The following is a 144,179-nucleotide window of genomic DNA, read 5'->3' as shown; positions in this document are numbered from 1 at the left end:
CTAAGATCTTGTTTATGTTTGTATTTTTGATCACTGATTAATTTTAAGTCTGCAGAAGAATGGCTGATATAGAATAACTGCTCAAGTGGATTAAATCTCCAAAATCAACTTGATGTACCATGGATTTGTGGAATACCTGAAGAGACAACGAATCATTCCAAATTGAGGAGGTGGACTTTGGGAGCAATGATATATATATATTTCCCCCCCCTTTTTCTCTTTTTGTGAGTGTGTATGTGTATACTTCTGTGTGTGATTTTGTCTGTAGTCTGTATAACTTTGCTTTTACCAATTGTTCTAGGGTTCTGTCTGTCCTTTTTTCTTTTTTTTTTTTTTTTGCCTTAAAAACTTTTTTTCTTAATAATTATTTCTTTTAATTTAATTTTATTTTTTTCTTTCTTTCTTTCTTTCTTTCTTTCTTTCTTTCTTTCTTTCTTTCTTTCTTTCTTTCTTTCTTTCTTTCTTTCTTTTTCTTCTCCCTTTCACTCTGAGCTGCATGGATGACAGGCTCTTGGCACTCCAGCCAGGATTCAGGGCTATGCTGCTGAAGTGGGAGAGCCAAGTTCAGGATACTGGTCCACAAGAGACCTCCCTATTCCACGTAATATCAAATGGTGAAAATCTCGAGAGATCTCCATCTCAATGCCAAGATCCAGCTCCACTCAATGACCAGTGGATACACTGCTGGACACCCTATGCCAAACAAGTTGCAAGACAGGAACACAACCCCATCCATTAACACAGTGCTGCCTAAAATCATAAGAAGGCCACAGACACCCCAACACATACCACCAGACATGGACCTGCCCACCAGAAAGACAAGATCCAGCCTCATGCACCAGAATACAGGTACTCCACCAGGAAGCCTACACAACCCACTGAACCAATGTTAGCCACTTGGGACAGACACCAAAAACAATGGGAACTATGAACCTGCAGCTTGTGATAAAGAGACCCCAAACACAGTAAGTTAAACAAAATGAGAAGACAGAGAAACACACAGCAGTTGAAGGAGCAAGGCAAAAACCCCACACACATAACAAATGAAGAGGAAATACACAGTCTACCTGAAAAAGAATTCAGAATAGTGATAGTAAAGATGACCTAAAATCTTGGAACTAGAATGGAGAAAATACAAGACCTAAAAGAACTAAAGCGCAAACAAACAGTGATGAAAAACACAATAAATTATATTAAAAATTCTCTAGAAGGGATCAATGGAAGAATAACTGAGGCAGAAGAAAGGATAAGTGACCTGGAATATAGAATAGTGGAAATAACTACTGCAGAGCAGAATAAAGAAAAAAGAATGAAAAGGATTGAGGATAGTCTCAGAGACTTCTGGGACAACATTAAACACACCAACATTCGAATTATACAGATCCCAGAAGAAGAAGAGAAAAAGATATGGACTGAGAAAATATTTGAAGAGATTATAGATGAAAAATTCCACAATATGGGAAAGGAAATAGTTAATCAAGTCCAGGAAGCAGAGAGAGTCCATGCAAGATAAATCCAAGAAGAAACATGCCAAGAAAGAGATTAATCAAACTATCAAAAATTAAAAACAAAGAAAAAATATTAAAAGCAGCAAGGGAAAAATAACACACAAGGGAATCCCTATAAGGTTAAGAGCTGATCTATCAGCAGGAACTCTGCAAGCGAGAAGGGAGTGGCAGGACATATTTAAAGTGGTGAAGGAGAAAAACCTACAGCCAAGATTACTCTACCCAGCTAGGGTCTCATTCAGGTTTGATGGAGAAATTAAAACCTTTAGAGACAAGCAAAACCTAAGAGAATTCAGCACCACCAAACCAGCTTTACAACAACTGCTAAAGGAACTTCTCTAGTCAGGAAACACAAGAGAAAGAAAAGGCCTACATAACAAGCCCCAAACAATTGAGAAAATGGTAATAGGAACATACATATCGATAATTACCTTAAACATAAATGGATTAAATGCTCCAACTAAAAGACATAGATTGGCTGAATGGATACAAAAACAAGACCCATATATTTGCTGTCTACAATAGACTCACTTCAGACCTAGGGACACATACAGACTGAAAGTGAAGGGATGGAAAAAGATACTCCATGCAAATGGAAATCAGAAGTAAACTAGAGTAGCAATTCTAATATTAGACAAAATAGACTTTAAAATAAAGACTATTACAAGAGACAAAGAAAGACATTACATAAAGATCAAGGGATCAAAGCAAGAAGATATAACAATTGTAAATATTTATGCACCCAGCATAGGAGCACCTCAATACATAAGGCAAATAATAACAGCCATAAAAGGGGAAATCGACAATAACACAATCATAGTAAGGGACTGTAACAAACCACTTTCACTAATAGACAGATCATCCAATATGAAAATAAATAAGGAAACACAAGCTTTAAATGATGCATTAAAAAAGATGGACTTAACTGATATTTATAGGACACTCCATCCAAAAGCAACAGAATAGACATTCTTCTCTAGTGCTCATGGAGCGTTCTCCAGGATAGATTATATCTTGGGTCACAAATCAAGCCTTGGTAAATTTAAGAAAATTGAAATCATATCAAGTATCTTTTCTGATCAAAATGCTATGAGACTAGATATCAATTACAGGAAAAAAATCTGTAAAAAATACAAACACATGGAGGCTAAACAACACACTGCTTAATAACCAAGAGATCACGGAAGAAATAAAATATACCTAGAAACAATTGACAATGAAAACACGATGACACAAAACCAATGCAGAAGCAGTTCTAAGATGGAAGTTTATAACAATACAGTCCTAATTAAGAAACAGGAAACATCTCAAATAAAAAACCTGACCTTACACCTAAAGCAAATAGAGAAGGAAAAACAAAAAAAAACCCAAAGGTAGCAGAAGGAAAGAAATCATAAAAATCAGATCAGAAATAAATGAAAAAGAAATGAAGGGAATGATAGCAAAGATCAGTAAAACTAAAAGCTGGTTCTTTGAGAAAATAAACAAAATTGATAAACCATTAGCCAGACTCACAAAAAAAAGGGATAAGAGTCAAATCAATAGAATTAGAAATGAAAAAGGGGAAGTAACAACTGACACTTCAGAAATACAAAAGATCATGAGAGAGTACTACAAGCAACTCTATGCCAATAAAATGGACAACCTGGGAGAAATGGACAAAGTCTTAGAAATGCACAACCTTCTGTGACTGAACCAGAAAGAAACAGAAAATATGAACAGATCAATCACAAGCACTGAAATTGAAACTGTGATTAAAAATCTTCCAGCAAACAAAAGACCAGGAACAGATGGCTTCAGAGGTGAATTCTGTCAAATATTTAGAGAAGAGCTAACACCTATCCTTCTCAGACTCTTCCAAATATAGCAAAGGGAGGAACAATCCCAAACTGATTCTATGAAGCCATCATCACCTGATACCAAAACTGCACAAAGATGTCACAAAGAAAGAAAACTATAGGCCAATATCACTGATGAACAGAGATGCAAAAATCCTCAACAAAATACTAGCAAAAAGAATCCAACAGCATATTAAAAGGATAATACACCATGATCAAGTGGGGTTTATCCCAGGAATGCAAGGGTTCTTCAATATACGCAAATCAATCAATGTGATACACCATATTAACAACTTGAAGGAGAAAAACCAAATGATCATCTCAATAGGAGCAGAGAAAGCTTTTGACAAAATTCAACACCCATTTAGGATAAAAACCCTCCAGAAAGTAGGCACAGAGGGAATTTTCTTCAATATAATAAGGGCCATATATGACAAACCCATAGCCAACATTGTCCTCAATGGTGACAAACTAAAACCATTTCCACTAACATTAGGAACAAGACAAATTTGCCCACTCTTACCACTATTATTCAACATAGTTTTGGAAGTTTTAGCCATAGCAATCAGAGAAGAAAAAGAAATAAAAGGAATCCAAATTGGAAAAGAAGAAGTAAAGCTGTCACTGTTTGCAGATGACATGATACTATAAATGGAGAATCCTAAAGATGCTATCAGAAAACTAGTAGAGGTAATCAATGAATTTGGTAAAGTAGCAGGAAACAAAATTAATGCACAGAAATCTCTTGCATTCCCATACACTATTGCTGAAAAATCTTAAAGTGAAATTAAGAAAACACTTCCATTTACCATTGCAACAGAAAGAACAAAATACCTAGGAATAAACCTACCTAAGGAGACCAAAGACCTGTACACAGAAAATTATAAGACACTGATGAAAGAAATTAAAGATGATACAAATAGATGGAGAGATATACCATGTTCTTTGATTGGAAGAATCAACATTGGGAAAATGACTCTAATACCCAAAGCAATCTACAGATTCAATGCAATCCCTATCAAACTACCACCAGCATTTTTCACAGAAATAGAACAAAAAATTTCACTATTTGTATGGAAACACAAAAGACCCGGAATAGCCAAAGCAATCTTGAGAAAGAAAAATGGAGCTGGAGGAATCAGACTCCCTGACTTCAGACTATACTACAAAGCTACAGTAATCAAGGCAATATGGTACTGGCACAAAAACAGAAATGTAGATCAATGGTACAGGATAGAAAGCCCAGAGATAAACCCACACACATATGTTCACCTTATCTTTGGTAAAGGAGGCAAGAATATACAGTGGAGAAAAGACAGCCTCTTCAGTAAGTGGTATTGGGAAAACTGGACAGGTACATGTAAAAGTATGAGATTAGATCACTCCCTAACACCATACACAAAAAGAAGCTCAAAATGGATTAAAGACCTAAATGTAAGGCCAGAAACTATCAAACTCTTAGAGGAAAACATAGGCAGAACACTCTATGACATAAATCACAGAAAGATCCTTGTTGACCCACCTCCTAAAGAAATGGAAATAAAATCAAAAATAAACAAATGGGACCTAATGAAACTTCAAAGCTTTTGCACAGCAAAGGAAACCATAAACAAGACCAAAAGACAACCCTCAGAATCGGAGAAAATATTTGCAAATGAAGCAACTGACAAAGGATTAATCTCCAAAATTTACAAGCAGCTCATGCAGCTCAATAACAAAAAAACAAACAACCCAATCCAAAAATGGGCAGAAGACCTAAATAGACATTTCTCCAAAGAAGATATACAGACTGCCAACAAACACATGAAAGAATGCTCAACATCATTAATCATTAGAGAAATGCAAATCAAAACTACAATGAGGTATCACCTCACACCAGTCAGAATGGCCATGATCAAAATATCTAGAAACAATAAATGCTGGAGAGGGTGTGGAGAAAAGGGAACCCTCTTGTACTGTTGGTGGGAATGTAAATTGATACAGCCACTATGGAGAACAGTATGAAGGTTCCTTAAGAAACTAAAAATAGAATTACCATACGACCCAGCAACCCCACTACTGGGCACATACCCTGAGAAAACCATAATTCAAAAAGAGTCACGTACCAAAAGCTTCATTGTAGCTCTATTTACAATAGCCAGGACATGGAAGGATCCTTAGTGTCCATCAACAGATCAATGGATATAGAAGATGTGGCATATATATACAATGGAATATTACTCAGCCATAAAAAGAAATGAAATTGAGTTATTTTTAGTGAGGGGATGGGCTTAGAATCTGTCATACAGAGTGAAGTAAGTCAGAAAGAAAAACAAATACCATATGCTAACGCATATATGTGGAATCTAAAAAAAAAAAGAAAAACCTAAGGGCAAGATGGGATTAAAGACACAGCCCTACTGGAGAGTGGACTTGAGGATATGGGGAGAGGGAACGGTAAGCTGGTACAAAGTAAGAGATTGGCACGGACATATATACAGTACCAAACGTGAAATAGATAGCTAGTGGGAAGCAGCCGCATAGCATAGGAAGATCAGCTCGGTGCTTTGTCACCACCTAGCGGGATGGGATAGGGAGGGTGGGAGGGAGGGAGATGCAAGAGGGAAGAAATATGGAGACATATGTATAACTGATATGTGTATATGTATAGCTGAGTCACTTTGTTATAAAACAGAAAATAACACACCACATATTAGAGTATAAAGCAATTATACTCTAATAAAGATGTTTAAAGAAATTAAAATTTAACAAAAGAATAGCTGCTCAGTAGATATTTATTGAATAAACTAATGACTAGAGAATTTTCTCCCTTTTTAGAAAATCCCTGGCATTTATAGTAAAAAATATATATATATATAAAGCAAAAAACAATCATGTCAAAATGCATTCTCCTGAAACAGTCACAACTTTATCTTCTTTTAAACTTCTTTCTATGCATCAAAAATGTAAAGAGCTGGCAGTTGAGACCACTCTACCTTCACTGCTGTGTGCTTATTCTCTTCAGAAGGCAGCTGATATTATAAATCAGATCTTTTGTTCACAATTTCTCTTTAAAATTTATTAAAATAATTTTCTGTTATCATTAAGTATTCTTCTGAAATGTGATTTTTTAGTGCACTATGTGACATAACTTATTTAGCCAAAGTCTTATTTTCAGACATTCATGCTATTTACTTAATCCAACACTGTTTGATATAAATATTTGAGGTTTCTAACTGGCTTTGATTAGCGTAACTTATATTTGACCTTATGTTATCTTGTTTATAATTTATTTTTCTGTAAATCTTTTCTTATTGTTTTCCTTTTTAATGGTCTTTTGCTATATTGACTACTTTGTTTTTTCTCTCTGGTAATTTAGAAAGAGTATTCTTTGTTTTTATTACAGTAATATCTGTTTTTAGGTAACTATAACCAATTTTTTTCCATTAATATTTGCATCTAAGCATTTATAACAACCTCCATGTATTATAGCACATTAAACTTGCCTTTCTTCTGCCATCACTTCCCCATTTCATTTCCAGTTTTTGTTAGTGAAATATGAAATTTAAGTCTTTGTTATCATTTTATATCCTATATTCTTTTTCAAGATATTTTTATATTATATTAAATTTTATAATAATTTCATATTTATTCAGTTTTTAAAATAGTTTTTTTCTTAGAGATAATTCCTTTATACTGTGACTTCTGTATTCTTAAGATCTTTGCTTTTTTCTTCTTTTCTCATTTTGTTAAATTACTTCTTCAAATATTTTGTATTAAGTGTATATATATACTATAGTTCCTATATACTTGTACATCTAAAAATATCTTTTTCTTGTACTTATAGTTGAATGCAAATTCAGCCTTGTGTAGAATTTTTATCTCAATTTTTTTCTCTGCAAAACTCAGAGAATATTGTTCTACTTTCTGATCTTAAGAATAAGGTCAATGAACTTTGGGGATACATATATCCTGTACCATACCCAAAATGTGAAGGGTGAGAATGTGCAACTGTTAAAATGTGGTAATTTTTTAAAAGTATAGCTAATCTGTAATGTAAGAGATAAATCATGTTTCCATCTGTTTTGTGACAAGGTGAACACTTGAATATTTTCAGCCAGAAAGCCAATGAAAATGACACAACTGATGTTCTTACTACCTTCTTACTATCTCTGTCCTGCTTATGTCTTGCATACAGCCTGTTCAAGCATGCTTGCTTGTTTATGGCGACATTGTACAATATTATCATGTGAATACACAAAGTCTCCTAAATTTCAGCTGTGGTTGGATATAATTTATTTCTTGATACCTGTGATGACTTTTAAACTGTGCAATATTTAAACCGTACATAACATTTTCACAACAATTTCTATTCATTCAGTTACTAAGTCAAGAATGTAAAACAAACAAATATTTTATTATTATCAAGAAGTTTTCATCTGGTGCAGTATAAGGAGAACACCTTGAGGTTCTAATATGAGGTTCTAATTATCCACTTGTTTTGAAAGTCACGAAAAGAAGAGAGAAATAATATCTACCAAAGTTTACCTTTAAAACAAGGAAACTTTAAAATGAAACTTGAAATTTTAAAACATCTTGGTTCAGATATTTCTCATCATTTTATATGTAGGAGGTAGAAGTCCCTTGTTTGTGTCATTTGTTCTAATAATAAAAATTTACCCATGAAAAATAACTATGATATAAAATATTCTAACTTAAACAACGTTGGAAATTTTCAGAAAATATAAAGGACATTAAATAATTTTTAAAATCAATACAATTGAGGACTGAATGCCAATTTCATGGTAAAACTATTGCTGATAATTAGAATTATATATTTACAATTATATTATCTAATCACAACAGGTTAAAATACTAGAACGCACTTGAAATTAATAGTTACTATATTTACTTAGACAATCAAGTCTATATTTAAGAGAGATAATCTACTTCAGATCTATCCCAATGTTTTAGTTTATAAGACAGTATTCCAATAGAATTGTGCAAAGTTAAAATAGAATCATAAGGACTAGAATTCTGCATGGCATTCGTAAGTAGATCCTTTTGGATTTATTTAGTAGTTTCTGGTGGAAATATTGGTGTCCAAATAAATGACAGATGTCAGTTCATGTAAGACAGCTGAATTAAATATCAAAATTGAAGGAGAGATTCTTAAATTTTATTGTTGTTGAAGGGACAGCTGTAAACAACTTAAAGTTTATTATAATGAGTCAAAGAAATCAAACTTAATTTAAATAAGATCTGTGCTCATAGGTGTGGCATCTATATAAATTTGAATTTTAGTGATGATGTGGAAAATTCATTGTTTAGATTGAACAATGGTGAGGCATTGTAAGGAATTCCAAAATACTCTGAACTTTAAAATATTTTTATGACATTATGCATCTGAGACATGATAGGCATTTTGTTTCCCAAAATATTTGCGAAGAAGGCAAAGGTGTACCATGTAGAAAATAATATTGTTTGTTGGAAACACATTGAATTGTATAACATCATGGGTTATATGAAACAATATTTCAAAAACGAAACTTGGCTAATAATTGAAGTGATTTGCTGAAATTGGCTTCCAGATTCAGATTTTATCTTTACCTTAAAACTTCTACATCACATTTATTAAGGAGTGGGGATATTGCCTTAAAGCCAATAAATATTTACCTTAAAGTAAATATATAGCCAATCCTCACTTTTCAAAATGAGAAGCATTGAAGAGAAACATAACCATCGAGGAGAGTAAAGAGGAATTTATGCAAAAAACAAAAACCCCCAACCAACCAAATAACCCCCCCCAAAAAAGAAAAACTCACTAAAACTGATATTTCAAAGTTTCTAAATCTATAAACAAAATAAAAACTTTTAGACTAAAAATTTTGTGAGACTATTTATAAACTATGTTTTATAATGTAAGAACACTCTACTCAACCTCTATTCCATCGCTACTTTTGTATGTCAGTTCTTTGGCCAGCAATGCTACTATTTCATTTCCCCATATGACGACTGAGACTGTAGTATAAATGAAATGAAACAGATTTATTCAAAAGGGAATATAGGCATGGGGAACATGGGGACGGTGGGGGAATGAACACAGACATAATTCTTGATCTTGATAGAAGAGATATTTAAAGAGAACAATGCCTATTAATTTGGCATTTACCATTTTATGTTATAAAATGAAATTTTTATCTCTGTTTAACAGATTCTATTAACCACATTTGATCCACTGATCCAGTTTTGTGAACTGGGAATGTGATATACAACATATAGCAGAATAACGGCTAATTAATGAATTTTTAAATGAATCTCAGTTACACAGAATTGTTCTAATCATAATGTTTGGCTTGTAGACAAATTGTCTTCATTGGTCCATGCAAGGCTGTCTTTTATGTTTGTTGGTATGGTGAATATACATATTTAGTAGTATAAAGAGCATCTGTGAACTCGAATCTTAGGAACTAGACCATTTCTAGTTATTTATACCTGTACATTTATTCATCCTTATTCTACTCCTCTAGTTCCCACTTCCAAATAAACACTATGCTAAACTTTTTGTTTGTCATTCTCTTTTCTTGGTAACATTTTTATTGGGATATAATTCATATACAAATCAATTCATCCACTTAAAGTGTATAATTAAATGGTTTTTAGTATATTCCCATACTTGTAAAACCAATCACAATTAATTTTATTTTTTTTAAACATCTTAGAGTGTAATTGCTTTACAATGGTGTGTCAGTTTCGGCTTTATAACAAAGTAACTCAGTTATACATATACATATGTCCCCATATCTCTTCCCTCTTGCATCTCCCTCCTCCCACCCTCCCTATCCCACCCCTCTAGGTGGTGACAAAACACCGAGCTGATCTCCCAGTGCTATGCGGCTGCTTCCCACTAGCCATCTATCTAATGTTTCGTAGTGTATATGTCCAAACCACTCTCTCAGTTTGGCCCAGCTTACTCTTCCCCCTCCCCGTATCCTAAAGTCCATTCTCTAGTAGGTCTGCATCTTTATTCCCATCTTGGCCCTAGGTTCTTCTGACCATTTTCTTTTTTTCTTTTAGATTCCATATGTATGTGTTAGTATATGGTATTTGTTTTTCTATTTGTTTTTCATCTGTTTGTTGGCAATCTGTATATCTTCTTTGGAGACATATCTATTTAGGTCCTCTGCCCATTTTTGGATTAGGTGTTTTGTTTTTATGATATTGAGCTGCATGAGTTGCTTGTATGTTTTGGAGATTAATCCTTTGTCAGTTGCTTCATTGGCAAATATTTTCTGCCATTCTGAAGTTTATCTTTTTGTCTTGTTTATGGTTTCCTTTGCTGTGGGGATATTGCCTTAAAGCCAATAAATAGTTACCTTAAAGTGAACATATAGCCAATCCTATTTAAGTTTCATTAGGTCCCATTTGTTTACTTTTGTTTTTATTTCCATTTCTCAAGGAGGAGTGTCAAAAAGGATCTTGCTGTGATTTATGTCATATAGTGTTCTGCCTATGTTTCCCTCCAAGACTTTCCTCCAAGACACCTTTTAAGGTGTCTGGCCTTACATTTAGGTCTTCAATCCATTTTGAGTTTATTTTTGTGTATGGTGTTAGGGAGTGTTCTAATTTCATTCCTTTAAATGTAGCTGTCCAGTTTTCCCAGAACCACTTATTGAAGAGGCTGTCTTTTCTCCCCTCTATATTCTTGCCTCCTTTACAAAAGATAAGGTGACCATATGTGTGTGGGTTTATCTCTGGGCTTTCTATCCTGTTCCATTGATCTATATTTCTGTTTTTGTGCAAGTACCATACTGTCTTTTATTTATTTATTATTATTTTTAACATCTTTATTGGAGTATAATTGCTTTAAAATGGTGTGCTAGTTTCTACTTTACAACATAATGAATCAGTTATATATATATATATATATACATATGTTCCCATATCGCTTCCCTCTTGCGTCTCCCTCCCTCGCACCCTCCCTATCCCACCCCTCCAGGTGGTCACAAAGCACCGAGCTGATCTGCCTGTGCTATGTGGCTGCTTCCCACTAGCTATCTACCTTACATTTGGTAGTGTATATATGTCCATGCCTCTCTCTTGCTTTGTCACAGCTTACACTTCCCCCTCCCCATATCCTCAAGTCCATTCTCTAGGTCTGTGTCTTTATTCCTGTCTTACCCCTAGGTTCTTCATGACATTTTTTCCCCTTAAATTCCATATGTATGTGTCAGCGTACGGTATTTGTCTCTCTCTTTCTGACTTCACTCTGTATGACAGACACTAGGTCTTTCCACCTCATTACAAATAGCTCAATTTCGTTTCTTTTTATGGCTGAGCAATATTCCATTGTATATATGTGCCATATCTTCTTTATCCATTCATCCAATGATGGACACTTAGGTTGTATCCATCTCCGGGCTATTGTAAAGAGAGTTGCAATGAACATTTTGGTACATGACTCTTTTTGAATTATGGTTTTCTCATGGTATATGCCCAGTAGTAGGATTGCTGGGTCATATGGTAGTTCTATTTGTGGTTTTATAAGGAACTCCCATACTGTTCTCCACAGTGGCTGCATCAATTTACATTCCCACCAACAGTACAAGAGGGTTCCCTTTTCTCCACACACTCTCCAGCATTTATTGTTTCTAGATATTTTGATGATGACCATTCTGACTGGTGTGAGAGATATCTCAATGTAATTTTGATTTGCATTTCTCTAATGCTTAGTGAGGTTGAGCATTATTCCATGTGTTTGTTGGCAGTCTGTATACCCTCTTTGGAGAAATGTCTATTTAGGTCTTCGGCCCATTTATGGATTGGGTTGTTTGATTTTTTGTTATTGAGTTGCAAGGGCTGTGTAAAAATTCTGGAGATTAATCTTTTGTCAGTTGCTTCATTTGCAAATATTTTCTCCCATTCTGAGGGCTGTCTTTTGGTCTTGTTTATGGTTTCCTTTGCTGTACAAAAGCTTTGAAGTTTCATTAGATCCCATTTGTTTATTTTTGCTTTTATTTCCATTTCTCTAGGAGGTGGGTCAAAAAGAATCTTGCTGTGATTTAAATCATAGAGTGTCCTACCTATATTTTCCTCTAAGAGTTTGATAGTTTCTGGCCTTACATTTAGGTCTTTAATCCATTTTGAGCTTCTTTTTGTGTATGGTGTTAGGGAGTGATCTAATCTCATACTTTTACATGTACCTGTCCAGTTTTCCCAGCACCACTTATTGAAGAGGCTGTCCCTTCTCCACTGTACATTCCTGCCTCCTTTATCAAAGATAAGGTGACCATATGTGCGTGAGTTTATCTCTGGGCTTTCTATCCTGTTCCATTGATCTATCTTTCTGTTTTTGTGCCAGTACCATACTGTCTTGATTACTGTAGCTTTGTTGTATAGTCTGAAGTCAGGGAGCCTGATTCCTCCATCTCCGTTTTTCGTTCTCAAGATTGCTTTTGCTATTCGGGGTCTTACGTGTTTCCATACAAATTGTGAATTTTTTTGTCTTAGTTCTGTGAAAAATGTCAGTGGTTGTTTGATAGGGATTGCATTGAGTCGGTAGATTGCTTTGGGTAGTAGAGACATTTTCCCAATGTTGATTCTTCCAGTGCAAGAACATGATATATCTCTCCATCTATTTGTATCATCTTTAATTTCTTCAGTAGTGTCTTATAATTTTCTGCATACAGGTCTTTTTTCTCCTTAGGTAGGTTTATTCCTAGATATTTTATTCTTTTTGTTGCAATGGTAAATGGGAGTGTTTTCTTGATTTCACTTTCAGATTTTTCATCATTAGTGTATAGGAATGCCAGAGATTTCTGTGCATTAATTTTGTATCCTGCAACTTTACCAAATTCATTGATTAGCTCTAGTAGTTTTCTGATAGCATCTTTAGGATTCTCTATGTATACTATCATGTCATCTGTAAACCGTGACAGATTTACTTCTTGTTTTCCAAATTGGATTCCTTTTAATTCTTTTTCTTCGGATTGCTGTGGCTAAAACTTCCAAAACTATGTTGAATAAGAGTGGTGAGACTGGGAGACCTTGTCTTGCTCCTGATCTTAGTGGAAATGCTTTCAGTTTTTCACCATTGAGGACGATGTTGGCTGTGCGTTTGTCATATATGGCCTTCATTGTGTTGAGGAAAGTTCCCTCTATGCCTACTTTCTGCAGGGTTTTATCATAAATGGGTGTTGAATTTTGTCGAAAGCTTTGTCTGCATCTATTGAGATGATCATATGGTTTTTCTCCTTCAATTTGTTAATATGGTGTATCACGTTGACTGATTTGCGTATATTGAAGAATCCTTGCATTCCTGGAATAAACCCCACTTGTTCATGGTGTATGAACCGTTTAATGTGCTGTTGGATTTTGTTTGCTAGTATTTTGTTGAGGATTTTTGCATCTATGTTCGTCAGTGATATTGACCTGTAGTTTTCTTTCTTTGTGTCATCCTTGTCTGGTTTTGGTATCAGGGTGATTGTGGCCTCATAGAATGAGTTTGGGCGCGTTCCTCACTCTGCTATATTTTGGAAAAATTTGAGAAGGATACGTGTTAGCTCTTCTCTAAATGTTTGATAGAATTCGCCTGTGAAGCCATCTGGTCCTGGGGTTTAGTTTGTTGGAAGATTTTTAATCACAGTTTCAATTTCAGTGCTTGTGATTGGTCTCTTCATATTTTCTATTTCTTCCTCGTTCAGTCTCAGAAGGTTATGCATTTCTAAGAATTTGTCCATTTGTTTCAGGTTGTCCATTTTATTGGCATACAGTTTCTTGTAGTAATCTCTCATGATCTTTTGTATTTCTGAAGTGTCAGTTGTTACTTCTCCTTTTTCATTTCTAATTCTATTGATCTGAGTCTTCTCCCTTTTTTTCTTGATGAGTCTGGATAATGGGTTATCAATTTTGTTTATCTTCTCAAAGAACCAGCTTTTAGTTTTATGGATCTTTGCTATTGTTTTCTTCATTTCTTTTTCATTTATTTCTGATCTGATTTTTATGATTTCTTTCCTTCTGCTAACTTTGGGGGTTTTTTTATTCTTCTTTGTCTAATTGCTTTAGGTGCAAGGTTAGGTTGTTTATTTGAGATGTTTCCTATTTCTTAAGGTGGGCTTGTATTTCTATAAAGTTCCCTCTTAGAACTACTTTTGCTGCATCCCATAGGTTTTGGGTCGTCGTGTCTCCATTGTCATTTGTGTCTAGGTATTTTTTTATTTCCTCTTTGATTTCTTCAGTGATCCTTTCGTTATTAAGTAGTGTATTGTTTAGCCTCCAGGTGTTTGTATTTTTTACAGATCTTTTCCTGTAATTGATATCTAGTCTCATAGCGTTTTGGTCGGAAAAGATACTTGATACAATTTCAATTTTCTTAAATTTACCAAGGCTTGATTTGTGACCCAAGATATGACCTGTCCTGGAGAATGTTCCATGAGCACTTGAGAAAAATGTGTATTCTGTTGTTTTTGGATGGAATGTCCTATAAAAATCAATTAAGTGCATCTTGTTTACTGTATCATTTAAATCTTGTGTTTCCTTATTTATTTTCATTTTGGATGATCTGCCCATTGGTGAAAATGGAGTGTTAAAGTCCCCTACTATGAATGTTTTACTGTTGATTTCCCCTTTTATGGCCATTGGTATTTGTCTTATGTATTGAAGTGCTCCTATGTTGTGTGCATAAATATTTACAATTGTTATATCTTTTTCTTGGATTGATCCCTTGATCATTATGTAGTGTCCTCTTTTGTCTCTTCTAATAGTCTTTATTTTAAAGTCTATTTTTTCTGATATGAGAATTGCTACTCCAGCTTTCTTTTGGTTTCCATTTGCATGAAATATATTTTTCCATCCCCTTACTTTCAGTCTGTATGTGTCTCTAGGTCTGAAGTGGGTCTCTTGTAGACAGCAAATATATGGGTCTTGTTTTTGTATCCATTCAGCCAATCTGTGTCTTTTGGTGGGATCATTTAGTCTATTTACATTTAAAGCAATTACCGATATGTATATTTCTATTCCCATTTTCTTAATTGCTTTGGGTTCCTTATCGTAGGTCTTTTCCTTCTCTTGTGTTTCTTGCCTAGAGAAGTTCCTTTAGCAGTTGTTGTAGAGCTGGTTTGGTGGTGCTGAACTCTCTCAGCTTTTGCTTGTCTGTAAATGTTTTAATTTCTCCGTCAAATCTGAATGAGATCCTTGCTGGGTAGAGGAATCTTGGTTGCAGGTTTTTCTCCATCATCACTTTAAATATGTCCTGCCATTCCCTTCTGGCTTGGAGAGTTTTTGCTGAAAGATCAGCTGTTAACCTTATGGGGATTCCCTTGTGTGTTATTTGTTGCTTTCCCCTTGCTGCTTTTAATATGTTTTTTTTTTGTATTTATTTTTTGACAGTTTGAGTAATATGTGTCTTGGCATATTTCTCCTTGGATTTATCCTGTATGGGACTCTCTGTGCTTCCTGGACTTGATTAACTCTTTCCTTTTCCATATTAGGGAAGCTTTCAACTATAATCTCTTCAAATATTTTCTCAGTCCCTTTCTCTTCGTCTGGAACCCCTATAATTCAAACATTGGGGTGTTTAATGTTGTCCCAGAGGTCTCTGAGACTGTCCTCAGTTTTTTTCATTCTTTTTTTCTTTATTCTGCTCTGCAATAGTTATTTCCACTATTTTATCTTCCAGGTCGCTTATCCGTTCTTCTGCCTCAGTTATTCTGCTATTGATCCTATCTAGAGTATTTTTAATTTCATTTATTGTGTTGTTCATCATTGTTGTTTCATCTTTATTTCTTCTAGGTCCTTGTTAAATGTTTCTTGCATTTTGTCTATTCTATTTCCAAGATTTTGTATCATCTTTACTATCATTATTCTGAATTCTTTTTCAGGTAGACTGCCTATTTCCTCTTCATTTGTTAGGTCTGGTGGGTTTTTATCTTGCTCCTGCATCTGCTATGTGATTTTTTATCTTCTCATTTTGCTTATCTTACTGTGTTTGAGGTCTCCTTTTTGCAGGTTGCAGGTTCGAAGTTCACGTTGTTTTTGGTGTCTCTCCCCAGTAGCTGAGGTTGGTTCAGTGGGTTGTGTATTCTTCCTAGTGGAGGGGACTAGTGTCTGTGTTCTGGTGGAAGAGGCTGGATCTTGTCTTTCTGGTGGGCAGGTTCACGTCTGGTGGTGTGTTTTGCAGTGTCTGTGGACTTATTATGACGTTAAGCAGCCTCTCTGCTAATGGGGGGGGGGGTGATGTTCCTGTCTTGCTAGTTGTTTGTCATAGGATGTCCAGCACTGTAGCTTGCTGGTCGTTGAGTGAAACTGCGTGCTGGTGTTGAGATGGAGATCTCTGGGAGATTTTTGACATTTGATATTATGTGGAGCTGGCAGGTCTCTTGTGGACCAGTGTCCTGAAGTTGGCTCTCCCACCTCAGAGGCACAGCACTGACTCCTGGATGCAGCACCAAGAGGCTTTCATCCACATGGCTCACAAAAAAGGGAGAAAAAGTAGAAAGAAAGTATTAGTAGAAGTAGAAAGACAGACAGAAAGAAAGAAAGAAAGAAAGAAAGAAGGAAAGAAAGAAAGAAAGAAAGAAGGAAAGAAAGAATGAAAGGATGAAAGAAAGGAGAGAGGGAGGGAAAGAGGGTGGAAGGAAGGAGGGAAGGAAGGAAAAAAAGAAAGAAAAGATAAAGTAAAATAAAGTAAGATAAAATATAATAAAGTTATTAAAATAAAAAAATAATTATTAAGAGAAAAAAAAAAACAAATAAATGGACTGATGGAACCCTAGGACAAATGGTGGAAGCAAAGCTATACAGACAAAATCTCACACAGAAGCATACACATACACACTCACAAAAAGAGGAAAAGGGGAAAAAATCAAATCTTGCCCTCAAAGTCCACCTGCTCAATGTGGTATGATTCCTTGTTTAAAGGAGGGAAGGAAGGAAAGAAAGAACTAAGATAAAGTAAAATAAAGTTATTATAATAAAAAGTAACTATTAAGAAAAAAAAAAAAAAAAACAACGGACAGATAAATCCCTCGGACAAATGGTGGAAGCAAAGCTATACAGAGGAAATCTCACACAGAAGCATACTGGTACACACTCACAAAAAGAGGAAGGGGGAAAAAATCATAAATCTTGCTCTCAAAGTCCACCTCCTTAATTTGGGATGATTCGCTGTCTATTCATGTGTTCCACAGATGCAGGGTACATCAAGTTGATTGAGGAGCTTTAATCCGCTGCTTTTGAGGCTGCTGGGAGAGATTTCCCTTTCTCTTCTTTGTTCTCACAGCTCCCAGGGGCTCAGCTTTTGATTTGGCCCCGCCTCTGCTTGTAGGTCGCTGGAGGGCATCTGTTCTTCACTCACACAGGACGGGGTCAAAGGAGCCGCTGATTCAGGGGGTCTGGCTCACTCAGGCCAGGGGGAGGGAGGGGCACGGAGTGCGGGGTGAGTCTGCGGCGGCAGAGGTTGGCATGATGTTGCACCAGCCGGAGGTGTGCCATGCATTCTTCCAGGGGAGTTGTCCCTGGATCCTGGGACCCTGGCAGCGGTGGGCTGCACAGGCTCCCCGGAAGGGGGGTGTGGATAGTGACTTGTGCTCACACAGAGTCTTCTTGGTGTCGGCAGCAGCAGCCTTAACGTCTCATACCTGTCTCTATGGTCCGCGATTTTAGCCGTGGCTCGTGCCCATCTCTGTAGCTCCTTTAAGCTGCGTTCTTAATCCCCTCTCCTCGCGCACCAGGGAACATAGAGGGAAGAAAATGTCTCTTGCCTCTTTGGCAGGTCCAGAATTTTCTCCGGACTCCCTCCCGGCCAGCCGTGGCGCACTAACCTCCTGCAGGCTGTGTTCACACCTCAACCCCAGTCCTCTCCCTGCGCTCCGACTGAAGCCTGAGCATCAGCTCCCAGCACCGCCTTCCCCAGAGGGGGGGCAGACAAGCCTCTCGGGCTGGTGAGCGCTGGTTGGCACCGATCCTCTGTGTGGGAATCTCTCTGCTTTGCTCCCCACACCCCTGTTCCTGTGGTCTCCTCTGCAGCTCCGAAGATTTACCCCTCCGCCACCCGCTGTCTCTGCCCATGAAGGGGCTTCCTAGTGTGTGGAAACCTTTCCTCCTTCACAGCTCACTCCCACTGGTGCAGGTTCCATCCCTATCCTTTTGTCTCTGTTTATTCTTTTTCTTTTGCCCTACCCAGATACGTGGGGAGTTTCTTGCCTTTTGGGAGGTCTAAGGTCTTCTGTCAGCGTTCAGTAGGTGTTCTGTAGGAGTTGTTCCACGTGTAGATGTATTTCTGTTTTTTCTGTGGGGAGGAAGGTGATCTCCACGTCTTACTCTTCCACCATCTTCCCGGAAGCCCCCATACTGTCTGGATTACTGTAGCTTTGTAGTATATTCTGATGTCAGGGAGCCTGATTCCTCCAGTTCCGTTTGTCTTTCTCAAGATTGCTTCGGCTATTCGGGGTCTTTTGTGTTTCCATACAAATTGTGAAAATTTTTGTTCGAGTTCTGTGAAAAACGCTGGTAGTAGTTTGAAAGAGATTGCATTGAATCTGTAGATTGCTTTAAGTAGTAGAGTCATTTTCCTAATGTTGATTCTTCCAATCCAAGAACATGCTATATCACTCCATCTATTTGTATCATCTTTAATTTCTTTCATCACTGTCTTATAATTTTCTGCATACAGGTCTCTTGTCTCCATAGGTAGGTTTAGTCCTAGATATTTTATTCTTTTTGTTGCAATGGAAAATGGGAGTGTTTTCTTAATTTCACTTTCAGATTTTTCATCATTAGTGTATAGGAATGCAAGAGATTTTGTGCATTAATTTTGTTTCCTGCTACTTTACCAAATTCATTGATTACCTCTACTAGTTTTCTGGTAGCATCTTTAGGATTCTCTATTTATAGTATCATGTCATCTGCAAACAGTGACAGCTTTACTTCTTCTTTTCCAATTTGGATTCCTTTTATTTCTTTTTCTTCTCTGATTTTTGTGGCTAAAACTACCAAACCTATGTTGAATAACAGTGGTGAGAGTGGGCAACCTTGTCTTGTTCCTGATGTTAGTGGAAATGGTTTCAATTTTTCACCATTGAGGATGATGTTGGCTGTGGGTTTGTCATATATGGCATTTATTATATTGAAGAAAGTTCCCTCTATGCCTACTTTCTGGAGGTTTTTTATCCCAAATGGGTGTTGATTGTTGTCAAAAGCTTTCTCTGCATCTATTGAGATGACCATATGGTTTTTCTCCTTCAATTTGTTAATATGGTGTATCACATTGATTGATTTGCTTATACTGAAGAATCCTTGCATTCCTGGGATAAACCCCACTTCATCATAATGTATGATCCTTTAAATGTGCTGTTGGATTCTGTTTGCTGATGTTTTGTTAAGGATTTTTGCATTTGTGTTCATCAGTGATATTGGCCTGTAGTTTTCTTTCTTTGTGACATCTTTGTCTGCTTTTGGTATCAGAGTGATGGTGACCTTATAGAATGAGTTTGGGAGTGTTCCCCCTTCTGCTATATTTTGGAAGAGTTTGAGAAGTATATGTGTTAGCTCTTCTCTAAATGTTTGATGGAATTCGCCTGTGAAGCCATCTGGTCCTGGGGTTTTGTTTGTTGGAAGATTTTTAATCACAGTTTCAATTTCAGTGCTTGTGATTGGTCTGTGCATATTTTCTATTTCTTCCTCATTCAGTCTTGGAAGGTTGTGCATTTCTAAGACTTTGTCCATTTCTTCCAGGTTGTCCATTTATTGGCACATTGTTGCTTGTAGTAGTCTCTCATGATCCTTTGTATTTCTGCAGTGTCAGTTGTTACTTCTCCTTTTTCATTTCTAATTCTATTGATTTGACTGTTATCCCTTTTCATTTTTGATGAATCTGGCTAATGGTTTAACAATTTTGTTTATCTGCTCAAAGAATCAATAATTTTATTGATCTTTGCTATTGTTCCCTTCATTTCTTTTTCCTTTATTTCTGATCTGGTCTTTATGATACTTTCCTTCTGCTAACTTTGGGGGTTTTTTGTTCTTCTTTCACTAAATGCTTTAGGTATGCATTTTGGTTGTTTATTTGAGATGTTTCTTTTTTCTTAAGGTAGGCTTGTATAACTATAAACCTCCCTCTTAGAAATGCTTTTGCTGCATCTGTTAGGTTTTGGGTCATTGTGTTTTTATTGTCATTTGTTTCTAGGTAGTTTTTGATTTCCTCATTGAGTTTTTCATTGATCTCTTGGTTATTAAGCAGTGTGTTGTTTAGCCTCCATGTGTTTGTATTTCTTACAGATATTTTTCCTGTAATTGCTATCTAATCTCATAGCATTGTGTTTGGAAAAGATACTTGATATGATTTCAATTTTCTTAAATTTACCAAGGCTTGATTTGTGATCCAAGATATGATCTATCCTGGAGAATGTTCCATGAGCACTTGAGAAGAAAGTGTATTCTGGTTTGTTTGGAAGAAATGTCCTACAAATATCAATGAAGTCTTTCTTGTTTAATGTATCATTTAAAGCTTGTGTTTCTTTATTTTCATTTTGGATGATCTGTCCATTGGTGAAATTGGGGTATTAAAGTCCCCTACTATGATTGTGTCACTGTCGATTTACCCTTTTATGGCTGTTAGCATTTGCCTTATGTATCGGGTGCTCCTATGTTGGGTACATAAATATTTACAATTGTTACATCTTCTTCGTGGATTGATCCCTTGATCATTATGTAGTGTCCTTCTTTGTCTCTTGTAATATTCTCTGTTTTAAAGTCTATTTTGTCTGATATGGAAATTGCTACTCCAGTTTTCTTTTGATTTCCATTTGCATGGAATATCTTTTTCCATCCCCTTACTTTCAGTCTGTATGTGTCCCTAGGTCTGAAGTCGGTCTCTTGTAGACAGCATATATACGGGTTTAGTTTTTGTATCCATTCAGCCAATCTATGTCTTTTGGTTGGAGCATTTAATCCATTTATGTTTAAGGTAATTATTGATATGTATGTTCCTCTTACCTTTTTCTTAATTGTTGTGGGTTTATTATGGTAGGTCTTTTCCTTGTCTTGTGTTTCCTGCCTAGAGAAGTTCCTTTAGCAGTTGTTGTAAAGCTGGTTTGGTGGTGCTGAATTCTCTTAGCTTTTGCTTGTCTTAAAGTTTTTAATTTGTCTGTCAAATCTGAATGAGTTCCTTGCTGGTTTGCATAATCTTGGTTGTAGGTTTTTCTCCTTAATCACTTTAAATATGTCCCACCACTCCCTTCTGGCTTGCAGAGTTTCTGCTCAAAGATCAGCTGTTAACATTGTGGGGATTCCTTTATGTGTTGTTTGTTGTTTTTCCCTTGCTGCTTTTAATATTTGTTCTTTGTATTTAATTTTTGATTGTTTGATTAATATTTCTTGATGTGTTTCTTCTTGGATTTATCATGTATGGTAGTCTCTACACTTCCTACACTTGATTGACTAATTCCTTTCCCATATTAGGGAAGTTTTCAACTATAATCTCTTCAAATACTTTCTCTGTTCCTCTCTTTTTCTCTTCTTCTTCTGGGATCCCTATAATTCAAAAGTTGCTGTGTTTAATGTTGTCCCAGAGGTCTCTGAGACTGTCCTCTCTTCTTTTCATTCTTTTTTCTTTATTCTGCTCTGCAGTAGTTATTTCCAGTATTTTATATTGCAGGTCACTTATCCATTCTTCTGCCTCAGTTATTCTGCCATTGATCCCTTCTAGAGAATTTTTAATTTCATTTATTGTGTTGTTCAACTCTGTTTGTTTGCTCTTTAGTTCTTCTAGGTCCTTGTTAAATGTTTCTTCTATTTTCTGCATTCTATTTCCAACATTTTGGATCATCTTTACTCTCATTATTCTGAATTCTTTTTCAGGCAGACTGCCTATTTCCTCTTCATTTGTTAGGTATGATAGGTTTTTGCCTTGCTCCTTCATCTGCTGTGTGTTTCTCTGTCTTCTCCTTTTGCTTAACTTACTCTGTTTGGGGTCTCCTTTTCACAGGCTATAGGTTCGTAGATTCCATTGTTTTTGGTGTCTGTCCCCAGTTGCTAAGGTTGGTTCAGTGGATTGTGTAGGCTTCCTGGTGGAGTGGACTAGTGCCTGTGTTCTGGTGCATGAAGCTGGATCTTGTCTTTCTGGTGGGCAGGTCCATGTCTGGTGGTATATTTTGGGGTGTCTGTGTCCATATTATGATTTTAGGTAGCCTCTTTGCTAATGGATGAGGTTGTGTTCCTGTCTTGCTATTTGTTTGGCATAGGGTGTCCAGAAATGTAGCTTGCTGGTTGTTGAGTGGAGCTGGGTCTTGGCCTTGAGATTGGAGATCTCTGGGAGATTTTCACCATGTGCAATTTTGTGGAGCTGGGAGGTCTCTTGTGGACCAGTGTCCTAAACTTGGCTTTCCCACCTCAGTGACACAGCCCTGACACCTGGCTGGAGCACCAAGAGCCTGTCCTCCACATAGCTCAGAATAAAAGCGAGAAAAAAGAGAAAGAAAGAAAGAAGAAGAGAAAATAAAATAAATTAAAATAAATTTATTAAAATAAAAAATAAAGTATTATTAAGAAAAAAAATTTTAGTAATAAATAAAACAAAAACCAACCAACCAAACAAACAAAAAAACATGGACAGACAGAACCCTAGGACAAATGGTAAAAGCAAAGCTATACAGACAAAATCACACACAGAAAAATAAAGATACACACTCACAAAAAGAGAAAAAGGGGAAAAAAAATATATCGTTGCTCCCAAAGTTCACCTCCTCAATTTGGGATGATTCATTGTCTATTCAGGTATTCCACAGATGCAGGGTACCTCAAGTTGATGGTGGAGATTTAATCCACTGCTCCTGAGGCTGCTGGGAGAGACTTCCTTTTCTCTTCTTTGTTCGCACAGCTCCTGGGGTTCAGCTTTGGATTTGGACCCCCCTCTCCATGTAGGTCGCCTGAGGGCATCTGTTCTTCACTCAGACAGGACAGGGTTAAAGGTGTCGCTGATTTGGGGGCTATGGCTCACTCAGGACCTGGGGAGTGAGGGGTACGTTTGTAGGGCGAGCTTGCAGTGGCAGAGGCCAGCATGACGTAGTACCAACCTGAAGTGTGCCATGCGTTCTCCCGGGGAAGTTGTCCTTGGATCACGGGACCCTGGCAGTGGTGGGCTGCACAGGCTCCCGGGCGAGGTGGTGTGGATAGTGACCTGTGCTTTCACACAGGCTTCTTGGTGGCTGAAGCAGTTACCTTAGGGTCCCATACCCGTCTCTGGGGTCCACACTGATAACCGTGGCTCGCGCCCATCTCTGGAGCTCCTTTAAGCGGCGCTCTTAATCCCCTCTCCTCGCACACCAGGAAACAAAGAGGCAAGAAAAAGTCTCTTGTCTCTTCGGCAGCTCCAGAGTTTATCCCGGACTCCCTCCCGGCTAGCTGTGAGGCACTAGCCCCTGCAGACTGTGTTCACACAGCCAACCCCAATCGACTGAAGCCCGAACCTCAGCTCCCATCCCCCACCCATCCCGGTGGATGAGCAGACAAGTCTCTCAGGTTGATGAGTGCTGGTCGGCACTGATCCTCTGTGCAGGAAACTCTCCGCTTTGCCCTCTGCACCCCTGTTGCTGCATTCTCCTCCGTGGCTCTGAAGCTCCCTGCCTCTGCCACCCACAGTCTCTGCCTGCTAAGGGGCTTCCTAGTATGTGGAAACCTTTCCTCCTTCACAGCTCCCTCCCACTGGTGCAGGTACCATCCCTATTCTTTTGTCTCTGTTTATCCTTTTTTATTTTGCCCTACACAGGTATGTGGGGAGTTTCTTGCCTTTTGGGAGGCCTGAGGTCTTCTGCCAGAGTTCAGTAGGTGTTCTGTAGGAATTTTCCACATGTAGATGTATTTCTGATGTATTTGTGGGGAGGAAGGTGATGTCCGCATCTTACTCTTCCACCATCTTGAAGCTCCTCCTCCCACAATTAATTTTAGAACATTTTCATCTGCTCAAAAATTAATCCTGTTCCTTTTGTAGTCACTCCCAGTCTCCTCATCCAAGGCAGCCCCAGTCAACCACTAAACTGCTTTCTGTCTCTATAGGTTTGCCTGTTGTGTACCTTTCATATAAATGGAATCATTATAATACATTATCTTTTGTGATTGGCTTTTTTCAATTAGCATAACGTTTCCAAGATTCACCATGTTGTAGTATGCACCAGTACTGTATTTTTATTTTTTGCCAAATAAAATTCCATATGTGGATATACCACATTTTACCTTTATATTCGTCAGTTGACAGGCATTTGGATCATTTCCTCTTTTTTGCTTATTATGAATAATGCTGCTATGAACATTCATGTACAAGTTTTTGTGGACATATGTTTTTATTTCTTTTGTGTATATATTTAGGTGTGGAGTTGCTGGGTAATGTGGAACTTTATGTATAACATTTTGAGGAACTGCCAGAAATTTTCCAAAGTGTCTGGCCCATTTTACATTCCTACCAACTGCCAATGAGGATTCCAATTTTCCTACATTTTTGTCAACATTTGTTCTTATCTGTCTTTTAAATTATAGACATTTTACTGGGTGTGAAGTGGTATCTCATGGTTTTGATTTCTATTTCCCTGATGACTGATGTTGCTAAACATCTTTTCCAGTGCTTATTGGCCATTTGTACATCATTTGGAAGAAATGTCTTTTCATATTTTTTGCCTGTTTAAAAAAATGGGTTTGTAATTTTTATTATTGAGTTATAAGAGTTCTTTATATATTTATTAATAAGATCCTTATAAGATATATAACTGGCTTATAGTTTCTCACATTAAGTAAGCTGTCCTTTTAGGCTCTTGATGGTATCCTTTGAAGCATAAAAAGTTTTAATTTTGGTGAAGTTCAGTTTATTATTTCCTTGATTGTCAATGCTTTTGGTTTCATATCTCAGAAACCATTGCTAAATCCAAGGTCAAGAAGATTTACCCCTATGTTTTCTCCTAAGAGTTTTATCATTTTAGCTCTTACATTTATGTGTCTGATCCACTTTGAGTTATTTTTTTGTATATTGTGTGAGCTGGGGCTCCAGCTTCATTTATTTGGATGTGGACATCCATTTGTCCCAACACTATTTGTTACAAAGACTATTGTTTCCTCATTGAATTTTTCTGGCACCCGTGTCAAAAATCAGTTGATCATAAGTGTGAGTGTTTATTTCTGGATTCTAATTTCTGTTCCATTGATTTATATGTATATACTTAGTCAGTTATCACAGTTTTAATTTTATTGCTTTCTTAAATTAGTTTGTATGTAGTTTTTGTTTGCAATGATACATCCTTTCAAGATTAAAAATTATACAAAAGTGTACACAGAAATTCTTCAGTTTTAAGGTTTCCAGTCAACATTTTGTTACTAAGATTTATCCATGTCATTGGTAACAATAATTCAGTTATTCCATGGTTATGTATCATTTTTTGTTGAATATGCCATACTTTTAAAATCCATCACTTTTCTATAGGTGTGCAGGTCATTTCCTATTTTAACCCCCCCCCCCCCCCATTTGTACAGTGTTTCAATGTCAATTCTTGTTCCTATCAACTAATACACATGGATGAAGTAGTTTCCTCTGGGTATATACTCAGGTGTGGAATTGCTCCAACCTGGATATGTCAGTGTTTAATAGATACTTCCAAATTGTTGGGGTTTTTTTTTATTACTCTCCAATCAGAAATGTATTGGAAATTCTATTGGTCTATTGGTCTTCAGAGTTGGGATTGTGAGACTTTGTGAGTTTGTCAATTAATGCCATATTACAAGCTTGATTTACATTTCTTTGATTAATGAGGTGGAGAATATCCATAAGTTTATTGCCATACATATTTCCTCCTCCATAAAATACCTCTCATGATTTTCATGTTTTTGCCCATTTTAAATTGGGTTATTTAAGCCCTTATGATTGATTTGTAGGATTTATTTATACAATTTGCAGCTCTTTCTTAATCATATGTGTTGTAAATATCTTATCCTTAATTTGTAGCTTGACTTTTCACTTTTTAAAGGTAATTTTTGATAATGAAAAGTTATTTAAGTTTTTTTTTTTAATTGAGGTGTAATAGACATATATTAGTTTCAGAGGTACAACATAATGACTTGATATTTGTAATGTATTACAAATTCTTCACCACAATAAGTCTAGTTAACATCTGTCACCACACATAGTTATATAGGTTTTCTTGTGATTAGAACCTTTAAGATCTCAGCAACTTTCAAATATACAGTACAGTATTAACTATAGTCACCATGCTGTACATTACACACCCATGACATTGATTTTATAACTGGAAGTTTAATATCTTTTGATTCCCTTCATCAGTTTGACACCCCTTTACCACCACCCCACACCTTCCCCACCTCTGGCAACCACCAATCCCTTCTCTGAGCTTGGTTGTTGTTGTGTGGTTCTTTTTTGTTTGTTTTGGTTTGGTTTGGCTTTAAGATTCCACACATAAGTGAAATCATATAGTATCATTTACCATAATATCCATGAAGTCCAGCCATGTTGTCACAAATTGCAAGATTTCCTTCATTTTTTATGGCTGAATTATATCCATCTGTCTGTCGATGAACACTTAGGTTGTTTCCATATCTTGGCTATTGTAAATAATGCTGCAAAACATGGGGGTACATGAACTTTTCGAATTACTGTTTTTTCTTTGGATAAAAACACAGAAGTGGAATTGTTGGATCATATGGTAGTTCCATTTTTAAGTTTTTGAGGAACCTCCATACTGTCTTCTATCATGGCTGCACCAATTTATATTCCCACCAACAGTGTATGAGTGTTCCCTTTTCTCCACATTCTGGCCAACACTAGCTATTTGTTGTCTTTTTGATGATAACCATTCTAACAGGTGTGAGGTGATACATCATTGCAGATTTGACTTGCATCTCTCTGATGATTAGTGATGTGTGTGTCTTTTCATGTCCTTTTTGGAAAATTGTCTGTTCAGGCCCTCTGCCAATTTTTAGATTGGATTTTTTGTTTTTTGCTATTGAGTTATATGATTTTTCTCTATATTTTGGATATTAACCCTTTAGATATATGACTTGCAAATATTTTCTCCCATTTAGTAGGTTGCCTTGTCATTTTGTTGTTAATTTCCTTTGCTGTGCAGAAGGTTATCCTTAATGTAGTCACACTTGTTTATCTTTGTTTTGGTTGCCATTGCTTTTGGTGTCAAATTACTTAATGTAATACAATTGGTCTTTTGTTTTAATTTGAACATATTTTGTGTCTTAAGAAACCATTCCCTCCCTCTAAATATTTTATAATAGAATTTTGAAAGTTTTTGTTTGATATTTAATGTCATTTGAAGTTGAATTTAGTACGTGAACTGAAAAGGGGATTGGTATTTATGTTTTTCCCTAAAAATAATCATTCTTACAGCTGCCAATTATTAAATAAATAATTCCATTTGTTTTCCCACAACCTTGTATGTCCCTTTTGTCACATATCTAATTTCCATATGTATTTGACATATTTTTACTCTATTTATTTTGCCAATTTTTCTATCCTCACACAAGTGTCACACTCTTTAAATTACTATAAGTTCAGAATAAACCATATTTTTAGAGTAAGTCTCACCTCTTCCTCTTCCTCTTTCTCTTTCTTTTTCAGCAGTATGGCTGTTCATAGACCTTTACTTTTCCATACACTTTTAAGAATCAGCTTGTCAAATTTCATAGAAAGAAAAATTTTAAAACTCATTGGGGGGATTTCCCTGGTGGTCCAGTAGGTAAGACTCTGTGCTCCCAAGGCAGGGGGCTTGGGTTTGAGCCCTGGTCAGGGAACTAGATCCCACATGCATGCCACAACTAAGAGTTCGCATGCTGCAACTATGAGCCTGCATACCATAACTAAAGATCCTGCATGCTGCAACTAAGACCCAGCACAGCCAAAATAAATTAATTTAAAAAATAAATATTAAAAAAAAAAACCTCATTGAGATTTTAATTGGAGTTGCTTTGAAAAGTTGAGTTGGTTTAGATCAATTTGGAGGAATTTTAAATCTTTACATTTTTAAGACTTTCTATATTTTTCCTTGGCTACTTTTAAGAAACAACATCTCAGCCAGGTGTGCCTATACCAAGATCATGAAGATATACTTGGTCTTTCAGAAGTTCTATAGGTTTAAGATTTATATTGAGGCCTGATGTATCTGAATTTAACTTTTATGTATGATATGAGGCAGGAGTCAAATTATTATTTTTTCCTTATGGATTTGCAATTGATCCAGTACAATACTTTTCTCCTTTAAAATTCATTTAGGGATTTGTGTAAGGACATGGGATGTACAGAGTTGCATTTCTAGTGGTGGATCTAACAACACTGGATAGTAGAGAGTGACAGCTGTGAGAATCTGGAGGTTTCTAAACCAATTATCAAGATTTATAAAATGTAGATAACAGGGTTCATGGCCTGAACCAGAATAGTGCCAATGGAAATATAATTTTTATCTATTTAAAAAAATTTTCTTAACATCTTTATTGGAGTATAATTGCTTTACAATGGTGTCTTAGTTTCTGCTTTCTAACAAAGTGAAACAGCTATACATATATCCCCATATTTACCCCCTCTTGCATCTCCCGCCCATCCTCCCTATCCCACCCCTCTAGGTGGTCACAAAGCACTGAGCTGATCTCCCTGCGCTATGCAGCTGCTTCCCACTAGCTATCTATTTTACATTTGGTAGTGTTTATATGTCCACACCACTCTCTCACTTCATCCCAGCTTACCATGTCCTCAAGTACATTCTCTAGGTCTACGTCTTTATTTCTGTCCTGCCCCTAGGTTCCGCATGACCATTTTTTCCCTTAAGATTCCATATATATGTGTTAGCATATGGTATTTGTTTTTCTCCTTCTAACTTACTTCACTCTGTATGACAGCAGACTCTAGGTCCATCTACCTCACTACAAATAACTCACTCTCGTTTCTTTTTATGGCTGAGTAATATTCCATTGTATATATGTACCACATCTTCTTTATCCATCCATCTGTTGATGGACACTTAGGTTGCTTCTATGTCCTGGCTATTGTAAATAGAACTGCAATGAACATTGTGGTACATGTGTCCTTTGAATTATGGTTTTCTCAGGGTATATGCCCAGCAGTGTGATTGCTGGGTTGTATGGTAGTTCTATTTGTAGTTTTGTAAGGAACCTCCATACTGTTCTCCATAGTGGCTGTATCAATTTACATTCCCACCAACAGTGCAAGAAGGTTTCCATTTCTCGACACCCTCTCCAGAGTTTATTGTTTGTATATTTTCTGAGGATGGCCATTCTGACTGGTGTGAGGTGATACCTCATTGCAATTATGATTTGCATTTCTCTAGTGATTAATGATGCTGAGCATCCTTTCATGTGTTTTTTGGAAATCTATATATCTTCTTTGGAGAAATGTCTGTTTAGGACTTCTGCCCATTTTTGGATTGGGTTGTTTGTTTTTTTGATATTGAGCTGCATGAGCTGCTTGTATATTTTGGAGATTAATCCTTTGTCAGTTGCTTCATTTGCAAATATTTTCTCCCATTCTGAAGTGTGTCTTTTTGTCCTGTTTATGTTTTCCTTTTCTGTGCAAAAGCTTTTAAGTTTCATTAGACCCCATTTGTTTACTTTTGTTTTTATTTCCATTTCTCTAGGAGGTGGGTCAAAAAAGATCTTGCTGTGACTTATGTCGTAGAGTGTTCTGCCTATGTTTTCCTCTAAGAGTTTTATAGTGTCTGGTGTTACATGTAGGTCTTTAATTCATTTTCTGTTTATTTTTGTGTATGGTGTTAGGGAGTGTTCTAATTTCATTCTTTTACATGTAGCTGTCCAGTTTTCCCAGCACCACCTATTGAAGAGGGTGTCTTTTCTCCATTGTATATTCTTGCGTCCTTTATCAAAAATGAGGTGACCCTATGTGCATGGGTTTATTTCTGCGCTTTCTATCCTGTTCCATTGATCTATATTTCTGTTTTTGTGCCAGTACCATACTGTCTTGATTACTGTAGCTTTGTATTATAGTCTGAAGTCTGGAAGCCTGATTCCACCAGCTCAGTTTTTCTTTCTCAAGATTGCTTTGGCTATTCGGGGTCTTTTGTGTTTTCATACAAATTGTGAAATTTTTTGTTCTAGTTCTGTGAAAAATGCCAGTGGTAGTCTGATAGGGATTGCACTTAATATGTAGACTGCTTGGTGTAGTATAGTCATTTTCACAATGTTGATTCTTCCAATCCAGGAACATGGCATATCTCTCCATCTGTTCATATTATCTTCAATTTCTTTCATCAGTGTCTTATATTTTTCTGCATACAGGCCTTTTGTCTCCTTATGAATGTTTATTCCTAGTTATTTTGTTCTTTTTGTTGCAGTGATAAATGGGATTGTTACCTTAATTTCTGCTTCAGATTTTTCATCAGTAGTGTATAGGAAAGCAAGAGATTTCTGTGCATTAATTTTGTATCCTACTACTTTACCAAATTCATTGATTAGCTCTCACAGTTTTCTTGGAGCATCTTTAGGATTCTCTATGTGTAATATCATGTCATCTGCAAACAGTGACAGCTTTACTTCTTCTTTTCCATTTTGGATTCCTTTTATTTCTTTTTTTTCTCTGATTGCTGTGGCTAAAACTTCCAAAACTATGCTGTATAAGAGTGGTGAGGGTGGACAACCTTGTCTGTTCCTGATCTTAGTGGAAATGATTTCAGTTTTTCACCATTGAGAATGCTGTTGGCTGTGGGTTTGTCATACATGGCCTTTATTATGTTGAAGTAAGTTCTCTCTATGCCTACTTTCTGGAGGATTTTTATCATAAATCGGTGTTGAATTTGTCAAAAGCTTTTTCATATTTTGAGATGATCATATGGTTTTTGTCCTTCAGTTTGTTAATATGGTCTATCACATTGATTGATTTGTGTATATTGAAGAATCCTTGGATCTCTGGTATAAACCCCACTTGATCATAGTGTATGATCCTTTTAATGTGCTGTTGGATTCTGTTTGCTAGTGTTTTGTTGAGGATTTTTGCATCTATGTTAATCAGTGATATTGGCCTGTAGTTTTCTTTTTTGTGACATCTTTTTCTGGTTTGGGTATCAGGGTGATGGTGGCCTCGTATGATAAGTTTGGGGGTGTTCCTCCCTCTGCTATATTTTGGAAGAGTTTGAGAAGGATAGGTGTTAGCTCTCATCTTAATTTTTGATAGAATTCACCTGTGAAGCCATCTGGTCCTGAGCTCTTGCTTGTTGGATGAATTTTAATCACAGTCTCAATTTCAGTGCTTGTGACTGGTCTGTTTATATTTTCTCTTTCTTCCTGGTTCAGTCTTTGAAGGTTTGCTTTTCTAAGAATTTTTCCATTTCTTCCAGGTTGTCCATTTTATTGGAATATAGTTATTTTAGTAATCTCTCATGATCCTTTGTATTTCTGCAGTGTCAGTGGTTACTTCTCCTTTTTCATTTGTAATTTTATTCCTTTGAGTCTTCTCTGTTTTTTTTTCTTGATGAGTCTGGCTAATGGTTTGTCAGTTTTGTTTATCTTGTCACAGAACCAGCTTTTAGTTTTATTGATCTTTGGTATTGTTTCCTTCATATTTTTTTCATTTATTTCTGATCTGATCTTTATGATTTCTTTCCTTCTGCTAACTTTGGGGTTTTTTGTTCTTCTTTGTCTATTTGCTTTAGGTGTAAGGTGTTTACTTGAGATGTTTATTGTTTCTTGAGGTAGGATTGTATGGCTATTAACTCCCCTCTTAGAACTGCTTTTGCTGCAGCCCATAGGTTTTGGGTTGTTGTGTTTTCATTGCCTTTTGTTTCTAGGTATTTTTTAATTTTCTCTTTGATTTTGTCAGTGATCTCTTCATTATTTAGTAGTGTATTGTTTAGTCTCCATGTGTTTGTATTTTTTACAGATGTTTTCATGTTAATAACATCTAGTCTCATATTGTTGTGGTCAGAAAAGATCCTTGATACGAATTCAATTTTCTTAAATTTACCAAGCGGTTAATTTTTGACCCAAGATATGATCTATCCTGGAGAATGTTCCATGAGCACTTGAGAAGAAAGTGTATTGTGTTGCTTTTGAATGGAATGTCCTATAAACATCAACTAAATCAATCTTGTTTAATGTATCATTGAAAGGTTGTGTTTCCTTATTTATTTTCATTTGGATGATCTGTCCTTTGGTTAAAGTGGGGTGTTAAATTCCCCTACTATGATTGCGTTACTCTCAATCTCCCCTTTTATGGCTGTTAGCATTTGCCTTATGTTTTGAGGTGCTCCTATGTTGGGTGCATAAATGTTTACCATTTTTATATCTTCTTCTTGTATCAATCCCTTGATCATTATGTAGTGTCCTTCTTTGGCTCTTTTCATAGTCTTTATTTCAAAGTCTATTTTGTCTGATACAACAAGCTGCTACTCCAGCTTTCTTTTGATTTCCATTTGCATGGAATATCTTTTTCCAACCCCTCATCTTCAGTCTGTTTGTGTCCCTAGGTCTGAAGTGGGTCTCTTGTAGACAGCATATATACAGGTCTTGCTTTTGTATCCACTCAGGCAGTCTATATCTTTTGGTTGGAGCATTTAATCCATTTACATTTAAAATAGTTATTGATATGTATGTTCCTATTACCATTTTCTTAATTGTTTTGGGTTTGTTAATGTAGGTCTTTTCCTTCTCTTGTGTTTCCTTCCTAGAAAATTTCCTTTAGCATTTTTTTTTAAAGCTGGTTTTGTGGTGCTGAATTCTCTTAGCTTTTGCTTCTCTGTAAAGATTTTAATTTCTCCATCAAATCTGAATGAGTTCCTTGCTGGGTAGAATAATCTTGGTTGTAGGTTTTTCCCTTTTGTCACTTTAAATATTTCCTGCCACTCCCTTCTGGCTTGCACAGTTTCTGCCGAAAGAGTATCTGTTAACCTTATGGGGATTCCTTGTATGTTATTTGTTGTATTCACCTTGCTGCTTTTAAGATTTGTCCTTTGTATTAAATTTTTAATAGTTTAATATGTGCCTTGGCATGTTTCTCCTTAGATTTACCCTGTGTGGGACTCTCTGCCCTTCCTGGACTTGATTGACTATTTCTTTTCCCATATTAGAGAAGTTTTCAACTATAATCTCTTCAAATATTTTCTCAGTCCCTCTCTTTTTCTCTTCTTCTTCTGGGACCCCTATAATTCGAAAGTTGGGGCATTTAATGTTGTCCAGAGGTCTCTGAGACTGTCCTCTCTTCTTTTCATTCTTTTTTCTTTATTCTGCTCTGCAATAGTTATTTCCACTATTTTATATTCCAGGTCACTTATCCGTTCTTCTGCCTCAGTTATTCTTCCATTGATCCCTTCTAGAGAATTTTTAATTTCATTTATTGTGCTGTTCAACTCTGTTTGCTCTTTAGTTCTTCTAGGTCCTTGGTAAATGTTTCTTGTATTTTCTGCATTCTATTTCCAACATTTCGGGCCATCCTTACTATCATTATTCTGAATTCTTTTTTAGGTAGACTGACTATTTCCTCTTCATTTGTTAGGTATGATGGGTTTTTGCCTTGCTCTTTCATCTGCTGTGTGTTTGTCTTCTCATTTTGCTTAACTTACTGTGTTTGGGGTCTCCTTTTCATAGGCTGCAGGTTCGTAGTTCCCATTGGTTTGATCTCTGCCCCAGTGGCTAAGGTTGGTTTAGTGGGTTATGTAGGCTTCCTGTTGCAGGGGACTTGTGCCTGTGTTCTGGTGGATGAGGCTGCATCTTGCCTTTCTTGTGTGCAGAACTGCATCTGGTGGTGTGTTTTAGTGTGTCTGTGACCTTATTATGATTTTAGGCAGCCTCTCTGCTAATGGTTGGCATTGTGTTCCTGTCTTGCTTGTTGTTTGGCATAGGGTGTCCAGCACTGTAGCTTGCTGGTCGTTGAGTGGAGCTGGATCTTAGTGTTGAGATGGAGATCTCTGGGAGAGCTTTCCCTGTTTGATATTACATGGAGTTGGGAGGTCTCTGTTGGACCAATGTCCTGAACTTGGCTGTCACCCCTCAGAGGCACAGGCCTGACACCTGGCCAGAGCACCAAGATCCTGTCAGCCACACGGCAATGTATGTGGAGTGTTGCTTGCCTTTTGGGAAGTATGAGGTCTTCTGTCAGTGTTCAGTAGGTGTTCTTTAGGAGTTGTTCCACATGTAGATGTATTTCTGTTGTATTTTGGGGGAGGATGGTGATCTCCACCTCTTACTCCTCTGCCATCTTGAAGCTCTCTTCCAAAAACTAATTTTTAAATGAGATATTATTAGCAGGATTCTATGCTCCTTCTTTTCCCATCTTTGCTCTTGTTTCATCAGGTCAGGGTAAATTCAGTATCAGAAGAGAGTTCCTTCTTCTTAGCAAATTGATCTGCAGATAATGCTATCTTATGGCACTTGAAAATATTTACCCCATTCATGGGTTTTAGGTATTAATGATGAGAATTATGTTGGTGATAAAACTAGTGCTACTATTTGCATAGTGGTTTACATGTTATAAAAATGACATATACTTTAACTAATTGGTAGATCAGGCAGATACAACTGATCTCAATTTAGGGAAGAGTAAAGGTAATAAAGTTTATACATCTTTCATCTTGGTGATTTATCTAAGAGGCACAAAATCCAATTAGCTCTCTTTTTTATTTTTAAAGTGTTATACTGAAAAGCATCAAGTTGCTTATGCTTGTAATTTGAGGCCCAAAGATCTAGATTTGAAGCCCAGTCTCACCATCTACTTTGTGACCTTGGGCTTTCACTTAATCTTTCTTAACCACAATCACCATCTCTGTAAAATTGGAGTGATACAACCCACATGACTTTGGTAAGAATTAAGAAACAGCAAATGTGAAAATATTTTAAAATTGTTTAAATATAAGCTTTTACATTTCATGATATGCAGAGAATAAAAGCCCAGACTTACCATTTGATTAAAGCTGTGCTCTGCAGTTTTAAAAAAAAAAAAAATCTCCCCAATTCTTAACTCTAGATTTTAATTACTGCTTCTGGTTAAGGTACCTCTATAGCTTTCAGTATGCTTTTTCCTTGTTATTCACTAATTTAAGGTGGTTAGATTCATGTGCTGCTGCAGGCACCATTTACATAGAGTAGTGTGATCAATACCTCTAGAAGTTGTACAATTTGGTGGCCTGTTTGTATCTTGTGTTCTCAGTATAATTCTTATCTATTAGTTCCTTTACATCCTGGTTTAAGTTCCTGTCACTGACTCAAGTCTACCTTCTCATTTAAGGTACAATTTTCAGTCATATATATCCTGGAAATTATAAAAAGCAAACAAACACCACCTCCCCTCAAATCTTGCTCATGAAATGCATACAAGCTAAACAATTAGACTTGCTAAGTTCATTCACAGTTGGGGTTGATTCTGTCCCCATAATTTATACTTGTATGTAGAATTTTGGATGTTTTTTTTTCATTTGAAGGAAAAATGAGGTTAGAAAAACATGAAAACTGTTTGGCAAGTGTCCTATTGTGGTTACAGTTCACAGTTTTGGTTTTATTTTCTATAGACATTAATGGATATATCTTCCCTTCATTCTGTATTATTTTATGAAAGTGGATAGATTTGAAACTGTTCAACTCTAACATAAAAATTAATTTAAAAAATAGCATAAATAATGGCTTATCCATGAACTGGATGTCCTTAAATTCTTTCAGATACACTGGTAGTGACAGCACAAAATGATCTAGTATACTGTCAAGATAATAACTCCTGCTTTTTAAGATAAAACATGGTAACTTTTGATTGCACTTTGTATCTCACATATATTTTTATTTTATATTTTTCATTTGTATAGATTGTATAAACTGCCTTTACAGAGTATAACCTAATATTATATGCCTTCAGCTTTGCAGAATGGAAATCAGTTTGAGATGTGGTCCTATGAAGAATATGTTTGCATTAAAAAAAAAAGGAATAAAAACCTCTAAAAAATGAATAAAGGGCTTCCCTGGTGGCACAGTGGTTGAGAGTCCACCTGCCGATGCAGGGGACGCGGGTTCATGCCCCGGTCTGGAAAGATCCCACACGCTGCGGAGCAGCTGGGCCCGTGAGCCATGGCCGCTGAGCTTGCGCATCCGGAGCCTGTGATCTGCAACGTGAGAGGCCACAACAGTGAGAGGCCCGTGTACCACAAAAGAAAAAAAAAAAGAATAAAGAAGACAATTCCAACAGAAGAATGAGAAAAGTCTTAAGCAATAAAATTCAAATTTCCAATCAAAATATATGAAAAATGTTTAATACCACTGGATAAAAAAGAAATAAAATTAAAACACTGATGAAATATCATTTTTGTTGTGTTTAAATTGGCAAAGATTCAAATAATAATAATGCCAAGTACTGACTAGGGTAACTGGAAACTCTCATATATTGTTAGTGCAAATATAAACACTTCCTGGGGAGACATTTAGAAATACTAACAAAAAGTCTTTAAGAGTTGCCATTTGACTAATATTTTTAAGAAGCAACTTAAAAAACTAATCTAAACAGCTTAGATTTCATGTTGGTTCCTCAAACTTTTTGGATGTAGGAACTTAAGCAAGGCCAGACAAGTCAGATCATTGACTTCATTATCCTGCATTCTAAACAGAGGCATAGACTTGTTTATTTGCTTCTTCTTAGGAGTTGTATTTTTTTTTAAACAGTGACTCTAGGTACAGAGCATCTGTTTTATCAATGATTATGATTTCCTTTGATTCACTGCTGTGTTGCTTGCTTAAAACTAGTTGCTGTATGTATAATCCTTATGAAAATATTTTTGAAAATCTGAGGTAAAACAGAACCAAACAAAATAACTGGTATTCCCAACTACTGAATCACCTGCTAAGTTATTTATAGGGAGTTTTTGCAGATGAAAAAAATGTAGCTAAGATGTGTAAATGGCATTTACCTCTCTTAACACTTGACTAATGATTGTTTCATTATACCTTAATGGAAATAATCCAGGACCTTAAGTTTATAATTTTGTTAAAATAATGATATGTATTAGTGAGGTTTTTAAAGTATATTCAGTTGCTCTAGTTACTGAATTACTGATAAATGAATTACTCTGCTCTCTAATAAGTGCCAAAAATAATGACTATTAAAGAAAGACTTAGCAACATAAAGGTCTCAAAATTAGATCTGAAAAAGATGTTTTCTTCAAAGGCAAGAAAAAATAATTTATAATCACTTTATTTTTCAAAATACATATGAAACAGTAAAATTATATTTCAAGTGCTTTCCCTTTTTCTTTTACAAAAGTAATCTCATAAACTGTACACTTCACAACAGCTTTGAGGTTTCATTGTTTCATAATTCATCTGAACCTAACAAATATGTTCACACATTTTAAAGGAGACATTGTAAAAATACTGAAATGTGTAACATCTTTTAAAGGTGGTTGCAAAACATTTGTTCTAAGTAATACAATTATATGCTGTCAAATTTCACAAATGGCTGGTTACCATGTACAAAAGCCAGAAACATGAATTTCAAAAGATTAAAAAAATTTTGTTCTATAATACAGAAGTCAAATATTTTGATTTGAACAAAGGCTACATATTATATCACAAACTTCAGTTAAAAAGCCACCTTATGAACAATGACTGAAGGGTACAAAAAAAATCAAATATGATGGATCCAAATTATTCAATATCATGTATGAAATGAAGAATTTTCATGTATTCTGCCAGTTTAGAATAACTGGCAAATATTTTGGAATATTCATTAGTGGAATCATCATATTTACAGTGTGAGATATTTCTATTTGACTTCTTCATTCTTCAATGAGGATCTCACTTCATGTGTTCCATAATTTATCTATATTTTGCAGATGAACCCAATAATTTATCTCAATTGGAAGGGTCAATAAAAAGTTAATGACATAAACTTAAGTTGGACTTTTTGTTTATAAAAAAGTATAAATGCAAATATTTTGTATATATAATTGAAATCCACCATCCTGTACAGTAAATAGGGATCCTGTGCATAGCAGATGAAAATCACAACAAAATTTCTGAAGAAAATGATCTATTTTTACCCTTTTATGACAAAATCAGGCATAGTTTGTTCTTTGGAGAGGGTATTCATGACCCAGTTGAGCTTCAAAGAAATCATCGTCAGTTTGAGATTAAAACATTTCCATATAAATACTATCTGCAGCTTTAGATCCATTAATGGCAAGTCATTTCCAGTGTTTCAGAAGAGATAAAAATAGGGCTATTGTAATCAATTCTCCTTATAGAAGTGTTTTTAAAGCATTTCAAGCATGAAGAAACCTATCTTTTCTCATATATATCTTCTACTTATTTTTTCAATCACCATTTCTAATATCCAAAATGTTTGCATTCAATAATCTTTAAGTCCCACCTCAGCCCTTAATTTACTGCTTTCTTTTTAAGGTCTCTACAGCATGATATTATCATGCTATTAAGTCAAACCCTGGTTACCAATCTTCATAATGAACAGGGTGGAAATAAAAACAATTTCTTGCTTTGATGAGAAAACCTTTGAACTGAATACTAATTAATTGCCACTGTTCAAATGTACATCCTTTTGGTTAACTGTAATTGCCAGATTACAGGTATTACCAATGCATCTTTAACTAAATTTCTGTTCACTTTAATATAAGATTGAACAAATATAGGAAGTCTTTTAATGAAATAGAAAATTCTTATCTTAAAGAGTATCACTGAATAACATATTGGAAACATTTAGTTTAATTAACTCTCTTTCCCATATAAAATAAAAACTCACTAGTTTCTTTTAAATAATGGGTCTTAGTAGGTTCAGATGAATCACATCCTGAGCCATATCACTGAGTAACTATTAAAATGCTATGTCATGGGTTTTTTGAACAGTGTTAGAGAATTTACTTTCTCCTAAAAGTTAAAATACAAAGGTGGTTTTTGATTTTGCATTCAATATCTTTATTTCCATATGCTTTAACATCTGCATTTAACTGCCATTTAGTTATATAGATTCTTAATTTAAATTATTTTACTTTCTATGCTTTTGTATCATTTCTTTTTGGCAGCCTACAAACTACAAAAGTTTAAATCAATTAAAGTACATCAGAACAACCAGAGCTGCTTCAAGAACAGATTTAGTTGGACGATGAATGATTTTCTTAAATCCTCATCACCTCTAGTTTTCTTTCTTTCATTTTTTAAAATTATCAGGTAATTAAATTACTTGGTCATAATTGCAACTAAAGTGGCAAAAAAATCATATGGAAATCCATTCCATGAAAATATATTTGAGATGATATCAAATATTGTTTTTAAAGAGGTAAAGAAATAACAATGTTTTCAATGTTAAGATTTTGTGTCCCTTTATTTGCAATAGTCTCTGGCTCTTCTGATAACTCATTCTGAAATGAGTTATATTTTGTCTCATGGATAGTAAAAGTTGAGAAAGAAGTGAAAGTTTGGATTTTTCATTTTTGAAGCAATTAATCATTAAATTAAAGCCTTAAGAGGCTGATAGTTTTTATTGCATTTGCAATTTTAAAATAACAGACATTACAGAAGAATAAAGACAGGTGTCAATTAAATATCACAACCAAGTAGGTTCAAACATATTTTGCTTTTATCTAATACCTGAGTCAGTAGCAATCAGTTGTGAGCTCCCTCCAGTAACTAGAACATGCAATCACTCCCAAAAACTGCATAAGAAAGTGGGTGCTTGGTTCTGTGTTCCCATCTCTAGTTCCTTGGAACTAGTCCTGATGATATTTTTTACTGAACTATGAATGTATTAACATCATAAGTTTTATATGTAAAATAAAGTACTAGAAACAGGGCTGACCTGACAAAAAAATTAAAATTGTCCATAAAAGTATTAAGAAACCAGGGTAAAAAAAGCATCAGCTGTTCAGATTTTTGTGAGAAGATTATATACTCCACAAACATTAATATTTTTTCATACTCAATTTCCTCATTCACCTGATTACTTAGTGAATCAGGTAAAATAAACAAAACCAAAAAGAACATCAGTATTGTTATGCTAATTAGTCAACACTTGTTCCTTTTTCTTAGATTTATGTTTGGCAAGTCCCTGAATAAGTCCCTGGAATTAGGTATTCATTATATACCTAAATTGTAACTTCATAATGTGTCAGTGCTGTCATTAAAATGTGGTGTTCCACACAAATTAGTGGAGGATATCTGTAACATCAAACCTTACTTTAAATACTGAAATGAAAAACATTCCATCTTCAACCACAGGTAGAAAGAGGATAAGTTATGTTTGTATGGATGCACGACTGTGCAGAGTGATGGTGTATTGTATTGAAAATGGTAGAATTACATTTTTATAATATTTTAAATGATGCATTTTAAATGATGCATGAAATCTGAGTTACTAATTTTCTCTCCTTAATCTCTCAAAGATTAACAAATGCTCAGTCATGGTGAGTTTATTCTAATCCCTAGGAAACATTAAAAAAAATTACCTTAAACATTTAATCTACAATAGCCATATTAACGTCTCCTGTTTGGCTGATTGTTTGCATTTTTCATCATAAACATTGACTTTATCTCCATAGGAGGCAAAGAAAAGCATGAATATAAAGCTCTTAAAATATATTTTCAGGTGAAAATAATTATTATACTAAGGAAATAGAATTGCTAATTAATTGTAAGTTGCAGCAATACCTATAAACAATTGTCTCCAAATATGTTATTTCATTGAGTCTTCCCATTTGACAATTTTATTTTCCAGTAAAACAAAGACTTACAAAATGGAAGTGTCATCCTCATTCTGTCTATAGCAAGTGGTTCTTTTAGGCTTGATAAGGTAACCAGGTATGTCCAACAGGTTTCTTTAGTTATTTTAAATTAGAAAATGTTAACCAGGAATAGTTTTCATTAAGATGGCACAAGCATTTTTGAAAAATTTTAGGGAACTGTGTTTGACTTTAAAATGTTAATGTGTAAAATAGTTACATCTTAATTAATAGTAATACCATCATATGAGAGATGCCAACATACAAAATTTCAAGATTTTTGAAACTTTGTATTTTTAATATTTAAAAATAAAGGATTTTACTAAAATCAAAACTTTGTAATTGCTGATAAAATTTTCTCATTCTGATGAATATGTTTTTATAGCCTACCTGCAGATTTTCTTGCTTTTCAGTTTTTTTTTGGGGGGTGGGGTTTAACCTTCTCTCTTGGGATAAGCTTGAAATATGCACTATCTATGGTACACATCTCAAAAGTAAGGTTGGGGGTCATTCAATATAGATATATTCCAATAAGGCCCAGAAACAAGACAATAAAAAGTTGACATGATTTAAAAGAAAGTTCTGTCATGTAAAAACATTTGCATAGTTTTTACGACTAGTGACCTGATCCTTGATCCTTATGAAGGCAAATGCCTTTCACAAAAGACTGTGGGTCTGGGCCTTAAGAATTATTTATTTTTATTAAATGTTCAAGTTGTATTATTTATGGTATAGTTTTATAATTTGCTGAAAAATGTCATTTTTTTCTTTAAGAAAATACCCACTTCTAAAAATTACTTCTGTTTGAGTTTAAAAGTCCCCATTACTCTGTACAATCCAAACGACAATGAGCACAGACATTTATTGTACCTTTGGTGTCAGTATGCCTATCAGAAATACAGGATCTATGTGATAGCTTTATGTCACAAAATAAACATGTCACAGTACTTGAGAACCTTATGAAGACTCATGAGTTCTGATTCTATTCACTTAGGAATACTAATGCTACATTTGAGATTAAGAGTAATAGAATTTTTAAAATAGGAGTTAAATAGTGCTACAGATGTTTGAACTAATGTAACTTTAAGACAATAGAAAATAGTAGCCCAAATAGCTTAATCTCCGTTTTCCAGCTACTAAATATTACTCCTTAAGTTTATACTCAAAGAGGTTCTTCAAATTATAGTTTTGTTTCTCTATATATTAAAGAACAAGCTTGAAAGGAAAAGTTTTGAGTTTAGCAGAGCCGAACTTCACCAAGAAAAGATTTTGTTGAGAATGAAAGAATATATTATCAGATAAGTAATATTAATTTGATTATTCAAGGATTTAATGCTGTGAGTAAAGTTCAGAATTTCCCTTAAAGTATATATAGAAACATGTGCACAGCTAGAAATGAACATAGTTTTAATAAAGTCAAAACCATACATATGTGACATGTGCTTCTTTATACAATAGCAGCATTAACTATTTAATTTTAGATAAGTATGGATTATTTTCAAAAAATGTATTCTTTGCTTATGCAAAGAATTTACAACTCAGTGAAAACATTCTTTGTGCTAATTGGCATATGACACAAAGAATAAAAAGCCTTATGTAAGGACCATTTGTATTCAAGTAAAATACATCAAGATGTCCAAAGTTAATAAACAGACAAAAAAGGTAAATAAAAATTACACATCATTTGTTCATTATCAGGATATATTTTAAATGAGACCAAATCTTCCACTTTTTTTTTTTTTTGATCTGATGAGTACACGGTCCTGGGTCCTTATTATAATGGTCTTATTTTGAAAGCATTATGGTGTGGAAGGTGGTTTGGGAGATGGACAGGATCCTTGACTATCAAAACTGGTTGCCCGACCAGGTAACTGAAAGATAATAATTTCATAATATATGATCTAGTGTAAAAAATAATAAAGTGGGTAATTGTTGTTACCTTTTAATAGTGAATATTCACCCCTGATATGCAAGCCTCTGAAGAGAAAATGTACATAACTCCCCATGCCTTTCAGAACTCACCTTCTCAGGTATCATGAGGGGACACAAACATCTAACAGAGATGTAGGTAGCGCATGGTACATAGATGGCATGCAGAGCAACTGCAGATTCATTTCACATTCTATCACAGGATTTTAGTTCTTATTGTAAAATAACTAATGGTTTACTACAGTCGGGGGCAATTGCTGGGTAAGAACAAGAAGGTTCAAGACACAAGAGACTGCATTCCACTTGCTCTAAGGCAGGAGGTGATTTTTATAGGAGCAATTAATGAGATGAGAGGGACTGGGAAAATGGGAGCCACGAGTGATAAAGAATAATTTCTCATGGTCTTTAAATATTATGTGTCTTTTAAAAGTTTAATTACAATAGAATAAACTTTTGTATCTAGGTACAAGTAGCCAGATTTTCCAAGTGATGCTTTAGTCTCCTCTTACTAACTTACTCAGCTCTTGAATAATTGTTCCCTTCTCATTTTAATCCCTGCTGTGGCAACAAAACATAATTACACATGTACCACATGTACACTTTCCCACAATTCAAAATCCAGCCAGTTGTTAGGTCTCCAGTCCCTATGTTCTGTTTGATCAGTGAATGTAGGTACAGGAGTTGGAAAAAAAGAAGCTATTTGCTAGAGAAAGTATATTTACATAATCTTTTTGGCCCACTTGTCCTCTGATAGTGAGCTGCTAGAAAAATATATCTGGGATATTCTTCTGAGGCCCATATTGTAGCTTATTCTTCCTATATATTCTATGATGACTGAAAAATATTCACAAGTTCTCAGACAAAAACACATGCCTATTTCATAGCTCCTCTTCACCATATAAATGTATAACTTCTTATTAAACAGTCATAAGTATAATATGCCTTGGGTCATACAACATCTGTCCTTTCATTAGTTAAAAGTTGTTGGCCACATTATGTCACTTCTCCCTACATCATTCCTATGAACTCTGTAGGGGTGGGCATTTCTATTTTCATTAAATATGGGAGAATGTAGCTGCAGACAGAGTACGTGGTCTGCCTAGGATTAGACAGCCAGAGGAGGAGCAAGGGTTAGAATCCATGTCTCCCTTCAGTGTGGTTCTCTGCCCAGAAAAATTTACTCTCATGTCTAGATTCTTAGATTTAATATTCACTTTTCAAACTTTACATGAAAACAAAGATGAGAATCAGGAAATGGATAGTAAAGCAGTAGACTATACTTTAGACAATACACATTGTTGAAATGAAACAACCTTCTCAGGACTCGTTGAGCTATTACTTAGGGGAAAGTGCTGTGTGAATGTGCATTTGCATGTCTGTCTGTCTTTTATGATTTACATTAAATGATGAAGTGAGGTAAAGATTTGGAACATTAATATAATAAATCAGATATCTTATCTATGGTGACAGTTCACCTCTGTTGTCTGAGCATGTGCTGTTTATACAGTGTTCATCGAATTTTCCCTATAGAGTATTGAGTAACACAGCCAAGGTCACATTTTTGTGACTAAGCTGAGCTTAGAACCAGGGCTCACTGACATTTAATTACACTGCTCTGTCTCTCCTATTCAACCCTGTGCTTAGTGACAGAACAAGAAGCAGAACCTTATCCATGGGAGAGATGGCAATGTATCCTTCACTTACTATGTGGCTATCATAACTTTTTATTAAATTGCATGAATTCCACCCTCTACCATACAACCTTTTATCAACCTGCATTACCTCTCAGTTAATCAGGTCATATAAATGATTTATTTTGAGACTCTTCTCTATTTATTTATTTTGAGACTCTTCAAGAGACTCCCATAGTCTCTGACAACTGCCTTCATGGCTAAAAATCCTGATAGAAACTGGTATTGATACTTCTTCTGGTTAATATAACTATTAATATTAGTTATAATTAGAGCAAACACTGTGCCATACTCTGTACTAAGCACTCAGCATTTTATTTAGTTTTACTCTATGAGTTTACTGCTATTACAGAGTGTAATATGTAGTCACACAGCAGAGCCAGGCTTTCAACTCAGACAAAAAATATTTTTAAAAATCTGTGAACCGTTTTACTTCCTGACCAGAGTCAGTGGATGTATATCTGTCCCCTTACATAGATGAGCTGTATTAGGTGATAGTACCCCTATTTAGGGATTCTGGAGAAGTTTAGGTGAGGTAGCTGTTTTCACAAAAAAGAAGCTGGAAAATTCAGTTTCCAGTTAGTAATGAATTTACTTGATTGCTCCACCACTCACTGATATGAGTTTTCAGACAATGCAAAGAAAATAATAGGCTTGCAGTTTTTATGGGCTTACTGTAAAGGAATATCAAATTCAGAAAGTTTAGTGGTTTTTAAAAACCAACAAGGCACACAGAACTTTTCATACTGGATGATAGAGTCTGTGGGACAAAAGCAAGAACAATATCTATTTTAAAAAATAGGTGAATATATAAAACATTAGTGAAGTGTTAGCAGATAAATAACATTTAAGCAAGAGATAAAGAAGAGAGTAGATGTGAGAGAGTCCCAGAGCTTACCTCCAGCAAGGGGTGCCAATGTGTTATTGGTTTTCGGTGATAGGCCAGCATTTCATTCCAGTGGTCTCGCCCAAGACCCTCAGCGTCCAGTCCTGTTCTACACACTCCTATGACTTCATTGTGTCCTACCCTATGATTTGGAGAATATTTTGCTTTCATTCCAACATTCAAAGATAAGTTTCACACACCTTAAACAGAATTTTAAACTTATGATTAAAAGAGTAGACTTTGTGGTAAATTCTAGATAATTTTACATATTAAACTACTTCAGATCAAATGAAAAGTCTTAAGTAGGCTAAAATTTACTAAACAGGATCAGCATTCAAAAATGAATCTGTAAAAGGATCACACACAAACCATTTTAGTGCTCTGTAAATTGAGAACATTTCACAATAATAAGAATAGTGTGAATGAGAAATGCCAGCTGGCCCTTACCTACGTGATGAGTTTCTTTCTTGGTAGCAGACCTATTAACTTTAAGTGATGTAACTCTAATCTCCTTCTTTCCAAAAGGTTTAATGTTTTATATTGATGCCTACATTTCTTACCAAGAGCTCAATACCCACTTTCTTGTATAAATGACCATAATTAATTGATTCTAAATGATATGTCAGTGAACATTACTGCTTGTATTACAATTAAACAGGGCAGGGCTACATTTTGAACCATGGCATTTGACTTATTATTGCATAGTATCAGAGCAACATTCTTATTTTCTATTCATACTTTGTTTTCATAGCAACAAATCAAAATAATAATGATGTTAATATTTTTTAAGAGCTTGTTATGTGCCAGACACTGTTCTAAGTAATTTAAATGCACTGACTCACTTAATCCTCACACCATGACCATGAATATCATTATCATCATCTCATTTTACAGACAAAGAAATTGAACACCCAGAAGTTAAGGGACCTGCCTGCCTTTGTACATTTAGTAAGAGACAGAGGCAGGACTTGAATCAAGACAGTTGACTCAAGCATACATATGGTAAGCTGCTTTTCAAGAATGGAATGGAATTTAAAGGCATTTTCTTGAGGATTATTTTGACATACATCTATCTATAAGGAAAGTTTTGAGATGATTTTAGGACATTTCATTACTTTCTTCCTGTCACTGATGTATTAATAGATATGTAGGCTTAGTATCTTTTCTTTTAATATGAAGTTTCCCAAAAAAGCATATTTTAGAAATAACTTTTAATCTTTCTATTATATATATTGTCAGGGTCCATTTCCCTAAAATTATTTGGGTGACGAATCCTCAATTGTATTTATCTGCAATCTATGCTGTGAGAAATCAATAGGAGTAATTTTTTGGTAAAGCAGAATAAGGGCTTCTGATGAAAACATTACAACATTTTTAAAGTTTGCCATTTTAACTAATTCAAGATTTCTCTCTCTATCTCTTTAAATTGTATCAACTTGTTTTGTAAACTGTGATATAAACTAATTTCAAATAGATGGTATAAATCATTGTATTTTTCAGCGCTTCATTTTTCTAGCTCTCATTCAGAGGATACCATTTTTAATGTCTCTATGTTATAGGGTCTTGGTTACTGCCATTTGCATAATGATATAAAATAGACACTCTTTGAATATTTGTGTATGTGTATTCTGTCCCACTTGTGTTATCATTAGAACAAAATAAGACATTGCCTATGTGCTGATAATTTTGTAGGTTAAACATACAGGATTCCTTTCTGAAAGTCTTATAAATATAAAAAGCAAAACAATAAAAAGAAGTATATAGCAAGGATCAAGTAAGATATATAAACCTTTAGTAGGACAAAAGTTCAGAGGGAGAAGAGATTGGTTAGCCAAGAAAGACACAGAAGTGGTGCCTTGAGCAGGGCTGTAAAGCATGGGTGAAATGAGATACACAGGTATCTCGCGTAAACGAGATATCTCGCATACACGAGATACCTGTATCTGAAATGTTGATACAGGGCAACATTTCAGAAAAGGAAGGAGTGGGTGCTGCAGCAGGAAGAAGCTTCAGAGCTTCAGTAGGGAGTTTGCCATTTATTTTGTGAAAGGAGAAGTAATCAAAGTGTGTGAACTGAAAGAACTATCCACAAAGCAATGATTTAAGACTGGTGTGAAAGCCTCAAGGCATAACGCTATGGACACTATTCACCTTCTACCGTTAATACTCACTGCTCACAGCTGCACATTACACTGATGTTTTACAAATGGAAAAGTGAATTTCTAAGAGATAACTTGCCCTTTCACAGTGCTAGTTAATGATAGAGCTCAGTATCATGGTATTCATATTCCAGCCCAGCTGGGAAAGCAAAATACATTGATTGTAATTTATGTTGTTACTGTAAAAGACTTCACAAAAGTGCTTCCTATAATGTATCCCATTCTTTCACCATCTGCAGGTATCCTGTCCTTCAACTTAAGAATGATGTCTTTTGGAAAAGATAAAGGATAAATAATAACATAGAATAAAATTAATTTTGAATGAATAATTTTTATTCATTCCAGTTTAAATTAAAACTCTTGTAGCAGTAAATAACCTGAAAAGCTGAATTTGGTCTGCATATGACTAAATGTAGCTGTTACTCAGTGAGTAGAGGGATGAACGTACCTGTCATAATCCATGACTGCAATGGAGAGGCTGACCTGGTCCACATTCTCCGGAGGGATATCAAAAATAATGGCCTCATTGTACACAGGGTTTAGAGTGTTTTTCTTTGTAGTCGTTTTCCTCTTTTTTAATCTTCGACCCTCACACATCAGAGACACTTTGACATAAGGATCTATCACGGGAAGGCAATTTTATTAAAATGAAAGTAATAGTACAAAGCATAAATAAAACTGTGGTTAATTGTTACTAAATAAGAAAAGTAGTGTATTAAGCCCTTTAGTGTTACCGGTTTTAAATTCAAATGGCATAACTGGGGGCAATAGACTCTCTAGGACTTCTTACTGAATGGACTAGAAAAGAATTAACTTGATCACTGTGTTTAATACAACAGAGAAAAATCACTAGTTTATCAAGAGCCAGTCTAAACTATAATGTGTCTTTTAGTCAGAGCTATTTGAGGACATGTTTTGTCCCAAGTGATTTCTAGGGAATGTAATCCTAACAAGTAAAAATAATTGTATTAAATTTAATTTCCTTCAAAATGATTTAGAATAAGAAGGCTAAAATTTATGAAAGAGCAACATTGTATCTAGATAAGTATATATAATCACAGTGAATTGAAATTAGCAAAAACTATGTGGGAATTGTCTTGAATTGTTGGAAAAAGTACTAATCTTAGTAACTTTTTAGTCATAGTGCTTGATAAAGAGTTTGATTGAAGAAATGATCACTACAAATCATTTATTAAATGCTCAACAGTATACAATGAAAAGGTGATATTTGGTTTACAGATGTTCTCAGGGAAGTTTCCTCATATGAATTGTCTGTATAATGTCAACTGGAAAGATAAAATTTTAGTCGGGCTATATTTTTATGGGCCAAAGAGGTCAACTAATTGTTAACAAGTTCTGCCCTAGCTGACTGATCTCTACTTTCTTACCCCTGCCACCTTAAGTAGAAAAACTGTTACAGTATTGTAGAAAATTATACAATATTTATCAAAAGTTTCTTTAAAAAGCCTTACTTCTTGTATCTTTTTTATAAAAAGGAGGCATGGTTTTGGGAGAGGGTATTGGCATTGGGGTGAGTATGCTAGGTGGTCAAAACAATCAGTGTCTGCTCTACTTTCATTTTTTTTTTCATTATAGTTACCCTCCAACTGTAGCACCACAACCATCTTTTCTCTCTTTCCATCAATGTAACAAAGCAACAAAACTTATTTCCTTAGAATAAGCCAAAAACATGGCAACATTAATTTATTTGAGCAAATGAATGAAATGGATGATTTTTAGGCTCTAGAAAAATGTTTCTGTGTATTTCATAAGCATTTGTATCAAGGGGGAAAAACACATTTTATGGCTGGAAATAGGGTATATAGAGGAAAACAAGGTAAAAGGGAAATGTTCAATGGCTGTTTCCTATTTATTTATTTATTTTAACATTTAACTTTATACTGGAGTACAGTTGATTAACAATGTTGTGTTAGTTTCAGATGTACAGCAAAGTGATTCAGTTATACGTATACCTGTATCTACTCTTTTACAAATTCTTTTCCCATTTAGGTGTCCCATAATATTGAGCAAAGTTCTCTGTGCTATACAGTAGGTCCTTGTTGGTTATCCATTTTAAATATAGCAGTGTGTACATGTCAATCCCCAAATCCCTAACAATCTGTCCCCCCAACCCTTCCCCTCTGGTAACCATAAGTTCATTCTCTAAGTCTGTGAGTCTGTTTAAATAGAAATATAGATCAATGGAACAGGATAGAAAGCCCAGAAATATACCCATGCACCTATGGTCAATTGATCTATGACAAAAGAGGCAAGACTATACAATGGAGGAAAGACAGTATCTTCAATAAATGGTGCTGGGAAAATTGGATAGCTACATGTGAAAAAATGAAATTAGAACATTCTTTAGCACTGTACACAGAAATAAATTCAAAATGGATTAAAGACCTAAATGTGAGACTGGAAACTATAAAACTCTTAGAGGAAAACATAGGCAGAACACTCTCTGACATATCACAGCAATATCATTTTTGATGCATCTCCCAGAGTAATGGAAATAAAAACAAAAATAAACAAATGGGACCTAATTAAACTCAAAATCTTTTGCATAGCAAAGGAAATAATAAATAAAATGAAAATATAACCCACAGAATGGGAGAAAATATACACAAATGATGTGACCGACAAGGGATTAGTCTCCAAAATTTACAAACAGCTTGTGAAACTTAATAACATCAAAACAAACTGCCGGATCAAAAAACGGGCAGAAGAGCTAAATAGACATTTCTCCAAAGAAGACATACAGATGGACAAAAGGCACATGAAAAGATGTTCAACGTCACTAATTATTAGAGAAATGCAAATCAAAACTACAATGAGATATCACCTCACACCAATCAGAATGGCTAACATCAGAAAGTCCACAAACAATAAATGCTGGAGAGGGTGTGGAGAGAAGGGAACCCTCCTACACTGTTGGTGGGAATGTAAATTGGTACAGCCACTATGGAGAACAGTATGGAGGTTCCATAAAAACTAAAAATAGAGCTATCACCTGATCCTCCAATCCCACTCCTGGGCATATATCCAAAGAAAAACACGGTCCAAAAGTATACATGCACCCCAGTGCTCATTACAGCACTATTTACAATAGCCAAGACATGGAAGCAAGCTAAACGTCCATCGACAGAGGAATGGATAAAGAAGATGTAGTATATATATACAGTGGAATAATACTCAAAAAAGAATGAAATAATGTCATTTGCATCAACATAGATTGACCTAGAGATTATCATACTAAGAAGTGAAGTAAATCAGACAGAGAAAGAGAAGTATCACATGATATCACTTATACGTGGAATCTAAAAAAAGTGATACAAATTAACTTATTTATAAAGCAGAAACGGACTCCTATTTACTTTTCAATGTTTTAATAATAGGAAATATGTTCTAAGGAAGAAGCTTATTTTTGTGATATAATTCTATGTATGAGCTTCCAGGCCTAGGCCTCTCATTAACAATGAGAACGAGTCCTAGTTTATTGTTTGCTACCCCCATCATGTCTCTGATGACATTTCTCTACTAGTGACAGGGACAATTTACTGGCTCCTTAGTTGATTCACAAGGCTGTTGTGAGAATTAATGAGGTGATGTTCTCAAAACATGCGCTCCCCTGATGAGAAGCTTCATATAAATAAAAAGTAGTCTTGCACCTAATTACAACTTTGATGTTGTTTACTTGTCTTGAAATTTGGTTCTCTTTTGATACATGGTAGAAAGAGTAAAATAAACAATAATTTGCAGTGTTCTGTTTAAGTTCATCAGCATTTACTTACCTATGACCTTTTCACCAAAATGATTGTGGAATTTATTTGCTTTTTTTCTATCTTTATATTTCAACTATGCATTGCAAATTAAAAAAAATGAATAGAAAATTCATGACATAGTTCAAAAATGAGATAGAGAAAGATGTGCAGTGAGAAGTCTCCCTCCCATCTGTCCCCATACCTCTCCACCACTCAGTTTTTGTGTATCACTCAAGTATTTCTTCATGCAAATATTAGCAACATGATATATATTCTAAGATTCCTCATTCTTACATAGGAGGGAGCATGATATCCATATTTATGCTGTACCTCTTTTTCTTTTTTTTCTTTTTTTGTGGTACATGGGCCTCTCACTGTTGTGGCCTCTCCTGTTGTGGAGCACAGGCTCTGGACGCGCAGGCTCAGCGGTCATAGCTCACGGGCCCAGCTGCTCTGCGGCATGTGGGATCTTCCTGGACCGGGGCACGAACCCGTGTGCCCTGCATCGGCAGGCGGACTCTCAACCACTGCGCCACCAGGGAAGCCCTCTTGTACCTCATTTTTTATTCACTTAGTATATCCTGGAGTTCTCTCTACATTAGAACTGAGAGTTTCCTCATACTTTTTGTGATGCAAATTTAGTTTATTTCTTTGTTCTGAAGAACCAGAAAGTTATAGATTCTACTCCCCATGTCATCTTTTACTATATCTCCATTACTATTTCTTATTTGTTTAATTCAACAAATGCTACTGAACTCCCTACTCTGTCTTTATCATTTTTTCTTCCACAGAGCTGTGCCAGAGTTTACCTATTAACTTACAAATAACCCTTCAGAACTGTGGTGATTTAAATGAAGGGATTAAAGAGAATGATGTGATTTTACCTCTTTAACAAAGTTAGCACAAGAGAAATTTCTTCAAGAATATCTTTAAGAAACTTTAAGGAGTATTTATTTACTTTATTATTTCTTTCAGTCCCTGTTGTTGTCCAAATTTTTAGTTAGAAAGGTGGTAAGAGAGCAAATGCAAATGGTGGTCTTGGAATGTTGTTATTTCTTTGCAGATCAGGTGAGGGAGATAAATTCAGTCTAAATATGTCTTCCTAGGACTCTTACTTGTAGAGTAACACAAGTTTAAATTGAATGGCTTAAAGTCCAAGGATATTCCTTTATAAGAAACTGACTAGTTGGAAGCAGGGAAGTGTATAGTAAATAAGGCATGTTTGAGAAAGAACTAAATCAGTAGAGAAATAAATAAAAATAAAAACCCAAGTTCAAAGTCTATCTATTTGATAATACTTTTTAAAAATTTCATAATGATAATGTAAACTAAAGAGGTGTTTGGAGCACTTTATTTGGTAATCTCTTTTTTCTACTTTTATAGTGTCCCACGACAGACAAATGAACTCAGTAATTCAAGAGCCATATATAACTTTGTCTATGTGGAATATTTTATTTGGGAATGAACCCACTAGCCAATTGTGTGCATACCTGATGAGCCAGTGATATCCATAGCTTTCAGATTTCTGCACTTGATGACTGTCAATGTCATACGTCCAGCAGTTGGCAAATAACAAAGGGAAAACATGATTTCACCCAGGTCTATACTTTCCTAGAAAGGCAATTGGTAATGTTAGCAATTTCATATACCAGATATTGAAAACAAAATATAATAGAGTGAAAAATCGCTTTAGTGGAATATTTGAATGCCATTTTAAATTGTTTTATTGAGGATACAGATTGCATTGCAAAAAAGCTGTAATAGAGTAAGAAAAAAGAATATATCCCAGTTGCTCATTTGATATATCCACTTGTATTTCTAATAGGAAACTCAAACTTAACACAGTCAAAATCAAACTGCTGATTGTATTCATTCCCAATCATCTTCTGAAACCAATTCCTCTGTCATCTTTCCAAAATCAGAAAATGATATCATAATTCACCCAAAGGCTGTAGGCAAAAACCTAGCAGTCACTTTCATTCTTCTTTTTCTCTCACCCTTAACACATCGAACGCATGTCTTGTCTACATTATCTACAAAACATATACAAAATTACTGACTTTCTTTTCAGCTCTATTACTTTCATTGAAACCAATATCACTTCTTGCCAGGATTAATTCAGTAGTCTCTAAAACTGATCTCAAAAGCAAAGTGATCACTTATGAAATGCAAATCACATCATTTCACTTTCCTGCTTAAAACCATCTAAAGGCTCACAACTATATTGGAATAAAATTCAAATTCTTTACCTAGGCATATAAATGGGGTAATTATAAATCCTGGTAATCTAAGAAATTCCAGATTTATACCTACTGCCCTGATATAATTATTAAGAATGTCTATTTCCATTATTAAATATGTGTTTGTTTAGATAATACATTACAAAGTCATACATATAAGGAGGCCCCATGTGATCTGGACCCACCTATCACTCTATTAATCTCTTGCCTCTCCCTCAGCTCACTCTTATGCAGGCACAAGAGATTTTTTTCTGTTATTCAATCAAATGACATTTGTTCCTGCTTTTGACCTTTGCATTTTCTTTTTGTCTCTCATATCTTTACATGGCTGACTCCTCCTCACCATGTAGGACTCAGCTCAAACAGCATCTCTTCAGTGAGGCCTTCCCTCTTCCTATCCTATACCCACCTCATTCACATATCCTTCACATTTTTTTCATAGCACTTCTCATCACCAGAAATTACCTTTTTCATTTATTTTTTGTTTCCCCAATTCCAATATATAAGGTCTAGGAGAGCACGGCTCTTATTTATCTTATTTTTACATCTTAATGAAGGTACATAGCTGGCTCTCCGTGCAGTTTTTGAAGAAACGAAAAGATTATTAATTAATCTGGATAAAAGCTGACCTGCTTTGTTTCATTTGTAAAATAAAACTGTCCACAGTACTCAAGTATAGATAAATTTGCTGTGTGTGGCTGTATAGATGGTGGACAAATGAAAATGAGTGTGAACAATGCACATTTAGGATGCTTTTCAAAGAGCTGTTTAAAGGAATTAAATCAAATTATTCCTGGTAAGAGCTGGAGGAACTGGGTTCTGGGACTTCAGACTATACTACAAAGCTACAGTAATCAAGACAGTATGGTACTAGCACAAAAACAGAAATATAGATCAATGAACAGCATTGAAAGCCCCGAGATGAACCCATGCACATATGGTCACCTTATTTTTGATAAAGGAGGCAAGAATATACAATGGAGAAAAGACAGCCTCGTCAATAAGTGGTGCTGTGAAAACTGGACAGCTACATGTAGAAGAATGAAATGAGAACACTCTCTAACACTATACACAAAAATAAACTCAAAATGGATTAAAGACCTAAATGTAAGGCCAGACACTATAAAACACTTAGAGGAAATCATAGGCAGAACACTCTATAAAATAAATCACAGAAAGATCCTTTTTGACCCACCTCCTAGAGAAATGGAAATAAAAACAAAAATAAACAAATGGGACTTAATGAAACTTAAAAGCTTTTGCACAGCAAAGGAAAACATAAGGAAGACGAAAAGACAACCCTCCGAATGGGAGAAAATATTTGCAAATGAGGTAACTGACAAAGGATTAATCTCCCAAAAATACAAGCAGCTCATGCAGCTCAATATCAAAAAAACAAGCAACCAATCCAAAAATGGGCAGAAGACCTAAACAGACATTACTCCAAAGAAGATATACAGATTGCCAACAAACATATGAAAGCATGCTCAACATCACTAATCATTAGAGAAATGCATATCAAAACTACAATGAGTTATCACCTCACACCAGTCAGAATGGCCATTATCAAAAAATCTAGAAACAGTAAATGCTGGAGAGGGTGTGGAGAAAAGCGTACCCTCTCGCACTGTTGGTGAGAATGTAAATTAATACAGCCACTATGGAGAACAGTATGGAGGTTCCTTAAAAAACTAAAAATAGAAATACCATACGACCCAGCAATCGCAATGCTGGGCATATACCCTCAGAAAACCATAATTCAAAAGGACACATGTACCACAATGTTCATTGCAGCTCTATTTACAATAGCCATGACATGGAAGCAACCTAAGTGTCCATTGACAGATGAATGGATAAAGAAGATGTTGCACATATATACAATGGAATATTACTCAACCAAAAGAAGAATCAAAACTGAGTTATTTGTAGTGAGGTGGATGGACCTAAAGTCTGTCAAACAGAGTGAATAAGTCAGAAAGAAAAAAACAAATACCATATGCTAACACATACATATGGAATCTTAAAAAAGAAATGGTTCTGAAGAATCTAGGGGCAGGACAGGAATAAAGATGCAGACATAGAGAATTGACTTGAGGGCACAGGAAGGGGGAAGGGTAAGCTGGAACGAAGTGAGAGAGTGGCATGGACATACATACACTACCAAATGTAAAATAGATAGCTAGTGGGAAGCAGCCACATAGCACAGGGAGATCAGCTCAGTGCTTTGTGACCACCTAGAGCAGTGGGATAGGGAGGGTGGGAGGGAGACACAAGAGGGAGGAGATATGGGAATATATGTATACATATAGCTGATTCACTTTGTTATACAGCAGAAACTAACACAACATTGTAAAGCAATTATACTCCAATAAAGATGTTAAAAAAAAATAAAATAAAGTGACATCCTTCAGATAAAAAATATATATACATATTCCTGGTAAGACAAACTGTGGTAGATTTAATATGGGGGGAAATAAGTTTCTATGCATCCAGGTCCATAAAACTGTTTTTTAAAAATTCTTCATGAAGAATTATTAACATTTATTGGACTTATCCTTACAGTTTAACTTCTGATTTATGTAATTCCCATTTCTTTATTCATGGTCTAGAAGTAGTAGAGCTCAGCAATTAAGAGTATAAATTTTAGAGTCAGTTAAACTTGAGTTGATTCCTGTTTTCTGCTTCTTGGCTATGAGATCCTAGGAAATTTAATTAAGCTTTGAATCTCTGAAACTTCATTTTCAGATTGTGGAAAATGCTGTCTCCCCAGGGGTTTTCAATTGAGATAATGTAAATAAAGTCCAAGGCACACAGTATCTGGCATATGATAAGGCATGCTGTTTTGTTCATTGCTATCACATGGAGCAGGGCCTTACACATATCAGGTGCTCAGTAATACTGGACAAGTGAAAAAATAATAAAAAGCATTATTTTTTGAGAAAAAATAGTAAGAAAATAATTATTTTAAAACAAAAGTATATCCAAATGGGTCTCCTCTGGGCTGTTTGATTGCTGCAGATCCAAAATAGCGAGAAAGATCCAAAAGGATAAGAGGCCTGAGAAAAAACAGGAAGAGTACAACCTCCTTCTAGTACTCATTCTTTTCATCACCAAGTAAATATTGAGTATTATTTGCTAAGTGCACTGGTAGGTGCTATAGATACCAAAATAGAAATGGCATGATTCTGCCCTTGAAGATCTCAGTTGAGGAGGAAGAGAGTAGGCTATAAAGAGCTAAGAAAAGAAGTCTGAATTTTATTTTTATCTGATTCTTTATTTCTCTTTCTCTTTTTCCAAGTGTTTCTTTAGGCTCAGTCAATGGACTGAAGTTCTCTATCTGGTAGCCATCCTTCTTTCCCTTACTGGACATTTCACCTCCCTGGAACTATCAATCAGAGTAGGCATATTTTGTTGAAAGCTGGTAAAATTTAAGGGATCCCTTTATAAATGTAGAACAAGATACCAGTCCCACCAAGAAACATGGTGGGGATGGTGATGGAGAAGCTAGGAAAGAAATAGGAGACATGATCTCAGAGATGAAATACTTAGAAGTCAACAGGAAATGAACTACATATAAGCAGAAAAAAGTACACAAACATCTAAAGGGATTAGTAAATACAACATTTTCACATGTCTGACAGATATGGTTTTATTTTTACACATCACACCATCTGTAGAAGTAATTTTTCTGTTTCTTTAGATGTATCACATGTTTACTGGCTGGAACAAAGAAAGTTTGCTATCTTTAGTCTCATCTCTCAAAGATCCTTTCTATGAATTCAGTTTCCACATAATTTTGACTATTAATGAGTATTGGCAAATATAAAGAGGTTAAACTGGGGAGTGACCAAAGAACTAGCCTAAATAAATTGAAAGCAAAGAGCATGATTAAAGGACATCTCTGAGCAACTTCGTATGACAAGCTAGTTGGCTTTTTGTTACAGCAGTAGTAAGAAATCTACTTAAATATTTAAATTCCATATAGTCAGGAGTTTTAAGGAAACTAGAATGAACTGAGTAGGGAAAATTAATGTAGAGTATGCATGCATAATAACTGCACAAAAATTTGAATCTTCATTAGAATAATTTTTTTTTCCTTCAGGAAGTATGAATGTGAAAGAACTAAAACTGCCTACATATGGAAAAGGGCAAAATACTCTCTAGGATAAATACTAATATCCTTCAACTTTTTAAATCTGGAAGAAATATAAGAGATAACTATGAGAAATGAATTTAACGAAGGTAATGGCTGTATGACCTTTAAAAAGGTCCCATCACAAAAGTAACATCAGAACTCCAGATTCTGGTGACAGTTTTCTGAGCTACAATGTGCACTGATTTCAGTACCCACCACTGAATCTGTCTGTGTGTTTATAGCTCACCTCCAAGAATGAGGTTGAGTTTTATTTGTCTCTGTCTGCCCCAGATCACTGAAGTTTATAAGGAAAGTCTTAGTTTGAACAATCTGAACCCTCTAATGCCCAGCACAGAACCAGGAAATAAATTGAAAGTTCTCTGAACATACAGCATAAATATAACAAAGTTATGCAATAAAATTCTCTTATATAAGGAGACTACATCTTCTCTTATTCAACACCCATTTACTACTATTTTAGACAAAATTCTAAGAAGAATGTTTAATTGGTATATCAGTCTATAGCAGTTCAAAACACACATGTGAAATGTAAAGATGGGGAAACTAACAGCACTAGGTCTAGCAAAGGCAGAGATAAATGATAGCTACAAAGACACAAAGCGTATAAAAAAGAAGCAAATACTGTATTCTAAAAAGGATAGCAATCTAGAATCATTTTGTATCAAGGGTAACTAACACTAATAACTACTCAGTAACTTAAAAATGATATTTTATTACAGACTGGAAGAGTAATTGATGTTCAAAATGATGACTGAGTCATCAAGCTAGGGATAATTATCCTATATGTTTTGTTTAAGAAGGTAGAGAAGTTTACACTATTTTTTAGAGTTATTTTTATCTAAAACCCTTAAAATGTTTGAAGTGATAATTTTGGCTTAAAATGAGAAATGCTTTGAGTTTCTGAAAATTTTATTTATGGGTAATCTCATTTACTGTAATTCGATATAAAAATGAAATTCCCATATTAACCTTTGAACAACTTTTGTGCCTTTGGGCAAATAATTATTTGAAAGCCTACTATAAAGTCTAGAATATCATGTTTCATAAAATTTCTTTCAAGTAGGATGACTTTTATTTCATTCTTATACATACCAATGTAATTGGTGAAACATTCACAGTGACAATCTTCTGAATCCATACTTGGAAAAAGGGCTCATGAAAAAAAGCTAACACTGAGGTTAGGTCAGGCACTATATATTTGATTTCTTCAACCTGGTTCCACAGACATAGAGCTGCGGAGATAAAGATCATTTTCTGATGACTGGCTACAGTCAGCCTCACAAACATATTCACAGTTATAAAGTTTTTACATGTACTGTCTCTCCAAAATTAAAATGAAAATCATTGGAAAGATAAATTGATATGCAAATAGTTGCATTACATATCTTATTTCAGGACTAACTGAACAAATAGTGAGTTCAAGATATGGAGAGGAGGCAGTTTAAAGGCTCAATAACTAGTTATTATAATAACCAAGGGAAGCACTCCCGGAGGGAAATAATCATTACATTGGGCTTTGAAGGATTAAAGAGATTGGATTTTACAGGGGAAAAGAGGAATGAAGCTCTATGTGTGTACTATGATTAATACTCAGAAATAAGAATGGGCAATTTATGTTGAGAAATATGGATTTTGGTGACTTGTTGGGGGAGGTTTAAGGCTAGATGCAGTTGGCTTGGTGACTTCTCTGGGCAATAGGGATCCAAAGATTTTGTAACATGAAAGACTGGGAGCTTGGCAGAATGGAAAGGGCATAGGTTCCTGAGTCAGAAAAGCCAGAGTTGAAATCCTATATCTTCCATGTACTACTTCCCAAGCACATGGCAAAAATACATGACCTCCTTTAACTTCAGTTTGATCACAAGTAAAATGGGGATAATAACATCTGCCTCGCAAGGTAGGTATCATGCATCTAAAATGCCTGGTATGAACAGACACTCAAAAAAAATAATGATGCTAATGAAAAGGATAGTTTAAAAAATGTTTCTTTATTTTGAGTAGGCTAGATTAGGATGGAAAAAGACAGAAGAGAGGGACCATTGAAATAAACAGGCATAGGAAGGTGTTGGCTGAAGACAGGTTTGAATTCGGAGATATATTAGGAAGAATCACCAAGACTTATTAAAAAATCTTTAAATGAACAATTGGTTGCCATGGTGACAGCAGTCATCACATCCACCTAGCACCCTAAATGCAGCCTGCCTTCCTCATTTCCTGGTTGGTAAGAAAACATTTTTTCTCACATCGTTAAATGATACGTTATTGACTAAAATGAGCTTCTTCATTAAGTTACTAAATTACTTCATGAAATGAAGCTACAGTGAAATGAAGACTCAAAGTGGGTCTTCTGAATTCAAACTACAGTAAAATACTTATTTCTCTCTGACCCACACCTCTCATCCACCTGAGAAAATCATGGAACTTAACCTCAATCAATCCATTTAAACCCCATTTGGCCTCAGTTTCTTTGGTATAAAATGAGGGTGTTCAAAGAGATAAACTAGTTTATTTTCCAGCTCTAAAACTTTGTAGTCTTAAACACCAGTAAAATGAGGACTAAATAGTATACATAGCTCAGATATATGTTCAGGAATGTATGGACAGGCCCTTTTAGTCTTTGTGTGCTACAGAGCTGGCAAAGCCTCGTTGGAAAGACCAGAAAGGATCAACTGGTGCTAATAGCTTGATTTCAAGTTCAAGAATAAGTGGTCATAAAACATGGCTATCAATTAAATTTCCAGACAATGTGGCTTAGATGAGGAAGGATCCAATCCTTAAGGCAGAGAGCATAGGGTTGATTTTGTTGGAGATTCGTGAGAAAAGACCATACTGGACAATTAATGTGCAGTGTCATTTATATTGTCCCCTGGCTCTGCTAAAAATTTCAATCGGATTGTGTTTAACTCTCTGATACGTGTTGGGCACACAGGACCTACAATACAGTCCATATTCCTCAACATGACACATTTGGTCCCTAACAATTTTGTCCCTATGTTTTTTCTACCTTCGTTTTACAAATTTCTTGTTATACACAACAAACCCCCAAACTCTGCACTCCAGCTGTATCAAATACCTAGTCAATCTGTAAACATTCATTCATTTATTAGCATGCTTACGTTTATTGAGAACATCCAAAATGGCACACACTCTTCTAGCATTGAGGGAACACTGATGATCAAGACAAAATTTTCCTCCTCATAGGGCTTACATGGTATTTTAGACAAGTCACATAACCTCTCAGAACACCACACAATTAACTAGGGGACAAACTGGAATTTGTCTGCTTGATTTTGAAGTACATTTTTTAAAACCAGTGTTGTAAGCAATTTTAAGAGGGATTCTTAAGTTCTAATTATGAGAATAGAGATGAAAAATACTTCATTCTTCCCATGAGGATCTAGGAGGACTTCAGGGGTGGGTGACTTTTAATCTGAATCTTGAGGAATGATTAATGGTAAAGGGAATTAAAAATAGAGGGAGCAGCATATAAAGAAGCTGTGGGGTGAGGCTTTGAAGTGTCTAAGCATGACCAGAAGGTAAACAGAGATCACTGGCTCAGGATCCCTTCTCAGGAATACTTACTCAGATCAACCCAGATTTTCTCTGCAGTCAGGATGAGATCCATTTTCATGGCTAATAATAATTACCTGGAGAGGTTGCATTTAGATTTAAAGGGGATAATAGACAAAGATAATGTATGCCACGGGTCCAGTTTGCAGACTGACACATAGTAGATGTTCAAAAAATACTATTTTTTCTTGTTTATAACAATCTTTCTAGGGTCAGTGACTGGTATAAGGTTGATGCTCAATAAACAAGCATATTGAATGAATAAATCATAAAAATATCAGGCCAGGTCATGACCTCAGGGACAGCAGGGACATCTACTGTTTGAAGAACTGAAGACTACTCAGTAATCAGAGATCAACTGAGCAAAAACACTGTTCATGAATGTTGAGGGCTTTGTGAGTGAAACCCCTAGAAGTGTGCAAGGGCATGTTCATATATGGCTCAAAACACTTTTGAGCCATTTAAAGGCACACTAAGGTTTGGGGGGCTGAAGTTACATGATACTTATCTACTAGTATTATTGAACTTATTTCTTTGTAGATCCCTCTACGCTAGTGTGATCTGGTATTATGTTTGCTATAATTTTATAGTGCATTGGAATTTCAGAATTAAATGTATCCCTAAGGTGGACAAATTCCTTCATTTCTTTGTACATCTGGACATCTCTTCCACTCAGCCAGCACAAGCAGTCTAGTGACTATGGGAAGCAAACAAGAAGGAGGAAGAAGATTTTTGAAAGAATAAAATTAGGGAACGTAATTAACATTATAATCCTTTTGCAGTTTCTAGCCCACTTCCCTCATTTTCCTCCAAAGAACCAAAATTTTCACACAGCACTTCCTCCCTGCCCTTTCTATTTCTCCCAGTGATGCTGATTAAACCAGATTTCATCATGTTCAATGAATGTGGGGAAGAAACAGCCAGAGGAGGGTCCTATCACAAAACCTAGTTACATTCCTGGATTTTTCCCATCATCTCCACTTAAAAATAGAGAAAATGCTCACCTGGTGTCCTTTAGCAGGATCTGCTAGTATTTCTGCAAGAAGGAAGGAATGCCTTTGTATTAAGCATATAATATTAAGCACTGTGCTTGGCCATGGCACAAAGATAAGGTGAAACATTGCTGATGTCAGGGCAGGAATGGGCAGAGAGTGTGGCAGTGTTAGAGATGAGACCATTAGAAACCCTACTGAGCATTAAGTGCTTAATGGTCACAACCAAGAACTATTATTGCCGGGGATGCTATTTAATAGTGCTATTGCTTCTTCTAAGTGGAAGAATTCTTTTCAGCCCTCAATCTAAGCAGGAAATAACTCTACCTGACACACTGGTTTAGCTCTTATCCTATCCAACACAGTCATAGACTTAGGTACCAGGAGTCATTAAGTGCTCAGGTTGAAGAGATAGAGCTGAGGCCTTAAAACAACCTTTCCTGGGTTTAACAAATCAAGTCTTCTAACCATCTGCATAATAAGGACCCTGAAGCAAACAGGTGGTAGCCTCATATAGACACTGGGACAAGAAGAACTTGGGACACAATAAGAGGATACAAATTTGATAAGAACTCCTCATTGTACTTGGTTAAGAGATATCATAAGTTTCTTGCTGAGAGGAACTAGAGACTTATTCTCAAACCTTAATCACCATTTATAGATGGGGCATAGAAACTTGTGTAGTAAACTGTGTACTGCAGTCCTTAGAGTGTTTGATGCTTTTAAATATCATTACAAAATTCCTAATTGAAGGAATTCCTCTCAGTATTGCTCTATGTAGATACTTGAACTGGATGGATTTTAAAGAATAAGAAATTGGTTTACTTGGTTCCTCCCCTCCCCCACAAAGTCTATTCCCCACATAGTAGCCAGAGATCTTATTGATAATAAATGAAGCCATGGCTCACCTCTAATCAAAAGCCATCAATGGTCTCACATGTCACACAGAATAAAACTCAAAGTTCTTTCCATGACTTGAAGTCTCTAGATGATCTGGCCCTCATCTATCACTCTCATCAGAGAGGCCTTATCTGACCATCCTATGAAGAGTGGCCGCACCTAATTGCCACTTCTTGTCTTTTACCCTGCCTCATGTTTCATAAAGCATTTCCATTCATTGGACATATTAATATTTCTTTCATTATTACCTGTCTCCTTTTTCTACAAAGTAAGCCTTTTTAGATTGGGGACATTTTATGTCCTAAAACATCCAGAAAAGTGCTTGGTAAATAGGAGAACTAAATAGAAATTTTTTGAATTGATAGATTTAAGATCCTTGGTCTACAAATAGGCATAGCAGGTAACCAGCCTGTGTTACAAAAATGTTCTCCTAGTCATTATTTTTCACTGGATGGGCAATATATCATACTTGTTTCTCTATAAATAAATAGATTATAAATGAAAACATTTTCAGTATACTTGGTATGATAACAGCCCATTTGGACATAATTTTCTGCTTCTGGTTATCTAAGCTCTTCTCTAGACTGTTATTTCATAGGTGTCTACACTTGTAAAGGATCCCTTTACTTACCATGGGGTGTGGAGTTATGCATAGAATATATAAAAATTTTAAAGTACTCCAAAAACATAAATAAAATTGGTATTCAGTCAGTAAGATCCTTGGTTTAGTGAACTAATTAAATTTATAGAAAGACTTAATGCAGTGTATGCCATAGCACAGTCTTTTATAACTTGTCATGTTTTATTCAATTTAAGATTGAGGATAACAGTAAAGAATATCTCATTCATTTAAAAAATTGTGATGGTAATACATTTAAGAAAGTTAAATATTAAGGTAAGACATTTAAAACATGGAAGGAATTGGGATATTAGTAACCAAGTAGATAACAAATAGCTGTTTTCTTTGTTTGCAAGATTACAGCATGTTGGGGATAACTGACAATTAGCAACTTTAAATTTTACAGGAACTGCATATTTATTATCTTATTTTATTTTCAAAATTATTCCTGTGGGGTTGATGTTATTATAAGCCTCTTTTTTTTTTGGTTGTGGAAACAAGTTCAGAAATGTTAAGCAATTTCCCCAAAGTGATATGACTTGATGGTAGCAAATCCAGGATTCTAAAGGGAACTCAAATCCATGATTCTAAAGGGCACTCACTTTGAGTTCCTGTAGTTTTCTGCTTTCCTCTGTGACTTTCCCAAATGGAAATACTGCTTCCCATTTTACTAGCCAGAAGAACAAACTCAAGTTTGTTTTCATGGCCTTAGATTTCAGAGCTAGCGAATGAAGTACTATATTTCTTACAAAATTTTGTTAAAAACTAGAAAATCAGTTACCTGAATTTTACTAAGCTATTTAATGCAGTCTATCATAGAGGAAGAGGAGAATATTTTGAACATTCACATTTAAAAATCAACTGCTTATCCTTTTCACTATGTAAGAGAATGTTAAAAATTGAACTAGTTAAATGCAAGAGAAAAAGGAACAGTTTTAACTCAACACTACCTGTAGAATTACACTAAATTCCTAAAACTTGCAACAGACTCACGTATATTGCTAGAACATCATGGGGATAAAAAGCTTCTCTCTATGTCCTATAACCTCCAAGCATTACAATACAGAAAGACACAACTGATCCAATTAAATTATACTTCTAATATGGATTTTTCACCAATTACATCTAAGAAGAAAATTAGCCTAGAAATTTCCTGAAATAACACTGATTCTGACTGCTGTTTTGAATAAGGCCAAGAGTCATTGCTTAGTTCTTCATGCATTTTTGATAAAAGTTGTTAATAAGATGGATCTGACAGGATTATAAATTTTAAAGGTTTTATACATATATTTTTATCATAAATATCTTTTTAAAATGTCTTCAATTTATGTATTTTGAGATTTTAATTTTGTAAACCAAAAGTGAACTTCCATGTTAAAAAAATTAATTCTTTTCATATCTTTTTAGCATGTTTCAAGCATGGTAAAAATCTAACATAGTTCAGGGCAAACTACACTGAACTAAGAGTTTAAATCTAGTTTTGAACCTTCTATTAATCAGTTGTGTGAATTTAAGTGATTTTATTATCACTGGACTTCCATTTCTTAACTATAAAATGAAAGGATCACTTGAACTCTCTACAAATTCTAAAATAATATGATAATAAGATCTAGACTTTCAAAATCCTACTCAGAACATACCCATGAACTTTTATGTTAATATAAAAAGACTTCTGACTTATTATAAGTCTCATGCGGTTTACTCTGAGAACAAAATCTCAGATCACTATTTAACACATATTGATTTTACTTATATATAATTCTTCCAACCTAGATATTTATTATACAACCTAAAAGTAACAAAATTGGAGAAGTAAGGAATGCAGGAAGCACATATACTTATATGGAGAGAAAATAGTGTAATAGAAGAACAATGGACAAAAATTAAAATCTGCTTTTTAAATTTACTATCATAATGGTCACAAAGATCACCACTAACAAGGAAAGGTTAAATTATATTCAGTAGTTTCTACTTAAAAAATAGGGATGTGTAGAGCATTTTATGTGTTTCTAGGTTATATTTCTAAAGAAACTGGATGCACAAATATATGTTTTGAGACCTATAAAATTATCATAAATTGGGGCAAGTTTTAGACTATTCTAAATAAACGATTATTATTAACACTGAAATATTGATTTTTAAAAGGCAGAAATTCAGTTGCGATGAAATGTGAAATTCCAGTGTAAGGAAGCCCTTAGAAATTCTCAGTGTAAAAACGATTAGAAAATGTTAGGGTGCCTGCCAGCACCGCCTTCCTCACAGTAGAATCAGATCTTAGGAATGGCCGCTGCTGGTGTCTATGTACCCAGGGTGAACTGCAGCAGTAGCTTTCTTCCCTAGGAGACTCTCCAAGGCCAGCAACCGTGTGGCTGACAGGATCTTCGTGCTCCAGCCTGGTGTCAGGCCTGAGCCTCTAAGGCGGGAGAGCTGAGTTCAGGACACTGGACCACTAGAGACTTCCCAGCCCCACATAATATCAACTGGCGAGAGCTCTCCCAGATATCTCCATCTCAGCGCTAAGACCCAGCTCCACCCAATGGCCAGCAAGCTCCAGTGCTGGATGGCCCATGCCAAACAACTAGCAAGACAGGAACACAACCCCACCCATTAGCAGAGAGGCTGCCTAAAATCATACTAAGTTCACAGACACCCCAAAATATACCACAAGATGCAGTCCTGCTCACCAGACAGACAAGATCCAGCCCCACCCACCAGAACACAGGCACCAGTAACCTCTACCAGGAGGCCGACAAAACCCACTGAACCAAAATCACCCATTAGGGGCAGACACCAAAAACAATGGGAACGACGAACCTGCAGCCTGTGAAAAGGGGACCACAAACACAGTAAGTTAAGCAAAATGAGAAGACAGAGAAACACACAGAACATGAAGGAGCAAGGTAAAAACCCACCAGACCAAACAATAGAAGAAGAAATAGGCAGTCTACCTGAAAAAGAATTCAGAGTAATAATAGTAAAGTTGATCCAGAATCTTGGAAAGAGAATGAAGAAAATAAAAGAAACATTTAACAAGGACCTAGAAGAACTAAAGAGCAAACAAATAATGATGAACCACACAATAAATGAAATTAAAAATTCTCTAGAAAGAATTCACAGCAAAATAACTGAGCAGAAGAATGGATAAGTGACCTGGAAGATAAAATAGTGGAAATAACTACTGCAGAGCACAATAAAGAAAAAAGAATGAAGAGAATTAAGGACAGTCTCAGAGACCTCTGGGACAACATTAAATGCACCAACATCAAATTATAGGGGCCCCAGAAGAAGAAGAGAAAACAAAAGGGTCTGAGAAAATATTTAAAGAGATTATAGTTGAAAACTTCCCTAATATGGGAGAGGAAATAGACAATCAAGTCCAGGAAAAGCAAAGAGTCCCATACAGGATAAATACAAGGAAAAACATGCCAAGACATATATTAATGAAAGTATCAAAACTTATATACAAAGAAAAAATATAAAACCAGCAAGGGAGAAGCAACAAATAACATACAAGGGAATCCCCCTGAGGTTAACAGCTGATCTTTCAGCAGAAATTTTGCAAGCCAGAAGGGAGTGGCAGGACATGTTTAAAGTGATGAAAGGGTAAAACCAAGATTACTTTACAGAGCAAGTATCTCATTCAGATTCTATAGAGAAATTAAAATTTTACAGACAAGCAAAAGTTAAGAGAATTCAGCACCACAAAACCAGCTTTACAAAAAATGCTAAAGGAACTTCTCTAGGCAGGAAAGACAAGAGAAGGAAAAGACCTACAATAATAAACCCACAACAATTAAGAAAATGGTAATAGGAACATACATATTGATAACTACCTTAAATATAAATGGATTAAATGCTCCAACCAAAAGATATACACTGGCTGAGTGGATACAAAAATAAGACCTGTATATACATATATATTGTCTACAAGGGACCCACTTCAGAGCTAGGGACACATACAGACTGAAAATGAGGGGATGGAAAAAGATATTCCATGCGAATGGAAATCAAAAGAAAGCTGGAGTAGCAATTCTCATATTGGACAAAATAGACTTTAAAATAAAGACTATTACAAGAGAAAAATGACACTGCATAATGATCAAGGGATCAATCCAAGAAGAAGATATAACAATTGTAAATATTTATGCACCCAACGTAGGAGCACCTCAATACATAAGGCAAATATGAACAGCCATAAAAGGGTAAATTGACAGTGACACAATCATAGTAGGGGACTTTAACACCCCACTTTCACCAATGGACAGATCATCCAAAATGAAAATAAATAAGGAAACACAAGCTTTAAATGATACATTAAACAAGATGGACTTCATTGATATTTATAGGACATTCCATCCAAAAACAGCAGATTACACTTTCTTTTCAAGTGCTCATGGAACACTCTCCAGGACAGACCATAGCTTGGGTCACAAATCAAGACTTGGTAAATTTAAGAAAATTGAAATCGTATCAAGTATCTTTTCTGACCACAACGCTATGAGACTAGATTTAAATTACAGGGAAAAAATCTGTTAAAAATACAAACACATAGAGGCTAAACAATACACTACTAAATAACTAAGAAATCACTGAAGAAATCAAAGAGAAAATCAAAAAATACCTAGAAACAAATGACAATGAACACACGACAACCCAGTACCTATGGGATGCAGCAAAAGCTGTTCTAAAAGGGAAGTTTATGGCAATACAATCCTACCTCAAGAAACAAGAAACATCTCAAATAAACAACTTAACCTTACATCTAAAGCAATTAAGGAAAGAACAAAAATAACCCCAAGTTAGCAGAAGGAAAGAAAACACAAAGATCAGATCAGAAATAAATGAAAAAGAAATGAAGGGAATGATAACAAAGATCAATAAAACTAAAATCTGGTTCTTTGAGAAGATAAACAAAACTGATAAACCGTTAGCCACACTCATTAACAAAAAAAGGGAGAAGACGAAAATCAATAAAATTAGAAATGAAAAAAAAAATAACAGCTGACACTACAGAAATATAAAGGATCACGAGAGATTACTACAAGCAAACATATGCCAATAAAATGGACAATGTGGAAGAAATGGACAAATTCTTAGAAAAGCACAAACTTTCAAGACTGAACCAGGAATAAGTAGAAAATACAAACAGACCAAACCCAAGCACTGAAATTGAAACTGTGATGAAAATCGTCCAACAAACAAAAGCTGAGGACCAGATGGCTTCACAGGTGAATTCTATCAAACATTTAGAGAACAGCAATGACCTATTCTTCTCAAATTCTTCCAAAATATAGCAGAGGGAGGAACACTCCCAAACTCATTCTGCTTCGCCACCATCACCCTGATGCCAAAACCAGACAAAGATGTCACACACACACACACAAAACTATAGCCCAATATTACTCATGAACATAGATGCAAAAATCCTCAACAAAATACTAGCAAACAGCATCCAACAGACATTAACAGGATCATACACCATGATCAATTGTTTTTTTTTCCCCAGGAATGCAAGGATTCTTCAATATACGCAAATCACTCAATATGGTACACCATATTAACAAACTGAAGGATAGAAACCATATGATAATCTCCATAGATGCAGATAAAACTTTTGACAAAATTCAACACCCATTTATAATAAAAACCTCCAGAAAGTAGGCATACAGGAAATTTACCTCAACATAATAAAGGCCATATATGACAAACCGACAGCCAACATTGTTCTCAATGGTGAAAAATGGCAAACATTTCCTCTAAGATCAGGAACAAGAAAAAGATGCCCACTCTCACCCCTATTATTCAACATAGTTTTGGAAGTTTTAGCCACAGCAATCAGAGAAGAAAAAGAAATAAAAGGAATGCAAATCGGAAAAGAAGTAAAGCTGTCACTGTTTGCAGATGACATGATACTATATAGAGAGAATCCTAAAGATGCTACCAGAAAACTACTAGAGCTAACCAATGAGTTTGGTAAAAGAGCAGGATACAAAATTAATGCACAGAAATCTCTTGCATTCCTATACACTAATGATGAAAAATCTGAAAGAGAAATGAAGGAAACACTCCCACTTACCATTGCAACAAAAAGAATAAAATACCTAGGAAAAAACCTACCTAAGGAGACAAAAGACCTGTATGCAGAAAACTATAAGACACTGATGAAAGAAATTAAAGATGATACAAACAGATGGAGAGATATACCACGTTCTTGGATTGGAAGAATCAATATTGTGAAAATGTCTATACTACTTAAAGCCAACTACAGATTCAGTGCAATCCATGTCAAACTACCAATGGCATTTTCCCCAGAACTAGAACAAAATATTTTACAATTTGTATGGAAACACAAAAGACCCCAAATAGCCAAAGCAATCTTGAGAAAGAAGAATGGAGCTGGAGGAATCAGGTTCCCTGACTTCAGACTAACCTCTAAAGCTACAATAATCAAGAAAGTATGGTACTAGCACAAAAACAGAAATATAGATCAATGAACAGAATAGAAAACCCAGAGATAAACCCATGCACATATGGCCACTGTACCTTTGATAAAGGAGGCAAGAATATACAATAGAGAAAAGACACCCTCTTCAATAAGTGGTGCTGGGAAAACTGGAGAGCTACATATAAAAGAATGAAATTAGAACACTCCCTAACACTATACACAAAAATAAACTCAAAATGGTTTAAAGACCTCAATGTAAGGCCACACAATATCAAAATCTTAGAGGAAAACATAGGCAGAACACTCTATGACATAAATCACAGCAAGATCCTTTTTGAACCACCTCCTAGAGAAATGGAAATAAAAACAAAAATAAACAGATGGGACCTAATGAAACTTACAAGCTTTTGCACAGCAAAGGAAACCATAAATAAGACCAAAAGACAACCCTCAGAATGGGAGAAAATATTTGCAAATGAAGCAACTGACAAAGGATTAATCTCCAAAATATACAAGCAGCTCATGCAGCTCAATATCAAAAATACAAAGAACCCAATCCAAAAATGGGCAGAAGAGTAAATAGATGTTTCTCCAAAGAAGATATACAGATTGCCAACATGGGAAAGGATACTCAACATCACTAATCATTAGAAATGCAAATCAAAACTGTAATGAGGTATCACCTCACACCCATCAGAATGGCCATCATCCAAAAATCTACAAACAATAAATGCTGGAGAGGGTGCGGAGAAAAGGGAACACTCTTGCACTGTTGGTGGGAATGTAAATTGATACAGCCACTATGGAGGTTCTTTAAAAAACTAAATATAGAATACCATGTGACCCAGCAATCCCACTACTGGGCATATACCCTGAGAAAACCATAATTCAAAAAGACACATGTACCACAATGTTCATTGTAGCTGTATTTACAATAACCAGGACATGGAAGCAACCTACGTGTACATTGATAGATGCATGGAAAAAGAAGATGTGGCACATATATACAGTGGAATATTACTCAGCCATAAGAAGAAACAAAACCGAGTTATTTGTAGTGAGGTGGATGGACCTAGAGTCTATCATACAGAGTGAAGTAAGTCAGAAAGAGGAAAACAAATACTGTAGTCTAACACATATATATGGAATCTAAAGAAAAAATAAAATGGTTCTGAAGAACCTAGGGGCAGGACAGGAATAAAGACACAAACCTAGAGAATGGACTTGATGACATGGGGATGGGGATGTGTAAGCTGGGATGAAGTGAGAGAGAAGCACTCACATATATACACTACCAAATGTAAAATAGATAGCTAGTGGGAAGCAGCTGCATTGCACGGCGAGATCAGCTTGATGCTTTGTGACCACCTAGAAGGGTGGGATAAGGAGGGTGGGAGAGAGACACAAGAGGGAGGGGATATGGGGATATATGTATACATATAGCTGATTCACTTTTTTATACAGCAGAAACTAATACAACAGTGTAAAGCAATTATACTCCAATAATGATGCTAAAAAAACCAAAAGATTAGAAAATTTAAACAATGTAATGGTTCTTTTTGTGGTTGAAGGCCTTGTCTTATGATCAAGAATTTAATGGAGTAATTTAGCTTCCCTAAAGGTAATAAACACACGAAACATCTTAGACACATGGCATGGTCTAAGAACGTTACAGGAAATTAAACTGTTTGTAATCAAGAATCATTTCCTTTCTTTGTGGTATCATTCAAGGATACAAGAAGAAACAAACGACACACACAAATTAGAGTAATTCCAGAGGGCTTAATGATGGCCCCATCTACAGTGATGTGAGCAGGAAGTATGGAAACCACAAGAGATGGTGTGGTGCCCCGGTGCGGGTAAGAGTAGAGGTGGTAATGACCCCTACGTCTGAAAGGGCAAGGGGGTGGGGACACTTACCTGAATTCAGAAAGAAGTGGTAATAAGAATAGCCTAATTTGAGAGGAACGGTACCCTCAGATAAAGGACATAGCCATCCTGAGGCAATCTCTCAGAGAAAGAGCTAAAGAGAATACATATCCAAATGTCATTCTCCTTCTGTCCTAACAGCTCTTGCCAGAACTCAGAGAGCAGAGTTTGCAGACAAATAGGCCAGCCACTTAAGGCACCAAACAGGGTGAAGAATATTGGAAAGGAACATACGGAAGATAACCAGTGTCATTAAATCTTGAGGTTTCATAAGATACACTTTATAAGTGCATGCAGAGGTTGGTGAGGGGAAAAAGGGAGGAGACATGCACAGTGGGAAAGGAAGAGTCAAGTCAGGTGGGAGATGAGGGGCATGCTAGGTATCAGTGTGAGTATATATATCATAAAAGAAGAAATAGTATCTACTCACTGAATCAGAGCATATAGTAACTAAACAGATTTAAATTATCTCTCACACAAAACTTTCCAACCTAAATAGAAAAGCATACCACCTAAAACTATCTTCACTATTATAATAGGACATAGCCATTTTTAGCACCAAGATCTTCTTTCCTGTTTAATATGTCAACTACAACAACCAAAATCATATTCCAGTGATATCATTCTGTTTATACTTCTTGGCTGCTAATGTATACTGAGCATTTGCAAACGTCTGGCTCTATGCTAGGCACCTATTTAGTCTATTAAACAAACTATGGTTCACCTTCTCATTATCCCCATTTTGCAGATAAGATAATTAAGACTTAGAGAGATCTAGTAACTTGCTCAGAGACATACAGATAAATGACACAGCAAGGATGCAAAGCCATGGTCAGTTTGTTCCAGAATCCACAACAATGATTATATTAGCCTTTTATTAGCAGTTTAAGTATTACATTCCTGTAATATTCATTACAGCATTCTGCTGCACAAAACAAAAATTCAAAGTTAATGCATATCTAAAAGTTAAATTTTGAATCATAATATTTGAGGTTGTTTAAAAAGCAAGATGATTTTTTTTGCCTATATTCATAGCATCTACATAATTTCCAATTTAAGTTCCTACATTGTTCTAAATGTAAAGAGTGCAATTGCCATGTAGCTTGTCTACCATTCATGGGCCTCTATCTCTCTCTGTCTTTCTCTGTCTCTGTCTCTGACTGTAGTTAAGAGGAAGTGAAGTCTAGTCACTAAAGAACTTAGGCTTTGGTGATTTATTGAAAACAAAATATTTGTGAGACAAAGTCCCTTTTAACAGTCTGTTGTTAAAAGTTGAGTAGGGGCTTCCCTGGTGGCGCAGTGGTTGGGGGTCCACCTGCCGATGCAGGGGACGTGGGTTCAGGCCACGGTCCGGGAAGATCCCACATGCCGTGGAGTGGCTGGGCCTGTGAGCCATGGCCACTGAGCCTGCGGGTCTGGAGCCTGTGCTCCACAATGGGAGAGGCCACAACAGTGAGAGGCCCGTGTACCGCAAAAAAAAAAAAAAAAAATGTTGAGTAGGTGTTGGGGTGAAGGGCAAAATGGCAGGATAAGAAGACCCTAAGCTCACCTTCTCCCACAGACATACTGAATCTACACTTTACATATACAGTATTTCCTCCAGAAGACCTGAGGACTGATTGAACAGCTACTGCACATAGAAAGACCATATAGAAATGGGTAGGAAAGACAGAGACATGGTATCTGTGGGACCCACACCCTCATTGCAGTAACCTGCAGTAGGGAGGGATATTGCTGAGGGGCCCAGGCACATACTCACCTGTTCCGGGATACCGTGAAAAAAATGGCCGTTTAAAGAGCATCTAAACTATATGAGAAGAAAATCCATTTACTAATCCTAGAGATTCTGCCAAATGAGCAGGGCACTACTGGACCCCTCTCTGGGGTCAGAGGTACCAGGGACTCACCATTGTTTGAGTCCCTCTGGGACTCCTCCCAGCCCATACCCACTCCAGCACCAGCACCAGCCATCCTGCCAAGGTGACATCCAGTGTAGCACTCCCAAAGTACTGCCCTCCAGACTGACCTGAACCAGCTTCAGTGCCCCACCAAAGTGGCCTCAGGCACAGCACTACCCAGAAACCACACTTGGCCTGGACTGCTCCCACTCCAGCCAGCCTATCAAAGCCACTAGGCACAAGCAATATACACAGGAGATTCAGACACACAGGCAACTCCATCAAGACTGTAGAGAATTAGCTGTTTTGCCTAATTCATAGAAACAAAAACTAAAGTCAAACAAAATGAGGAGACAGAAGAATATGTTCTAAACAAAAGAACAAAATAAAACCCCAGAAAAAACCCTGATGAAATGGGAACAAGTAATTTAACTGAAAGAGTTCATAGAAACAGTCACAAGAATGTCCACCCAACTCAGGAAAAGAATGGGAAAATTCAGTGATAACTTCACAAAGACTTAGAAAATATAATAATGAATCAATCAGAAATGAAGAGTACAATAAATGAAATAAAAATACACTAGAGGAAATCAACAGCAGATTATATGACAAAGAAAAACAAGCAATATAAAAGATAGAATAGTAAAATCACCCAATCAAAACAGCAAATAGAAGAAAGGATTTTCTTTTTTAAATGAGGAGAGTTTAGGGGACCTTACCTCTAGGATAAAAATCAAGCATTATAACATTTACAGAGTTCCCAGAAAAAGGAGAGACAGACAAAGAGACGGAAAATGTATTTGAAGAAATAATGGTTGAAAACTTCCCTAACCTGTGCACATCCAGGTATAGGAAGCACTGACAGTCCCAAACAAGATATCCACACCAAGGCATATTATAATTAAAATGGAAAAAGTTAAAGATAGAGAATGATCAAGTTGGATTCATTCCAGGGATGCAAGGAAGGTACAATATACACAAATTAATCAATGTGATACACCATATTAACAAAACAAAGGATAAAAATCATATGATCATTTCAATAGATGCTGAAAAACCATTTGATAAAATTCAAAATTAATTTATGACAAAAACTCTCATCAAAGTGGGCCTAGAAGGAGTATACCTCAACATACTAAAGGCCATATATGATAAACCCATAGCTAATATCATACTCAATGGTGAAAAGTTGAAAGCATTTGCTTTAAGATCAGGAACAAGACAAAGATGCCCTTTCTTGCCACTTTTATGCAGCATAGTACTGGAACTTCTAGTCACAATAATTAGTCAAGAAAAAGAAATAAAAGTCATCCAAATTGGAAAGGAAGAAGTAAAACTGTCACTGTTTTCAGATGACCTGACACTATATATAATGTCAAAGACTCCACCAAAAAAGTAGTAGGACTAATAAAAGAATTCAGTAATGTTGAAGAATAAAAATCTAATATACAGGGGCTTCCCTGTGGCACAGTGGTTGAGAGTCCGCCTGCCAATGCAGGGGAAACGGGTTCGTGCCCTGGTCCGGGAAGATCCCACATGCCACGGAGCGGCTGGGTCCATGAGCCATGGCCACTGAGCCTGCGTGTCCAGAGCCTGTGCTTCGCAATGGGAGAGGCCACAAGAGTGAGAGACCCATGTACCGCAAAAAAAAACCCTAATATACAGAAATCTGTTGCATTTTATACACTAATAACAAACTGTCAGAAAGAGAACTAAAAGAAAATCATCCTATTTAAAACTGCATCAAAAGGATAAAATATCTAGGAATAAATTTAACCAAGAAGGTGAAAGATCTTTACTCTGAAAACTCCAAGACTTTGAGGAAAGAAATTGAAGACAATACAAATAAATGGAAAAATATACTGTGTTCATGAATTGGATGAATCAATACAATTAAAATGTCCATACTACCCAAAGCAATCTACAGACTCAGTGCAATACCTATGAAAATACCAATGGCATTTTTTACAGAACTAGGACTAATAACACTAAAATTTTTATGGAACCACAAAAAACCTTGAATAGCCAAAGCAATTTTGGGAAAGAAGAACAAAGCTGGAGGTATCATGCTCCCTGACTTCAAACTATTCTACAAAGCTACAGTAATCAAAACTGTATGGTGCTGGCACAAAAAAAATCAATGGAACAGAATAGAGAGTTCAGAAATGAACTCACACTTAGCTAGGCAATTAATCTACATCAAAGGAGGCAAGAAAATACAATGAGATAAAGCTTCTTCAATAAATGTTGTTGGAAACCTGGACAGCTACATTCAAAAGAATCAAATTGATTCTTTATATGGTGATCACACCATATAAAGAAATAAACTCCAAATGGATTAAAGACCTAAATGTAAGAAACAAAACCATACAAGTCCTAGAAGAAAACAGGCAGTAACTTCTTTGATATTGGTTTAGCAATATTTTTTTGGATGTGTCTCCTCAGGCAAGGAAACCAAAAGCATAATTAAACCAATGGGACTAGATCAAACTAAAAAAGCTTTTGCACAGGGAAGGAAACTATCAACAAAACAAAAAGGCTGCCTACTGAGTGGGAGAAAATATCTGCAAATCATATATATTAAAAGGGGTTAATAGCCAAAATATACAAAAACTCATACAACTCAACATTGAAAAAGCAAACAACCTGATTAAAAATTGGGAAGAGGATATGAATAGACATTTTTCAAACGAAAACATACTGATGGCCAATAAACACATGTAAAGATGTTCAAAATCACTAATCGTTAGGGAAATGCAAGTCAAAAACCACAATGAGATACCACCTCACACCTGTCAGAATGGCAATTATCGAAAGACAAGAAAAAAATTTTTGGTGAGGACGTGAAGAAAAGAGAATACAATGCTGGTGGAAATTGTAACTTGGTGCAACCACTATAGAAAACAGTGTGGAGGTTCCTTTAAAAAATGAAAAAATAGAACTACCATATGGGCCAGCAATTACACTACTGGGTATTTATCTGAAGAAAACAAAAACACTCTTTTGAAAATATATATGCAACTCTATGTTCATTGCAGCATTATTTACAGTAGCCAAGATATGGAAGCCACCTGTTTTCATTGATAGATAAATGGATAAAGAAGATGTGGTATATATGTATACAATGGAATACTACTCAGTCATAGAAAAAGAATAAAATCTTGTCATTTGCAATAATATGGATAGAACTTGAGGGTATTATGCTAAGTGAAATAAATCAGAAAGAGAAATACAAATACCATGTAATTTCACTCATATGTGGAATCTAAAAAACAAAACAAACACAACAAAACAGAAATATACTCACAAAGAACAAACTGGTGGTTGCCAGAAGTGAGGGACAAATAACCGCAAAATTTATATGGAACCACAAAAGACCTAGAATTTCCAAAGCAATGTTGAGGAAAAATAACAAAGCTGGAGGCATAACCCTTCCAGACTTCAGACAATACTACAAAGCTACAGTAATCAGAACAGCATGGTATTGGCACACAAAAAAAGACAAAGATCAATGGAACAGAATAGACAGCCAGAAATAAACCCACATGCCTACAGTCAATCTTCAACAAAGGAGGCAAGAATATACAGTGGAGAAAAGACAGTCTCTTCAGCAAATGGTATTAGGAAAGCTGGACAACCCCATGTAAATCAGTGAAATTAGAACACTCCCCCACATCATACACAAAAATGAACTCAAAATGGCTCAAAGACTTAAATATAAGACATGACACCATAAAACTCCTAGAAAAGAACATAGGCAAAACATTCTCTGACATAAGTTGTAGCAATGTTTTCTTAGGTCAGTCTCCCAATGCAATAGAAATAAAAGCAAAAATAAACAAATGGGACCTAAGCAAACTTATAAGCTTTTGCACAGCAAAGGAAACTATAAACAAAATGAAAAGACAACCTACGTACTGGGAGAAAATATTTGCAAAGATGCAACTGACAAGGGCTTAATTTCCAAAATATACAAACAGCTCATACAACTCAAAAACAAAAACAAAAACCCACTCAAAAAATGGGCAGGAGACCTAAATAGACATTTCTCCAAAGAAGATATACAAAGAAGACAATAGGCATGTTCTCCACTATGGAGAGCAGTATGGAGGTTCCTTAAAAAACTACAAATAGAACTACCATATGACCCAGCAATCCCACTACTGGGCTGTGGGAAGCCGTTGTTCTGCCATGCCGCAGATAACGTGGAAGCCGTTGTTCTGCTGGTCGCAGATAACGCTTATCAGGGAGTAGCCCAAAGGCTATGTGCCACACATGCACCACGACGAGCCAATATGCTAATAAAGGCTCAGAATTGCAACCAATAAATTGTGAACAGCACATATCTTGTTGAGGTAACCAGCCAACCACAGATTGAGTTAACCAGCCAACCACAGGTTGAGTTAACCAGCCAACCACAGGTTGCCACAGGTTCTAGTGCATTATAAAAAGCCAGTGTGAACAAAGCTCGGGGTCTTCCTTCCATCTGTCTATAACCAAGCTGTACTCCAATAAAGTGTGATACGAGAAGAATCTAGCGTGTGGTGACTCGTCATTCTGCTGGTCAGAAGCGGCTCGCCGCAAGTGGTGCCGAAACCCGGGAACTTCGCACCCCGCGTGGGGGACCGATTCAGAACTCGACACACGGAGTGGACCGTCGGTGAGTAGTCCAGGTATGTTTTTTTCACTTTAGTAAGATGTTTGTTTAGGAAAGTGAAAATATAGGGACTACAGTAGATAGGCCTAAGACTCCTAGGAAAAGGAGAGAAAAACAAACAGAAAAATCGGATCCAAGAGAAAAACAAATAGAAAAATCGGATGCAACGCCAGGATTGTATCCACTTTTAGATGAATTTAAAGCGCTTTATTTGTCTCAGGATGAGTTGAATCCCAAGGAGGAGGCGGATCTGGAAGCTATGCTGGATTTAATTATAGAAGGAAAGGTATTTTCCGGTCTGGTTGATACCGGAGCTGATCGCAGTATTATTACTGCCACCTACTGGCCAAAATCCTGGCCTTTGCAGACCTCCTCTCAGACCTTACAGGGTTTAGGATATGCCAAAGCACCCCAAATTGGCTCTAAAACACTGACCTGGATTTTTGAAGATCAGAAAGGGAAGTTTCAACCCTTTGTGGTTGAAGGATTGCCACTTAATCTGTGGGGAAGGGATGTACAAAGCCAGATGAAATTGAAACTTACTAATGATTATTCCGAGACTGCACAGCAAATGCTGCTTAGGTCTGGTTTTATACCGGGCAGAGGGATAGGGAAAAATTTACAAGGTATTGCTACTCCTATAGAAGCTCAGGGAAACCCCAATCGCAGGGGGCTGGGTTTTTCTCAGGGGTCACTGAGTTAATGATTCCTATTACATGGAAGACCACAATGCCCGTGTGGATCCCTCAGTGGCCGTTGTCTAAAGAAAAGTTGGAAGCAGCATCGCAATTAGTAGAGGAACAATTACAATTGGGACACCTAGAACCCTCTCAATCACCCTGGAATGCTCCTATTTTTGTTATTAAGAAAAAATCAGGGAAATGGCGCTTGCTCCATGATCTAAGAGCAATAAATCAACAAATGCAAATTATGGGACCCATACAGCGGGGTCTACCGGCCTTGACAGCCATCCCGCGAGGGTGGCCTGTTATAGCTGTTGATATAAAAGATTGCTTTTTTTCCATTCCATTGAATAGCAAAGACAAAGAGAGGTTTGCCTTTACATTACCCTCAATTAATCATGAAAGGCCTGATAAGAGGTATCAATGGGTCGTGCTTCCTCAGGGTATGGCCAATAGCCCTACCATGTGTCAACTTTATGTTGACACTGCCTTACAGCCAGTACGGGAGAAGTTCCCGGATGTTAAAATTATTCATTACATGGATGATGTTTTGCTGTCAGCCCCTAGCATGACACTGCTTGAGCAGGTTTTAGGAGATTTATCAATGAATTTGGAGACTAGAGGTTTATATTTGGCCCCTGAAAAAATTCAAAAGGGAGATTCTATTAGTTTTTTGGGAGCCGTTATAAATAAGACCACAATAATACTTCAGAAAATTGAAATTAGAACTAATCATTTAACAACTTTGAATGATTTTCAGAAATTGCTTGGGGATATTAATTGGCTTCGACCGTATTTGAGTCTGACTCGCTTTGAACTACAGCCTTTGTTTGCTGTATTGGAAGGTAATCCTGATCTTAATTCCCCGCGTCAGTTGACCCCCGAGGCCCGAACAGCTAGCTCTTCAGAAGGTGGAACAGGCTCTTATGAAAGCACAATTACAGCGTTATGACAGTACCTTGCCTATTTGGATGTGTGTTCTTCCAACCTTAGGATTTCAACAGGTGTTCTTTGGCAAGATGGGCCTTTGCTTTGGATTCATACCAAGTCTCTGGGGATGAAGACGCTATCTCACTATCCATCTATGGTTGCTGAGGTTGCCTTTTTGGGTATTAAACAATGTGTTTCCGCCTTTGCAATGTTGCCGAAAAAACTTGTAGTTCCCTATACTAAAGATCAAATAGAAACATTAACTGCCACTACCTCTGAGTGGTCTATACTTATGTATACCTTTTCTGGAATTATTGATAACCATTTGCCCAAGAGTGAAATTTTGAAATTCGTTATCCAGCAACCTGTCATTTTTCCAAGGGTCACTGTAGAGCGACCACTAAATGATGCCCTGACCATTTATACGGACGGATCAAAATCCGGAAAAGGGGCTTATATGGTTCAGGGTCAGCATCCTGTCGTTATAGACTATCGACCTGATGCTCCTCAAGTGGTGGAATGTCATGTGGTTTTGGAAGTTTTTCAACGATTTCAAGAACCCTTTAATTTGATCTCTGATTCATTGTACGTGGTTAATGCAGTGAAACGTCTCGAAGTGACCCCCCATACTCGATCATCCAGCACAGTGGCATCCTTGTTGGCCGGGATAAGGTTTCAGATATTGCGCCGCCAACACCCCTTTTATGTTACCCATATACGGGCTCATTCCCTGTTGCCTGGTCCAATGGCAAAAGCCAATGAACAAGTTGATATGGCAACGCGTGTTTTCTTATCCTTGGATCAAAAGCAGCAAGCACAAGAATTTCATGAGCTATATCATGTATCATCTGCAGTGTTGAGAAAGAAGTTTTTCATTACTAGAGCCGAGGCCAGACATATTGTTAAGTCTTGTTCCACTTGTGCCCAATTTTTGCCGGCCCAAAAGACTGGTGTAAATCCCAGAGGTTTGTCCCCAAACGAGCTGTGGCAGATGGATGTCACTCATGTTCCCTCCTTTGGGACGCTCCAGTATGTTCATGTATCTGTGGATACCTATTCCGGGGTGGTACATGCTACCCCTCTCTCTGGAGAACGGGTTCAACACGTTATTACTCATTGCCTTGAAGCCTGGGCAGCCTGGGGCAAGCCTGCTACACTAAAGACAGATAACGGCCCAGCTTATAGTTCCAAGAGCTTTGCTCTCTTTTGTCACAAAATGCAAATAGAACACGTTACGGGCCTGCCTTACAATCCACAAGGCCAAAGTATAATAGAGCGAACTAATCGCACACTTAAAGAATTACTTTTAAAACAAAAAGGGGGAATAGCGGAGAATTGCACCCCGAAGCAGAAATTGTCGCTTGCCTTATTTACTCTTAATTTTTTGAATTTACATGATGAGAAAGAAACTTCTGCTGAACGCCATACTATACATGAACAAAAGGAACATGGTATAGTGATGTGGAAAGATGTGTTGTCTAATCGATGGAAGGGCCCGGATCGCGTTGTCACGCGATCCAGGGGATCTCTTTGTGTTTTTCCGCAGGATCAAGATCCGATTTGGGTCCCGACAAGATTAACAAGAGTCGTGGAAGAGGATCCCAAGGGCGATGCAGGGCGCTCAAGGGATGATGCTGAGCTGGATGGTGTTGATGGGCTTTCCCTACTCAAGGCGGAGGACAAGATGTTTTGGGGAATTAGCCGGTCCTGGCCAGTTCCTCTACCGGTCCATTCCCATAGCAGAGTGCTTCCAATATTTTATTCCACCAGTTGTGAGATGAATACAGCCTGCACTGTATCGTTAGATGATAAATGGGTGCACTATAATGCTACAAATTTTGTTGTAAATAATACCCTTTGTTTTAGTTGGAATGCCTCTGTGGACTGCATTCGTTTAGCTCGAAAAACCTTGACTGCCTGGAATAACCCACTTACGGGAAATCAGGTTCCTCTGTCTATGCTAAATGAAGCCTTGACCAAAATATCACAGGGTCAACATTCTGGCTCTGGTACAGGGAACTCTAGCCAGAATGCAGTGAATGTTACCACCTTACTTTTGAAACATGAGGGCATGGTCCCCCTACCGAACAATACAAAAAATTGCACTGAGTCTAACCGGACCAGGATTGCTCCTTACTGTGCTGCCATTGTCAATACGCCTCCAATTTTTACCCCGTTACGCTTGGGGACTTTACTACCTGGCTGTCTTCTGCCTTTACTTTCTTTAAGGAGTGGGTCGGTGCAGGGATGTTTGCAGTGTGTTGTATGGCGGGACTTGTGGTGTGCCTGTGGTTGATATGTCGTTTGCGAACTCGGACAAAGCGAGATAAGATGTTGTTCACGCAGGCATTGGTGGCCATTAGTAAAGGCGACTCCCCTGGCGCCTGGCTCTCCATCTTGAACGACCCGTAGTGATTGCCCTTGCACAAAAAGGTTTATGACCATTGCACTTTTGATGGGAATCACGAGGAACATCAGCCCCTGCACTCCGTGGTCTGTATGGACATTGCACGACGGGGAGGGTGATGAGCCAGCTTCTCGAACTAACTCTTGCTCAGCGAGCATCCCATGGGGTGAGCGCTTGTGCGGGCATTGTTCGAGTTCAGCTCCTGGGTCTAAGAAAACAAAAAGGGGGAGATGTGGGAAGCCGTTGTTCTGCCATGCCGCAGATAACGTGGAAGCCGTTGTTCTGCTGGTCGCAGATAACGCTTATCAGGGAGTAGCCCAAAGGCTATGTGCCACACATGCGCCACGACGAGCCAATATGCTAATAAAGGCTCAGAATTGCAACCAATAAATTGTGAACAGCACATATCTTGTTGAGGTAACCAGCCAACCACAGATTGAGTTAACCAGCCAACCACAGGTTGAGTTAACCAGCCAACCACAGGTTGCCACAGGTTCTAGTGCATTATAAAAAGCCAGTGTGAACAAAGCTCGGGGTCTTCCTTCCATCTGTCTATAACCAAGCTGTACTCCAATAAAGTGTGATACGAGAAGAATCTAGCGTGTGGTGACTCGTCATTCTGCTGGTCAGAAGCGGCTCGCCGCACTGGGCATATACCCTGAGAAAACCATAATTCAAAAAGAGTCATGTACCAAAATGCTCACTGCAGCTCTATCTACAATAGCCCAGAGATGGAAACAACCTAAGTGTCCATCATCGGATGAATGGATAAAGAAGATGTGGCATATATATACAATGGAATATTACTCAGCCATAAAAAGAGATGAAATTGAGCTATTTGTAATGAGGTGGATAGACCTAGAGTCTGTCATACAGAGTGAAGTAAGTCAGAAAGAGAGAGACAAATACTGTATGCTAACGCATATATATGGAATTTAAGGGAAAAAAATGTCATGAAGAACCTAGAGGTAAAACAGGAATAAAGACACAGACCTACTAGAGAATGGACTTGAGCATATGGGGAGGGGGAAGGGTGAGCTGTGACAAAGCAAGAGAGAGGCATGGACATATATACACTACCAAACATAAGGTAGATAGGTAGTGGGAAGCAGCCGCATAGCACAGGGAGATCAGCTCGGTGCTTTGTGACCGCCTGGAGGGGTGGGATAGGGAGGGTGGGAGGGAGGGAGACGCAAGAGGGAAGAGCTATGGGAACATATGTATATGTATAACTGATTCATTTTGTTGTAAAGCAGAAACTAACACACCATTGTAAAGCAATTATACTCCAATAAAGATTAAAAAAAAAAAAAGAAGACAATAGGCATGCGAAAAGATGCTCAATATCGCTAATTATCAGAGAAATGCAAATCAAAACTACAATGAGGTATCATGTCACATCAGTCAGAATGGCCATTATTAAAATGTCTACAAACAAATGCTGGCTAAGGTGTGGAGAAAAGGGAATCCTCCTACACTGTTGGTGGGAATGTAAATTGGTGCAGCCACTATGGAAAACAGTATGGAGTTTCCTTAAAAAACTAAAAATAGAGGCACCATATGATCCAGCAATCTCACTCCTGGGCATAATCCAGAAAAGAGGAAAGCTCTAATTTGAAGAGATACATGCACCTCAATGTTTGTAGTGGCACTATTTACAACAGCCAAGACATGGAAGCAACCTAAATATCCATCGACAGATGAATGCATAAAGAAGATGTGATATATATATATATATATATAGATAGATAGATATACACATACACATATATACACATATAGTGAAATAGGAATAATACTTAGCCATAATAAAGAATGAAATAAAGAGATTGTCATACCAAATGAAGTAAGTCATACAGAGAAAGACAAATATTATATGCTTTCACTGATAAGTGGGATCTAAAAAATAGTATAAATGAACTTTACAAAACAGAAATATTCAAAAAAATAATATTTGATAGACCCTTAGTTAGAAGATAATAGATTCAAGCATTTTATAGCTATAAACCAGGTCAATGTGGTTACACACACACACACACACACACACACACACACACACACACACAACTTCCTCCCTTGAGAATTCCTAAGTGTCTAGAACATAGTTGGTGCTGAAAAAAATGTTATTTGAATAGATGAGTAAATAAATAAATATGCAAAATGAAGTGGTTCTGTTCATAAGAAGGAAAGCTTTTCCTTATCTATGTAAACTTTCAATGGATTCTTGAGTGTGTATAAGAAAACTACATTTATATATTCAAAATACATTAGTCGTTATTATACAGAACTTTTTGAAAAAATGTTAATTAAAATCTGAATAACATTATTCTCGCATAGTTTAAGCTTAAAATGTATATAAAGGAATATGTTGCAAATCATTCCTTCTCCATATTCATCCAGCTTCTACTATTTTTGCCAATAGGTTAGCAACTATTATTAAATTCTTGTGTCTCCTCATATAGAACTTTTTTTTGTATATATAACTGAATATGAATATATATTTCTCTTTCCCATTACAGAAGTAGAGGCATAGGGTACACACTGTCCTCCAATGTGATTTTTCCCTATGTTGAAGATATTTATGTTAGTTGAAGAGCTGACTGGCTTGCCATATTTGTAATATATAGCTCTAAAGTGAAAACTAATTTTTTGCACAGAATAAAGACACGCCTTTATTGTTTTCTTTTCATTCAACCTGAAATTTTTTAAAAAACTGCTAATTCCTGATAAAAATATTAACCCCTCTTGCATAGAAATAATTTATTGGTAATAAAATTATAAATACATGATACGTGCCTCTTGTTTCAACCATTTAGGATTTTTAACAATAAATTTAAAATATTTCTGGTTTATTTTACATATGAAATTGTGCTACACACTGAATAATTTTTGCCTACAGAAAGTAGTTAATGTCAACAAATATAACCAAGCATATCAAAAGGTACATCATTGCACTGTTCTTTTTTTCTTCTGGGAGATTTGTACTAACATACATTCTTTCACTTGGCCTTATATGCAAATATGCTAAGTTATTGATTCAACAAGTATTTAGTGAGGGCATATGACTACATTACTTTCTTTCCTTTCTCCTTTCTAGAACATTCTATAATTTCTGTGTGAAATTACTTAAAATTAAAGATGTGTGAGTAGGCAAAGACAGTTTCTTAAGCAAATTTCAACTCACATTATTTTTTTCATTTTTATTAATCTGAGAATATAAAATTGTTTAATAATTTTTCAAAAGCTTAAGAGAAGTTTTAATTAAATACTACTTTAACCATAAAGATGATGCTAGTGTATATTGTGAACTTTGGTCCCGTAGTCAAGAAATTTAGGTTTCATCACTATCTTTGCAACAAAAAAGTCATAAACTGTATCTAGAACAGTGTGTGGCTCAGTGTTCCAGTTAAAGAGAAACGTCATTTGACTAGAATAATTTAATAATACATTTTATTATCTGCATACTTCCTTTCATATCCAGAATACTGAAATGAAAATGTCTATGCTGTGGTAGGCAGAATAAAGGCATCCCTAAAGATGGCTGCTTCCTAATATCCTGACCTGAGTATGCTACCTACATGGCAAAAAGGACTTTGCAGATGTAATTAAGATTATAAACCTTGAGATGGGAAGCTTATCCTGGATTGCTCACGTGGGCTAAATCTAAACCAAGGAATGCCCGTGACTGCTAGAATCCGGAAAAGGCAAGGAAATGGACCACCCTTAGAGGCTCTAGAAAGGAACAGAGCCCTGCCAATACCTTGATTTTAGTCCAATAAGACCTATGTTGGACTTCTAACCTACAGAAATATGAGGTGATAAACTTGTGTTATTTTAAGACACTACATTTGTGGTAATTTTTACAGCAGAAATAAAAAATTAATACTTCAAGCACATGGGAGAGTTGAAAATAAAATTGAAGAATTCATTAATATTTACCATAAAAAAACAGTTTATGTTCTATTAGCAGTCAAAAATTGAAGCTTCCACAAGGGATTCTTACTGTTTTTTAAGGACCAGTATGGAATACAAAAACTTATGAATGTAAAAAAATAATCCACTGTCAATCACCTATAAAATTATGTAAATTTTTAGACTTCATTTAGGGGTTACTTACCTGAACCCAAATATATGAACAAAAGAGTTTTTTATGGGAATGTTTGTTGCATCCCTAGTACTTACAGTACATCAAACACAGAGTAGGCAATCAGCAAATATTTGTTGAATGAATAAAAGGACTAATATAAGATTGGCGAATCAAGAGAAATAACCTAATAATTAATTATTATCTGCATTTGTAGAATTCTACAGAAGGTGTCATATATTTAAAACAGTAAAATTCACTCTTCACCACTTTTATCCCTGTAGGAATATAAGTAATAAAGTGAAAAAAAAATGAAATCAAAAGAGCCCCAATGTGCCTTTGAAATATAATCCAGTTTGTTCCCTAATAGATTATCACAGTGGAGACTGAAATAAAAACCCAATAATGAAAATTTAATAACCTAAATACTGGTTGTACTTAGTAAAACATTAATAAGGGGAAAATACAAAAGGAGCTATTTTGAATTTTAAAAAGTTTTCTTATTTTTTAAATAATCCCTGTCACTGTCCAAAACTTCAACATTTCTAGTTTATAATTTGTGGTAAAACTTAGACAAAAGATGTTAAGACAACCTGGTAGTAAAAAATTAAATGCCTTTATTTAAAAACTAATAAATGAAAAAAATTTAGCAATCTAACCTCTAAAGAGACCAGTTCCCTAATTGTGTTTCTCCAATTCTATTCTGGACAAATAATCTTGAATAAAAAAGAGATTTATGTATAGAGAATGCAACAAATTTTTAGTCTAACAAAATTTATGCCTAATTCAAATGTCCAACAATAAAAGAATGGTTAGGAAAATGGATCATATATTTAAACATCATGTACTAAAACATATATAGAACAAAAAAAGTGAGTGTGAAAAAATTTAAACTTGGTTTGATCTTAATTATTTTAAAACATTCATAGAAAAAAAAGTAGAAAGAAATATGCTAAGTTTTTACATATAATTCATGGCGTTATGGATTATTTAATTTTATGTTTTTTACCCTGTTTCTAAAATTTTCAATATTAAATTATTTTATAATCAGAAAAAGCATTTTGTAATGAAAAGGAAAAGTTCTAATGTAAACAATTACTTCCTGATCATTCAGCATTTCAAATGCTATAATCTTATCAATTCCACAAAATCTGAAGGAATGGACTGTTTTAGACCAAATCGAGGAGTTTCCAGTGGCATCAAAGTATGTTTTAGGTTTAATCTGAGGAACAAAATCATCTTAAACAATGAAAGTCAATAATAACTATGAGGAAATTGAGTGCTGATAATAGGTTACAGATAAATATTTTACAAGAGAAAAAGCCTACTATTTTTGGCAAATTACCAGAAATGTCCAATACAGTGAAGTAATGAATTTCCCCAAACAGGAAGTGTAGAAACAAAGGTTAGATGTTGAAGGAAAAGATTATTTTATTTATACAATCACTAATGTTACCTAGTGTTAAGTGTCTGAATTATTATGTATGTATGTAATCACATACTCTGTTTGCAGGTCTTTAGGACATAAATTCCCTAATTTGTAGAACTAATGTGGGTAAAAATTAGTTTTATATATCACTGCAGGTCAAATAAAAAGGAATACATTGGTGGAATTATAACTTACTGTGGTAGCACAATGAATATCTTTCCATACTGTGGCTTCCCTGGAGAGATCAGAGGCTTCAAACAAATTATCAAAAATCACTTCCCCAATCATGTCATGTCTAGAAAATCTGTCAAAATCATACACACCGAAATGTAGTTTTCGGTTGCTTAGTTGATCATATGCTACAGGAAACTGAAAAGTTTCATTAAACACAGGATTTAAAGTTTTTCTGTGCACACGGGTCTGAAATTTCTTTTTCCTATCTGGAAGAAGATACATCTTCACGTAAGGGTCAGAAGTTCCTGTGAAGTCTTTAGCAGGGAGATCTAAGGCTTTGATAATTTTAACAACTAGAAGTTCATTTTCATAATCATACTGGAGGGTGAAGTTAAGCTTCCCACAGGTCTTGACATCTTCTTTCTTGTTGCCCTCAGAGTCAACTGATTTCTGTTTGTAGAGCTCTGGTTTTATTCTCCCAATGCTGGTTGTTGTTTCTCCTCTTTGTAAAATGGGTTCTGTGCCCATGCCAAAATCAACACTGGAAACCTGCATTTGCCTTGGTAGGTGTCTTCTGAAGGAATTGTGTCTGTACACACACACATACACACAAAATCGTTTAAGTAGATCATTTTGATGATAATGTTATATACAGTGGCATATAAACTCTACCCCACACCCAGGATAATGGGAGCATTATATCTACAGCAATAAACAGATGGATACACACACACACACACACACACACAAACACACACACGAGTTACTTTTGAAAAACCAGGAATGCAAAATTCAAAGAAAAACTCTCCTAGAATTATAGAAACACCTAAAACACACATTATGTACATTTTTATGAGCTTTTGGTATCTTTATGTACCATAATAAGCACAAAACTTTTAAACACAATTGTAAAGAAAGATGATTACCAAAAAAGTTCAATATTCTACAAAATGTTACCTGGGTGTATCTAGGTGTAAACATTATGTAAACAGATCATTCAGATGGCTGATTTCTTTTCATCTGGATATTTTGGTCTTATGAATTTCCCATTTTAGTGATGACAATATTAAAAAACATAAGTCCACATATTCTTATGCTGTGTTATTTCTAATACTTAAGATAACTAGATGAATGTGTATTTTTCAAAAGAATATATAGTTATGACAGAAAAAAATGAGTACATTTTCCTTTTTTCAACATGGAGTGGGCTTCAGAAACTCTTAAGGATTAAAAGACTGTAGAATTTTAGAGTTTGGGGCTAAATAATAGTTCTTAAAATTCAAACTGAATTTCCTATACTCACTGTTACTATTTATCTCTCCAACATTTCCAGAACATTAGGTATATCAGCTTACTAATGGCTCATAAATGTGACTTGCATTAAGATCTGCTTCTCATAGTTTCTCCATGATTTCTAGCGTGAGCTATGTCAACTTATGTGTTTCCTCAAGGTCTGGTTCCAGGTCTTTTGTTCTTTTCTCTTCTCAATCACTCCATCAGACTAATAATCAGTTTTGGGGCTATAATTACTACCTTTAATCTGGTGATTCCCTAGATATATCTCAGATAGACAAAATCCTAGTTCCATATCTCTTTGTCTCGAAGGGGGACTTCTAAACAAATGTCCTAATTTTGCCCCAAACTCAAGCAAACTAATTATTTTCTCTATTTTGCTTTCAAACCAGTTCACTCTTCCACAATCTCTGACAATAGCTCTAAAATTTTTGTCAGTCACTTATGCTTGGAATCCTGCATTATGCTTGTTTGAATCACTTTTCCTTTATTTCATGGGATTTGCTTAATTTTCTAAGTCCTGTTGATTTTTTGCTTTGAGATATCTCATATAATTGTCCATTCTACTCTATTTCCATTGCTATTTGGTCCATATCCTCATCATCTCATACTTTGCTTTCTACAGGAGCCTTCAGCTTGGCTTTCCTTCTTTCATCTCTCTCTTAAATTCAATGTCTCTCCAGCACTTACTTCAAAATCCTTTATGCTTGTTGTTATACCTTTTTCCACTTGATCATAATTGAAAAATTATCTCTATATAAAGAAACAAACTAGGATAACTTTATCTCAGATGAGGGAATAAGCTCCTAATTAAAACTATACTGAATTTAAGACCCAATATTTTAGTTTCAGTACCTAAGTGAGTATATATGTAAAAGTCTTTACTAAGTTACTTAAAGCTTGAAGTGATCTGTTTCCCCAGATTGATCCTCAGATTGATCCCATTTTAATGCATTGAACACGCTATGAAATGTATTTTGATCCTGAATCTATTCCAGATATACAAGATCAGGGCTTAAATTAGGGTCAGGGAACCATCAGGGAGCATTTAAGAAATAATAAGAATTTAGAAAGGAATACCAGGTAGTATGTGTCGTTGTGAATTATTAAAGAGGTCTAGTATAATCCAGTTAATACATTAAATATTCTTGAGAGATTTAGAATATTTTACTAAACAATCTAATATTTCTGCCAAAATCACTTTCACTTATGCAACAATTTTAAATTATTTTTTTTGTGTGAGCAAAAAGCCCCCAAGAAATTAATTCCTTTTTTTAAATAAATTGATCCATAATTTCACCTCCCTAATGCTTTTCAACATAGTAAAATTTAAGCTTCTATCCTCTCCCTAAAAATTCAATAATTTATTTCTTATGCCACTGAATCTAAATGGGCAGCTGTAAAGCCCCTTCTAACAAGAATCAAAAAGCAGTAACATTTTTGTTCTAGTAAGCCAGTGCCCTAATTATAGAGTAAATAGTTCATGTTTTAAGTCACAGTTTAGCTAGTCAGTTAAGAGAAGCTTTAATTATTACAATGTTAAACTATTGCCATGACAACACAGATCCTCTTTATCTTCTTGAATTTTTTTTTCTCTTTTGGAATGAAAGTGGTAAGTGTCTATTTAGTCTCACACAAATACCAACCAATTAAAGTACAGGCCATTTGACTGTTACTGACCCCACTCTTACCCTTCAAACCTAGGAAGGCACCTCATAAGTACTCTTCCAGATGGAGAAGGAAAAACTTTTCCCACCCTACCTGAAACATCTGAGAGTAACTACTAGATATAGTCAATATTATGCCATAGGAATAAAATGTATTAATATGGTAATTTTCAAGTATTTTTTTCACCAACAGATCCTTTCTTTCAAACAAAATCAGAGACCAGAAGTTCAACACGTACGGACAGAGCTGCTTTGGTTAATGTGTGAGTAGAGTCCTGGAATCTCACTGGAAACCATGCCAAGTTTTCCACACTACCCAGGAGAAAGCGCTTGAAGAGCATTACACTGAGATGAGATTTAAAAAATGCTGGACTGAAATCAGACTATAGTTTGGTCCCAGCCTCCCTATGGAGTAACAGCAACTTTGGGCAAGTCACTTCACTTTTTTGATGTGTACTTTCCTCATCCATAAAACCGTCCTTTCATAGTTGTGAAGGTCAAATGAGATATTACAGATAACTTTGAAACCTACCATTTTTCATACTGCTAATAATTATCATTAGAGTTTAGTACACATGGAGCTGAAGGGCAAATGCCATAATGAACTCCCTGGTTCTGACAATCTCAAATCTAGGTTTCCTGTTTGGGGATACAGAGTTGGCACAAAGTCATTCTTGTGTGAGCATGTCCTGGTCTATCACCCTGGACAACAGATTCCCTCTGACTCTCACTTCTCAGCTGCAGCAGTTCTTTCTTCCTTAAGTGGGAAACCTATATCCTCCTACTCTTACTTGCAGTGTCTTTACTAACTATTAAATTTATCTTAGGTACTGCTTGAGAAATAAGAGGTGTGTTTTATTTGTGTTTTATTTGTTTATTCAATATATTTACAAGGAGTTCATCTCTCTTTGTTTTAATATTAATAATATTTATATAGGAAACTATCACCATATATTAAAAGTTGTAACCCTGTTTTATAGCTAAGGAGGCTCAAATAATAAGACTAAATTAATTTTCTGGTAAACAAAGTTTTCATCTTTATTTGTTTCCTATTTTTTCCATTCAATTTGAAACAATGACAAGAGTGACTCATTCAGCACAAAAATATCTGAGCATATACCATGCAGGGCACTACATATATGAAGGCAGACTAAGTTGTATAATATACCACAAGGAAGTTTTGAAATTAATTCATTGTCTGATGTCAGCACAATCCTCTATATCTTTAATCTCTTCTTTAAATGTTCTTCTCACATTATTGCTTAGTAGAAGCCTGATTCTTCCCCAAGGACACTGTTTGCTCTGTGCCCCTCTCATGTGGTGGTTGATATTTTTGTGATAATCCTTGTTCCATTGGTCCTAGAAGTGAAGTTTTCCATTCCTCTTGTCCTTCATTACCACATTCACATCATTCTCCCTGAATACACCACTCCAGGCTCTAAAACTCAAGTCAACAGATCATATCCCCATTACCACTTATTGTTAGTCATTTACTAATACTCAAATCACTCCCTTTAAAGTGATTTTAATCACTTGGTTCACTAACTCTCTTTGACAATGTTTTTGCTTCGATTTCTAGCAGTGAACAAGTTTCTTCCAACTACTTGGCCTCTAGGTTCTTTTAATTTCTCTCCTCTAATGATGTTCTGTATTTACCTCAGTTACTACCATGTGCATAGCCAGATTTCGTCATTATTATTAGCTGCAAACTCTCCACAACCCCAATTTCACATATGCTTCTCTCTGAGCAACACCTCTTTCCAGCTCACACCCTCTTATACTCAAATTCAAATAACTTTTCCAACTCACAAGAACCTCCAATACATTGATTCTATCACTATTTCATAATCCCTAGTTCCTTGATGTCACTTTTCCCTCTTTATCCAGTTTCATTTCCATTGTTAATCAATAGAGCTACTCTCACACATACATTCCCAATTCTCTTGTTGCTCTCTACCTTCTTAGTTGCAGGGCAAAACCACAGTCCTGGTTGAATTCAACTTTCCATCATTTCTATACCTGTACCTGTGCAAGTGAATACAACTCGAGAGGAACATAAAAGAACTCGCAATGTTCCATTTTAAATTCATGACCACATTCCTCATTAAACCCTAACACTGAACAGCAAACCATTCTCCCTCTCAATCTGCTAGAATCACAAGACTATTTCACACCTTCTCACCTTTCTTCAAACCTCTAACACCTTCCTCATTCCCAATCTCAATTAATGACCTTACTTCCTATTTCATTAATGAGGTTGAAGCAAAGAGCAGAAATCTTCCACCTCATCAACCCTGTTATCAGCATCTGTATCCATATATTTTACCTTTCTGATATGATTAATTACCCATGCTATTATCTAAAGCCAATCCCTCCACTTGTATATTAAATCCCATTTTCTCTCATGTCACCTTCAAGACTACTCCTCTTTGCTTCCTGCATTATTAATTCTGCCTCTTTGATGTATTATTACCATCAGCACAAGAGGATACTGTTATTTCTGCTATCTTATAGGAACCTTCCATTCACTCTACTTCCTCTCTCTGTACTGCTGTTTCTCTAGCACATTTGAAGCAAAACTCCTTGAAAGAGTTGAGGATAGTACATCCACTGTCCAATTTATCTTCTCCCATTCTATATAAACTCACTCTAACTAGTTTTTCACATACCAATTCTGACATGGTAGCTCTTGAAAATGTCAATAATGTCTCCCCGACATTGCTAAACTCAGCGGTCAATCCATGGTCCTCACCCCACTTGACCTTACAATAGTCACCGGACAGTTAATCACTCCTGATTGTTTACATACTCTCTTCACTTGGCTTTCAGGTTATACCCTCCTGGTTTTCCTTCTTTACTAGTCTCGACTTCTCAGTCTACAATGCTGTTCCTGATGTCTTAATATTGGAGTACTTCTGGGATTCATCTCTGGTTTTCTCTTTCTTATCTACACTCACCTCTCTGATGATATCATCTCCTGGCTTTGAACACCATCTCTATGTGGACTCCAAGTTTACGTATGTTTCGCAGATTCTCTCCAGAATTCCAGAGTTATTATCTGGTTGCTTACTCAATTTTTCCACTATGATTTCTAACAAAATCCTTAAACACAACAGTTCCATATCTCCTGTTTTTGGCACCCAAACTCACTCCATTCACAGCCTCATGTTTATCAATTTTATCTTTCCAGATGCTCAGGCCAAAACATGCAGTCATTCTTGACTCCTCTTTTCTTACTCATATGCCCAAGCTAATGTGTCATAGTCCGTTTGTTCTATCTTCAAAGTATATCCTGAATCCAGTCAGGGTATAGATATATGTATCCATCATTAACTACCATCTCCTTGGTCTGAACCAACATCACTTCTGGCCTGGATTACAGCCTCCATAGTGTTCTTTCTGCTTCTATCCTTTGGCCTCCTTCAATGTTTATACCCAAAACAACAGAGTAATCCTTTCAAAACAAGTTAGATCATGGCAGTCCTCTGATTAAAAACTCTCTGGTGGCTTTGCATGTTACTCAGAGTAAAAGCCAAAAGTGGTTTGGGTCCTACTGCCTCTCTGATTTTTCTCCTAGCATTCTCCACCTGGTTCTCTCTGCTACACCTACACTGACTTCCTTGCTGTGGTTGGGACACAAAAGGCAGATTCCACCTTCAGGACGTCTGCAGTGGTTGCCTCCTCCACAAGGAAAGTTCTCCACAAACACCAGCATGGACCACCCTTCCATCTCCTCATTCAGACCTATCAACCCCTTTATTTTGCACTATTATTTTCTACAGAACTTATTATCTTCTAAAACATCATGTAACTGACTTAGTTATGTTGTTTGGTTCCTCTCCACAAGAATGCAGGTAGGGAATTTTGAGTTTTGTTCCCTAATGTGTATCAAACGTCTAGAAAAATGCCTGGCACATAACAAGTGTTCTATAAATACTGTTGAATAAATAAGTCAAAAATTTTCCCTGAAGAATTTAGCCATATGACTAACAATCCAATCATAATAAAAGCTGTTTCGAGAAAAAACTGGTTTTCTTCTCAATTATGCAATGTAATGCTTAAAATTAATTTAAGTAACTTATCTTTATTCTATTCAAAGAATTGACAGGAAACTTGTTTTTAATAGTAATTAAGGAAATGAATGTTCTTATTCTGTAAATACTTGTCCCTTGGCCTTTCACCATGTTAAAAAAAAGTTTACAAATCATAACAAGAGATGATAAGCAATTACTTTTGATCCAGCATATATTTAAAGGAATAGAGTATGAAGTAATTAGGTTGGTAGTTTTTGATCTACAAATAAAGTTCTGAGAACATAATATTTTATATTAAAGAAAAGAAGTAATATAAAATGAAGCCTAAATTAAAAAAACTCACAATAACTACTTGTCAGAATAATAAATCCAAGAATATTTTGTTTGGTATTGCTAGGTCCCTATAAGGTCTTTTGACCTTAATTATGTATTCTAGCTCTAAATTTCTATGCTCAATTTGTCATTTAGGCCTTCACTTACTTGGAAGTATGTTGCTGGCTATCATGAGCCTCTCTCCTAGAGAGGTCAGCTAGGATTTGAAGAAAAATGTTGTAGTCCTCCAACTGAGTTGACCTACCACCCTGGGTCCCTCCTGTTCCTCCACATCTCCTTGAGCATACTGTAAAGTGTGTATTGAAATCACTTGTTTCAGATGTACCTTCCATCCCCAACCCTTCTACTAGTAGTCTTTATAATAGTATAACTAAATATTATTAATCTTTTCATGAATTTCATAATAAACACATGCTGGGATTCAAGAAGTGTCTGTTGGAGTTTGTATGAAATACTTTACTACAAGATTCTTGTGACTAATAAAAGTCAACTTCCCAAGAATTATTTGTACTATGAAGAAGAAGGTCCTAATCAATTTATAATTAGTGCTTGTAAAGAGGAGATAATATTTATCAGTGCCAGAAAACAAACTGTCCAAGTTTGAATACATTTTATAAGGTTTTATCTCTGACCTTGGATCAAAGAGCCACCCCATTTCAGAAGTTAGTTTATATACCAAATACATATGTTTCATAGTGGAGATTATTTAACCACCTCAAGCACTGGCACGGCATGTTTTATGAACTTTTATTTCAAGGAGTTAAATCTCAGGTTCTCTATTGTTCTGGCCAAGCACTGCTTCTTGATATCCTAGCTGGTTAAATACCATTTAAATTCTTCCTTTGTGTAACATCTTGTCTTCCACTCCTTACAGTATCTTGGAATGAAAATTGCAATTTTTGCTATCTTTTGAGAGGGACTTAACTTTTTAAAAAATCTCAAAGAAAACTATGCACTCTAGTATTACATATTTTTATGTAATTCTTCATTTCTCTTTTAACAATCTACATCGAGTGCTCTTTCTGACTTTATGTGTGATGATATTAAGAATTACTTTTCTAAGCAACCATAGCTAATTGTAAATCCATCAGCACATATGAGTCAATGATTTCTTTCCATGTCATGCTTTTGTTCATGTTCAAATGGATCTGTCACTAGGTTTCCAAATTATTTTCAGTAGGTACTTAGAATCCTCTCTAACAGTGGCTAACCTACATAATTTCTCATCCTCAACAAATATTTTGCTGCTTACAATTCACCTCATTTCACACTATTAATGAATGCACATTCACTAATTAATTAGTGAATGCACACTATTAATGAATGAGGAATTGGTCCTCATACTCATCCTTGGGAGTATACCATCATTAACCTTCTCCTAATATTAGCACTGTTTATCTCACCATCTGATGCTGTCTTTAAAGGAGCAAAGTGGAGAGATCATCAGTCAATCCAAATCATTCACTTGATGCTTATTATGCACCTACCCAGTGAAGAAATTAGGAGCACATTAAAGTGGGTTATACAGACTTGTTCTTTGAGAAATTAACATCTCAGGTCTGGCACACAGCTAGAGTTCAACATTAAGAAAATAAATAATTGCTAGACTGTAGCTATGGCTTTAAAGGACAATAGCTTATAACTGGACAGAAAAAGATGCATTTTCCTTAAAGATCTTATAGTAGATAAAAAAGAGTTTATCATTCTAGACAAGGGAAGCAGCATAAGCAAAAGCACAGAGGCAGAGAGTTGAGGTCTACAGGAGGATGATAAAAAGACCAAGCACCCTTCTAACTGGCAACCATGAAAGATCCATTGGGTTAGATAAAATGAAGTCATCAAATTCATTTACTGATTTTTTAAAATTCAACAAATATACCCTGAGTTCCTACAGTTCTTTGTCTAGATATCAAGATCAGTACAGAAATAAAATTGGCAGGTTTTCTGCCTAAGAAGGCAGTGTAGAGCTATATGTGTGGGGCAGTATGGACTCAAAATGTTATAAGATTTTTATCATGCCTGAACTACTATATTACTTTCAAAATAGATGCCTTTTTCTATGGTCTGTCCTACAAACTGTTGTCAAATTAATTTTCCTAAAACACAGCTCTTTATCCAAGGGACTCTTTTGCTGCAAATATTTTTGACAGGACAGACCTTGAACAATTTTGGCCATGATTCCAAGGCCTCCTCAGACTTTAATTCCAGCTGACTTTATCTTCCATTATTCCTCCACTGACATCTATTTTCTGATCAAGGCAACGTACCTGCTGTTTTCATGATAAGATTTGCTGTTCTGTGTCTTTTCACATAAAATATTTCCATCTGGAATGCATACCCTTTTCCAATTGTCTTTATGTGAATTCCTAGTTTCCTTTGGTCTCAGTTTAATGGGACTTCATGCCTCAGCTAAAAATGATTTTTCTAATTATCTTAATTCCACATTCTCCACCACATAGTTTGCACTTGTAGTTCCTTATATTGAAGTTAGTATCTTATCTCTCTGCATTATGTTGAGGAATTTTTTCCAGTTCACTAGAGTTTGCAGAGTGGACAGAATATGTAGAATACACTGACTATACCTAAAAGTTATATCTGCTGACTGTATCTACTGAGTAAGGCTATTGGATGAATCAACAGTCAATCAAGACAGATGTGAGAATAATGTTAATAATAAGAAAAACACAGACGTCTGTTGGGTTGTTTGGCTGCCAGCAGGTTGATGGGGCCGAATGTCCGGGTATTTGAAAAGCAAGATGAGAACTTGGGAAATGTGGCAGTTTCCAGCAATGCTGTTAACTAATCAAGATGCTGCTTAAGAATAGTGACAAATAAAACTTGAGAGGATATGTCATCTATTGTCTGAGCCAAATAAAATGGAGTCCCAACACCAGACTAGAGCTGGGATATATTAGTAAGGTGAGGAAACCAAGCATTAAAGTTAAATTTACTGTGTGTGCGTGTGTGAGTGGTGGGGTGGTGGGCAGGGGGCGGTTCTGATGAAAAGTTAGCATTTGAGCAGAATAATCTGATTTATAATGATGTGCCCTGGATCTCTCTGTCTGCGTAATAAACTCAGCAATTTCCCCTTCCTTTCTATATAAAGGTAATTTTTAGTATGATGAAGTAATTATATAGATGAGGGGTTTTGAGAACTAGGAATAATCAAGTTTTCTACAAGGAATTCATTCCAAGGCCAAACAGATTAAACTCATGACTCTTGTTATTCATGATAAGCACATATAATTCCACATTTCTAACTGAGCAGAATGAGCAGGAAGTGGCCCTCATTCTCCAACCTCCAAACTACCTGTCCGCAGCAGACTTTAACCATCTTTGGTTGCAAAAATCCATATTCCCTTGGCTTTAACTCTTAAAACATGTTCCATCAATCTGGATAAATCTGAATTCTAACTTTCACCAGCTTCATGGCTTTAGGCAATTTAAAAAATCTCTCTGGGCTTCAGTTAACGCACAAGTAATGGGGATAATTAATAATACTTACTTCATACAGGCTGGCAGAGAATTATCAGGAAGGATGCCTGGCATAGTGACTAAATTGCAGGCACTCAAAAACAACACTTTTTTTTCTTCCTTCTTCAGCCACTCATAAACAAGGAAATTCAAAGAGGTCAATGAAATTATATCAAAGTTCTAGCAGAACTATGAATTTGTACTCCACTTTTTCTCTTAAGAAAATATGAGATGTACATGTACAATCCAATTTTTAAGATTGAGAGAAAAGTTTTTTTTTCTGATTTCTTCAATTTCATGTAATAACTGAGAAATCCAGGGCTAAAATGACCTGTTGTCATTCCCTATTGCATTTCATTTCTAGAAACCAATTCTGCAACCAAAACCAAGTCTTCACACATGTGTTCTCAGTATGTATTCTTTCATTCTCCCCTAGCTAGGGATAATCAGATAAGCTGTATGTTTACATTCAGCAGATAATATTTTGGAGATAGTACTTCATTTTTCTGAGGTTTCCAAAAAAAAATCTGCACAAAGAAAGGCAAGCTATTTTCATAGCTTACCTCAATTTGTCTTCATTAATTGAGTGTCCTTATGTAGGGTGCATTTATCAACTAAAAGAGTTGAATAATTCTGAATACTAAGTTGATATATTGTCAAAGCCATTATCAATATTTTTAAAAAATGTTTTGTAGGTTAATTGATCATTTTTACCCTGAAATTTCTGGGTATGTTAAGGCTTTATTAAATACCATAGTTGGCCACAGTTTTCAGTTCTGATAGTAATGACAATCAAGTAACCAACCACATGAGATAATTTTGAAGCAGTTTTTCCTATAAATATAAAGAAGTGACACATGGGATAATTATTTTACAGTTAAATATCCATAAATAAATTTAAATGAATGTATACTGGATTATAAAAATGAGCCCAAATGCAGTGCTCAGGAAAACTTGTCAACATAATAACTAAATATGAGGCATACCTTGGTTATAAAATTTAAATAGCTCAGAAAAGTATAAGACCTCCATCCATCCTCCTTACCCCAAAGTTTCTCATCCCTGAAGTAACAATTATTCTTACTCATCCCTCTGGAATTTATTTCAGAAAGAAGACAAGTTATTTATAGATACAATCCTTTTTTATTTTATAAAAGATATATTGAATATTCTTTCAATCCTAGTAGCAAGCATGACCCATGAAGTTTTTCAACTTGATAGATTTCCAAACCCACAAAAAGTATGTCATGTCAGAAAGATTGGATGCATCTTTGATTTAGAGAAGTAGGAAGGTAAGATTAGGAAGTCAATCAGTTAGCAGATAACAGCACTCACCCCCATTGCTATTGATTTTTACCCTGTCCTAGTGTAAAACTAGTTGCTACTTCTGGGAATCAGAGAAACACTGCTACTAACATGTTTTTCATGTTAAAGATTGAAGACCATGCTTAGTAGAAAAAATGTTTTTTCACAAGAATCTTTTTCCCTTTACAGTTAACACAATTCAATACACACCACAGCAAATTATTTTCCTTCAAGCAAACTTCTGCTGATTTTTCCAGGATGAGTTAAAATGCACTTCCTTAAAATGTATCTCCTTAAGGAGATCTCCCTCTTCCTTCCTTTCATGTACACGCCTTGCTATGCTCGATATTCACCAAAGCTCTTGTGGAACTTACCATACTCTCACCAGTATAAGAGTTTGGTCTATGTGAGTTCAAATAAGCAATGAAATTTTCCAGCAGTTTATGGGGTAGGTGCTAAACAACTGTAGACGAAACATTAGTCTCTGTTACTCAGTTTTGACTGTGAACTTGTGGATGATTTCATGAAACGCATTGCAAATGGCTGTTTTCTTGATATTTATTGGTTGTTTTAAACTAAATTGAAAGACTGCAAATAGCAATGATCAAACAATGATATTTCAAAGGAAAAAGTCAATAAATAATAATCTCGGGCTTCCCTTGTGGCACAGTGGTTGAGAGTCCGCCTGCCGATGCAGGGGACACGGGTTCGTGCCCCCGGTCTGGGAGGATCCCACGTGCCACGGAGCGGCTGGGCCCGTGAGCCATGGCCGCTGAGCTTGCGCGTCCGGAGCCTGTACTCTGCAACGCGAGAGGCCACAGCAGTGAGAGGCCCGTGTACCGCAAAAAAAAAAATGATTTTAAAATCATTTTAAAATCATCAATTAGATGATTTTAATGAGAGCTCAAATTCCAGTAAGCCCCTTTCATGGTACTGCTCTCTGTTTGGCTTCTTTGTCCTTAATTTCTCTCTCTTCATCCCTATTTATTCTGTCCTGCCAATTCCCTCCTTATTCTATTATCTGTTTCCTGTGTCTTTCTCATTCTCCTGTTTGTCTTGTCTTTTCTCCTTTCCCACCTCAGTTTTTCTCTTAGAAAATCACATACAACACACACACACACACACACACACACACACACACACACACACACACACTAGTTTTATATATTTGATCTTTCCTTACCGGGATGAAGATGTAGGCTCAGTAGTTTGTCTTTGCACAAGTGCGTGTTTAATTAAATGTTCTGTTAAAGCAGTTTGGACTTCTGCTGTGATATCAGGGGAAGTGTGGCTGATTTTTATTGCAGGTTCAATAGGTTTTAGTGCTGGTTCTCCATTTTCTTTAACCTCTTTTTTCTCTTCAGTCTCAAAAACTTCAGTGGGAGCACTTGACATGCTCTGTGGAAGGGTACTGACATTGGAAGTCACAGGTTTGCTCTTCCAGCAAGGCCAGCACAACTTCCAGAAGACAAAAAGTGAAACAACCAACAAGGCCAGGCCACAAAAGCTGACAACAACTGCTAACAGGCTGACTGAAATATCTGGAAAAAATTACAATGTAAAGAAATATTAAGTCATTGACAGCATATGTAATAGGGCAGCAACAGTGGGATAATTTGATATTATGGTTATTATTAATAGTTTGCTGATTTAGAGTTTCAAAAATTTACTTTTAAGTATCTTTGTAGGGAGGAAATATTAATAATTATGTTTGGAAATTCTCAAAGGAGACAAAAATTTATTTCCCAGAAAGTTTCCAATTGTATACAAGAAAAGCATGATATGTGCATATCATTTCCAAGTATAGTACAAACGTTCCAAGAGTTTGCAAAATGAAGGTTAACTACATGCAACCTGCCTTGAAGTCATGAAGCTTAAGATGCTCTGAAACTGTATACAACTAGAAAGGCTTCTGTTTGCTTCATGTTGGATCTAAAGATGCAACCTTCTTACTCTCTAAGCAGGTAATGTTAAATATTTGTATAAACTGCTTTCTGTGGTGTAAATGAGAATAACACATTACTAATAGAGAATGGGTACACAATTATTTGTAGTTTCAAACTCCATAGGTCCTTTCTAATAAGCTTTCCTGCTCCTAATTTCTAAAGTCCAAAATTGGTTGATGATTTCTTATCTAAGTATCTTTAAAATATTCTTATTTAAAAATAATTACAAGGACTTCCCTGGTGGTGCAGTGGTTAAGAATCTGCCTGTCAATGCAGGGGACACAGGTTCAAGCCCTTGTCTGGGAAGATCCCACATGCCACGGAGCAACTAAGCTTGTGTGCTACAACTACTGAGACTGTATCTACAGCCCATGAGCCACAACTGCTGAGCCTGAGTGCCACAACTACTGAAGCTCTTGCTACTAGAGCCCATGCTCTGCAAGAAGAGAAGCCACCACAATGAGAAGCCCATGCACTGCAATGAAGAGTAGCCCCCTCTCCCTGCAACTAGAGAAAGCCCATGCACAATAATGAAGACCCCAATGCAGCCAAAAATAAGTAAATTAATTAATTTTTTTAAATTAAAATAATTACAAAATTAATATATGCTTACTATGTAAAATAATTAAAAGGGATATAGTAAAAAAAAAAGTTAATGATTGTATAAATAAACAAATGGCAGAGAAGAAACAAATCTCTCATACAAAAGCATGCCAAAACATTTATGTGGATATTCTTCCCTCAAGGAAGTGGAGCATAGCTCTCCACTCCTTAACTGTGGGATGCACAAAGTGACTTTCTCCTAAAGAGTACTTGTGTGGAAAGGGGCAAAAATGATGTAACTTTACACAGAAGAAATCTGAAAAATACTAACCTCACCCAGGTGATCAAAGGGAACCATCAACAGTGACAAATCATGTTAATACCCTTGATAGGATGTGATGAATATGGCACTTTATCTTTGCGGTCTTCCTCCCCAAACCAACAACCTGAATCTAATCATGAGAAAAACAGAAGACAAATTCCAGTAGAGGGACATTCTACAAAAAAAAACGCCAATGTTGTCCAAAAAAAAGGAAGTCTGAGAAACTGTCATAACCCAGAGACTAAGGAGACAACTAAATGCAATGTGGTATCCTAGATGGAATCCTGGAGTTAAAAAAAAAAAAAAAAAAAGGGACATTAGGTAAAAACTAAGGAAGTCTGAATAAAGTATGGACTTTAGTTAACAGTGTATCAATATTAGTTCATCAACTGTAACAAATGTACCATACTGATGTAAAATGTTAATAATAGGAGAAACTGGGCGTGGGAAATATGGGAACTCTGTAGTATTTTCCCAAATTTTTCTGCACATCTGCAATTGTTTTAAAAAGTAAAAGCGTTAAAAAATGTTAAGAATATCCCCCTACCCACTTCCATTTTCACCTTCCTAAAATAACCAATGTTAGCAACCTGGTGTTACAGCACTCTTAAAGTTTGGAAGACCAAATAGATTTCCCATGAGGGGAAATTTTTCTAGATTTATATAACCTTATACTTTTCTTTTACAACTTTGTTTAGCATCAGTGCCAAATATGAAACCAATTTCTTTTGTTTCTTTGTTTTAAATAAAGATGTTAGAAATATGTTATACGCTTAATTGTGTCTGTCCCTCCATCCCCTCCAAATTCATAAGTCCTAAACCCCAGTACCTCAGAGTGTGTATTTGGAGATAGAGGCTTTTAAATTAGTAATTAAGGCAAAATTAGGTCATATGGATGAGCCCTAACCCAATATAATTGGTGTCCTTATAAGAAGAGCAGATGAAGACAAAGACAGTCACAGAAGGAAGACCATGTGAAGACCCAGGGAGAAGGCAGCCATCGACAAGACAAAGAGAAGAGGACTCAGAAAAAATCAACCCTCCTGACACCTTTATCTCAGACTTCTAGCTTCCAAAACTCTGAGGAATAAGGTTCTGTTGTTTAAGCCACCCAGTCTGTAGTACTTGATTACGGCAGCCCTAGAAAACTAAAGAATAAATCCAATTTCCTTTAACCACCATTGTAAATCCAGGAGGTCCCACCCCTCCTACAAAGCAACCACTAACCCCAGTTTGGTGTGTGTCTGTCCAGCCCAAGCACTAATAAAAACAAATATCTCTTAAGTAACTATAAAATATAGAATTATTTAATACAATTTTTAATATAAATGGCTACTGCATATTTCTTTATTCAGTTTGCTTTTTTTTAATTCAACAATACTTGAGGTCTAACTTCATGTCACAGCATTCCATAATACTTCATCATGATGGATATTTGGATTATGCCCACTGTTTGCTATTACAACATAGTTACAATGAGCATCCTTGTACTCTTGTCCCTGTGCATATTTGTGAATATTTATCTAAAGTAAATATCTAGAAATAGAACCACAGGGTCACATGTTATGCACATTATTTAGCTTTACTAGGTATTTACAAAAAGAACCCCAGACTGACTAACAAAAAACATCATATAAGTTTACTAGTTCCTACAATTTCAGAGAAATATTGTTGTATTTTAATTTTCACTGACCTGATGGGGAAATGATAGGTTGTTTATTTCTCTGATTAGTGAGATAAAGTGGTTCTGGTTAAACTCTCAATTTGTAGCTGATGGAAATCCATTAAGAAATTGAAATAATTCCAAGTTTTTATTGCTACTTAATTATAAGAATAAAAATTAATTTTGACATGCTATGATACATAGACACTAATATTTTCCTTTATTTTTCAATTGCTAGCTAAAGCTACATTGAATATATTTTCCATTTATATTCCATTGGTGAGGAATGTGTGATCATATTTTATATTTTGTAGTTTATTTTTACATTTTAAAATTATCCATTAGCACCATACCTTGAAGGAAAGAGAAAAATTATAAAATGAATGTGCTTCCTGATTATTAACTACAGTTTTAAAATGGAGGAAGCCAATGATGGCTTCATAACCTTCTTGTATTTTCAGCTCCACTTACATTATATTTTTCTGGATATTTTAACTCAGTTAACTTCTTCAGTGGCTAACTTCTACTCAGTTGGAGCCAAAGCCAAGATATAAGGAAACTGCAGGACAATGTGGGATAGAGGAAAGGACAGAAACAGTTTTCAGTCTATAACTGAAAATGCCCCCTGTTTTTAGGTTCTTTGACCCAATTTCAACTTGTGTGTGGGGGGCGGCGGAATTCCCATACCACTAACAATTCTCTGGATACCAACTGGGTGTTCTTACAGTTCAACTCAATTCTGACACCTGCCTACCAGAGGTAGCATTAGATTCCACAGGTTAAGGGTTCAGTCCTGCATAACTGCCCCCCTCCCTTCCGATGCCAGTAGCAAGTCCAAGTTGTTATCTGTAGTTTTCTGACCAACCGGCAAAAAATTGGAGGTTCCCACGACCCCTCCTTGGGTTTGATCAATTTGCCAGAGCAGCTTACAGAACTCAGGAAACTAATTTCTTTACCAGTTTACTATAAAAAGATATAAGGATATATTATAAAAGGATTACCAGTTTATTATAAAAGGATATAACTCAGAAATAGCCAGACGGAAGAGATCATAGGGCAAAGTATGGGGAAAGGGCATGGAAGCTCAGAGCACAATATTCTCAAATTTCTGCATGTACAACCCAGAAGCTCTCAAACCCCATCCTTCTTGGTTTTTATAGAGGCTTCATTACATTGGCATGATTGAGTAAATAATTGGCCACTGGTGACTGATTCAACCTCCAGCCCCTTTCCCTTCTCAGGAGGTCAGCAGGGGTGGTCCTGAAAGTTCCAACCCTCTAGTCACATGGTTGATTCTTCTGGAAAACAGCCCTCATCCTTAGGTGGGGTCCAAAAATCACCTCATTAACCTAACAAGACATGGCTCTCATCACTAAGGAAATTCTAAGGGTTTTGGGAGCTGTGTGCCAGGAACTGTGGAAGAAGACTAAATATATATGCACAATATCACCTCTCCCTTCTCACTAATGTGGTTCATAAAATACTTCATCCAAACCAAGTCACTTTTGAAAGTGAAAGGCTGTACTATCAACTGTACCAGAGCAGCGGGAATCAATTCACATTCTGGAAACTTAGTAAATGGTCATCTTACTTCTTTTAGCCTAACATCCTTCCAAATTACCCAATCTGGTCAAATCTAAACTTTGCATGGCATTCCACAGTGTCTTTGTGATTTGACCCCTGGCTATTGACCCAACTTCATTCTTCTGCCACTCTCCTACCTATTCTCCTTCTCCTGACCACAAGTTACTCTCTCACGATTTTTGTTCGGACTGTTTCAAATAGTTCCAGGGCGTTTTTTCCTCCTGTCTGGGTGCCTGGCAAATTTGTATTCATGCTTCAAAAATTAGATCCAGTAGTACCTCTTCCCTGAAGCTCTCTCTGCCTCCTCTGTCCCTAAGGGCCTTTAAAGCACACCCACTACCATAGCACTAATAATAATTTATTGGCCTATAATCTTTTATCCCAAACACTTAGGACATGATGGTTTCAAAAATTATTTTCTTTTGGATATTGGAAAGGTAGTATGGTATACATTATCTGGGATAACATCTAGTAACCAAACACATTAATATATATGTAATGAAATGTATGGATCAGTCACACTGAGTGGGATCACTGAAGACTGTAAGCAACTTAATGCCAATTTAGGTAAGGTGTTGGTGCCAAATTGGACAATTTTTTTAAAATTTCATTTATTTTTGGCTGCTTTGGGTCTTCCTTGCTGCACACAGCCTTTTTCTAGTTGCGGTGAGGGGGGGCTACTCTTCGTGGCAGTGTGCGGGCTTCTCATTGCGGTGGCTTCTCTTGTCGCAGAGCTTGGGCTCTAGGCCCGTGGACTTCAGTAGTTGCAGCACGTGGGCTCAGTTGTTGTGGTGCACGGGCTCTGGGGTGCGCAAGCTTCAGTAATTGTGGCTTGTGAACTCTAGAGTGCAGGCTCAATAGTTGTGATGCACGGGCTTAGTTGGTCTGTGGCATGTGGGATCTTCCCTGACCAGGGATCGAACCTGTGTCCCCTGCATTCGCAGGCGGATTCTTAACCACCACGCCACCAGGGAAGTCCCCAAATTGGACAATTTGCAAAATAATTTTCAGGTTTCAGAGGTTTGGAGGTTTCATAATTGTGGACAAGGAATTGTGGATATCTATTTATTTTGCTTCTCCAAATGCTCCCATCCTACTAATACACTTACTCCTTTTATTTACCTTTTTATTTTTAGTGTCTAGTATATATCACAAGGTCAAAAAATATTTATGGAGTTACTGAATACACATTTGGGGAATTATCTGAAAAGACACTCAAATGTCTGTGAACTTCAAGATGGCTAAAAGTTGAGTGATATGCAGGGAATATGTAGAAATTCTTATACTAGGAAAATAGTATAATATAACTTATACTGTGAAACCATTTAGACCTGGGTTAAAATGTCAACTCCACCACTGTGTGACTTTGGACAAATTGTTTAGACTTTAAGAGTCTCAGTAAAATGGGGGAATTTATATTTATTTCATAGAAATGTTGTGAGTTTTATATAAGGAAATGTATGTAAATTATTTAGCATCATAATTTGCATAAGTGCAACAATAGGTTGCTACTATTGTCAACTATTTTTTTTCTTTAAACAAGAGTACCTAGGGGAAAAGAGGCATAGGTATGGATTGAGTATGGATTGAATGGTGATTCACAGATTAGTTAGAAGAGAAACACATCTTCTAATGCTATTTAGTACTGAATGCATTTAGTACTTCTAATGCTATTTAGTACTGTGTGAAAAAAACACATCTTCTAATGCTATTTAGTACTGAAAGGAGTGAATTTGCTTATAATGGAGACCAAAATTTCTAAGTAAATATTAATGTTTCAGGAAGTTAATAAATAACATTCTATTTTCCTACTCAGTTGTGCTCAGAGAAACAGTTCAAGCAGGTAGCAATTAAAAAAAAAAAAAGTGAATATCAGCTTAGGTCCATTAGAAAGTGGATTTGCTAATATATCACCTTCAATTAACTAGACTAGCCCATACAGTCACAGTCCTGGCTGGACAACCACATGTGTTCCCCATGGGTACTTGACCCTATAAAATTTACTACACAAAGGAGTAGAGAATATTTGTTTCCTGAGGATATCAAGGTTATAACTCAAAGAAAAGAGGGAAACATGTAAGTCATTTCTTAGGGATGGGGTAGGCCAAGATTCCATGATTATCCTATCTTGTAGCTCCTTCCATCCAGAAATGTAAAGCAAGGGGGGAAGAGATTTCCCCACAACAGCAAGAAGTGAAAGAAGTTGCATCAGTTAGAATTTTATTGAGAAAAATAAAACTAAAATTATAAAAAGAAGCTTATTGTATTACACACTTTTTACGTTGCTTATTATTGAAATTATGACTAATTATTAAAAGTATTTAAAAACAAAACCAATAGTTTAATTCTTAGGTCTTTATGATTTTTTTTTCAACAAAATTTGTTTAACAAGATAAAAAAAGAATCTGACTCTTCAAAAGATTAAGGGAGGAGCTGTGAGAATTTATAAAGTCATCAAAATGTTTAAAATGAGTTTTTATGATTCAGTATTTAGCTATGACATGAAGGATGTTATGAGTTTGGACTTAGTTCAAATTCAAATAAGTAGTCCCAGGAACATTTTTAAGTCAAGGTATGAAATGGTTGAATATGTATATCAGAAATAACCTGCTGGCTAGGGAGAAGATAAGAGTGGAGGCCAGCTAGAAGATGAAAAAATAGTTAACAGATTATAGTAGTCATCCACATGAGAGATTATAGTGGTTCTGAACAAGGGTTGCTGAAATGGGAAACAGAGCACATTGGGAAATCAAGGCTCTAGTGAAAGAGTGTGAAGATTGAAGGACAAGAATGTGATTCACTGGGAGACAAACAGGTTGTTGAAGTGAGGAAGACAATGACTTCAGCTTCGGCTGTGCTGGGTTTGGAGTACATACCCAACATGCAAATAGAAGTTTTGAGTAAGCTGTTGGTCACTGCAACTCAAGATAAAATTGAAGAACTTTCTTAAATAGTAGAATCTGAATCCATGAAAGAGAAGATAAAAGCCCCTTAACAGATCCCTGACGACACCGATAATAAAAGAAAGATAACTTTAAAGAACAAAGAGCCTGCATAGAAGACTGGGAAAGAGTAGAAGTATGAAAAAAAATGAGGCCAATATGCTTTCACAGAAGTTTAGAGAATATTTTAAGAAGTGGTAAACAGCATAAAAAGTTAAAGTAAGTTCAATTAAAACAAAGGTTGGTAAGTATCCATTAACTTTAACAAGTAGGTCTTTAGTGCATTCAAGGAGACTACTGAAGCAGAGACTTAAACAGATGAATGTGGTTTAATGAATGAATGGGAATGAGGATGTGAATTCTGTGAGTGTAGATAGTTCCTTCAGGACATTGTATTTAGGGAAGAGGGAAACAGTAGCACATGGAATTGATGATGTTTGGATGTGCAATATTTTAGCATATTTTAAAATTTATGGGAAGGAATCAGTAGACAAGAAGAGATAGAAAATTAAGCAGAATGAATAATTAATAGTAAAGTCTCATAAAAGGTGACCATGGGTGGAGTCTGAAGCAAAGGTGAAAAGATTGGATCATGTCTTCCTTTGTAAGAAAACAAGGATGGGCAGGAGACCTTCAAGATGGCAGAGGAATAAGACATGGAGATCACCTTCCTCTCCACAAATACATCAGAAATACATCTATATGTGGAACAACTCCTACAGAACACCTACTGCATGCTGGCAGAAGACCTCAGACTTCCCAAAAGGCAAGAAACTCCCCGCGTACCTGGGTAGGGCAAAAGATAAAAGAAAAAACAGAGACAAAAGAATAGGGATGAGACCTGCACCTTGGGGAGGGAGCCGAGAAGGAGGAAAAGTTTCCACACACTAGGAGGGCCCTTCACTGGTGGAAACAGGGGGTGGTTGGTGGGGGGAACTTTGGAGCCACTGAGGAGAGCACAGAAACAGGGGTGCAGAGGGCAAAGCAGAGAGATCACCACACAGAGGATCACTGCCAACCAGTACTCACCAGCCAGAGAGGCTTCTCTGCTCACTTGCTGGGATGGGTGGGGGCTGGGAGATGAGGTTCCAGCTTTGGAGGTCAGATCCCAGGGAGAGGACTGGGGTTGCCTGTGTGAACACAGCCTGAAGGGGGCTAATGCACCACAGCTAGCCAGGAGGGAGTCTGGGAAACAGTCTGCACCTGACCAAGAGGCAAGAGACCATTGTTTCAGGGTGCGTGAGGACAGGGGACTCAGAGCGCCACCTAAATGAGCTCCAGAGAAGGGCACGAGCTGCGGCTATCAGCGCAGACCCCAGAGATGGGCATGAAGATCTAAGGCTGCTGCAGCAGCCACCAAGAAGCCTGTGTGCAAGCACAGGTCACTATTGCACCTCCCGTCCTGGGAGCCTGTGCAGCCCACCACTGCCAGTGTCCCATGATCCAGGGACAACTTCCCCGGGAGAACACATAGTGCACCTCAGGTTGTTGCAATATCACACTGGCCTCTGTCACCACAGGACTGCCCCGCATACTGTACCCCTCCTTCCCCCCAGCCTGAGTGAGCCAGAGCTCCCTAATCAGCTGCTCCTTTAACCCTGTCCTGTCTGGGCGGGAACAGATGCCCTCAGTTGACCTATACACAGAGGCAGGGCCAGTACAAAGCTGAACCCCAGGAGCTGTACAAACAAAGAAGACAAAGGGAAATTTCTCCCAGCAGCCTCAGGAGCAGCGGATTAAATCTCCACAATCAACTTGATGTACCTTGCATCTGTGGAATACCTGAATAGACAATGAACCATCCCAAAATTGAGGCGGTAGACTTTGGAAGCAACTGTAGACTTGAGGTTTGCTGTACGTGACTGACTGGTTCTCAGTTTTATGTTTATCTTAGTTTAGTATTTAGAGTTTATTATCATTGGTAGATTTGTTTAGTGATTTGGTTGCTCTCTTCCTTTTTTAAATTTATTTATTTTTTTAAAATATAGATACATATATTTAAAATTTTTTTTTCTCTGTGTGTATGTGTATTCTTCTTTGTGTGATTTTGTCTGTATAGCTTTGCTTTTACCATTTGTCCTAGGGTTCTGTCTGTCAGTTTTTTCTTTTTTCTTTATTTTGTTTTTACTATTCTTTTTAGTGCTTGTTATCATTGGTGGATTTGTTTTTGGTTTGGTTTCTCTCTTCTTTCTTTCTCCCTTTATTTCTCCCTTTTCTCCTCCCTTTCTTCCTCCCTTCCTTCCTTTCCCTTCCCTTCCCTTCCCTTCCCTTCTTTTCCCTTCCCTTCCCTTCCCTTCCCTTCCCTCCTTCCCTCCCTCCCTCCTTTCTTTCCCCCTTTTCTTCTGAGCCACATAGCTGACAGAGTCTTGGTGCTCTGGCAGGGTGTCAGGCCTGTGCCTCTGAGGTGGGACAGCTGAGTTCAAGACATTGGTCCACCAGAGACCTCCCAGATCCACATAATATCAAATGGTGAAAGCTCTCCCAGAGATAGCCATCTCAATGCTAAGGCTCCATTCAACAACCAGAAAGCTACAGTGCTAGACATCCTACGACAAACAACTAGCAAGACAGGAACACAAAACCACCCATTAGCAGAGAGGTTGCCTAAAATCATAATAAGGTCACAGACACACCAAAACACACCAACAGACACGGTCCTGCCTATCAGAAACATAAGACACAGCCTCATCCACGAGAACACAGGCACTAGTCCCCTTCCCCAGGAAGCCTACACAACCCACTGAAAAAACCTTAGCCACTAGGGGCAGACACCAAAAACAACAAGAACTACAAACCTGCAAGCTGCAATAAGGGGACCCCAAACACAGTAAGGTAAGCACATGAGAAGACAGAGAAACACACAGCAGAAAATGAGCAAGGTAAAAACCCACCAGACCAAACAAATGACGAGGAAATGGGCAGTCTACCTGAAAAAGTATTGAGAGTAATTAATAAAGAGTATCCAAAATCTTGGAAATGGAATGAAGAAAATACAAGAAATGTTTAACAAGGACCTAGAAGAACTAAAGAGCAAACAAACAATGATGAACAACACAATAAATGAAATTTAAAATTCTCTAGAAGGAAACAATAGCAGAATAACTGAGGCAGAAGAATGGATAAGTGACCTGGAAGATAAAATAGTGGGAATAATTACTGCAGAGCAGAATAAAGAAAACCAGAATGAAAAGAATTGGAGAGAGCCTCAGAGACCTCTGGGACAACACTAAATGCACCAACATTCCAATTATAGGGGTCCCAGAAGAAGAATAGAAAAAGAAAGGGACTGAGAAAATATTTAAAGAGATTATAGTTGAAAGCTTCCCTAATATGGGAAAGGAAATAGTCAATCAAGTGCAGGAAGCACAGAGAGTCCCATACATGATAAATGCAAGAAGAAATATGTCAAGACACATATTAATCAAACTATCAAAAATTAAATACAAAGAAAAAATATTAAAAGCAGCAAGGGAAATACAACAAATAACATACAAGGGTATCTCCATAAGGTTAATGGCTGATTTTTCAGCAGAAACTCTGCAGGCCAGAAGGGAGTGGCAAGACATATTTAAAGTGATGAAAGGGAAGAAATTACAACCAAGATTACTCTACCCAGCAAGGATCTCATTCAGATTCGACGGACAAATTAAAAAACTTAGAGAAAAGCAAGAGCTAATAGAATTCTGCATGACCATACCAGCTTTACAGCAAATGCTAAAGGAACTTCTCTAGGCAGGAAACACAAGAGAAGGAAAAGATCTACAATAACAAACCCAAAACAATTATGAAAATGGTAATAGGAACATACATATCGGTAACTACATTAAATGTAAGTGGATTAAATGCTCCCACCAATAGACATAGTCTGGCTGAATGGATACAAAAACAAGACCCATATATATGCTGTCTGTAGGAGACCAACTTCAGACCTAGGGATACATACAGACTGAAAGTGAGGGGATGGAAAAAGATATTCCACGCAAATGGAAATCAAAAGAAAGCTGGAGTAGCAATATTCATATCAGAAAAAATAGACTCTAAAATAAAGACTACTACAAGAGACAAAGAAGGACACTACCTAATGATCAAGGGATCAATCCAAGAAGAAGATATAACAATGGTAAATATTTATGCAACCAACATAGGAGCACTTCAATACATAAGACAAATGCTAAGAGGCATAAAACGGGAAATTGACAGTAACACAATCATAGTAGGGGACTTTATCACCCCACTTTCACCAATGGACAGATCAACTAAAATGAAAATAAATAAGGAAGCACAAACTTTAAAGGATACATTAAACAAGGCCAATCTAATTGATATTTATAGGATATTCCATCCAAAAACAACAGAATACAATTTCTTCTCAAGTGCTCATGGAACATTCTCCAGGATAGATCATATCTTGGGTCACAAATCAAGTCTTGGTGAATTTAAGAAAACTGAAATTGTATCAAGTATCTTTTACGACCACAATGCTATGAGACTAGATATCAATTACAGGAAAAAAAATGGAAAAAATACAAACACATGGAGGCTAAACAATACACTACTTAATAACTAAGAGATCACTGAGGAAATCAAAGAGGAAATCAAAAAACCTAGAAACAAATGACTATGAAAACAAAATGACAAAAAACCTATGGAATTCAGCAAAAGCAGTTCTAAGAGGGAAGTTTATAGCAATACAATCCTACCTCAAGAAACAAGAAACATCTCAAACAAACAACCTAACCTTACACCTAAAGCAATTAGAGAAAGAAGAACAAAAAAACCCCAAAATTAGCAGAAGGAAAGAAATCATAAAGATTAGATCAGAAATAAATGAAAAAGAAATGAAGGAAACAAGAGCAAAGATGAATAAAACTAAAAGCTGGTTCTGTGACAAGATAAATAAAACTGACAAACCATTAGCCAGACTCATCAAGAAAAAAAGGGAGAAGACTCAAAGCAATAGAATTAGAAATGAAAAAGGAGAGGTAGCAACGGACACTACAGAAATACAAAGAATCATGAGAGATTACAAAAAGCAACTATATGCTAATGAAATGGACAACCTGGAAGAAATGGACAAATTCTTCAAAAAGCATAACCTTCCAAGACTGAACCAGGAAGAAATAGAAAATATAAACAGACCAATCAGAAGCACTGAAATTGAGACTGTGATTAAAAATCTTCCAACAGGGGACCTTGAAGATGGCGGAAGAGTAAGACGCGGAGATCGCCTTCCTCCCCACGGATACACCAGAAATACATCCACACGTGGAACAACTCCTACAGAACTCCTACTGAAGGCTGGCAGAAGACCTCAGACCTCCCAAAAGGCAAGAAACTCCCCACGTAACTGGGTAGGGCAAAAGAAAAAACAGAGACAAAAGAATAAGGACGGCACCTGCACCAGTGGGAGGGAGCTGTGAAGGAGGAAAAGCTTCCACACACTAGGAAGCCCCTCCGCGGGCGGAGACTGCGGGAGGCGGAGGGGGGAGTTTCGGGACCGCGGAGTAGTGCACAGCGACGGGTGCGGAGGGCAAAGCGGGGAGATTCCTGCACAGACGATCGGTGCCGACCAGCACTCACCAACCCGAGAGGCTTGCTGCTCACCCACCGGGGAGGGCGGGGCTGCGAGCTGAGGCTCGGGTTTTGGTTTTGGACGGAGCTCAGGGAGAGGACTGGGGTTGGCGGCTTGAACATAGCCTGAAGGGGTTAGTGCACCACGACTAGCCGGGAGGGAGTTCGGGGAAAAGCCTGCACCGGCCGAAGAGGCAAGAGACTTTTTCTTCCCTCTTTGTTTCCTGGTGCGCGAGGAGAGGGGTTTAAGAGCGCTGCTTAAAGGAACTCCAGAGACGGGCGCGAGCCGCGGCTAAAAGCGCGAACCCCAGAGACGGGCGCGAGCCGCGGCTGAGGGCGCGAGCCCCCGAGACGGGCGCGAGCCGCGGCTACAACCGCGGACCCCAGAGACGGGCGGGAGACGCTAAGGCTGCTGCTGCCGCCACCAAGGGGCCTGTGTGCGAGCACAGGTCACTCTCCACACCCCTCTTCCGCGGAGCCTGTGCAGCCCGCCACTGCCAGGTTCCCGGGATCCAGGGACAACTTCCCCGGGACAGCGCACGGCGGGCCTCAGGCTGGTGCAACGTCACGCCGGCCTCTGCCGCAACGTCACGCTGCCTCTGCCGCTGCAGGCCGGCCCCGCACGCAGTGCCCCTCCTTCCCCCATCCCCCAACCCCCGGCCTGAGTGAGCCGGAGGCCCCGAATCAGCGGCTCCTTTAACCCCGTCCTATCTGAGCGAAAAAACAGACGCCCTCCAGCGACCTACACGTAAGAGGCAGGGCCAAATCCAAAGCTGAGCTCCTGTGAGCTGTGAGAACAAAGAAGAGAAAGGGAAATCTCTCCCAGCAGCCACAGAAGCAGCGGATTAAAGCTCCACAATCAACTTGATATACCCTGCATCTGTGGAATACCTGAATAGACAAGGAATGATCCGAAATTGAAGAGGTGGAATTTAGGAGCGAGATCTATGATTTTTTTCCCTTTTCCTCTTTTTGTGAATGTGTACGTGTATGCTTCTGTGTGACATCTAGTCTGTATACTCTAGCTTCCACCATTTGTCCTAGGGCTATATCCGTCCATGACTTTTTTTTAAAAATTCTTTTTCTTAATAATTAAGTTTAATTGTAATAACTTTATTATACTTTACCTTCGTTCTTTCTTTCTTTCCTTCCTTCCCTCCCTCCTTTAGACAACGAATCACCCCAAATTGAGGAGGTGGTCTCAGGGAGCAGGATTTATGATTTTTCCCCCTTTACCTCTTTTTGTGAAGGAGTATGTGTATGCTTCTGTGTAAGATTTTCTCTGTATAGCTTTGCTTCCAACATTTGTCCTAAGGTTCTATCCGTCCCTTTTTTTTTTTTCTAAATATTTTTTAATTCAATAACTATATTACACTTTATTTTATTTTTACTGTATCATCTTTCTTTCTGTCTTTTTTCCTTCTTTCCCTCCTTCCTTCCTTCCTCCCTCCCTCCCTCCGTCCCTCACTCCTTTCTTTCCTTCTTTGCTTCTTTCTTCCTTCCTTCCTTTCCTCCTTTCCCTCTTTCTTTACTCATACTTCTACTAATTCTCCCTACTTTTTCTCCCTTTTATTCTGAGCTGTGTGGATGAAAGGCTCTTGGTGCTCCAGCCAGGAGTCAGGGCTCTGCCTCTGAGGTAGGAGAGCCAACTTCAGGACACTGGTCAACAAGAGACCTCCCAGCTCCACATAATATTAAACGGTGGAAATATCCCAGAGACCTCCATCTTAACACCAGCACCCAGCTTCACTCAACGACCAGCAAGCCATAGTGCTGGACAACCTATGCCAAACAACTAGCAAAACAGGAACACAACCCCACCCATTAGCAGAGAGGCTGCCTAAAATCATAATAAGGCCACAGACACCCCAAAACACACCACCAGACGTGAACCTGCCCACTAGAGAGACAAGATCCAGCCTCATCCAGCACAACACAGGCACTAGTCCCCTCCACCAGGAAGCCTACACAACCCACTGAAACAACCTTAGCCACTGGAGACAGACATCAAAAACAACGGGAACTACGAAAGTGCAGCCTGCAAAAAGGAGACCCCAAACACAGTAAGATAAGCAAAATGAGAAGACAGAAAAACACACAGCAGATGAAGGAGCAAGATAAAAACCCACCAGACCTAACAAATGAAGAGGAAATAGGCAATCTACCTGAAAAAGAATTCAGAATAATGATAGTAAGGATGATCCGAAATCTTGGAAGTAGAATGGACAAAATGCAAGAAACAGTTAACAAGGACCTACAAGAACTAAAGATGAAACAAGCAACGATGAACAATGCAATAAATGAAATTAAAATCACTCTAGATAGGATCAATAGCAGAATAACTGAGGCAGAAGAACGGATAAGTGACCTGGAAGATAAAATAGTGGAAATAACTACTGCAGAGCAGAATAAAGAAAAAAGAATGAAAAGAACTGAGGACACTCTCAGAGACCTCTGGGACAACATGAAACGCACCAACATTCGAATTATAGGGGTTCCAGAAGAAGAAGAAAGAAAGAAAGGGACTGAGAAAATATTTGAAGAGATTATAGTTGAAAACTTCTCTAATATGGGAAAGGAAATAGTTAATCAAGTCCAGGAAGCACAGAGGGTCCCATACAGGATAAATACAAGGAGAAACACGCCAAGACACATATTAATCAAACTGTCAAAAATTAAATACAAAGAAAGCATATTAAAAGCAGCAAGGGAAAAACAACAAATAACACACAAGGGAATCCCCATAAGGTTAACAGCTGATCTCTCAGCAGAAACCCTACAAGCCAGAAGGGAGTGGCAGGACATACTGAAAGTGATGAAGGAGAATAGCCTGAAACCAAGACTACTCTACCCAGCAAGGATCTCATTCACATTTGATGGAGAAATTAAAACCTTTACAGACAAGCAAAAGCTGAGAGAGTTCAGCACCACCAAACCAGCTTTACAACAAATGCTAAAGGAACTTCTCTAGACACGAAACACAAGAGTAGGAAATGACCTATAGTAGCGAACCCAAAACAATATATAAAATGGAAATAGGAACATACATATCAATAATTACCTTAAATGTAAATGGACTAAATGCTCCCACCAAAAGACACAGATTGGCTGAATGGATACAAAAACAAGACCCTTATATATGCTGTCTACAAGAGAGCCACTTCAGACCTAGAGACACATACAGACTGAAAGTAAGGGGATGGAAAAAGATATTCCATGCAAATGGAAACCAAAAGAAAGCTGGAGTAGCAATTCTCATATCAGACAAAATAGACTTTAAAATAAGGACTATTAAAAGGGACAAAGAAGGACACTACATAATGATCAAGGGATCGATCCAAGAAGAAGATATAACAATTGTAAATATTTATGCACCCAACATAGGAGCACTTCAATACATAAGGCAAATACTAACAACCATAAAAGGGGAGATCAACAGTAACACATTCATAGTAGGGGACTTTAACACCCCACTTTCACCCATGGACAGATCATCCAAAATGAAAATAAATAAGGAAACACAAGCTTTAAATGATACATTAAACAAGATGGACTTAATTGATATTTATAGGACACTCCATCCAAAAACAACAGAATACACATTTTTCTCAAGTGCTCATGGAACATTCTCCAGGATAGATCATATCTTGGGTCACAAATCAAGCCTTGGTAAATTTAAGAAAACTGAAATTGTATCAAGTATCTTTTCCGACCACAACGCCATGAGACTAGATATCAATTACAGGAAAAGATCTGTAAAAAATACAAACACATGGAGGCTAAACAATACACTACTTAATAATGAAGTGATCACTGAAGAAATCAAAGAGGAAATAAAAAAATACCTAGAAACAAATGACAATGGAGACACAACGACCCAAAACCTATGGGATGCAGCAAAAGCAGTTCTAAGGGGGAAGTTTATAGCAATACAAGCCCACCTTAAGAAGCAGGAAACATCTCGAATAAACAACCTAACCTTGCACCTCAAGCAATTAGAGAAAGAAGAACAAAAAAACCCCAAAGCTAGCAGAAGGAAAGAAATCATAAAAATCAGATCAGAAATAAATGAAAAAGAAATGAAGGAAACAATAGCAAAGATCAATAAAACTAAAAGCTGGTTCTTTGAGAAGATAAACAAAATAGATAAACCACTAGCCAGACTCATCAAGAAAAAAAGGGAGAAGACTCAAATCAATAGAATTAGAAATGAAAAAGGAGAAGTAACAACTGACACTGCAGAAATAAAAAAAATCATGAGAGATTACTACAAGCAACTCTATGCCAATAAAATGGACAATCTGGAAGAAATGGACAAATTCTTAGAAATGCACAACCTGCCAAGACTGAAACAGGAAGAAATAGAAAATATGAACAGACCAATCACAAGCACTGAAATTGAAACTGTGATTAAAAACCTTCCAACAAACAAAAGCCCAGGACCAGATGGCTTCACAGGTGAATTCTATCAAACGTTTAGAGAAGAGCTAACACCTATCCTTCTCAAACTCTTCCAAAATATAGCAGAGGGAGGAACACTCCCAAATTCCTTCTACGAAGCCACCATCACCTTGATACCAAAACCAGACAAGGATGTCACAAAGAAAGAAAACTACAGGCCAATATCACTGATGAACATAGATGCAAAAATCCTCAACAAAATACTAGCAAACAGAATCCAACAGCACATTAAAAGGATCATACACCATGATCAAGTGGGGTTTATTCCAGGAATGCAAGGATTCTTCAATATACGCAAATCTATCAATGTGATAAACCATATTAACAAATTGAAGGAGAAAAACCATATGATCATCTCAATAGATGCAGAGAAAGCTTTCGACAAAATTCAACACCCATTTATGATAAAAACCCTCCAGAAAGTAGGTATAGAGGGAACTTTCCTAAACATAATAAAAGCCATATATGACAAGCCCACAGCAAACATCATCCTCAATGGTGAAAAACTGAAAGCATTTCCACTAAGATCAGGAACAAGACAAGGTTGCCCACTCTCACCACTCTTATTCAACATAGTTTTGGAAGTTTTAGCCACAGCAATCAGAGAAGAAAAGGAAATAAAAGGAATCCAAATCGGAAAAGAAGAAGTAAAGCTGTCACTGTTTGCAGATGACATGATACTATACATAGAGAATCCTAAAGATGCTACCAGAAAACTACTAGAGCTAATCAATGAATTTGGTAAAGTAGCAGGATACAAAATTAATGCACAGAAATCTCTGGCATTCCTATATACTAATGATGAAAAATCTGAAAGTGAAATCAAGAAAACACTCCCATTTACCATTGCAACAAAAAGAATAAAATATCTAGGAATAAACCTACCTAAGGATACGAAAGACCTGTATGCAGAAAATTATAAGACACTGATGAAAGAAATTAAAGATGATACAAATAGATGGAGAGATATACCATGTTCTTGGATGGGAAGAATCAACATTGTGAAAATGACTCTACTACCCAAAGCAATCTACAGATTCAATGCAATCCCTATCAAACTACCACTGGCATTTTTCACAGAACTAGAACAAAAAATTTCGCAATTTGTATGGAAACACAAAAGACCCCGAATAGCCAAAGCAATCTTGAGAACGAAAAAAGGAGCTGGAGGAATCAGGCTCCCTGACTTCAGACTATATTACAAAGCAACAGTAATCAAGACAGTATGGTATTGGCACAAAAACAGAAAGATAGATCAGTGGAACAGGATAGAAAGCCCAGAGATAAACCCACGCACATATGGACACCTTATCTTTGATAAAGGAGGCAGGAATGTACAGTGGAGAAAGGACAGCCTCTTCAATAAATGGTGCTGGGAAAACTGGACAGGTACATGTAAAAGTATGAGATTAGATCACTCCCTAACACCATACACAAAAATAAGCTCAAAATGGATTAAAGACCTAAATGTAAGGCCAGAAACTATCAAACTCTTAGAAGAAAACATAGGAAGAACACTCTATGACATAAATCACAGCAAGATCCTTTCTGACCCACCTCCTAGAGTAATGGAAATAAAAACAAAAATAAACAAATGGGACCTAATGAAACTTCAAAGCTTTTGCACAGCAAAGGAAACCATAACCAAGACCAAAAGACAACCCTCAGAATGGGAGAAAACATTTGCAAATGAAGCAACTGACAAAGGATTAATCTCCAAAATTTACAAGCAGCTCATGCAGCTCAATAACAAAAAAACAAACAACCCCATCCAAAAATGGGCAGAAGACCTAAATAGACATTTCTCCAAAGAAGATATACAGACTGCCAACAAACACATGAAAGAATGCTCAACATCATTAATCATTAGAGAAATGCAAATCAAAACTACAATGAGATATCATCTCACACCAGTCAGAATGGCCATCATCAAAAAATCTAGAAACAATAAATGCTGGAGAGGGTGTGGAGAAAAGGGGACACTCTTGCACTGCTGGTGGGAATGTGAATTGGTTCAGCCACTGTGGAGAACAGTATGGAGGTTCCTTAAAAAACTACAAATAGAATTACCATATGACCCAGCAATCCCACTACTTGGAATATACCCTGAGAAAACCAAAATTCAAAGAGAGTCATGTACCAAAATGTTCATTGCAGCTCTATTTACAATAGCCAGGACATGGAAACAACCTAAGCGCCCATCATCGGATGAATGGATAAAGAAGATGTGGCACATATACACAATGGAATATTACTCAGCCTTAAAAAGAAATGAAATTGAGCTATTTGTAATGAGATGGATAGACCTAGAATCTGTCATACAGAGTGAAGTAAGTCAGAAAGAAAAAGACAAATACCGTATGCTAACACATATATACGGAATTTAAGGGAAAAAAATGTCATGAAGAACCTAGGGGTAAGATAGGAATAAAGACGCAGACCTACTGGAGAACGGACTTAAGGATATGGGGAGGGGGAAGGGTGAGTTTTGACAGGGCGAGAGAGAGTCATGGACATATACACACTAACAAACGTAGTAAGGTAGATAGCTGGGGGGAGGCAGCCGCAGGGCACAGGGATATTAGCTCGGTGCTTTGTGACAGCCTGGAGGGGTGGGATGGGGAGGGTGGGAGGGAGGGAGACGCAGGGGTGAAGACATGTGGGAACATATGTGTATGTATAGCTGATTCACTTTGTTGTAAAGCAGAAACTAACACACCATTGTAAAGCAATTATACCCCAATAAAGATGTTAAAAAAAAAAAAAAAAATCTTCCAACAAACAAAAGCCCAAGACCAGATGACTTCACAGGTGAATTCTATCAAACATTTAGAGAAGAGCTAACACCTGTCCTTCTCAAACTCTTCCAAAATATAACAGAGGGAGGAACACTCCCAAACTCATTCTACAAGGCCACGACCACACTGATACCAAAACCAGACAAAGATATCACAGAAAAAGAAAACTACACAACAATATCACTGATGAACATAGATGCAAAACTCCTCAACAAAATATTAGCAATCAGAATCCAACAGCACACTAAAAGGATCATACACCATGATCAATTGGGATTTATCCCAGGAATGCAAGGATTCTTCAATATGTGCAAATCAATCAATGTGATAAACCATATTAACAAGTTGAAGGAGAAAAATCATATGATCATCTCAATAGACGCAGAAAAAGGTTTAGACAAAATTTAACCCCATTTATGATAAAAAAACCCTCCAGAAAGTAGGCATAGAGGGAACTTACCTCAACATAATAAAGGCCATATATGACAAACCCAAAGCCAACATCGTTCTCAATGGTGAAAAACTGAAACCATTTCCTCTAAGATCAGGAACAAGACAAGGTTGTCCACCCTCACCACTATTATTCAACATAGTTTTGGAAGTTTTAGCTATAGCAATCAGAGAAGAAAAAGAAAGAAAAGGAATCCAAATCGGAAAAGAAGAGGTAAAGCTCTCACTGTGTGCAGGTGACATGATACTATACATAAAGTATTCGAAAGATGTCACCAGAAAACTATTAGAGCTAATCAATGAATTTGGTAAAGTAGCAGGATACAAAATTAATGCAAGGAAATCTCCTGCATTCCTATACACTAATAATGAAAAATCTGAAAGAGAAATTATGGAAACACTCCCATTTATCATTCCAACAGAAAGAACAAAATACCTAGGAATAAACCTACCTAAGGAGACAAAAGACCTGTATGCAGAAAACTATAAGACACTGCTGAAAGAAATTAAAGATGATACAAACAGATGGAGAGATATACCATGTTCTTGGAAGAATCAAAATTGTGAAAATGACTATACTACCCAAAGCAATCTACAGATTCAATGCAATCCCTATCAAACTACAAATGGCATTTTTCACAGAAGTGGAACAAAAAATTTCACAATTTGTATGGAAACACAAAAGACCCCACATAGCCAAAGCAATCTTGAGAAAGAAGAATGGAGCTGGAGCAATCAGGCTCTCAGACTTCAGACTATACTACAATGCTACAGTAATCAAGACAGTATGGTACTGGCACAAAAACAGAAATATAGATCAATGGAACAGGATAGAAAGCCCAGAGATAAACCTACACACATATGGTCACCTTATCTTTGATAAAGGAGGCAAGAATATACAATGGAGAAAAGACAGCCTCTTCAATAAGTGGTGCTGGAAAAACTGGGCAGCTACATTTAAAGAATGAAATTAGAACACTCCCTAACACCATACACAAAAATAAACTCTAAATGGATTAAAAACCTAAATGTAAGGCCAGAAAGTCTTAGCAGAAACATAGGCAGAACACTCTATGACATAAATCACAGAAAGATCATTTTTGACCCACCTCCTAGAGAAATGGAAATAAAAACAAAAATAAACAAATGGGACCTAATGAAACTTAAAAGCTTCTGCACAGCAAAGGAAACCATAAACAAGATGAAAAGACAACCCTCAGAATGGGAGAAAATATTTGCAAATGAAGCAACTGACAAAGGATGAATCTACAAAATGTATAAGCCGCTCATGCAGCTCAATATCAAAAACACAAACAACCCAACCCAAAAATGTGCAGAAGACCTAAACAGACATTTCTCTAAAGAAGATATACAGATTGCCAACAAACATATAAAAGAATGCTCAACATCATTAATCATTAGAGAAATGCAAATCAAAACTACAATGAGGTATCACCTCACACCAGTCAGTAAGGCCATCATCAAAAAATCTACAGACAGTAAATGCTGGAGAGGGTGTGGAGAAAAGTGCACTGTTGGTGGGAATGTAATTTGATACAGCCACTATGGAGAACAGTATGGAGGTTCCTTAAAAATCTAAAAATAGAACTACCACATGACCCAGCAGTCCCACTACTGGGCATATACCCTGAAAAAAACATAATTCAAAAAGAGTCATGTACCACAATGTTCATTGCAGCTCTATTTACAATAGCCAGGACATGGAAGCAACCTAAGTGTCCATCGACAGATGAATCGATAAAGTGGATGTGGCACATATATACAATGGAATTTTACTCAGCCATAAAAAGAAACGAAATTGAGTTATTTGTAGTGAGGTGGATGAACCCAGAGACTGTCATACAGAATGAAGTAAGTCAGAAAGACAAAAATAAATACTGTATGCTAACACATAAATATGGAATCTAAAAAAAAAAAAAAAGGGGTTCTGAAGAACCTAGGGGCAGGACAGGAATAAAGATGCAGAGGTAGAGAATCGATTTGAGAATACGGGGATGGGGAAGGGTAAGCTGTGATGAAGTGAGTGGGTGGCATGGACTTATATAAAGTAACAAATCTAAAGTAGATAGCTAGTGGGAAGCAGCCCTATAGCACAGTGAGATCAGCTCGGTGCTTTGTGACCACCTAGAGGGGTGCGATAAGAAATGTGAGAGGGAGACGCAAGAGGGAGGAGATATGGGGATATATGTATATGTAGAGCTGATTCACTTTGTTATAAAGCAGAAACTAACACACCATTGTAAAGCGATTATACTCCAATAGAGATGTTAAAAAAAGAAAAGAAAAGGAGGATGGTTCTGGAATCAGGTAAGTTTATAGGTATAGGCAGGAAGACAAGGGAATTCTTGTTTTAAGTACAATTTTCTCTGCAAAGTAAGAGTTAGGGTCAACTGCCAGTTAGTTTGGGATACTGGGGAATAATTTGGAATATTTAAACAGAGTGCGGAAAATCTGATATATGAACTTTAGAGAACAGGAGAAAATTGAATAGGAAAACAAAGGATGTCTGGTCAGAATTGAGGGTTCTTTTGAAATTGGAGACTAAGAGTGATACTCGTCTGCCTGGTTTTAAAACCTCCTAAATATTGTTTCTTTGGTGTAGGAATAGAGAAGCAGATGAATTTATCCATGAATGAGCACCCCCTACCCTCCCAGGAGAATGTGATAAACCTCAAAGGAGAAAATGATTGCGATGATGAAATGATGTATCGTAAGTATGATGCAATATTTGTTGACAGGGAATTCACACAGAGGTAGAAAACTGAATGGAGTTTCCAAATGAGAAAGATAAAAGCATAGCAGCTCTTCGTTGGGGCTCAGAATATTTAAATTTATAATTCTAAAATAGTACTGTTTAACATAATGACTAGTGTTTGAGCATGATCATAAAAGAAATGAGGTAAGGTGGAGAGGAGGAGAAGATCACTGGAGCAAAGGGGCCAACCATTCTGAGGCCAGGGTGATGAATATGAATGGTTTGCCTTCACACAGACTTTGAAATTGCCCATTTTAATGAGCAAGCTTGATGAGTAGGATCTCTCTAGCTCAAAATTTTAATGTCTCTGGATAATTAAAAAGAATCCATTATATGCCATTCACCCAATTAGATCTTGGTAAAATTAGAGTAAATGAAATTTCAAAAATTAGATTAGACTCAAAGATAATTAGGTTTAAAATTGCTCAAACTCTGATTTGACTACATACATATGCATAACTATTGCTTCCACCGATATGTATCTACTTATCTATCTGTCTGGTTGGCTGACTCTATATCTCTGACTGATTTGTAGCCATAAAGATCTTACTCTTTTATCATGTCTTAGTATCTCAAAATAAAGTGACATTGCTCTGAAAAAAACAGGAAAGACCACTCTCATCAGAAAATAGAATAAGCCAAAAAATGCTAATTCCTCAGAATCTTTTAGTAAAACAGAACTTTGCTAAAGTCTAACATTTGCATGGTCTTAATTACTATGGATTGTAAATACTGTTAGGTCTAATTACCTATTAACCATGCAGATGGCTACGATGCAGAAAAGCATAGGCCAATTTGTATGCTCTCAATTCCAATTACTACTGCCTTAGTTGATAATCTTATCTGTGTCTTTCTGCATCATTTTTTTAAATTTTAAAATTCTAGTTTTTTAATTTCTCAAAATGTACAAAGAAGTAATTTCTCAATTAATCAGAAATTATAATTTCTTGTATATTCCAAGTCTTTTGTTTCTTTGGTTGTCCTCATTTTTGCCTGATGACAGACCATGTTTATGACAACATTCTGCAGAGAACAAGAGGTAATAAAACTCAAACCAGCAACTCTTATTCAGAGAAAGCTGAGGAAAGCTGCCTCTAAAATGAAAATTTGGAATTATCTGTGAAGTTAACTTATTTATACTCTTCATATGGTGTTATTATTATAATGGGGCATAATTCTGATTTCTATAATAAGGGACCAAAAAAATACTGACTTAAACAAGATAGAAGTTTATTTCTCTCTCATTTAATTAATTGGCTCAGCATAAGAAAGGAGGGCAAATACATCAGCTTCAGGTGTTTGGAATCCTGGTTTCTTCCATATTTTTGCTTTTCTATTCAAAGGTTTTTGCTTTCTCGTTAAAGTCCAAGATGGCAAGCTTAATGTCTACGTTCCACACAGCTGGATGAAGAATAACAAGCTTGTTACAATTGCTAATAGCCATTAAGTGTGTCATAGTTTTCTCTGTGTATGTGCTAAAGCAAATACATCAGCATCAGAAGTCGCAGAATGAGTCTAAATTGGCTTGGAAGAAAATACTGGAGAAAATAGCGAAACAGACCCGTAACCCTCATAAGCCAAACTTTTGTTGGGTCAGATGGGTTTGGCAACATTGCCAACATTCGACATAACTGTACAGCTAGCTTTAGAGCACAACAACACTAGATTTTATATCTTATGAATTCCTGCGTGGAAAAAAGTGCATCATTACTAGTCTTGACAGCATTCTTGATGGCAAAGAGTCCAATGACGAGAGGATAAACAAAGGTATCACCAATTCTCAATCAAAAAGCCATTCAGAAGATTCAGACTCAAAACTTTAATTTTTAAATTATTTTAACCTATATGTCTTTTATACTTTCCTTTTTATATTTGTACAAGAGTGATATATGATATTAAAAATTTATGTCTAACTTTTAGAAGTTTTTCCATAAGTATAAAATAAAAAATTCTATGTGATAAGAAAGCATAATTTAATTTGCATCCTTCTTTTTCCTTTTTTGGTATCATATAAAATAATGTGTCTTATAATCAATAGCATCTTAGATTCAATAAAATATGGTATCAAGTATAGTACCAAATATCGTATTAAATTAGCCAAATTTATTGGCTAATTTGTTGACAGGGAATTCACACAGAGGTAGAAAACTGAATGGAGTTTCCAAATGAGAAATCTTTACATATATTCGTAATTGAGTAAATGATTTATAAATGATTTATAATCTGTGATTGTATGTTAATTCTACATTTACATTAACTTGAACAACTGTGCACAACATTTAATTAATGGTACCAGTACCATTCTTATTAGTCAAGTAACTTCAGTGAAAGTGTTTGCCATATAAATACCTACTTGCTCCCACATCTAAGAAATTGAAGAACACACATATGAATTTAGAATAATTTGTTTAAATGTTTATTTTAGAATTTTTACTACTAAATTAAAAGTAAAAGTGAAAATTTATAACATTAATGGATTAAATGTTTATTTAAAATATTTAAATTATGGTTAGGTCTATACAGTTGTGGTGCGACTATGAGCTTAAGTGGGTTTGATTAGCTGCATTTATGAGGTCTGCTTTTCAAGCAACAAAGTTTCCTAAAACCTCATAGGGATTTGGATATGGAGAAGCAATTAAAGACTGACCAGAAATGAACTCAAATGAAGTTCAAAAACTCTTATGTATATTCAATCACAGTATGTATGAAAAATCACATTTAAGGCCAATATATTGTTTTGTATTTTCCCTAAGCATTATAACATTAAGTTCTATTATATCAATAAATTAATGAATTTAGTGGGTGATCTATCTATTTAGGGGGACAGGGAGAATCAGTGGCAAAAAGACTGCAAAAATCTGATTTTCTAAAAAAATAGCACATGATGAACTTTCCAGTTTACTAGTAATGTTGGCATCAATAATGTCTCTAAAAAAACTATTCCAAAAGAGTAAATTAACTAGTGTTGCCATCTGCAGTTAAGTTTTTGTAAAGTTTACTAAAATATGGGATCTGTCGACTTAATTGCTTGATCCTCAAGTCAATAACACTGCTGCTGCTTCTGTTACTGCTGTAGTAGTAAATGGTAAACAGAATGGTGAAGCTGCTCCTTACTGGCATTAAAAAAAACATTAGGAGAATATCTTATTTATATATATGATTCATGACTTCTTTAAGGTAGAATAACTTTAGGATTACAGTCAACCCTCTGTATCCATGTTCCATATCCATGGGATCAAGCAACCACAGGTTGAAAATATTTTTTAAAAAAAGAAAAATTCCAGGAAGTTCAAAAAACCAAAACTTGAATTTGTTACACAGCCTACTATTTACATTGTTTACATTGTATTTACAACTATTTACATAATCATTTACATTGATTTAGGTATTAACAGTAATCTAGAGATGATATAAAGTATATGGGAGGAAGTGCTGTAGGTTACATGCAAATACTACATCACTTTATATAAGGAACTTGAGCATCACAAATTTTGTTATCTGTGGGGGCTCCTAGAACAAATCCCCCATGGAGACTAAAGGAGGACTACACCTGCACTTCTCTGCCTCTACACTTATATGAAGGAATCTAAAAATATACACAATCTGGAAGCTTGCAATTGTCACTGCAACCTTAGAATAACTGACACCATCTGGGCAGTGCTGAAAGTAAAAAACCACTGTACCATTCAATGTCCATGTCCTCCTACCAATAATGTGTTTCTCTTTAAACAAACGGTGAGTAGAAGGCTCGCCTACTGTAAGTGTGTTTACGTAGGGATCTTTAATAAAGGACACAAGTACATAAGTTATAAGAAAGTTTACTTTAAAGAACAAAGTGAAGCTGAGTGGCTAATTAATATAATTAAAGACTTGTAAATAATCTTTGATCCGTTTCATAGATATATATTGGTATTGGGAGTATATTTGCAGATTAAAGTATTGTACTTCTAATTGTTGCATAGATTTACAAATGGAAAGTGTAAAGCAATCTTGTGCATCTTTATATCTCATACACAACCTAGTAGGATGTCTTTTCTAGTGACAGCCATTGAATAAATATTCATATATTAAATTGAATACCCCATTTGAATAGTACATATTTTCCCCTAAGGGCAGAAAAATATCCATGTAATTGTTTTAGACTATGTTTTGTCCACTTTTTGTTCCCAAGGGAAAGTCCAAAAGGAATTAGGATTACAACTACTTCTTGTAGTGCTTAGGACGGGCTCAGAACCCTTTCTACAATTCATATACTATGCTTTACCTTAAGCTGATAATTGTGTATTTATAAAGATTTAAGAGCTAGTGTTTGTTTTCCAACCTTCAAATTTTCCTCATTATCAATCAATTTGAGACCCAGGAAACCACTATTTGGTGTATGATCACAAGGGGTAGTGGTGGAAATCAGTAGTTTTATCCACAGTATCAAATGTTAAATGACCAAAGTACAGATCTTTAAACTTAAATACTCTCATTTCTTTCACTTCACCTCCTTCTCTTAGGCTTATCTTTAGCAAGTGTATCATCAAAGACATTTCAGAGCAACTTATCCATTCACCACACAGGATTTTAAGTTCACTCTATTTTGAGTGTTTATCTCATGCTTAGCTACCATGCACAAGACAAGCATATACACAATGTTCACCCAGTGCCTTCCAATAGTAGTTGAGTTTCATACATTCCTAGCAATTTAACACCTGATGAACAAATGGAAGACTCTGTTGTGTTTATAAAAATTCACAAAATGTCTACGTTTCCAGAATATGTACAGAAGCAATTATGTATCATTCCGCTCCAGGGCCCAAATAGCAACAACTCCTCAGGTTCTGCCAAGGGCATACAGAAGCCTCTCGTGGTTCCTATTGCCAAGATCAGAGAATTTTAAGAGTGCAAATATTCCACTTAAATAATGGTACGCAAAGACTAAACCACATCTCTCCTCCACCTCCATCCCCTCTCCCTTTGTCTTTGGTGGTAGTGGATGAGGGGATCACTAACTGTGCCCTCTTTGCCTCCTCCCCAGCACAGAGCTCTCCACCTCACGTTCCACACTGAGCTACGGTCCAGCTCTTACCTGTTGCCTTGGTTACCCTCAACCCACGAAGCCCTGTCAGGTGACTAAAATGACGGGAAAGTACGGGGAAAGAAACAAGACCCTACAGAAGGAATGATAACCTTCCAGCCCGATGACGAAAATCCCCAACCAGTGTTCGTCTCCCAAAGCAACAAGTGACCCTCTCACAAGGGACTCTTAAAACCACGCGGCCAGCAACTCCCGGAATCCATCTCGCCCGCGTCAACAGCACAACAGGCTGCACATAGCGCAGGTCGTAAAAAACCCTTTCCCCCAAGCATGACCAAAACAGTGACTCTGAAACGCTCCCCACACCGCTTTGAGAAAAATCTGTCACCTGAGACTTCTTTCCACCTCCAGATTTCTGAAGGTCGATGTGTTTCCTCCACCCCACCCCGTTTTTTCCCCCCAAGTTTCTTGAAGGAGCAGAGAGGGTGCCTGTGTTGGGGGGTATATGAGCACGTGTGTAGAAAGGATTTATAACCCTTTGCCTCTGTTCCACGTAAATCTGTATGTGCACTGAGCCTTACCTGTCGCGTCAAAAATGGGATCCATAATCCCTGCTGTTGGGCCAACGTTGTCATGAAGCCCTATAAAGTTATATGTATTAAAGGGCTTTGCACACTGTCAAATGCTAGACAGCTTGCGGCCGCGGGTTATCCCTACAGGGATCCTTTCTGCTCTCGGGGGCCAAGGCAGCCCCATTTCCAACGCGGTTCTTTGCGTCCACGCCCGGATTCTTCCGCCTGGCCCCCTCCCCAAGCCGCGACCCACCACCCGCAGGACAAGCTAGGGCAACCAGAGTCCGGGTGGTGAATGGCCCCCGAGGGCAGCGCTCGGCTAATGGTCGGACGCCGCTCGCGCTCGCCCCTCCACTCCGGGAGGGAGATCGGAGGCGTGGGAAAGCTCAGAGAGAGGGGGTGCAGGCGCCTGGGAGCGAGAGACGGCGCCGGCGGGTATGGAGTGGACCAGAGAAGTGGAAGAAGCCGGGCAGATGGAGGCGAGGAGACAAAACCCGAAGAGTCCACGCTGGAAGTCACTAGGAGCTGACCAGAAGGAAGGAGCGAGGTAGGATAGGAAAGCGCGGCGTCCCAAAGATGCGCCAGCGCCGCACTGAAGGCTCAGGACCCGGGAGCTTAGAGCCGAGAGGACGCAGGTCCCAGACGACTGGGAGGTCGCGAGCGGAGCCCTCCCCCAATTACCTGTGCTACTTCCGCCCTGGCTGCCCCTGTCCGTGGGGAAGATGCTTGAGCATTTCTCCCACTCCACCTGGCCCGCGAAGCACAGCTCGGTGACGATATGCAGCGCCTTCTGGCACAGGCTGCTCACTCCGTCCTCCTTTTGGAAACTCATCGTTTGGCCTTGTTTCCCCCAATTAGCCGTCCTTTCCCCTTCCCGTTACCTCTGTGCTGGCCCCTCTAGCGCCGTAAACCATAACCGGCCCTCGAGGACTTTGGCCGGAGAGCGCGCAGCTAAAAGGCGGCAATTTAGGAGCCCCATGTTGGCCCCATGGCGGGAGCGGAGGGCTCGGGAGAAGGGGGAGAGGCTGGGGCGGTAACCGGGGCGAGGCGGAGGCGGAGGCGGCAGCGGCTGCTGCGAGGTTTTTGCTAACTCTCACGCGGCGCGAACGAGCCCAAGCGAGCTGGAGAGAGACCCGGCATGGAGTGCGGAGGGGAGGGGGCGGGGGACGTAAAAAAACTAAAGCCCTCGACTGCTGCAGCGCTTGTGTTTCTGGCGGGTGCCTGAAGGGGGCGCTTCCAATCACAGCCTGGCGCCGGCCCGGTAACCCCCAATAGAACGCGCCGTCCCCCTTCTTTAGTCCCCGGGGGAAGGGGGAGACCATGGGGGAGGGGCGGCCCGGCTCCCCTGCTGGGTCGTCCTGCGGAGGCTGGGGATGCTCTGCTAGGGGCACAGGAGGACGAGAAATCTTGGTTTTCTCTGTACCTTTTTCAGCCTCCGTACCCCAATCCCCTCTTCTCTCCAACGTGACTACGGATGTGTTCTATCCGGTTCTACTTTTCTGAAAAGTCATTCCAACTGAAAACAAACTGAAAAAGTTAAATTGAAAAAACGAGTAGATGAGTAATAAAGCTAGATGTCTATAGAAGACATCCCAGGAAAGCATTTTAAAAATGATTTCTAACTATGATTGTTTACAGACAGAATATTCAACCCAAGAGGTCTTTTTATTACTAGTAGTGAAATTCACCATGAGGTGCATTTACTGATTACCCAGTTCAGTTTTTCTTTATGCATAAACAAACTGAATAGTCAAATTTTAATTTATTGCCTTTTTAATTTTTTTCTTTATTAAACTTAGGAGATCACAAAACAAAATATGTCATTTGTATTAATATTCAGTTAGGATTCTGTCCACTACTCTGGAATTGGCAATTGAGACTGCATAACCTGAACCCGTTTATCACCCTTTCAAGTGACTTAAATACTGAAAAAGACAAGCCACAGTTGTTAAAGGGGAGGAGGGTTAATTTCAAATCTGTCACACACACCCCTGCTTAACCTGAGGAAATTGTTTTCAGGTGTTTATCTCAGTCAAGAAGATGACTGAGGGGCTTGGACTCATAATTCTCTAATGCAAATGAGTGATAATCACTAATGGAGCTAAAGCTACAAAATAATGCTAATAAACATGTGCCACAAGTTTACAGGAAATGCATTTACATTGCTTTTAAATTGTTTTCAGGCAGAGTTTGATCCCATATTATAACCTGAAGATTGATTTAACCTTTGTTAGGTAAGGATTCTTTACTTTAGAAGTGGAATATCCTGAATTTGTTCTTGTTGAGGAGGAAGAAATTTCCCCCTACCCATCTTGATTCTTCAGGCTGGTCTAAGAATTAAATTGATTTGAAACAAATCAACAGGAGAAAAAAATATATATATATAACATGTATACAGTGGGAGAGACTCAGGAAAAATGAGTAACTCACCAAAATGGCTGCAGCCCTCACCTTAAAAGCCCTCTTCAGCTAAAGGCAAAAAAGGGTGTTGGGGGTAGTGGTTTGGTACCTGGAAGGGGAGGAAGGCAATTCACGTGGAGATGGGAAAGCAAATGCTTGGTAAACAAATGTGTTCTCGGCCACATGGAGACAAGAGAAATTTTAACAAAGAGACCTTGCTAGGTTCCTCCCAGTCTACACATCTAGTTCATACAATAGTTACCTATGATGATAGCTCCCTTCCTGGACAGCTCTATCTACATAATTTTAGGCAGCTGGGAGGAAGGTTGAAGTTTTCTTCCTGAGTCTTTTTGGTACTGTTGTTTTCAGCTCAAAATAATCTACATGCCAAAGAGACATTTTGGGGCAGCAGGTTTTGCTCCTGTAGAATAGATTGTTTTATTTTAAACTGTTTGACAGTTTGTGATAAATTATTTCCTCTGTAAGAACACTGGTAAAGCTTACTATAAATATTCAGCATAACATCCCAGTAGGGAGCATTTATTAGTTGAATCATTTTGACCTGATTCATAGGACAATTGGTATAACTAGGACTATTTTTATCATGAATTATGAGAAAGTAAAATCTGCAGGCTTCATTTTTTTTTTTAATGCACATCGATTTGGGGATTTTTTTTAGATCAGATTGACTGAAGAAAATAATTTCACTGTCATTTAAAAAAATCTTGAATATCCACTATGTTTAAAGATAAGTGTTACTGAACAAGGGCTCCTGTGCCCATGTTACAGAAAGCCAAACTCTAACAGTGGGTGTTTGCAGCAAAGTCAGGATTTATTTGCAGGGCACCAAGCAAGAAGAACAGGCAGCTTATGCTCAAATGGCTTTCAGGCAAGGGTTTTTAAAGACAGTGTTAGGAAAGAAGGTCATATGTTTTGTGATCAGCTTGTGGACATTCTTCTGATTGGTTGATGGTGAGGTAATAGGCTGATGTTTTGGAAACCTCAACCTTCTGGTTCCAACCAGTCTGGGGCCTACATGCTTGTGGTGAGCATGTAGTCACCATCCTCCACCTTGGTGGGGGGGGGGTGTCTTAGTTTCTACAGAATAACTCAAAGATACACATCAGATTGTATATCTATCTTCAGGAGGAACTAGCAGTCCTGTGACTCTATTGTCCTAATCATTAACTGCTTGAGCCTTCTCTTTGGAACTCAGTGAAGACCTTGAAGACTAATGCCTTTTTTTTTACAATCAAGAAATTGGGGGCAGAGAGGAGATTCTGTACTCAGGAAGGCCCCTCAGGGTCCTGCTGTAACAGATTTTAGTAAGGCCCTTTCTAGTTGTCCTTGCCCTCCAGTCCTCCACACTCTAGACAGACCCATATGAAACAACTTGTAATGTAATGCTGTGTTTTCATATTTACTATATGAGCTCTTGTGTGGGATGACCAAATCAGTGATTTTATACTACTTACTTGCTTATGTGGGGTAAGGCAGAATGTCTCTCTAATGACCCTCTTATGTTTGATTTCAGTGTTAAATATTATTAAGTAAGCAAATTCTGAAAATAACTTTCCTGGTATTTGTTTATGCTGTTCCTAATATTTGGTTGTTTATTACTATTCCTACTGCTGTGTTTCTACAACAAGCAGAGTTAATTTCACTTGGATATTCATTTTTCTGAATTCATTTTTCTGAAATACTTTTGCTTTCTTCTAAAATTAATACCATAAGGATTTGATTTATTTTAGGCCATCTAGAGATGGCATCTTTAGGCCATCTCACAGTTCATTAACAGGTGGGTCAAGTCAGGATTTTATGTCACTTATTAAAGCTCAGGTAAGAGTTTTGGGAAAGTAGAAACTGCAGTGGAAGTCATTTTTTTTTTCAATGATTAAGGATAAGATGACAAGAATTTAAACTCACAGTCTTTAAATTTCTTTGCCAACTATTTTAATAAGAGCCTAATAAACCATGCAATACAGATTTTCATATACTTCCTCACCAACACTCTGAAGGAGTTGCTAAAGTAGTAAGGAATGAGAGGACAGGTTAGGCTGACACTTACTGAACACCATTTGCTGTGCTAATGTGAGACATTGATAGTCAAAAAGTACAGGCTGTAAGGGTCTTTGTCACAGCTTCATTCTGAGTGACCTTTGCATTAAGTAGAGGAGGAATTGGTTTGGGGGGGAAGATCCTATGAGAATTCCTGTGTAAGCTAAACTAGCCTCTTGAGTGGTAATTTTGGACATTCAGTACTCCCTGATATCCCTGCTTGCTCAATGCTTTTCCAATTCTTTCTTTTTCCTCTTCCCATACCCCTTTCAAAATATGGAGGAGAGGGAGTTATCTTCTTAGGTAGAGATCTACCTGAGGTAAGGGGAACTTGTGAATCATTCCTGAAACTATCATTGACTGAAAAAAAAAAAAGCACAACCTAGAAGTTGAGAGTTACGTTTTATTTGGTGGATTTTCTGAGGAATTCAAGCCCAAGCCTGGGAGACAGGACTCTTAGATCACTCTGAGGGACCACTCCAAAAAGGTAAGGGAGGATTCAGGATATATAGGAGTTTTTGCAACAAAAACCAGGTAGTCTGAACATAAAAAGATTACTGTTAAAGAAAACCAGATAGCTTAAGTTAAGGAATTTAGCACTTTTCTATATATGGGAAGATGCAAGAGTCTGGGATCATTGAAATCATTCCTTTGATATGCACCTTAACTATGTGGGTCCAATATCCTGTGCTTTCCCATCCTGAGTCTCCTCAGGGTGCACCTTTGCGAGCTTTGCTGCAGTGATTGACTGCTTGATGGCAGGCATCCTGCTTCTATCCTGAGTTCCCTCAAAGGCTCACCTTTGGGGTGGCTGCAGTGTGATGGCTTGATGGCTGCAACACCCTTTGTTTACTGATATGGCAGTCAACATTTTTTTTCATTCAAATAATTTCAAATATTACTTGACCCCAAAGACAGGAAGTAAGAGAGTGAGCAAATATCAAAACAGCTGAGCTCACTCTGAAAATGAAGATCAGAGGCAAATATTACATTTTAATTTACTTAAATCTTTGCCACATTCCTTTTCTGTGTTCTATAGTAGCTCAGGTTCATAAGGGCCCAATTCTAACTTCCTGTACATGCTTGAGCCTTTTCTATGTTTCTTAATTTGGAGAATGGCATCATCATTCACACCCAAGTGGTGATGATGATGACCAGATTTCTGGCTTGCAGGCATGGGTATTGCTATTGAGAAGTCCTATTCTATTCTGGCTCCAGATCCTTTTAATCAATCTGATTCATCACTCTGGAAGATTTGGTGTCTTCTCTTTTTCCATTGTGTTCACTTTTTCATTTATCCTGACAGATATTCAGTGAACATTTCAGAGACTCAATTTTGAGAAATTCTATTGATTTATTCCTTTGATAATCCTTTGCTTTCTATTTTTCTGTTTCTTTCTATTTCTTGCATCTGTCTAGAACTCCTTTATGTTGGAGTTTGGACCACCAGGATTGAATCTTTTATTTTGTTATTCTTCTGCTTTCCATCTCTACCACCCCCTACTCTTTGCAGTTGAAATTTTGGGAAATTTCCTTGACTTTCTTTTCTTTCTTTTTTTTTTTTGTGATACGCAGGCCTCTCACTGTTGTGGCCTCTCCCGTTGCGGAGCACAGGCTCCGGACACACAGGCTCAGCGGCCATGGCTCACGGGACCAGCCGCTCCGCAGCATGTGGGATCTTCCCGGACCGGGGCACAAACCCATGTCCCCTGCATCGGCAGGCGGACTCTCAACCACTGCGCCACCAGGGAAGCCCTATTTTCTTTTTTTTAAAAGAAAATTGAAGTATAGTTGATTTACAATGTTATGTTAGTTTCTGGTGTACAACAAAGTGATTCAGATATATGTATGTGTATATATATATTCTTTTTCATATTCTTTTCTATTATAGGTTATTACAAGTTATTAAATGTAGTTCCCTGTAATATATAGTAGGACCTTGTTGTTTATATATTTTATATACAGTAGTTCATATCTGCAAATCCCAAACTCCTAATTTATCCTCCCCCTTTCCACTTTGGTAACCATAAATTTGTTTTCTATATCTGTGAGTCTGATTCATGTTTTATAAATAAGTTCATTTGTATCATACTTTAGATTCCACATATAAGTGATATCATATGAAGTTTGTCTTTCTCTGTCTGATTTACTTCATTTAGTATGATAATCTCTAGGTCCATTCATGTGGCTGAAAATGGCATTATCTGATTCTTTTTTTATGGCTGAGTAGTAGTCTATTGTAGACATGTACCACATCTTCTTTATCCATTCATCTGTTGATAGACATTTGGGTTACTTCCATGTCCTGGCTATTGTAAATAGTGCTGCTATGAACATTGCGGTGCTTGTATTTTTTGAATTAGAGATTTATCTGGATATATGCCCAGGATTGGGATTGCTGGATCATATGGTAACTATTTTTAATTTTTTAAGGAACCTTCATACTGTTCTCCATAGAGGCTGCACCAATTTACATTCGTACCAACAGTGTAGGAGGGTTTTTTTTTTCTTCACACCCTCTCCAGCATTATTATTTGTAGACTTTTTGATGATGGACATTCTTAACTATGTGGGGTAATAACTCATTGTAATTTTGATTTACATTTCTCTGGTAATTAGTGATATTGAGCATCTTTTCAGGTGCCTATTGGCTATCTGTACGCTTGACTTTCTTTTATGAACTTTCTATTAAATTTCTACAATTTCAGCTATTATAGTTTTAAGATATGCATACTTTTTTTTTTTTTTTTTTACGCAAACCTCCAACATTCAGTGGAAGGGCGATTTGGGAAACACGTGTCTTTATTTTATTTATTTATTTGGTTGTGTTGGGTCTTCGTTGTTGCGCGTGGGCCTTCTCTAGCTGCATCGAGCAGCGGCTACTCCTCATTGCCATGCGCAGGTTTCTCATTGCAGTGGTTTCTCTTGTTGTGGAGCTCGGGCTTTAGGCACGCAGGCTTCAGTAGTTGTGGCATACATGCTCAGTAATTGTGGCTTGCGGGCTCTAGCATGCAGGCTCCATAGTTGTGGCACGTGGGCTTAGTTGCTCCGTGGCATGTGGGATCCTCCTGGACCAGGGATCGAACCCATGTCCTCTGCATTGGCAGGTGGATTCTTAAGCACTGCGCCACCAGGGAAGGCCCCATACTTTTTATTGATTGTTTTTGTTTCTTATTTCATGGACATATAGTCTGTACTTTTTTTCGGACCATGTTAACTGTTATATTTAACTTTCTTTCACTGCTTCTGTCTTGTGTCTTTTCCCTCTGAATAAATTCTTTTTTTTTTTTTTTTTAAACATCTTTATTGGGGTATAATTGCTTTACAATGGTGTGTTAGTTTCTGCTTTATAACAAAGTGAATCAGCTATACATATACATATGTTCCCATATGTCTTCCCTCTTGCGTCTCCCTCCCTCCCACTCTCCCCATCCCACCCTTCCAGGCTGTCACAAAGCACCGAGCTAATATCCCTGTGCCTTGCGGCTGCTTCCCCCCAGCTATCTACCAAACTACGTTTGTTAGTGTGTATATGTCCATGACTCTCTCTCGCCCTGTCAAAACTCACCCCTCCCCCTCCCCATACCCTCAAGTCCGTTCTCCAGTAGGTCTGCGTCTTTATTCCTATCTTACCCCTAGGTTCTTCATGACATTTTTTTCCCTTAAATTCCATATATATGTGTTAGCATACGGTATTTGTCTTTTTCTTTCTGACTTACTTCACTCTGTATGACAGACTCTAGGTCTATCCATCTCATTACAAATAGCTCAATTTCATTTCTTTTTAAGGCTGAGTAATATTCCATTGTGTATATGTGCCACATCTTCTTTATCCATTCATCCGATGATGGGCGCTTAGGTTGTTTCCATGTCCTGGCTATTGTAAATAGAGCTGCAATGAACATTTTGGTACATGACTCTTTTTGAATTTTGGTTTTCTCAGGGTATATGCCAAGTAGTGGGATTGCTGGGTCATATGGTAATTCTATTTGTAGTTTTTTAAGGAACCTCCATACTGTTCTCCACAGTGGCTGAACCAATTCACATTCCCACCAGCAGTGCAAGAGTGTCCCCTTTTCTCCACACCCTCTCCAGCATTTATTGTTTCTAGATTTTTTGATGATGGCCATTCTGACTGGTGTGAGATGATATCTCATTGTAGTTTTGGTTTGCATTTCTCTAATGATTAATGATGTTGAGCATTCTTTCATGTGTTTGTTGGCATTCTGTATATCTTCTTTGGAGAAATGTCTATTTAGGTCTTCTGCCCATTTTTGGATGGGGTTGTTTGTTTTTTTGTTATTGAGCTGCATGAGCTGCTTGTAAATTTTGGAGATTAATCCTTTGTCAGTTGCTTCATTTGCAAATGTTTTCTCCCATTCTGAGGGTTGTCTTTTGGTCTTGGTTATGGTTTCCTTTGCTGTGCAAAAGCTTTGAAGTTTCATTAGGTCCCATTTGTTTATTTTTGTTTTTATTTCCATTACTCTAGGAGGTGGGTCAGAAAGGATCTTGCTGTGATTTATGTCATAGAGTGTTCTTCCTATGTTTTCTTCTAAGAGTTTGATAGTTTCTGGCCTTACATTTAGGTCTTTAATCCATTTTGAGCTTATTTTTGTGTATGGTGTTAGGGAGTGATCTAATCTCATACTTTTACATGTACCTGTCCAGTTTTCCCAGCACCATTTATTGAAGAGGCTGTCCTTTCTCCACTGTACATTCCTGCCTCCTTTATCAAAGATAAGGTGTCCATATGTGTGTGGGTTTATCTCTGGGCTTTCTATCCTGTTCCACTGATCTATCTTTCTGTTTTTGTGCCAGTACCATACTGTCTTGATTACTGTTGCTTTGTAATATAGTCTGAAGTCAGGGAGCCTTATTCCTCCAGCTCCTTTTTTCGTTCTCAAGATTGCTTTGGCTATTCGGGGTCTTTTGTGTTTCCATACAAATTGCGAAATTTTTTGTTCTAGTTCTGTGAAAAATGCCAGTGGTAGTTTGATAGGGATTGCATTGAATCTGTAGATTGCTTTGGGTAGTAGAGTCATTTTCACAATGTTGATTCTTCCCATCCAAGAACATGGTATATCTCTCCATCTATTTGTATCATCTTTAATTTCTTTCATCAGTGTCTTATAATTTTCTGCATACAGGTCTTTCGTATCCTTAGGTAGGTTTATTCCTAGATATTTTATTCTTTTTGTTGCAATGGTAAATGGGAGTGTTTTCTTGATTTCACTTTCAGATTTTTCATCATTAGTATATAGGAATGCCAGAGATTTCTGTGCATTAATTTTGTATCCTGCTACTTTACCAAATTCATTGATTAGCTCTAGTAGTTTTCTGGTAGCATCTTTAGGATTCTCTATGTATAGTATCATGTCATCTGCAAACAGTGACAGCTTTACTTCTTCTTTTCCGATTTGGATTCCTTTTATTTCCTTTTCTTCTCTGATTGCTGTGGCTAAAACTTCCAAAACTATGTTGAATAAGAGTGGTGAGAGTGGGCAACCTTGTCTTGTTCCTGATCTTAGTGGAAATGCTTTCAGTTTTTCACCATTGAGGATGATGTTTGCTGTGGGCTTGTCATATATGGCTTTTATTATGTTTAGGAAAGTTCCCTCTATGCCTACTTTCTGGAGGGTTTTTATCATAAATGGGTGTTGAATTTTGTCGAAAGCTTTCTCTGCATCTATTGAGATGATCATATGGTTTTTCTCCTTCAATTTGTTAATATGGTTTATCACATTGATAGATTTGCGTATATTGAAGAATCCTTGCATTCCTGGAATAAACCCCACTTGATCATGGTGTATGATCCTTTTAATGTGCTGTTGGATTCTGTTTGCTAGTATTTTGTTGAGGATTTTTGCATCTATGTTCATCAGTGATATTGGCCTGTAGTTTTCTTTCTTTGTGACATCCTTGTCTGGTTTTGGTATCAAGGTGATGGTGGCTTCGTAGAAGGAATTTGGGAGTGTTCCTCCCTCTGCTATATTTTGGAAGAGTTTGAGAAGGATAGGTGTTAGCTCTTCTCTAAACGTTTGATAGAATTCACCTGTGAAGCCATCTGGTCCTGGGCTTTTGTTTGTTGGAAGGTTTTTAATCACAGTTTCAATTTCAGTGCTTGTGATTGGTCTGTTCATATTTTCTATTTCTTCCTGATTCAGTCTTGGCAGGTTGTGCATTTCTAAGAATTTGTCCATTTCTTCCAGATTGTCCATTTTATTGGCATAGAGTTGCTTGTAGTAATCTCTCATGATTTTTTTTATTTCTGCAGTGTCAGTTGTTACTTCTCCTTTTTCATTTCTAATTCTATTGATTTGAGTCTTCTCCCTTTTTTTCTTGATGAGTCTGGCTAGTGGTTTATCTATTTTGTTTATCTTCTCAAAGAACCAGCTTTTAGTTTTATTGATCTTTGCTATTGTTTCCTTCATTTCTTTTTCATTTATTTCTGATCTGATTTTTATGATTTCTTTCCTTCTGCTAGCTTTGGGGTTTTTTTGTTCTTCTTTCTCTAATTGCTTGAAGTGCAAGGTTAGGTTGTTTATTCGAGATGTTTCCTGCTTCTTAAGGTGGGCTTGTATTGCTATAAACTTGCCCCTTAGAACTGCTTTTGCTGCATCCCATAGGTTTTGGGTCGTTGTGTCTCCATTGTCATTTGTTTCTAGGTATTTTTTTATTTCTTCTTTGATTTCTTCAGTGATCACTTCATTATTAAGTAGTGTATTGTTTAGCCTCCATGTGTTTGTATTTTTTACAGATCTTTTCCTGTAATTGATATCTAGTCTCATGGCGTTGTGGTCGGAAAAGATACTTGATACAATTTCAGTTTTCTTAAATTTACCAAGGCTTGATTTGTGACCCAAGATATGATCTATCCTGGAGAATGTTCCATGAGCACTTGAGAAAAATGTGTATTCTGTTGTTTTTGGATGGAGTGTCCTATAAATATCAATTAAGTCCATCTTGTTTAATGTATCATTTAAAGCTTGTGTTTCCTTATTTATTTTCATTTTGGATGATCTGTCCATGGGTGAAAGTGGGGTGTTAAAGTCCCCTACTATGAATGTGTTACTGTTGATCTCCCCTTTTATGGTTGTTAGTATTTGCCTTATGTATTGAGGTGCTCCTATGTTGGGTGCATAAATATTTACAATTGTTATATCTTCTTCTTGGATCGATCCCTTGATCATTATGTAGTGTCCTTCTTTGTCCCTTTTAATAGTCCTTATTTTAAAGTCTATTTTGTCTGATATGAGAATTGCTACTCCAGCTTTCTTTTGGTTTCCATTTGCATGGAATATCTTTTTCCATCCCCTTACTTTCAGTCTGTATGTGTCTCTAGTTCTGAAGTGGGTCTCTTGTAGACAGCATATATAAGGGTCTTGTTTTTGTATCCATTCAGCCAATCTGTGTCTTTTGGTGGGAGCATTTAGTCCATTTACATTTAAGGTAATTATCGATATGTATGTTCCTATTTCCATTTTATATATTGTTTTGGGTTCGTTACTATAGGTCATTTCCTTCTCTTGTGTTTCGTGTCTAGAGAAGTTCCTTTAGCATTTGTTGTAAAGCTGGTTTGGTGGTGCTGAACTCTCTCAGCTTTTGCTTGTCTGTAAAGGTTTTAATTTCTCCATCAAATGTGAATGAGATCCTTGCTGGGTAGAGTAGTCTTGGTTGCAGGCTATTCTCCTTCATCACTTTCAGTATGTCCTGCCACTCCCTTCTGGCTTGTAGGGTTTCTGCTGAGAGATCAGCTGTTAACGTTATGGGGATTCCCTTGTGTGTTATTTGTTGTTTTTCCCTTGCTGCTTTTAATATGCTTTCTTTGTATTTAATTTTTGACAGTTTGATTAATATGTGTCTTGGCGTGTTTCTCCTTGTATTTATCCTGTATGGGACCCTCTGTGCTTCCTGGACTTGATTAACTATTTCCTTTCCCATATTAGAGAAGTTTTCAACTATAATCTCTTCAAATATTTTCTCAGTCCCTTTCTTTCTTTCTTCTTCTTCTGGAACCCCTATAATTCGAATGTTGGTGCGTTTCATGTTGTCCCAGAGGTCTCTGAGAGTGTCCTCAGTTCTTTTCATTCTTTTTTCTTTATTCTGCTCTGCAGTAGTTATTTCCACTACTTTATCTTCCAGGTCACTTATCCGTTCTTCTGCCTCAGTTATTCTGCTATTGATCCTATCTAGAGTGATTTTAATTTCATTTATTGCATTGTTCATCGTTGCTTGTTTCATCTTTAGTTCTTGTAGGTCCTTGTTAACTGTTTCTTGCATTTTGTCCATTCTACTTCCAAGATTTCGGATCATCCTTACTATCATTATTCTGAATTCTTTTTCAGGTAGATTGCCTATTTCCTCTTCATTTGTTAGGTC

General features: G+C 36.8%; 1 protein-coding gene across 1 annotated transcript; it reads right to left on the bottom strand.

Annotated features, from left to right (window-relative positions):
• Positions 1 to 42,785: 42,785 nt before the first annotated feature.
• On the bottom strand, positions 42,786 to 132,502 carry SYT10 (synaptotagmin 10). The gene is made up of 7 exons (XM_032645992.1): positions 132,024 to 132,502; positions 101,875 to 102,232; positions 88,607 to 89,174; positions 52,963 to 53,083; positions 48,157 to 48,328; positions 45,562 to 45,691; positions 42,786 to 42,914 (listed from the first exon to the last, which is right to left on the bottom strand). The coding sequence occupies exons 1-7, from the start codon at positions 132,172 to 132,174 to the stop codon at positions 42,843 to 42,845; spliced, it is 1,572 nt and encodes a 523-aa protein (XP_032501883.1). The 5' UTR covers positions 132,175 to 132,502; the 3' UTR covers positions 42,786 to 42,842.
• Positions 132,503 to 144,179: the final 11,677 nt, after the last annotated feature.

This window comes from Phocoena sinus, chromosome 10 (assembly GCF_008692025.1).
Source record: "Phocoena sinus isolate mPhoSin1 chromosome 10, mPhoSin1.pri, whole genome shotgun sequence".
Taxonomy (NCBI): Eukaryota; Metazoa; Chordata; class Mammalia; order Artiodactyla; family Phocoenidae; genus Phocoena; species Phocoena sinus.
This window is presented reverse-complemented; position numbering and strand designations above follow the sequence as displayed.

Excerpts from the sequence above, each read along its gene's own strand:
- SYT10 (XM_032645992.1), bottom strand. The coding sequence starts at position 132,174 with ATGAGTTTCCAAAAGGAGGACGGAGTGAGCAGCCTGTGCCAGAAGGCG. Across the intron at positions 45,692-48,156 it reads GCAGTCATGGATTATGACAG|GGTAGGACACAATGAAGTCA; the intron begins GTACGTTCATCC and ends TCCAAATCATAG. Across the intron at positions 42,915-45,561 it reads ATTGGCACCCCTTGCTGGAG|TTACCTGGTCGGGCAACCAG; the intron begins GTAAGCTCTGGG and ends ATTATCTTTCAG.